The sequence below is a fragment of the Nuphar pumila genome, chromosome 8 (genome assembly GCF_984573655.1).
Source record: "Nuphar pumila chromosome 8, dmNupPumi1.hap1.1, whole genome shotgun sequence".
Taxonomy (NCBI): domain Eukaryota; kingdom Viridiplantae; phylum Streptophyta; class Magnoliopsida; order Nymphaeales; family Nymphaeaceae; genus Nuphar; species Nuphar pumila.
The window spans coordinates 127,068,950-127,213,128 of NC_143256.1; the positions used below are offsets into that span (position 1 = coordinate 127,068,950).

At 38.8% G+C, this 144,179-nt stretch overlaps 7 protein-coding genes and 1 pseudogene across 13 annotated transcripts; 1 reads left to right on the plus strand and 7 right to left on the minus strand.

Annotated features, from left to right (window-relative positions):
* Positions 1 to 3,666: 3,666 nt before the first annotated feature.
* On the minus strand, positions 3,667 to 13,726 carry LOC149830703 (BTB/POZ and MATH domain-containing protein 4-like). Its single transcript, XM_090016712.1, has 4 exons — positions 12,998 to 13,726; positions 5,071 to 5,416; positions 4,652 to 4,931; positions 3,667 to 3,940 (listed from the first exon to the last, which is right to left on the minus strand). Exons 1-4 carry the CDS (start codon positions 13,384 to 13,386, stop codon positions 3,756 to 3,758), a joined length of 1,200 nt encoding a protein of 399 aa, XP_089872838.1. The 5' UTR covers positions 13,387 to 13,726; the 3' UTR covers positions 3,667 to 3,755.
* A 7,309-nt stretch (positions 13,727 to 21,035) lies between these two features.
* LOC149830704 (uncharacterized) lies at positions 21,036 to 34,775 on the minus strand. The gene is made up of 10 exons (XM_090015905.1): positions 34,539 to 34,775; positions 33,425 to 33,644; positions 32,819 to 32,976; positions 32,583 to 32,728; positions 28,977 to 29,039; positions 28,791 to 28,883; positions 23,071 to 23,232; positions 22,552 to 22,637; positions 22,268 to 22,461; positions 21,036 to 21,819 (listed from the first exon to the last, which is right to left on the minus strand). Exons 1-10 carry the CDS (start codon positions 34,648 to 34,650, stop codon positions 21,512 to 21,514), a joined length of 1,542 nt encoding a protein of 513 aa, XP_089872031.1. The 5' UTR covers positions 34,651 to 34,775; the 3' UTR covers positions 21,036 to 21,511.
* Positions 34,776 to 42,602: 7,827 nt separating this feature from the next.
* On the plus strand, positions 42,603 to 46,857 carry LOC149830705 (ubiquitin-conjugating enzyme E2 2-like). Of its 3 annotated transcripts, XR_016433921.1 has the most exons (6): positions 42,603 to 42,928; positions 43,034 to 43,059; positions 45,262 to 45,351; positions 45,506 to 45,594; positions 46,363 to 46,568; positions 46,661 to 46,857. XR_016433921.1 is itself a non-coding variant. In XM_090016717.1 (5 exons), the coding sequence occupies exons 1-5, from the start codon at positions 42,804 to 42,806 to the stop codon at positions 46,489 to 46,491; spliced, it is 459 nt and encodes a 152-aa protein (XP_089872843.1). In that variant the 5' UTR covers positions 42,603 to 42,803; the 3' UTR covers positions 46,492 to 46,696. The 3 variants fall into 3 exon arrangements, 2 of the variants coding, with proteins under 2 accessions (XP_089872843.1, XP_089872844.1); XM_090016717.1 differs by having other exon boundaries at positions 46,363 to 46,696; XM_090016718.1 differs by lacking the exon at positions 45,262 to 45,351 and having other exon boundaries at positions 42,664 to 42,928; positions 46,363 to 46,696.
* Positions 46,858 to 47,446: 589 nt separating this feature from the next.
* On the minus strand, positions 47,447 to 52,722 carry LOC149830706 (putative inactive leucine-rich repeat receptor-like protein kinase At3g03770). 2 transcript variants are annotated; one of them, XM_090016715.1, is made up of 7 exons: positions 50,959 to 52,722; positions 50,454 to 50,587; positions 50,043 to 50,283; positions 49,676 to 49,875; positions 49,473 to 49,546; positions 49,127 to 49,238; positions 47,447 to 47,965 (listed from the first exon to the last, which is right to left on the minus strand). In XM_090016715.1, exons 1-7 carry the CDS (start codon positions 52,328 to 52,330, stop codon positions 47,732 to 47,734), a joined length of 2,367 nt encoding a protein of 788 aa, XP_089872841.1. In that variant the 5' UTR covers positions 52,331 to 52,722; the 3' UTR covers positions 47,447 to 47,731. The 2 variants fall into 2 exon arrangements, with proteins under 2 accessions (XP_089872841.1, XP_089872842.1); XM_090016716.1 differs by having other exon boundaries at positions 49,494 to 49,546; positions 50,959 to 52,547.
* Positions 52,723 to 62,390: 9,668 nt separating this feature from the next.
* On the minus strand, positions 62,391 to 77,119 carry LOC149830707 (protein RTF1 homolog pseudogene; annotated as a pseudogene). Of its 3 annotated transcripts, none has more exons than XR_016433923.1 (2): positions 75,804 to 77,119; positions 62,391 to 64,735 (listed from the first exon to the last, which is right to left on the minus strand). The product of XR_016433923.1 is annotated as a protein RTF1 homolog pseudogene, transcript variant X2 (transcript). The 3 variants fall into 3 exon arrangements; XR_016433924.1 differs by lacking the exon at positions 75,804 to 77,119 and adding an exon at positions 71,323 to 71,373; XR_016433922.1 differs by lacking the exon at positions 75,804 to 77,119 and adding an exon at positions 65,329 to 65,513.
* A 2,686-nt stretch (positions 77,120 to 79,805) lies between these two features.
* Positions 79,806 to 84,102, minus strand: LOC149830708 (plant cysteine oxidase 1-like). Its single transcript, XM_090015906.1, has 5 exons — positions 83,438 to 84,102; positions 82,303 to 82,427; positions 80,805 to 80,958; positions 80,503 to 80,706; positions 79,806 to 80,353 (listed from the first exon to the last, which is right to left on the minus strand). The coding sequence occupies exons 1-5, from the start codon at positions 83,643 to 83,645 to the stop codon at positions 80,223 to 80,225; spliced, it is 822 nt and encodes a 273-aa protein (XP_089872032.1). The 5' UTR covers positions 83,646 to 84,102; the 3' UTR covers positions 79,806 to 80,222.
* Positions 84,103 to 100,362: 16,260 nt separating this feature from the next.
* Positions 100,363 to 118,059, minus strand: LOC149830709 (FH protein interacting protein FIP2-like). Its single transcript, XM_090016713.1, has 11 exons — positions 117,934 to 118,059; positions 116,903 to 117,012; positions 116,228 to 116,362; positions 114,662 to 114,811; positions 114,419 to 114,502; positions 114,141 to 114,187; positions 107,969 to 108,042; positions 103,391 to 103,449; positions 101,341 to 101,400; positions 100,844 to 100,924; positions 100,363 to 100,711 (listed from the first exon to the last, which is right to left on the minus strand). The coding sequence occupies exons 1-11, from the start codon at positions 117,971 to 117,973 to the stop codon at positions 100,658 to 100,660; spliced, it is 894 nt and encodes a 297-aa protein (XP_089872839.1). The 5' UTR covers positions 117,974 to 118,059; the 3' UTR covers positions 100,363 to 100,657.
* Positions 118,060 to 123,617: 5,558 nt separating this feature from the next.
* On the minus strand, positions 123,618 to 141,277 carry LOC149830710 (co-chaperone protein p23-2-like). The gene is made up of 6 exons (XM_090015519.1): positions 141,149 to 141,277; positions 126,365 to 126,541; positions 125,668 to 125,827; positions 124,673 to 124,710; positions 124,543 to 124,588; positions 123,618 to 123,652 (listed from the first exon to the last, which is right to left on the minus strand). The coding sequence occupies exons 1-6, from the start codon at positions 141,275 to 141,277 to the stop codon at positions 123,618 to 123,620; spliced, it is 585 nt and encodes a 194-aa protein (XP_089871645.1).
* Between the last annotated feature and the right edge of the window lie 2,902 nt (positions 141,278 to 144,179).

Here is a 144,179-nt window from a genome sequence, read left to right on the forward strand (position 1 = left end):
GAGTGACTCACCCCACAAAGATTCTGATCTTTTCTGGTAGCCTTTTAGTGAAAGGAATAAATCAATGAGGTCATTTTTTATGCAGCGGGGCTGCATGCTTATCATGCGGCTCGACTACTGCTGACCATCATCTCAACACTTCTCGAGATGGACAATGCACTTATCTCAAGAAATGCCAAGATGGATGGGCAGGTCACTGCATGCCCACCATGCAGCGATGCTGCATATAATGTGAAAGTCTGAATCAATACTGCAATACAAAGCCAAAGGTAGAAATGTGTCTCATATAATCCTAAAGTTGGGGATGCTTTTGTTGGTGTGTGATTCAGTTTCCCCTCAACTAAAATATTGGGCCCTCATCATCTAACAATTACATTTACATTTGATCTTTACACATAAACTCCATCCTCAAATTCTTAAAATGGAGAATGAACGTATCAATCTGTTAAAATTGATGTCCATCAACAAAATGTTTTAGTTTTCATTGGGGATGGGCATGAAGGTGTGAGGTTTGAATGGACTGAGCTTGAATCATAGTCAACAGCAATGGTCTCAGGCTCTCGGCTACACTTTGGTCAGGTAATTTCTTGTTACATTAATTATAGGTTTTCCAATAAAGTAGAAAAACATTATTTTTGAAAATATAAACTTAACGCAAATAGTTACTTTGGTAATTTTAGATTGGTATAATGAAACCATGAAAAGTTGTCAAATATAAAAAAGACAAATATCAGGTTTTACGCTGCCAGAACAACAACCGTAAGTATGACAGGCAGAGCCAGCATGGCTAGGTCTTTGATCCATAAGTACAGAGCTAGCACAGCTAGGTCTTTGATCCTGTAAATATCAAATATATATATATATATATAATACAAGCTACGGTCGCTTAGCAAATATGTATGCAATAGGGCCTGAGCCTGTTTGACTTAAGCCCAGCCTGATACTACACATGACCAGGCCAGGTTTTGTAGTCAGCTTAAAAGAAACTGGCTCCAAGCTCAAGCCCAATAAGGACTGGGTCAGACCTATTTCAAGTTTGATTTTCCCTGTCCCAATGGAGACTTTGAGGGTCTGACTAACCTGAGCCGGGACAAAACCTAAAAGTGTCCAGCCCAACATTTTTTGCCATGCATGAACATCTTTTGGAGCGTTGATAACCAAGCGGATGACTGGAAAGAAATGGTTGTATGGCTCCAGAAAAACTTCAAGATTTTCCAAAAGTGTAAGAATATTTTATAAATTTTACAAAAGTAGCCAAAAAGTTGTTCCTCTATATGGCTGGACAAAATGCAATCATGGAGAGGAGGCAAAGGATGTGTTTTTTTTTTTTTTTTGATATTTACACGGAGAAACCACCCCCAGGATGATAGACCTAGTCGTCGTGCTGGCTCTGCCTGCTCCTGCTGTACTTAGGATCACAGTTCTCCCTTTTACACCAACGGTAGATAGGAATTGCGAGAATGATCTTTTCAAGATTTACACAAACCAGATCTAGCTAATTGTGCCAAGGTGTCTGGCCAAACAAATTTTTTTTGAAAGGCAAGCTGGGGTTAAGCAGACCCCTACCAGTTATCATTCAACATACCACTAGGGTTTGAACCTGTAACGTCCCACCACAAGGAAACGTGCACTGACATGCTGACCCCCCCATTGGTAGTCTGGCGAAACAATTAGTATTTGACAAAAACCCTTAAGAATTTTCCAACCCGTAAAACTGTACAGAATGGAAGTTACCTGTTGGGGGACTTCTCCCTCTCTGCATCGCCTCTCTCTCAAATTAACAACTTTCCTACCCCAAGAGGGTTTGGCACAGTGGGGTGGGACCTTGGCCACTAGACGAGTGGTCAAGGATTCATTTCCATGGGTGTCTCCTCTCTGTAAAAACCGACGCCCACCATAGTTCCTAAGGGCGAGGTCCTAGCCTCGGAGTTTTACTCCACAGGTATAGCAAGCTGAGCCAGCGTGACCAGGTCTTCGCGCCTGGTGTGGTTTCTTCGAGTTATAAACCCAAAAGAAGATAACTTTCCTAACCAAATCTGGCCTTCCAGATTCAATCAAAATCCTGGTACTCAATGGCCCCTTCAAAATGATGCTCCAGCCCTTTCATTCTCGGTCTTCCATCCGTCATCCAGCCTTCTTAAAATGCCCTCTTTTATCCCGAACAGTTTGTCCAAAACTCCATTTCATATGGAATATGCCTTTGATGTTAATTTTGGTCCACTCCTTATTTGGCGGGACCCAACAATCTAGGGATCTCCATTTGCAGGCTACAGAGTGTTATGAATTCTCCATGAATTTGACTACTTGTCCCCTCACTACATGGATAATTTCATCCTGACTGGTTTCAAAAGTTGGTTGGTTTCGTACTTGCCAGATCTTCCAAATTACTGTTTGAAAAGCAACATCCCAACATCTTTGGACCAACTTGTCCTTAAATTTTTTACAACTCCATCTGATCAGAGCTTGCTTTATACTCGTAGCAGTTCCCTGTGATCTCCCAAATAAGTTTTCACCTTGCACACCTTGACAATGGGAGGGAACTACAGGAATAAGTGAGTGTGGACCCTACTATCCTTGTAAAATTATGCAATTTTGAAAATGCCTTACAATTTGCCTAAATTTTTTCAATCAAAATTTTGATTCTAAACATTTTTATCCTTTGTGAACCTCCCGGCATTTGCATGCAAACCTCCTGACATTCACACAAATACGTTGTGAACATCCTGATGTCCGCATGCAAGCCTCCCAACGTTCGCACAAATATATTGTCAACCCCCCTGCCATTCACATGTAAACCTCCACGCATATTTTGTGAACCTCCTAACATTTCACACAAATATATTATGAACTTCCTGACATTCGCATGCGAACCTCTTGACAATCGCACAAATATATCACAAACATCGGGAGATTCGCATGTGAACGTCAAGAAGATCACAATATATTTATGCAAACATCAAAAAGTTTGCAACATATTTAAGAAAACATCAAGAGGTTCACAATATATACGTGCAAATGTCAAGGGGTTCACAACATATTTGTATGAATGTCATAATGTTCACATGCAAATGTCTGCAGGTTCACAAAATATTTGTGTGAATGTCAAAAATTTCTCATGTGAATGTTTGAAGGTTCACAAAGGTAAAAATATCTTTAAAAAAAATGTAAGGAATAAGAATTTTGGATATTTAGATTTTAGCAAATTGTGAGGCATTTTCAAAATCACGTCATTTTACAAAGATAGTACAGTCATTTTCAGTTTTTAGATCTTGTCTGGGGTTAAGAGCCTCTCCTCAAAGTGCAAAACAGAGTGCGACTGCTGACTGAGGAAAGTAGTGCTTTGTTAACAAGTTCTTACCCCTGCCCATTGGAGATGGTTTATATTTGGCTTTGGCATTGTGACAAAAGATGCACACCCAAAGTACCAAAATCTTCACCTCCAACTTGGAAGCCTTAAGCCAACCCATCTAACCAGGTGTGGACAATTAGAGAAAGGCATTGTTATAATCCGTACATGGTGTTCACTATAAGTATGCCGAATAGTGCATGCATTTGCATATGTGTGTGTGTGGCAGTTTGCAGTCATACGAATGCTGCAAACGGTCTAAGTGATTGATGTCTGCAATAGCATGCATGCACCAGCAAGAAAATAAACTGCAAGAATGAACAAATGAATCAGATGATTTAATATCTTTTGTACCATCATCAGCATCCTTTGACAGAATCGCCATTTTACAACAAACAACAGGTATCAGTCAAGTTCGTTGTTTCACTCTCCTTCCATTTGTGTCTGTCCCATCGGATAGCTGAGCCCACACACTGCGACACTTCCCTTGGCTGCTGCACTCCTCATCGCATCCAGCCACTGTCTTGAGAAGTTCAGACTGCAACGCCGGGCAATTCTCCTTTAGGTACTCGAACCCATCGGTCTGCATCACCGCTGCATTGGAAGTTTACACAAATTCAAGCACCCCCAAGATTTAAAGACATTGGCCACCACAAGGATTAGCAAACACTAGGAAAAGTTCAATCACAGAAACGTAACACTCGATATGTGGACTTATTTCGCATTCAATATTCAAAACATGAGCCTTACTAGACAACATTTAGCCACCCTTTAGGGCCCGTTCGAATGAAGGGCCCATTGCGTTCTAGAGACACTTGTTTGCAAAACATGAAAGTCTTCCTAGACAATATTTAGCCGCCCTTTAGGGCCCATCTGAATTACAGGCCCATTGCTTTCTGGACACACGTCCACAAAACATGAAAGCCCTCCTAGACAACATTTAGCCGCCCATCTACTTCTTTCTATTTCTGCTACAGCAATTGTTTTGCAATCAAACCAATCTAACTGTACAAAAAATCTGAAACTTATAAACCTACCACCTCAAAAGCTACTCTATGGTAATCCTTGAAAAAGGTACTCCAAGGACCAGCTTTCCATCATTAATTAGTATTATCGGTCTTAACAAAATGATGTGACTGGCTTTGCATCATTAATTAGTATTATTGGCCTTAAAGAAAAAGAATCACCAGGATAATGTGTCAACCCTTGTAACTCCCAAGCTAGGTTCATCATGTTTATGTTTTGACAGCAAAGAAAACTAGCATAACCAACAAAAACTTAAGCATATAAACCACAAAAACAAACCTGAAAGGTTTTCTGCAGCAAATTTCAAGCAAACAGCCTTTAGCTCTGTCACAGGATAATGGACTGCCAATGCAAGGATGCTAGCAACAGTATTCACTGATATGTCTTTGCATAGATAAGACTCACACATCAGCCTAAGCCGTGCCAACCCATACTTATCTGAAGCAGCTAACAATTTTGCAGCAAGTGTTTCAGACACTGAAGGTGAACAGAACAGACTTGATGATGATGATAACTCTTCCTCCATCAGAGTGTCTGTGTATATAAAATGCAGCAAAGCCTAGCCAACATAGAGAAGAAGTCAAGCGAAGATCACTCAGATACATGAAACAATAATCAAACACCACTACCTGGGTATAGCTAATAAAGAAAGAGTAGCAATGACATGAGAAAATGAAGTTGTAAAGAAAGACTTTCACCTTAAAAACCTTTGGTTCTAGATCATTGACAACAATTTCATGTGTGTCTTCCTGCAACACCTCAAAGAATTGAGCTCGGAAGACAGGGGATCGAGCAGCGAATACTAGCTTGTGGGCATGAAATTTTTCTCCAGCCACATCGAAAACAACATCTGATCCTTCCTGATTATCCAAAAGTGCACCAAAATGCTGGCCTATATCAGAATCTGGGACTTGTATCGAGTGTAAGCGAAAGCAATCCATAGCCGACACCACCACACCAACAGTACAATTAATTTTTAAGCAGTCATCCTTTAGGTAATCCGAAGTTTCAAGCATAGCACGTCTGTAGAAGCGCTTGTAACCCCTATATAAAAGAAAATTTCAGTGTCTTCGATTTAACAAAAGATTCAAAGTAATTAGTCTGCAGCACTGTCATAAAACCTAAGATTTCAATCCCTTGCATATGGACAATTGCACACATGCATGCATCTGTATTCTAACAAGGTTTCTACAAGCAACCATGTATGATAGTGTTACTATTCACAAAGAAATAATTGGGCAGAAATGGCTGACACGATAAGCACCATCCAATCAAAACAAACATTGAACACAGAAATTACTTTAATATATATATATATATATATATATATATATATCAGGTATACTTGAGTGTCGTCAGATCCAGCATCTCCTCGTGATGCTAGATGGTCCCAATTTAACTCAGAGAGCCATATCCTCACCTCATCGGCGTACTATGCTATCTCCCTCCCATGTGGAGCTACAACATCCTCTCTCCCTCCTACCCTTATCATTCCTGACCATATCAGTATTAGAATATAGATCGGATATGGATCCAGTACTGGATCCATATCCATATAGAATAGGTTCACGTGGTTGCTACATTATAATACATTACTAACCAGGGGCAATCTTGCCATTGTAAAATATTATTGTAAACCTATTTTATACTAATGATGTTTAGTGCAGCACACAGAAAAGAAGTGGCTGCCGATTCCAAGGAAATCCCCTCTCCTCTCTCCTCCACTTCTCCTTCTCGGTATTCACGATAGAACTGCCAACCCAAGCAGTTTTAACATGGTATCAGAGCAGCGATTAATCTGGGCGTAAAAGTGCATTCGTCAGGGATCGTGAAAGGATCTGCCAAGCCTTCGGCCGAGTCTTTTCCCTCATCAGCGATCGTGAAAAGGCCTACTTCACGACCTACCGTGCCTAACCTTCAGTCGAGTTCACAGACGAGCTGAGTCTCCTCTTCCTCCTCTTTAGAACAGCCGAGTTTCTCATCTTCAGAACAGCCGAGTTCCTCCTCTTCAGAACAGCCGAGTTTCAAACAGCCGAGTTCCTCCTCTTCAGTCGAGTTTCAAACAGGTCGCCTCTTCAGCCGAGTCTTCTGCTCTTCATCCCCTTCAACCGAGTTTGAAACAGGTCACGCCTGATTTCAGCCGAGTCTTCTGCTCTTCATCCCCTTCAGCCGAGTTTGAAACAGGTCACGCCTGATTCATTTCTTTCTCCCTTTTCAACGAGTCTTTTGTTCTCTTCCTTCTACTATTGAAATACTTATTTTCTATCAACTGTTTCTTCTATTTTCCTTCGCTGAGATTCCTTTCAGCTTCATTCCCATATCACGCCAACTATTTCTTTCCCACGCTGTCGTTATTTTCTGTTTTTCTTCTCCATCAATTCTGAACATCACGTTTCTGTTGGTCTGAAAATTGTTTTGTCACGACTGCTTTATTCTCTTCTACTTAACCTTTTATCTTGAATTGCTCTGTCGTTTTGTTGCTTCAGCCACTAGTGTTTTCATTTCAGTTTCAGTTTCAGTCACTAATACTTCAGGCAAGCCGTATCTTCTCGTTGTCAACCAGCTACCAATGGATACTTCAGGCAATTCGGGTCTTTCTTCCAACTTCCTTGGACAGCTAGTTTCAGAAAAATTGACTACCAACAACTACCTGACTTGGAAAAGGCAAATTGCTCCTTTTATTCGTAGTCAAGACCTTTCAGGCCACTTGGATGGATCTACTCCTATACCTCCAGAATTTATCATAACCGAAACCAAAGAAGATGGAGGATTGCCGAATACTATTCGCAATCCTGCATTTGTTTCTTGGATGAAGCGCGATCAGGCTCTTGTTGCATACATCACTTCCACATTGTCTCAAGAGATATCGATTTTCATTCCTGATGATTGCACATCCAAAGTTTTGTGGGAGGTTTTAGCTCAGACATATTCTCAGATATCAGAGGCTAAAGTGTTGTTTCTCAAACGCGAATTTTAGATGTTAAGAAAGGGGGCAATGAGGATTATTGAATTCTTAAATCAAGTTAAAAGCATTACGGACCAGTTAGCCATGGTTGGATATCCAGTATCAGACAAAGAAAAGGTGCAACAAACATTGAATGCCTTAAGATCAGAATATCATGTCCTTGTGACCTCCTTATTGTGCTTACCTACATTACTCAGTTTTGAGGAATTACGCGTCAAACTGCTTCAATACGAAATGACTCTGAAGAGCATGACTGATACTTCAGCTGGACAATCATCTACGCATGAGGTTCTTGCCACAGGGATGATAGTTGATCGAGCACGAGGAGGACGTGGCAGAGGCAGGGGAACTGCCATCCAGGGTGGACGCGGATTACTACTCACACCAAATTCCACAGCCAATTTTTCAAGGAATGTTCCCACATGCTATCAGTGTAATAAACGAGGTCACATCAAAGCCAACTGTTGGTTCAACCCGTAGAATCGAAACAGAGCGCAAAATAATAGAAATATTGCTACACCAGGAACTGCAGGTACCTTTTGGGTCAGTGATGATGCTAAGGATCTTCTCTTATTTGCGATGGCCAACTTGAACTTGAAACAGAATGATGATGGAATATGGTATGTTGACTTCGGGGCAGCGACTCATGTTACTGGCAATGCAGGTAAATTCTCTACTTTGGTTCCCTATTCTGGAAAATCTAATATTGTAACTGGAGATGGGACTCACCACCCTATTTCAAAAATAGGCAATGTCCTTAGTTTTGCTGAGTATGCGATTTAAGATGAAAGATCTTGGAAAGCTAAGGTATTTTCTTGGTGTAGAGGTGGACAGACAAGATGGAGAAATGTCATTAACTCAACACAAATACACTCTTGATCTTTTGGCCAAAGCAGGAATGACAGATTGCAAACCTGTGCCTACACCCAGTGTTGTCAATCAAAAACTCAGCATTTGTGATGGCGAGTTGTATCCTGATGCAACCAAGTATCGCAGTTTAGTGGGCATGTTACAGTATCTTACTTTTACTAGACCAGATATTGTATATTCTGTAAATCAAGTATCTCAGTTTATGCATGAACCAAAGACTGGTCATATGGATGCCGTCAAGCGTATTCTCCGATATCTAAAAGACACGGTGGGTGATGGACTCAAATATGCTCAATCTTCATGGGCAACACCGAAACAAGACATATTGGCCTATACAGATGCAGACTGGGCAGGAGACCCAGATGAAAGAAGGTCGGTTTCAGGATACTGTGTTTTCATTGGAAGCAATCTTATCTCATGGAGTAGCAGAAAACAGAAAGTTGTGGCAAGGTCTAGCACGGAGGCAGAATATAGATCTATGGCAGCTACCACAGCAGAAGTAACCTGGGTTAGGCATCTCCTTACAGAAATGGGAGAGAGTATCTCAAGTTGCTTTCAATCCTGTTCATCACGGTCGGACCAAACATATTGAGATTGACCAACATTTCATTAGACAAAAGAAAGCAGACAAAGAGATTGAACCGGTCTATGTGCCTTCAGAAGACCAAGTTGCTGATATGTTCACAAAATGTCTCACAAGTAACCGCTTTTGGTATCTGAAAAACAAGTTGCACATGGTTCAATCCCATGCACAACTTGAGGGAGGGTATTAGAATATAGATCGGATATGGATCCAGTACTGGATCCATATCCATATAGAATAGGTTCACGTGGTTGCTACATTATAATGTATTATACATTACTAACCAGGGGCAATCTTGCCATTGTAAAATATTATTGTAAACCTATTTTATACTAATGATGTTTAGTGCAGCATTGAACCTCACCGAGGACATGGCGTTGGATAGAAATGATTGGAGGAAAAGGATTCATGTGGAAGACCCAAAATGAATTTCTTTTTTGGTTCATATCGCTGACCCCAATTGTTTTGGGATGAAGGCGTAGTTGTTGTTGTTGTTGTTGTTGATGTTTAGTGCAGCACACAGAAAAGAAGTGGCTGCCGATTCCAAGGAAATCCCCTCTCCTCTCTCCTCTCTTCTCCACTCCTCCTTCTCGGTATTCACGATAGAACTGCCAACCCAAGCAGTTTTAACAATCAGTGGGTGGTCATGTCTAGAGAACCCTGCTTCTCCCTACCCTCACTTCATTCCCTCCCTTTCCATTTTCATGCTCTTCCCTCTCTTTGCTCTTGCCTCCTTTGTGAAGATGAAAAACAAGGGTTCTTGAACCAACCTCCTGGTTTCAGGCTCCATCCTACAGATGAGGAACTTGTGGTCTAGTACCTACCTATTTCATTGCTTGCTGCCTTGCTGCCACCATATCTGACATAGATATATGCAACCGTCACCCATGGGATTTTCCTGGTGAGTATCAACAATACCTTCTTTTCTGAATGGAGTTGGGCTTTCAGGTTCTCCTATTTGATGGAAAAGTATTAAATCTATTTGTGTGGTTTCTTTTCCCTTGTTGTAAGGAGAGCGAGAAATACTTTTTGCCTAGGAAAGACGCAAAGTATTCAAATGGGAACAGGTCCAACAGAGCTTGCACCTCTGGTAATTGCAGGGAAACAGAAAAAAATTGGCCAGTCCATGCATCCATAAGCCACCTAAGTTATGGGGACGAAGAAAAGTTTTACAAGGAGAAGGCTCCCAAGGAATCCGAGATTGAGTAGATCATGCACGCATGAGTACAGGCTATCAGATGCTGTGTGTCATGGGCTTCTTCAGCTCAAGCCATGTTCAACACTGGCTGGATGAACCAGACATGCCTTAAGAGTCTTTGGTAGCAAGATTGGTGGGGCGCAACATGAGTGTGAGCACTGCAATAACAAGCACACACTCATTCATGGAGTGGGGCACATTTGAATTGCAACATGGGGCACAACCTTACATCCTTCTACAAAGAAAGACCTCAACTGAAGTGATTTTTCATTGCCCTTTGTTTCATGTTTTAATGTAATGAAATATGATGTCTGCTATTGAAAACACTTTAACTGCACCACCATGATCAGTGAGGCCAAAGAGTTTGCAGAGGAAGACGGGTGTGAAGGAGAGGATCAATGCCCACAACAGTCTGGACACATTTTGTATTAACATGTATTCATCAGAGCCATGTAGATGCATCACATGAAACTTTGTCGCATTCACTCTTGAAAGGGAAGGATATGATGTGTTTATGAGTTTATGGTTACAGTGCCTGATTAGCATTATCATCCACAATTCATCCAATACCTCAAGGCTCAAAGACTTGACACAAGCTCTCCCTGTTCGTACCAGTGGTCTGTGCTGAAACCATGCAGCAAATTGCCTCTTTCATTATTCAAAATAGACATTCATCAATAGTTCACAAGAATTCAATGTTGATCCGGATATCTTAAATTCGCATTAATCAGATTAGACTGGTGAACAATATGTAATCTAGATCCTAAACCTTTCGAATGGAAGGTAGATCAGTCAACTCATACCCTATTATGGGCAGCATATCTTTGTTCCAGATCCAAATCCACATCCTAACTTCATCCACAGGCTTTTTGAAAACCTGAAATAGGGCCCAAGTCTTGGTTGTCAGTTCCTGTTATATATATATTGTTGTAATAGGTAATACCCGTTAGGGGTATTTTGGTTTTCTCAGTTTATGTAATAGGCTGTGCCCATTAGGGGCACTTTAGTCTTTCTGTATATATATATATATATATATATATATATATATATATATATATATTATTCTATCCTTTTGTTTTAGCATTAGGGGCTTTTTGGTCATAGACCATTAGAGCCGTTGGGAGCATCAGCTCTATGAGCCCTCTAATGCTTATGTTCTCTTCCCTTCTTGTTGTATGCTTGTCTCAAGCACTTCTCTATCAATAAAATTTATATTTTGTATGTGTTGCTCTTGCCCTTAATGGCTTTGTGATGCAATAACACGATGTGGACTCGGTATGCACCGATCCACGATCCAAATGGATCTTGACACCCGCGGAAGCGTATACGACGATGAATCCGAACAGGACTCTGAGAAAATGGTACTAGAATTTGATATTTTCCTAGGATGGATGCAACCTAAAATGTCATGGAAAATGACCCACAAAAGAGTGAAATATGAGAAACTGAACCAAACATTTAAAGCATGGAGTCCTGTTAGACTAGGTCAAGCAATCATAGGGGTGAAAACTGATTGATTTCAGTTGGACCCTAAATCCAACAAATTATTTTTCGGATATGGAATTATAGATATTAAAATAGATCCAAATGTGTCAAATCAGATTCAGACTTGTATGTTCAAACTCTTTTCAAAATTGGACTTGGACTCGGATCAACATTTCCTATTGAATCTATGCTAATAAATTTGATCAATTTGTGATTTTCCATCTTCCCAGCTTGGTGTTCAATGATCTGTGTATCCCTACTAACAGGATATCTATCAGATCCCACCTTGAACTCATTGGATCTCCCCATATCTTCACCCCTTCACCCCCTAATGCATGTCTATTGCTGCCACTCAGGCACAGGATAAAGATAGAATCCTTCATAGGCATTGAGGGACCTGGAAATTCTCCCAAGTTAGGTCAAAAACGTCTATGCCCAAAATGTCTGTTTCTGGAGCTCAGGCCCATAGACAACCCTAAGCAGTAGTGAAATCCCTCTGGACGCTTAGCCAGACTGGATCAATGTTCAAAATACAACCTCCCTACCAAAAAAACAGACCAGTGGAGGCAACTCAAAGTTGCAATTTCTCCATATACCATTAGCAGTGTTCAAATGAAAAACACCAAAGCAATTGTTTTAATTGTTTAAATGGTGGTAATTACGAAAGTCAAGAAATGGTTGGTAATTATCATCCACTCCATGAAGTGGGAACCAAAAAGAGTAAAACAGAACAAGAACCACTTGAAAATTCCACGAGAGCAATAAAACACAGACAGCTTCACCTCATCAGTTTTAATGCCTAGTATAGCTGTAAACAACAAATTCAAGCCTGCACAGAATCCATACAATTCTTCAAGGACAAGAAGATCCCAACATAATCATAGCACCTGTAGCAGGTAAGACGTCTAGGAAATCTTCCCTAAAAGGATAGGGACAAATAAAATAAGAAAATTGAAACCCCAAAACGTTCAAACAAATTTTCACAAAAATTACAGGATTACCCTATGAAATGCCCAACGAATCCCCCATAAGAGATGAGAGAACAAATACTTAATAGAAGAATCAAATGGAATCATAGGAACAACCACAGTGACAAACATCGTAATATTTTCAAAGATATTAATTGACCTTTTGAAAACAACAACAAAAAAAAACGTGAAAAAAAGAAACCCATGTGCAACGTCCAAAAGAATCAAGAGAACAATTTATTTGCACCGATGGTAATCTAATGCGATAATCAACTATTACAAAAACGTAATTGCACATGACGTGAATCATTTTCAAGTATAATATAAGACGAACTAACAAAATAAACAAGTCATTTCATCTAAAAAGAAACAACCACAAGGGCATACCAAACTGGGCGCCTAACGAGTTTAATAGAAACATTTAAAAGTATTAAAAAGCATAACAAGAACCCTTTGAATTCCAGAACAAAGACAAGAAATGCGCCAAATAAACCCTAGAATTCTGATAGAACAGATATCTCAACAAAAATTGGAGATAGAAACCCGTGATACCTACCACATGCTGCCGCGGTACTTCAGCGTATACGGCCCGCTCTCGAGCGACCGGTCAAAGTGGCTGTGGACCTTGTGCTTCCCCTTCCCGCTCTGGTCGACGAGCGTGAGCTCGAAGAGCGCCCTGACGTCGGTGCCCTCGCTCGCGAGCGCGATGAAGACAGAAACGTAGAGGGAGTTGTCCTCGGCATTCTTCCCGTCGGGGTAGAAGTAGATCGCCCACTGGTACCCCCCGACGATGAAATTGTCGCTCGCGATGTGGCGCCCCACGCCCATCCCCTTCGCCAGCGAGTACCCCTTGATGACGAACTTGTGAGAACCGTTGACCGTCTCCGTCACCGAGCGCGAGCTCGTCGGCGAGAGCGCGAGGCCCTCCGGCGTCCCGTCGGGCATTCTCCTTCCGGAAAGTGACCGATCTTGCGGAGGACGGAATCACAGTTTCCGGAGAGAGGCGCTCGGCATCATTCTGCAAACCCCAGCACGGCCGGAATTTCGAAATACGATTATTCCTTGGAAAATTATTCCCGGCAGGAAAATGGACCAGAAGAAGGGGAAATTAGGGTTTTCGGGAAGGAAACCACAGCGTCGGGAAGAAAACCTAGCCTCGGTTGGAGCCTACAGGAAAGGATTTTCCGGAGAAAACGGAATCCGGTGGGGGGAACTGAATTTTCGGAGACGCGTTTGGGGATTTCCCCGACGAGCGATCGGCGGAAAATTCTCCCTGTTTCTCTCGTTTGCTTCGGCTGTAATTCCTTGATATATACCCGAAATTGAGAGAATTTACGGACGCTGTCTGCAAATTTAAAAAGGTCTGTTAACTTATCAGAGGAAGGAAAATGATGGCGCTTTTACTTTCTTTTATTTATTGCTGGGAGAAGAGAAATTTGCATAAATTCACCAAACTTATTAAGGTATATAAATATAACGACGTATTACACAGACACCCCTAAACTGAGATAAACTAATTCAAATGATCCCTCGGTTGACTATTTTACCCTATATTGTTCAATGTTAAAATAATCAAATTTACCAGAAATGAAAAAAAAAAATCTCGTATGAAGTCTGTGGATCTTACTTTATTTTTAAATATTTACAAAGAGAAACAACCCCCACTTTCAAAGACCTAGTTGCGCTGGCTCAGCCTTCTGTACTTTAAGATCACTATTCTTACAACGTAAAACTCCCATTGCTCCCAAAGAGTTGCTAAGCTTTGACTTGCACAAGGGATGACACTCATGAGATTTGAACCTAGAGCTTAGGCTTCATCCCACTATGCCAAACCCCTTTTGAGCTAAATTGCTACCACAAATAAGTAAATAACTATATGTGAAAGCTATAGAGAATGAAATGAACCAAATGAAAAATGATGAAAAGTAGGAAATAAAGATTAATGAGTAAAGTTTTAATAGTTTTGTCAAGAAATAATATATATGTGTATTTTTTTTTTTCAAATAACCACGGGTTAGCTTAGCAGATTTGGACTGATGTAGTAATTTATTCCAAGAGAGCAAATTGTGAGGAGCGTATTTGTAGTTCCAATATTTTAAAAATATTAAATAATGAGACATGTTTTACCTAAATTTCTAACATTGTTCTACCATTTTGAAATTTTCAATTTTTGTGCTATGATTTGAAAATACCATGGCTTTATTACAATATTTTCATAAACTTATAAAGTCAACTTCTGATATTTTCAAAATATTAATGTGAAATCATGATGCTATTTGTTATTGACATGTTTTAGTTTTTTATATATTTTAAAATTCTTTGTATTTTAAAATATTTTTCTATAATTTATAATTCTTACATAGGCTGAAATATTTTAATACTGATTTATCACAGGATTTTCCTTTGCTAAGAAAATCCAACTAATGAGGCTGAAATGTTGATACATTCATTAATTAAACACCCAGTTTTTTTATATTTACACAGATAAACTGCCTCCTTAATCAAAGAGCTAGCCGAACTGGCTCTACGATCACTGTCCTGACAGCATAAAACATTTGTCAGTATCTAGGAATTTAAAAAAAAATGGGTTATAATTAAGATTTAAAGTAAATGGTGTGTCTCTTATCAAAGTTTTTTCCTTATGCTTTTTCCCTTCAAACTTTTGGATTCACATCACATTGTCGTATGTTTAGGCTATCAAGGTTAATAATAATAATAATAATGTTGTTGTTATTATTATTATTATTATTATAGCTTACACAAGAGAAAAAAACCCATCATCCATGGCACATTGGGAGGCCTCCCATTTGGCAAAACTATGAAACAAAGCAATTTCTGTCAACCGAGGAGTACACATAGCTTCTTCGACCTTGCAACAAGCTACGTCCTTGTGAGTTTTGAACTCATGACATTCTACCAACTTGGTAACGTTCACAAGTCGCCTTATCAGATAAGCAAAGCTCTTGTGTGCATTGTAGGAGTATTTAGATAATGCAGTTGTCTGCTTTTTTTTTTCTTTTTCACACACACACACACTATATATATATATATATATATATATATATATATATATATATATATATATATATATATATATATATATATATATATATATATATATATATATATATATATATATATATATATATATATATGATCAATTTTCACATATATGCCTTCATCAGTTTTCACATATATGCCCAATTTCCCAAGCTCGATACACCATGCATTGTTTTGCTAAACAAGGCTTGCCCCAAACCCCATTTCACCCTACTTGCTTAAGAGCATAATCACCAATATCGATGATATTTTGAAAACATCTAAAATTTAACATGGTATTTTAATGACCATTATTTTTTCATTAAAAACATGATATTTTCAAAATGCCATCTACTTGAAAATATTATATTTCTAATATGTTACTATCAGATTAAAATCACGTTAAAATGTTTTTTACAAAATTGTATATGATTTACATGTTTACTACATTGTTAGATATATTATAGTTCTTATATTTTTATATAAATGTTTCTTTCAAGATATTTTTAAGAGAAACTATATTTATTGACTAATGCAGTTCTCCAAAATAAAGTGGGTAGAATGAGTGTTTTATTGTTTGGATAAAGGCTTAGAGGAAGAGCTTGCAAATTGAAGAGTTTATGAGGATTAAATCGAAATTCCTGTTCTCTGGAGAGGCAGAGCGAATCCCGGAAGAATAGATAAATACTATTAAATTTTCAACTGGGACAAAAATCGGCTGGAGTTCTGGCCTTATCAACTCTACCCATATCACTAGATCCCATTAGTGAAAATCTGAATAGAAAAAACAGAGTCCCGGTCAGTTTCAGAATATATAGTCGGATCCAGGTCAAAATCGGGTAAGCAGATACAGTGATGTCTGGATCACAATCAGTTCTAGTCTGATCCGTTTCATCTTTTTCAGGCGAAAACCCGTTAGATTTTACCCATTTTCAGTGTCCAGTTTCACATGAACTCGTATCATGACTGGATCTGAAACAACCCACCGTGAGATCCAAGTCACTCCTCGAAAGTCATATACATTGTCTTGACCCGACCTGTATCCCGAACGGTTTGGGTTGCTAGATTTAATGTGAAAAATGTATACACATGTTAGTCTTCAATTTGGGACTGAGTCTGTTTATTCTCACTTTAGACCTGTATCCGACAAAAACTTAATGCATAAACCAACTCAGATTCAGATATAATCTACACGTCTAAAATCTACCAATGATCCAGTTCAATCCAAGCCTTGCAACACCTAAGTGATAGTTATCATAAGCTTCTTGCTACATGGGGAAACTCGTTTTAAAAGCCAGAAACTTCTTGCTTTGAAACCAAGCCTGAAAGAAGGAGAAGCATTGGGAAACTCGATTCCTTTTAATGGGAAGCCTCCCTCCTCTCAGTTTCCCAAATCAATTCTCTTTAGCTTTCTTAAAAATTTCTCTCCTATTGTCACTTCCCACTCACATCCTACTTTTCATATTAGAAAATTATAATTTTATATATTTTTAATTTTGTGTCATTTCTTATTTGCTTTCGCCCATACTTCATATTGCTTTCTGTGTTTCTTTTTCATTTTTTGATGCGCTTGTATAATCGCTTCATGACCGTATCCTACGAGCTTTTCTTATCCATTTCGTTTCCTGGAAACTATGACACAAGCATCAAGTCACCTCCAATCAAGGGGATTTTATAATAATATTTTGAAATGCAGGTTTCCTCACCAAACTCCGCCTGTGTAGTTATACACTGCCGGTCCCAAGCCCGGATAAAGGAGGAGGGTTGCGGTAGGCCTGTGACAGCCAGCATAAAAACTTTGTCATATCCTATGAAAATGAACCAATATGAGAATTTCGTTGGGGCGTTCCCTACTGAGCGACGCGCTGTACTCTCTAGGCCCAGAGGCAGTGATAAATGTGCAAGGGTTGCTAGGTCGTCGCCCAGAAGCGACGCGTCACACCGGCGCCCGGGTGTGGTGTCAAATAGGCAAGGGTTCCCTCACTTTGTTGGACGGGTGGGGGTAAAGAAGTTAGTCCAAGACCATAAAATTAGGTTAGCCACTTGGAACATAGGGTCTTTAACTGGTAAGTTGGTAGAGTTAGTAGATGTTATGTGTAGGAGAAAGATTGATATTTTATGTCTTCAAGAGACCAAATGGGTAGGTGAGAAAGCTAAAGTGATAGAACCTTGGGGATATAAGATTTGGTATACAGGAATAAATAGGAATAGGAATGGAGTAGGGATTGCTATGAGTCGTCAGTTTATAGATAATGTAGTTGAGGTCCGTAGGAAGGGTGATAGAATTTTACTTATTAAATTAGTATTAGGTACGGATATTATTAATATTATTAGTGTTTATGCACCTCAAGTAGGTTTAGATGATTCCATTAAGCATCAATTTTGGGAAGATTTAGATGTAGTAGTACAAGAGACATCTTATGGAGAAAAGCTTTTCATCGGCGGTGACCTTAATGGACATGTAGGCATTAGTAGGGATGGATTTGAGAATATCCATGGAGGCTATGGTATAGGAGAAAGAAATGAAAGTGGAGAAAGGATTTTAGATTTTTGTTTGTCCTATGATATTATCTTAGCAAACACTTGGTTTAGGAAGAGGGAGTCTCACCTAGTAACATTTAAAAGTGGGGTTAATACGAGTCAGATAGATTTTTTCCTACTTAGAAAGAGAGATAGGGGTTGTTGCATCGATTGTAAGGTTATACCAGAAGAAAGTGTAGCTACACAACATAGAGTCTTAATTTTAGATCTTAGAATTAGACAATGCCGCAAAAGGGATAGACATAGGATAGATTCTAGAATTAAGTGGTGGGCACTGAAAGGAGCTAAACAAGGAATGTTTGTAGAGCAGGTAGTTAAGGAAGTTGATTGGTGTCTCGAGGAGGATTCAGAATCAATGTGGAATAAGATAGCGGGTGGTATGAGAAAAGTAGCTAAAGAGGTATTGGGTGAGTCTAAAGGCGGTGCACCACTAGGTAAGGATACATCATGGTGGAACGAGGATGTCAAATTAGCTATTAAGGTTAAAAGAGAGTGTTATAGAAATCTAAGTAAGAGTCGTGATAATGAGAATTTGGAGAAGTATATGATAGCAAAGAAGGAAGCTAAAAAAGTTGTTCGAAACGCGAGGGCTAAGGTATATAAGGAGGTTTATGACAAGTTGGATACCAAAGAAGGCGAGAAGGATATTTATAGGCTTGCAAAGATGAGAGATAGGAAATCGAAGGATTTGGGTATGGTTAGATGTATCAAAGATGAAACGCAAAGGGTTTTAGTCAAAGATGAGGAGATTAAGGAGAGATGGAAAGATTATTTTGATAAGCTATTTAATGATAGTCATGCTCAAGATCTTGGAGACTTCTCCATTCCTTTTCATGAGATAAATCGTGACTTTATGCGCAAGATTCAAAAGAAAGAAATTGCAGAGGCTTTGAAGAAAATGAAATCAAGAAGGGCAGTTGGCCCAGATGGTATACCTATCGAGGCTTGGAAATGCTTGGGAGAGAAAGGTTTAGAATGGTTGACAAATCTTTTTAACTTGATTTGGCGAACAAATAAGATGCCTAATGAGTGGAGGAAGAGTACTTTGGTGCCTTTATATAAGAATAAGGGTGATATACAAGATTGCACAAACTATCGTGGTATAAAACTCATGAGTCATACTATGAAACTTTGGGAGAGGGTGATTGAGTCTAGGTTGAGGAAGATTGTCATGATATCGGAGAATCAATTTGGTTTTATGCCTGGAAGATCAACTATGGAAGCTATACATCTTCTTAGACAACTTATTGAAAGATATAGAGAGAGGAACAAAGATTTGCATATGGTTTTTATTGATTTAGAGAAGGCATACGATAGAGTACCTAGGGACGTTCTCTGGTGGACAATGATGAAGAAAGGTGTTTCTCTCAAGTACATTAGTATAATTAAAGATATGTATGAAGGAGTAGTAACCAATGTCCGCACTTGTGGAGGGGTGACAACCAATTTTCCGATAACGGTTGGGTTACATCAAGGATCTGCTTTAAGCCCTTTCCTATTTGCGATAGTGATGGATGAGCTTACGAGATCAATTCAAGAAAATGTACCGTGGTGTATGTTGTTTGCTGATGATATTGTTTTGATTGATGAGTCTAAAGCTGGGGTTAATGCTAAGTTAGAATTATGGAGACAGACATTGGAAGCTAGAGGTTTTAAGTTGAGTAAGAGTAAGACTGAATATATGGAATGTCGGTTTAGTAAGCAACGAAGTAGTGATGGGAGTGTAGTGAAGCTTGGTGAGCAAGATATACCGGTGAATGATTATTTCAAATATTTGGGATCCATCATTCAAAAGTCTGGAGAAATTGATGGAGATGTAAATCATAGGATAAAGGTTGGGTGGATGAAATGGAAAAGTGCTACTGGAGTGTTGTGCGATCGTAGAATGCCATTGCGGTTGAAGGGAAAGTTTTATAGGACGACTATTAGACCCGCTTTACTATATGGTACGGAATGTTGGGCTGCCAAGAGACATCATATTCAAAAAATGAGTGTAGCTGAGATGCGGATGCTTAGATGGATGTGTGGAAATACAATAAAAGATAAGATTCGGAACGAAGAGATACGTAAGAAGGTAGGTGTTGCACCCATTGAAAATAAGATGCGAGAGAATCGTTTACGGTGGTTTGGACATATTCGGCGAAGGCTTAATGATGCTCCAGTTAGAAGGTTGGAGAAATGGGAAAATATATTAGTTAAAAGAGGTCGGGGTAGGCCTAGGAAGACTTGGATGGAGATGATAGGAAAGGATATGAATGCTTTGAACCTCACCGAGGACATGGCGTTGGATAGAAATGATTGGAGGAAAAGGATTCATGTGGAAGACCCAAAATGAATTTCTTTTTTGGTTCATATCGCTGACCCCAATTGTTTTGGGATGAAGGCGTAGTTGTTGTTGTTGTTGTTGTTGCAGGTTTCCTCACCACAGACCCAAATTGGCTGAGTTTGGTCCAGCCAAGACGAGCAAACTGACTAAAAAGATGATTGAGACAATGCCCAGGTGAGGGTCACGTCCAAAGTCCAAACAAGGCAATTCTCCGTAACCTGGGACTCCAAATCCAGAATCCAATGTGCAGTTAATCCAAACATGACCCATATTTTCGAATTCGTTGATTTGCCCTCGTGGCATTTTTTTTTTCAAGCCAAATGATAATACAAAACCATGAGTAATTGCCTATATTTACAACCCAAAAACAAACATGAGAAACTTGTGCCTGAGAATGTTGATCATGTGATACACATTCTCAGCGACAATTTCTTACAGCCTGGAGCAAACACGCCCGTAGGTTTGCAAGCAGATTGGATATAGGTCAGATCATTTCCCTTGATTGCACCAATTCCTCTCAAAAATTCCCTCCCAAATGCACACCTAAATTAGGCCGGATGTAAAACCAAATAATTTTTATATGGGAATGTATAGTTTTCAGTAATTGCGTACATCGGTCTGGCCAATTTAGAGAGAGAGAGTGCGAAACAGTAAAAAGGCGGGAGGAGAGAGAGCAGAAAACCAAAAGGTCAGAACTATTATTGTGTCATCTTTATAACTTGATGTCATGCACCTGAAAATTTACATCATCTCATGTCCAAGCCACATTAAACTACAAAAGCTAATCAAGCAAACTACATCTCTAGATGTCTAATCTATAAAACACAAAAACGGCAATGATCATCAGCAATGGCAACTTTCAAGTTCCACAGTGCACCTGCCTCTTTCCCACTCTTCCTTCACGGAGCAGTGTAAGTCCATCAGGCTGTGAATTGAATATTACCAAAACTATGTTAGAGAGCAGTTTTGGTTGTTATGGATATCAGATAAGAAAACTGGGTTGATCGGATTAGCGGGAAACGAAGATGAAGTTCATTGTAAATTCCACAGTGAACTGCCAACGAGTCCTGAACATGGTGATGCCCAATTGTGCACAACCACTGAACTGGCACTGAGGTGTGATCACGAAGCCAACGTAGCCATTGTGCACATTCTGTACCCACATTAGTGCCATTTGAAGAAGCCGACTCTGCTATTGCTTCCAACCGCAGTTTCTCCTGATGAATCGGACCCACTTCCTGTGTTGTCTTCTGAGCTGTCCTCTGGCATGATCTGAACTCGATTTGCATTCTCAATGATCCATTCTGTAAATTCTGGTGATGAAGCCCACTCTCTCATCGCTTCTCTTGTTGATTCACGCGTGAAATCATCCCATTCTTTCTTCGAGAACCTCTTCCTTGCTGGAGTTTTATGGAAGGTAGAATAGTAGTTGGAATCAAGGAGACTTGAGTTGCTTGATGGTGATATCAACCCTTGAATATCAAAAAACAGAGCAAAGAAAAGAAACTTTCAGACACGCATGTGGGTTTGGAAAATGAATAGCTCCATCAATCTCTCTATATAGACAAGGGTGCTCATTTTGTGTAGAATTTTCCACTTGTCTATATGCATGGTTCATGTTTTTAAGACATTAAATTCTACAAATTTGCTATCCACCTATGCTAAGATTGCCGTTTCAAGTGTTTGTGGTCTCAAACCAAAATGAAACTAATGGAGTCTAGAGTGCCCAGAATTACCAAGTATAGAACCAGATATCCGGGCAACTCATTCACTTGGTGGCTGCATCATATGATTTGGGATAAATAGAACCAAGACATCACTGTATGATGCATCAATTGCTCTTATTTGAGATGTACTAATTTGTGAAATGAAGAAAATTGTATCTACTGTTACAACAGAAAATAAGAGGGAGCTAGTAACCTTTAACAGGAGACTTGGACCAAGCATATGGAGACTTCAGTCCCTCCTGATGACGTGTCACTGACGAGACACTCCCATGAGTCCCAGAACCCATCTTTGGTGTCCTGCTCAGGAATTCTAAACGGTTCTGATATGGAGATGCAGTTTTTTCATTTTGTCGCCATAGATTACCACATATAAACTGTGGTTGTGACCTGAAATTTTATAGTTATATTAAAAAAAGTGTTCAACATCAACAAGAAATCGAGAAGTGAAAGACTTGAGAAGAATCTTAAAGAACTAACCTGTGACCCACTCTGGAAGAGATAATGAAGCATAGAAAAAGACTAAAAGCCACAGCCATCAGCGCTAAAGGAGCATCATAAGAACTCTGGCAGAACAAAAAGAGCAACTTGGCAACTTGTAAACAATATAATAAATCTAAAAAGTTGCACGAATCCAAATTAATTAAATAAAGCAAACACATAATTCACATGCACAAAACATTGACTCTACCTCCATTTTAAGGCTTAAAGCCTACATGAGCATATGAATGCATGCCTCTCTTTGTTTTTAGTTACTCGTTAGCATTTCAAATTTAGCAATTGAACTGAACATCATTATGTACCAAGAGAAGCAAGAATGCAAAATGCAGTTTGGGCCCACTTGAAACAATACAAAATAGTTCTGTAGGTGCATAGACATGGGCATGGAACTAGATCCCGAATAATCACACAAAACATAACTAGCAGTACCAATTTACTGCAAAATGCTACAATAAACATCAGCCATGTAAAAAGAAACATAAGGATAGAAGAATGAACCTGAAAAATGAAAACTACTCCAATAACTCGCATTGCCCACTTTACAAATTGCGCTACACCAATGTCAACACTTCCATCTTCAGAAAGCACAAACTTCCGCACACCCCAATACCCCAATCCAGCACCGGCAAGAGTGATTCCCACTAATGTAAATAAAGCAACCTGTAAATTGAAACAGTGAGAAAAAAAGTCTGTCAAAAAAAAAACTAAGAGATAAATTGAATAATTCTGGATTAACAAACAAATAGAGAAAGAACAAAAGGACAAAAGATTGAGGAATACATGACAAGGAAATGCACAAGGTCTTAAGGCAGATTGAAGGACAGAATCTACATACAAAAACACACACATGTGTGTGTAAATATATAAAATCTATTGTGGTTCTGAACCATGATAACTTATGGTGCTACGCGCTTTGTGTTACATGGATCTAGCCAGCAAACATTAGATTTAACCATACAGATGTGTTAGCATGATTATCTTACCATGTTAGTAGGTTTAATCATCTTCAGTATCATGAGATTGAATCATTGATCTATGACTCAAAATTCATGAAGATGAGGATGGTTTAAAAGTAGCCCAAAACATCATCTTGGAATCAACTTTAGCACATGAAAATAGTAGATGATCTGGCAGCAAGTTTGTGCTTTTGGAGATTAGGTCTCTCTCTCTCTCTCTCTCTCTCTCTCTCTCTCTCTCTCTCTCTCTCTCTCTCTCTCTCTCTCTCTATATATATATATATATATATATATATATATATATATATATACACACACATATATATATATGTGGAAAATTGTTGTGTGCATGTGAGTGCTGCACTTGAGTATCTTGACCGTTTGATCGCAAGCATCCTCGTGATACGAGATGGGGCACAATTTTAATCGGCAATGCATACCCTTGGGAGTACTATGCTGCCCTATCATTCTGACCATGTCAGTTCTGCCAACATATGTCAGTCGTCTTGCCTCACAAGTCCTCCCTCCTCTTGAACCCTTATTGTGGAGTCTCATCCAGACCCCTCTCCTCCTTACCTCTCCCAACAATACGGTGCTCTCGCCCTACAGCAGGATCAAAGCCAATACTCAGGTGGTCTTTCTATCATATCACGGGACCACGACGTAGAAGCTTTCGCAAGCCCCTGTCACAAGATCAAAGCTAACATATGTTCAGGTGGATATCTCTCTCTCCAGTTTTTCCAACTGTAGGATTATTCAAATTGGGCCTTTTGTTTCAATCGCATTAAGCTAAGGCGTTATCCTTAGTGAAATGTTTGCTTTGTGGTTTTGGGTTTTCCAAAGCTATGACAGAACAAAAATAAAAGGAAAAAAAAAACTCCTGAACATTAAGCTTGAGGCTTCTTGCTTCTGCAATTATGTGTGATTTGGAATTTTATTGCTTCTTGAAAATTTTGGCATAGGGTTTGGGTTTTGTGTACAACAGTTTTTCATCTGAAAGTAGTTGAGTCGTGTTTGGTTTTGAGTTTGATGGAATGGTGAATAAGTCTGGAAATAAGGAAGTTATGATTTCGTTGGGGGGAAGCATTCTTCTAATCCCATCGGTGGGATCTTTTAATTTTAATAGGTTTTTACTTTCATGAACAATGCACAGTTTTTTTTTCAATATTTCTTGTCTTTTTTGTTTTCAAGGAGATTATAGAATTTATTATCAAAGAGCCTTAGCTTCTATACTTTCCAAGTTTCATGATTCTCTTTTTGTGTCTAGGACTGATCTTTTTATCATCGTTAATTTTATGGGAGTGCCATTTTTAAATTGTCGTTATTTCTAATGGATCTCTGAAGTGTTGTTAAGATGTTCTAATATCTTTCCTATAACTAGGACACTTTTAATACAAAAAAAAACTCATAATGTTTAGGGAGTTTATCCTCAGGACAATGATAATATTTGGTGTTTATAACGCTTCATTTTCTTTTTTTGGATTTTGGAGTATTGATTGTTCTGTTTTTTTTTTTGGTCAATCTTTTTTAAGCATGTCTCAAATTGTTCACACTGATATTGGGGAAGAATTTCTACTTTTATTAACTTTTGCTATATGATGGAACTTATGAAGTAGAAAATAATATAAGGGGCTCTATGAGATAAGTGGTCACCTTTGGAACACTTAAAGTCTGTTATTGAACAAAATCAAACTATGATATATTCTTCAGCTTATTGTTGTTTTTCTTGGTTTCCTTTTGTTTCTCACATTATAGAGTTTCAACTTTTTATCAGAACTATGTTGACACTAGACACCAGCAGGGCAGTATCGTTTCATTTTCTAACAAATCAACATTGTTACTGTTATAATCTTATATCTCTTGGAATTTAGGATCTTCTTGTTGCTAAATGATTCTGGTTGAATTTGTGTTTCTTTTTTTGTAATTTTCAAGTATATGCATGCTTAGGTGCAAAGGCAGTTACAGATACGTTTTGAAGATCAAGGAAAATATCTGCAGAAATTTCTATAACAGCAATGCCTAAGTGGTGTACTCAGTGTTGATCTTTTGTTGCCTGAAGTGTGTCCAGCCAAGACACCACAGCCACCACCATTGCGAGATAAAGCCACCAATGAGTCCAACAAAGAACTGACAAACTGCACTAACAAGAGCCTTTCTGGGGGTTCATCCCATCTGCACTTCATGAGGCCCTCACTCTGGATTCTGGCTGACAGATCCTCTGCAGAGAGCCCAAAAGGCGAGAGGCCTGATAAGAATCAACAGGTGGTGATGCCACAAGCTGCAAATAGAAGCGCAGCGCAAAAGCATGTGCAGTCAGACATGGAGGCAAACTGGGAGCAACAAATGCAAAACCAGAGATGTGCTTTCACCATATACTTGAATCAAGCACTGGGTAGATTTTCCGGCACCTGGAAACCTATCATGTTTATCGGGTTGGCAGTGTCAGTTGTAATTGTGATTCCTTGGCATCACTTTCTGAGGGATATGGATTTGATAATATGCCGAGTGCCGATGGCATGTAGGAGGTGTGCATTATGTTTGTTCTTCAGTTTTAGGATCAAAGTACTTGGTCATAAGAGATTATACGTAAATGTTAGCTCACTACATTTTACCCTTTTTATTTTCTTTTCTTTTGGAAAAAATTATTATGTAGAACTTTAAATATCTAGGATAATGAATAATTTTGTATGTTGATGCTAATTTCTAGTATTTGGTATCTGAAAACAGTTTCTTTGTCAAACGAAATCCTCACAGTGAATACTATCCTTTTGCCCCATTGTATGTCTTAACAAATTTAAGAAAGAGTTCTGTGATTCTTTCTTTTCTTATATGGCAACCATGTTTTTTGATTAGCAGGTAAAAAGGTGAACAATAGAGTTTAGAAAGGAATGGTGTGTGGGAAGGCAAAGAGCAAGAGGGGATGATGCATGAGGTAGGTTGGGGCAGGGGAAGGAATGGCATGGGGGAAGACAAGGGCAAGAACGGATGAGAAGGATAATGCATCAGGTAGGGTGGGGGAGTGGAGGAATGATGATCTGGCAGAGTCATGAATGGTCCAGCAAGGTCAACCATCATTCACTCTGACAAAAGTGATGCTCCTGAAGAGTGGATGAGAGAGAGAGAGAGGGCAGGATGGGGAGCGGAGTTGTGTAAATTGCTAATGATTGGCAATGGGTTGCCAATTTAATCAGAACTCCTCCCCATATCCCGATGAATAGTTACAATCCCATGGTGGTTCACCTGGAATGCATTGCTAATGCAATACACTCGAGTGTGCAGGATCAGTCCTCTCTCTCTCTCTCTCTCTCTCTCTCTCTCTCTCTCTCTCTCTCTCTCTCTATATATATATATATATATATATATATATATATATATATAGAGAGAGAGAGAGAGAGATAGATATAGAGAGAGCTTTATCACTTATTGCTCCATTAATACAGGTCCATCAGTTGATAAGATCCGAAGGGCTGCGTCCCTAGTATGGGAAAACACTGTAACCCCCCCCCCCAACGGTGGGGACAGGGACGATATGACCAAATCCCAACTTTAAAAAAAGAAAAAACACCGAAGTCGGTGGGGGTATACCCCCAACACTCTCTCTCTCTCTCTCTCTCTCTCTCTCTCTCTCTCTCTCTCTCTCTCTCTCTCATTTTTTTCTTTTGGGATCAAATTGAGGGTTGTTCACGGTTGATGGAGATGGCACAAAACGGGCAGCCAGACGTAATGGGTGTGTTTATTTAATGTGAATGGTTGGTGTTGATTAATTGCGTTTAGCGAGTTTGAGTTTCTCGATTGGTTGGGAGGTCTGATTAAGTTGATTTTTTGTTTGAAGAGAAAGGTTTGGGTTGTGACGCAAGTATGTTTACAAAATTTATTAATCTATTTTTCATATTTGGATTGAATAGGGCTTTCGAACTAGGGCTTTTGAATTAGGGTTTGATTGATTAGGGCTTTTGAAGGCTTTTGAATTAAGGCTTTTAAATTAGGGTTTGTTTGATTAGGGCTTTTGATTTGATTAGGGCTTTTACAATTAAATTTTTCCAATATTTTGTTGATAAATTATTTATTTTTAATTCCCCAATTTTTTGCTTCTAAGAACCGAAGAAAAATAAAAAAAGTTGAAAATCTCACGAGAAATCATTTTATGTGTTTGAACATAGAATGTGATTTTCAATACACATTTTTTGAATTTCCATTTTATGTAAAAATTACCCAATTTTAAGTATTTTTTGGTATTTGGAGCTAAAATACACTTTTTTTTTACATATTTTGATAATTGGATCCAATATGATACCCATTAAAGCATTTGTATATCAAAAAATATGATTTCATATTTTTTCTTCAAATTACATAATTTTTTTACTTTTTGGTGTTTGGATCCAATATGAGATCCATATCTGTGGCTAAAATCCATATTTTTTTTTACATACATTCATAATGGGATCCAATATGATATTAAAGTATTTGTATACCAAAAAATATGATTTCCTACTTTTTCTTCAAATTACATAAATTTTATACTTTTTGGTATTTGGATCCAATCTGAGATCCATATCCGGGGCTAAAATCCATAATAAACATGTCCAAACACTCATATGGTAGGGGATCGGGTCGTACCATCCGAAACAAAGTTATCCAACCCATTATCCATATGTGTCCAAGCTGTCCGCACAAGAAGCAATCAAACACCAGACACAAGGAACACACGTCCTTGTCCAGTCAACACAAGCACTGAACAAGTACAGTTGTTCTTGTTCTGGACAGAACATGCATTCTTCTGTTCAACTGTTCTATTCAAGCATGGACAAGCAATCAAACAGGACCCTGAAGGCCTACCACTTTAAGTGATGCTTTTTCTAGCATCATCCATCACACAGATGCAGATGCGCAAATCCCATTTGGGTACTGAGGGCCGACCAAACACATTTGGTTGAAAGCAAGAACATGTATTCTCTAGTATATACAAGATTTTGGGAAGCATAGGATGAAAAAGGAAAGGAATCTTGTGAATCAACATTCTAAGCACTAAGACAATACTATCACAATTTAAGTTGACTTATCATTTTCACTATGATGAAATATAAAAATAAACTTATATTTTAACCTTTTATGCAAATCAATAGAACTTTTCAAGTATAAATTCTTATAAAATCAAGACTGTGATATCCACAATAAAACAAGTACAACCAAATGATAAATAAATAGACCAGCTTGGGCAAGGTCACATGTCCAAATATAACTGCATGGGTTCAATAATCTTACCGGGTTATGCATCTCTTGGCTGAGCCCAAAGCTCTCAAGGATGGAATTAACCATCGTGGAGAAGTAATGTGCAATATAAGATCCAATACCAACCTGAGAAAGTTCATGATGCACAATCAGTTGCAAATGATGAAAACAAGGCAAATTAAACACATGAACAAGATATATAAGCAAAATTAGACTTACCAAAGACCCATATATAGCCAAGTAAAAGGCGCTTTTTCTTCCAGTTGGTAACAACTTCATGCCCTATGAAATAATTAGGTTGTCAATGAATAAAATTTTAGTCTGTAAGATATTAAAATCCCAATCAGTTGAAGACTGAGCATTTGCCATGTTTCAGTCAAAGTTTGCATATCACTAACAGCAACACAGAGTCAAAGTCATTACACAAGCCTTCATACTCTACAAACATAAATAAAGAAATGAGATGGTAAATATGTGTGCAGGTATATTCTGTAACTGATATATCTATTAGCAAAACATCAGAAGCCCTTCATCTCTAATAGCAAAACATTAGGCTAAACATCACTAGTATACCAATTTGGATCCATATGATATATGTACTTTAGCCAAGTCTCATCAAGAAATATACATTAAATAATAATAAAATAACAGAAATCAAAAGACAAATAATCCACTAGGAAATTGCTCAGATACTGGCACAATCAAAATTGTGCTTATGATCAACATGTCTGGTTTACGTTAAGATGGTAGAACTCTTCTCAAATAGAATGAAGCTGAATAGTTTCAGTAGAAAAGGGGCAACACCAAAAGAGGGACAAGATATCCAAGCATATATAAAAAGGGCTTTTTCTTTTTCAAAACAAAAAGGTATATAGAGAAGAAAGAAGTGGATCCTCCAAATTTAAAATAAATCTTCCAACAATGTTCAATCCCTAACATGCCCAACGTTGCTGTCGATTTTGCATAGTTTAAAAACTCACCGGGTCAACCCAGTGACTCGGTTGACTCGGCCCGGATTGCCCAGTCACTGGGTCAAAAACGAGTACAAACTCATTTTGAACAAAACCCGGCCAAGTCATCGAGTCGACCTGGCCGAGTCAACCGAGTCATGGGGCGAGTCAGCCGAGTCATGCATATATATTCATATATAATATATTATATATATAATTACATATATTATATGAAATATAATATAAATATTATGTACATTATATATAAAAATATGATTATACATATATTAATAAAATATACAGAATATATACATGTATTTATATATTTTATATAAAATATAAAGTTAACATGACCCGGCCAAGTCACCGAGTTGACGCGGCCGAGTCACAGGTCATTCAAGGATGAACCGAATGACGAGTCAACGAGTTTTAAAACCATGCCATTTTGTCATGAAAAATGCATGGAAATAAATCTCACATTCATTCAGAAAACTTTTATTTCAAATCAACTTAACTGATAGAAGAATCAATTCGATCACATACCCTGAATATGGGATTATTTTTACCGCTACTGGTGAGATTTAATGTTTTTTCATGTCAATGGCCAATGAAGAAAATCGTAATCCTATTTTTGCTTATACATACGTACTTAACCAAGGAAGGAGAATTAAGCATTTCAGGTCAAATGATCCTAAGGGGGGCATTTGCATGTCACAAAAAGTGTGTGTGTGTGGTGGTGGTGGGGGGGGGGGGGGGGGGTCGCGTCGACGGGTGTGTGTTTCCGCGGGGCCCACAGTGACATCACAAACGCTGAAATCGTGCATTTTCGCAGAAAACCCTCAACGGAAATGCCATTTTACACGTTGGAGGTGGGTCTTCCGCGGAAACGGTTCCCGTGGGGGTGTCCAATTACATTTTCGCGGCAATGGAATCCACGAAAGGGGGTGTCGCGGCACCTCATTCAGTGACATGCAAATGCCCCCTAAATCAAATGTCATTCAAGAGCCTTTATCTGTAATAGCTGCATTGATTGTTTCTCACAAGATTGATGATTACTTTATGGTGGCCACTTGATTTAAGAAGAAATGGAGGCCTTTCTCAGAGCCAATTTGTGAATACATGCATATGATTTGCGACAGATACTATAAAGAAATGGCCAGCAGAATTAGGGGCACCTCAAATGGATCTCATATTGGATAGATGTTTAAGCAAAAGTAGCCAAAGGAGTTTGAAGTCTTGAACCAAGGGATAGTAATAAATAGAGAGTCTTTCTCAGTTTGTCTAATATCTAATGTTGATTTACTTTGATTAGACTATTCATGAGATATTAGTTTTTAAGACCAAGGTTGTAAGTATCGTATCGTTACCCGTATCGGTCAGACCCAAAGTAACACCGTATCATAAATTTTTAATAAAAAATTCAAAAAAACCCAAAAAAAAAATCAAAAAATCAGATAAAATTAGCAAAAATTCTAAAAAAAAATCACATCACATGAAACAATGATGAATTGCACAAAATACAACCATAACATCATATATGAAGCATTTATGTCTCTATGAGCTGCATAAGACATCATCAAACATCAACTATCTCACAAGAACAATGCAAAATATTAAATATTTTGCAATTAAGAACATGCTACAAGACTCATACTTTCATATTACATAAACAAAAATATTATGGCAACAATTGCACTCGATTTTCAATCGATTTCCACTCATTACTTGACTGCCCCATTGCCATGTCATATCATCTTATGCCATCTTTGTTGGAGTGTGGAGCCTGATTTTTACCTTGATATAAATCTTTAATTTTCGCTGTTTTTTTGGAGAGTAGCTTTGTAATTTTACTCATAATAAAGATTTTTTACCTTAACCCATTTTCTTGAGTGAAAAATGGTGGAAATACACCTTTACCTTTTTTTTTACCTTAACCCACTTCTTTAGGTGAAAAAATAGTGAAAATACACTTCTAATGACCTCTAGACAAATGGAGAAGTCGGCCCTCAAAAGGTATTTAAAACCCAAAATGAAAAAAAAATAACTTTCGGCCTTTTTAAAGTGCACCGAAGTTGTATTGTATGATACAACACGATACAGGGGTGTATCATACAATACACACTCGTATCGCAATACGAGTGTGTATCGCATCACAAAACTCAAAAGTAACGATAATTATCATACGATACGGTATGATACTTACAACATTGTTTAAGACAATTCATCTTTAAACCTTGTCCTTAAGATCTGGACTCCTACTCTTGTTTCTGCATAGACTATTGTTGGGCAAGTTAACTAGGGCACCTTAAACTTTGGGTAGTGCCTCTGCTTCTAGTTCAACTAGCAGATTAGTTTCCACCATTGTTCTACAGAGATGTGTTTATTAACAATTATATTTTTCTTTAAGACTATTCCATCAGTTAATCAAAGATTTTCAAATCCTCCTATGCAAGAGTCTGAGTAAATATACTTCCAAAATGTCTTGCTACTCCCAGGTGATTCATGCTTCTAGATTCAATGGTATCTTTCTATAGGGTTCCTGGTGACAACTAGCTGCCAGTGTTTTTCTCCAACATTCTTGCCTCCACTGTTGATAAAGCCCTCGGGATGTCTTTCCATATTCTTGATTTAAAAAAAATGCAACATACTACAGGCTTTTGCCCTCTTCTTACAAGGATAAGATGAATATTCCCTAATAAGCATGTTTCCAAAGAAAAATGTCCATGTTTCCAATAAATAGACTAGTAACGATCCTTTAGTTAGAAACAATATAACCTTCATATCAATAGATCACAATTTAACAAATCAAATATTTAGTCAAAGCACTCTATCACTAAACTGGAAGTGTTGAGTGATACAAGGAAATGATATGTACCTGAAAGAGAAGTATTAGAATGACGAGCAACACTCCAAGGAACATTGAAGTGCTATAGTAAAAGGGCACCCAATTGCTGACAACTGGTGCTAAAAGTATTATGACAAGCCCAAGACCAAGAAAAATCAAGCGCCATTGTTGAAAAACTGTAATGACATACATCAAACCCGTTAACAGAACAAGAAAATAGATCATTCTGCAGTAAATTCTTTTCAGTAAAATGAACTCCTGCCCACCTTCTTCAAGAGAAATGGTAACAAAGCCTGTTAGTCCATCCATGAATTTGACATCTATATAGCTTTCTCCGTAAGGTGATGTAAAAATGCTCCAGAAACCATTTTGGATAGTCCCCCATTCATTTTCTGGGCACTGACAAGGACCAATAGAAGCATTCCTGTGCATATTTATGCAACTAGATTTAGTTTTCCATTGTCAGAAAAAATCTGCATAGAAATTTCATAAAAATATTTTGGAAAACAACTCATAATGCAAGGCATTTTGATAAGAACAGCCTATCAAAACACAAACAGAAAAGGAACACAAAAACCAGATCCCAAATCCACAAAATAAAACAAAAGAAACAGATGAATGATGCAGAAATAATGAAAATCCCCACCTATCATGCATTAAAAAAAATAACATAATAAATTTGGGAAAACAACTTTTTTTGTCTCCAAATCAGAAGATTGTGCTTAATGTGATCCAGGATAGTCGCTACAGTAACTTTTTCATAAACAGTCAAATCCTACATTAAAACTAAATGTAGTTTTTTTCTTTTTATAGCCAAACTGGGGAATTGCCGAAATGGTTTGTATCTAATTAAGGCAAATAACTTCGCTTACCTGTGAAAACATATACCGATTTTGCCATGAAACCTTTCTGGGATTCCTTCTGAAGAATTCAGGATGATGTGGAAGGCATTGGCATAGCTTCTGACATTCAATCTTGATAATACAGAGACTCGGGCACGTTTACATGAAAAAGCACCAGCTTTGCCACCAGGCAGCAATTTTGGCTGACCGGTTGAAACCAAGTGAATGGGGGAATTCTCCAGGGTAATGTCTGCAAATTAATTAATTAAAATCCACTTTCACCATTAAACACAACTTAGTTTCATGAATTCACAAGATGCTAAACCTAACCATTTCCATGACCACAACAAGTGAACGTTGCCATGTATTCAGTGTCAATAGCAACAAACACAGTCTTGAGGAAAAAGAAATGAAAAACCAACTTTCAAATACAAACTAGTTTCATGAATTCACAAGAGGCTAAATCTAACCATTTCCATGACCACATCAAGTGAACGTTATCATGTATTCAGTTTCAATAGCAACAAACACAGCCTTGATGAAAAGAAATGAAAAACCAATTCTCAATTGAATAACAAGAACACAAATAAAGAAACGGGATACCACAGGTGGCACCCGAAAAAGGATCATAACCAACATGACGAAAAATTCATTGCAGAAATTTCTATCCCAAATAAAGGGTGAGATGACACAACGCTAAACCTTCTCATGTAATTTTAAGATAACCAATAATTCACTTGGATATTACTTGCATTTAAACAGTTGCACATCTATGCTAAGCAAGCCAAATTCGATTTTCTTGGCTTAGTGTCAAAAAGTAGCACCCATCTTTGGAAATGAACGAACTCTCACGCCGAGGAAATCACACCCGCACAGACACAACACACAACCCACGTAGCCAGGAGAAAGCCCTACGGTTCAAGAATCTCCAAGAAACCCACCAATTGCATTCCAGCAACAACGAAAAGCCCTAAGTCACCAAGAAACTTCAACCTAAAACCCTCCGTTTCGAACAAAACGTGAGAACAATAAGGAAAATCAAATGCTATGAGTCCGAGGAACGCATTAAAACCCTAGCCACCACACTAGGGTTTAACGATGGGAGTGAATGATGGGGAAGAGGAAATTCGAGTCGGCAACGAACCTGTGGCCGCGTTATCCTTCTGCTGGACGCCCGAGTGATCTGCTAGGGCTCGCACTCCGCAGAGAGCGAGATAGAGGGAGAAGAAGACGATGGAGAGTCTCGGAGACGCCATGAGTTCGAATCCGGGGGGCTTCACACTGGGACGCGGGGTCTGAGAAGCGAGAAGGTCATCCCTCCTTAACCAGGAAGAGATCGAGAGAGATCGAGAGAGAGAGAGAGAGGAAGAGTATATTAGGCCTATCGAATGGATCGAACTTTATCTGGATCCAGATCCGGATCCGGATCCAAATCCAACTTTTAGGGTGACACAGGGCTGAGGGCTAAACGGACAGAGATCAGGTCATTCGTCGAATGAACGCGTTTCTGTTTTTTTAGCTGCAGAGAGAGAGGAGATCGAGAAGAGGGAGGAGGAAGAGATCAAGAGAGAGGGAGAGGGAGGTGTTCTGTTTTTTTTTTCGCATAGAGAAAGAGGAGATCGAGAGAGGGAGGATGAAGAGATCAAGTGATCGAGAGAGGGAGGCGTTCTGGTTTTTAGCTGTGCAGAGAGAGAGGAGATCGAGAGAGGGAGGAGGAAGAGATCAAGAGAGAGAGAGGGAGGCGTTCTGGTTCTTTTCGCAGAGAGAGAGAGAGAGAGGGACGGAGGTCGAGAGACAGCGAGGGGGAGGAGAGAAACGTTTTTAGGTTAACGCCGTTAACTTGAGCGGCCATCGCCACGTGGCGAACATCGCTTGCACGAGATCGACGGCATACTACGTATTACCTGATCTCAGTCTTACAAATGTTTTTTTTTAATAAGGAAAATATTTCATTGATTTTTAATAATCAAATAATCAGTAAATATCGACGAGAAGTCCATAGAGATTGGAACAAAGTAGAGTGAACACGGAAGAGAGAGTCTTTAGCCAAACTAGGGTATGAAAACCTCACATTTAAAGCGACTCACTTGTGATTCCAAATCAAATATGTGATTTGAAATCATATGACTTCAAATCACATTTTGAACGAGCGACTGATTCTCATATGGCCCCAAAACTCTTTCAACTAAACATGAGATTTGGGGTTCATCTGATTTGGAATAACATTTGATTCAAACCCTCAGTGAGGTTGTGATTTTATGATTCTAAATCACACCCATAGTTCACTGGTTATGCCAAAATAGATGTCATGAGTGAACGTTGGAGAGAACCCTAATGTTCATTTCCTTCCCCTTCTCCTCTCTCCCTTATATAAAGAAGAAAATCACATAAGATGGAGGGAAGCTAAAGCAGTCATCTGAAGCTCACCCAAGAAAGGAGGATGCTTGCTCAAAATGCCAGGTATATATAAGAACGCAGTCTTCACTGATATGTCAGTTTCTCTTTATACTTATCTTTGGTTTACTTTTTTTCTTCAGTCTACTTAACTTATTTTGGTTTACATCCACTTATTTTGGTTTGCATCCACCATCATCACAACCTTTAAAACTCAAAGTCTCATACATTTAACGCATCTTCGATCACTTAGACAGTGCCTTCTGCTTTATCAACATCGAGCATTTTTTTTTCGCGCGACCCCAGTGCAGTCTCAAACACATACGAGTCATCCTCGCCTGCACGACAAACTTGTCATTTTGATGCTCATGGCTGAAGTTCCTTCCAATCCCAGCAAGAGCAAGTCCAAGCCCTTCGTGATCATCACAAAGAAAGACAATCAGCAATGCATGTCGTTGGGATATCATCTCCCTTAAGCACCAACTTGCGGTTTTCCAATTATCCAAACTAGTCCTCAAGTGAAAGATGTTTGCTTACGTATCACCCCAATGCAGTCCTTCAAAGTGTCTTTCTGAGCACTCGTCCTCATAAAGACACTTTGCCCCAATGTTGCACTCTTCTCTTGAAGCCAGCACGTTGTACTCTCTCTCAAAGTCAGCAAAACGTTCTTGCAGGAACTAACGAGCTACGAACAATAACATTTTTTACATGCGTAATTCATTGAAGATCTACCAACTTAAGAGACTAAAAAATGTGCATTCTGCTCAACATGAGCACTCCACTAACCTATAATCTTAGAAGATTATTTAGAAGTTTAATTGAGTCTCCCATACTCAAAGGTACAAATTCATCCAGCTGAATCCATCGTGCATTCTCTACATACACAAGGCAAACATCACACTCCACTTGTGAGCCTAATGCACAACTGGTAGGAATCTTTGACTTATCTACGTTCTCTTAGCCAACTAAACAACAACTTTATACTTCTGCTTATCATCAACAAGATGTCTCATACCATCATACCAACATCTTGCTTTTGTGCTCGGCCAACCACACTTCAGCTATAAAAAATTACGTAACCAAGATAAACCACCGATGTCCTCTTCAGTGTCGCATACAATAAATAATAAGGTCTTTGTGAATCTCTATGCTCTGATACCAATTTGTCACATGCTTACTTTTTTCAATAAGTGCAGCGCGATGGTCCTTCCTTACCGCTGCAAGCATTTCTATCGCTCTGTTACAGGCATAGAATGATTCGCAAACCCACGATGCACCAAGCTGGTCAGCCTAACGACCAAAGACCGCGTACCAACATATTTCCATGTGTTGAATCATTTTCATTGGTCTTGCGCACCACCTCGTACACAGTTGCCTAGTGGAAGTTGATCAAGTGCATTTCTAACTGCGCATTCCATGTAGTCCATGCCGCTTAGTGCGTAGTCATCTCATACCCGCTATCACTTCTGAAAGAAGCACAAACTTTGTTTTATCCTTGCGTGCCATGAAACATATTGCAGTTTTATGCACACGACATAACAAAACCTCGCCATTGAAAGAATAAGACTTTGCGGCCATCAATTCAAAAATCAGCTGACGATTGAACACCATAGCGAAGAGTACCACCCATACTCATTCGTCGGTGCCTAAGCATTCACTCGCCTAGCCCAAAGTCACTATACTCGGTTGGAACCACCTAAGGTGATTCCTGAAGGAATTAGCCCTAACCAACATGCACCTCCGTGCGTCCAACCACTACACGTGAGAAACTCTTGCAAGCCCTTAATCAAATATTCAAAAGCAACATCTTCTGATCCGCTAACACTGCTTAATCGAACAATGCTCCACGTTTGTGCTACCACACAACGATGATACCGATGCTTATCGCATGTCGTGCTACCAACACACGTCATCGATCAAACAAATACATACCGCGCATTTTTACACTCGATGCATTTTTCACTCAGTAGACTGCAGTGTACATGCCCCGTTCTGACTAATCAACATGAGACATTAACCTTTTATTTAATTTATTACTTTTGATATTATAATGATTAATGTATGGACCTTATTCAAAAATAACATACAAATAGGTTTTGGATGTACTAGATTTACCCACTGAACATTGGCCCATTTGACCAATGAGCCGGGTCATGGCCTGCTCTTCAAACCCAAGCCCTTTAAAAACTGATCCAAAACCCAGCTCATTAATAAATAGGTTGGGCCATCTCCAGGCCAGACTGTACTTAAAACCCAATGGACCTGGGCCTGGGCCAAGCCCATGACCAACCCTAATAACGAGAATGATGTATTTTTTATATGGCCAAATCATAGACAATCGGATTTCAAATAGATCATCTAGATTTGTTGTCCTACGTGTCACCTTAGAAGGGCATGACCCACAAAAAGATATCGAATCAACGATGCCCAGTCAACAAGACAGAAATGAATGGCCCCATCGTATGCTCATCTAAGGTAATTGAACATTATGTTCATTGAATCATGGCCTCCCACCAAAGGCATCAATGTCCTTTTGGTCTCCACGCATGTTGTCATTAATTACAGGGTTTTCTAATATTGTTTTTATCAACAAATTTCTTTTTTTTCAGATTTTATTTTTACTTTTCTTACTATCTCAATATTAATTATCATCGTCAACATCATCATCCCAATTACATGAGGTCACCTTTGCCAATCTCAATAGAATTTGTAAATAAATTTGAATTTCAACTGCATAAGTTTGCACATCTAACCGATTGCACAATTTATAACAGTAAAAAACATTACGCATTTTATAAATGTTTGTCAAAGATGCTAATTTGCTTATCATTCAAATGAATACCAAAGCTAAGCTACACAAGAGTTTAATAACATTATACGTAGCCACAAGGTGTTTGGCGCAGTGGAAGGGGCCTCGGCCTCTCGACCGGAAGTCAGAGTTCTATTTCCATGAGGGTCAGCACCTTGCATGAATAAGCATTGCTCGGTCAAAGTTGGGCAACTCCCTGGGGGCAAGGCGTGCGTCACCGGTTTACACCAGCATAGGGGTGGCAGTCGGGTCGGGTTGGCGGGTCAGAATACTTCAACATGAACCGACCCGTTTATTAAACGGGTCGGATGTGGCAAACACGAACACGGCCTATTTATTAAACGGGTAACCCAACACGACCCGGTTAACCCATTTAATAAATGGGTCAGGTCGACACGACAATATTACAACGATAACCTCTGACATGACTTCTGTGGAAGCTGTAATCGAATAGATGGAGTAATTGTATCCTTGTCAAAGATGCCATTTGGAGTTCTGCTTTTTTTTTCTTTCTTTCTTAACCTTTTAGTGGTTGGCATGATAGACGTAGAGAGGAGATATATCTTTTGGTAAGATAAGTAGAGATGACTTTTTAGGAGGCGTCTTTAGTGAAGATTTTTTTTGCCCAAGCCACAATGGCATTCTATGAGACGACAAGTGGGGAGACGTTCTTTGGGAAGGTAATGTAGGACACACTGACAGGACATGAAAAACCTTTAGAGGGCATCTCTTGGAGTGCCCAGAGCATATTTTGGTCTCCACGCTAGCTTGCAATAATTCACCTTGGGTCAGGAAGACGCCTTTCCTTTAAGCCAATGAGGAAGCTGCATGGGGAGACTTCTCATGATTTAGTGTTCTTGAATCTCGCCAGAGTTCCTTGGCCGGCACTAGTGAAAACTGCTTTTCCCAGGCAAGAATGTGTCCAACTCCATATTCGATTTGTGTTGTTGCTCATGACCCTATGTTGGAGGATTACAGACGGGGATCCAATGGCTCGCCACCATGAAAGAGCATAGCGTGTTGCAGTTGGAATGCCTTAACATTGCTGACGGGTTGAAGGAGACCCTTCTGTGAGGCTTGTTTCATTATTCAACACTCGAGGTCCAAAAACTGGTGTTTACGATGGTAATTATCTGTGTGCCAGAAAAATATTAAGAAATACGTGTAATACCATTTTCCTTTGTTTTTTTTTTCTCTTTTTGAATGGTGCGGGGCAACTTGGACTTAATAGTTAATATATATAAACGGGTTGCGGGTCCCCGTAAACGGGTTGACCTGTCTGCCTAACCCGTTTATTAAACGGGTCAAACGGGTTGGCATGCCCCTAACACGAACCTGACCCGTTTAATAAATAGGTTAGATGGGTCAACCCGAACCCGTTTAAGCCAAACCCGAACGAGACTAAGAAGCAGGTTGGGGGGTCATGTCAGATTTTGCCACCCCTACACCAGCGGGATGAGATCAAACTCATGACCTTATGTTTATGTACAGATCCGTCAAATCAGTTGAACTTCTCTCTCTTTGACATGTAGCATACAAATCTTATATACGTGTCAATAAAAAATTAATTAATTGAAAAAACATGATCCAAAGGTTGATCTCTAACAAATTGACTATGTTGTACACATTTGCAGGGTCAGATTGAGAAGTTAATTATTTCCCTTATTGCAACTGAGACAATTGCCTAAGATAAATTGGTTGGGTTGTTAGAAGAACATGAGCTCCAACCCTTTGTGTCAACATTAGGACGCAAGTGGAATCAGACCAGGACCTGATTTGAGATGCTGGTATTAGGTTGGAACTGAGTCCAATCTGACTCACTATAAGAGAAACCATACCCGATATAAGGATTACATGAACCAGACCCAGACCATACCCAGTAAAATAATATACTTTTATCTGTTTTACATTGAAAAATTGTGTATCTTAGTCCAAACTCGGGTCTGGTATGAAATTTCACAAATCATACTCGATTCCTTATATTAATCGGATCCTTTGGGTCCAACCCAGATTCTAATCGGACCCTTTTATTTATCACCAAACCCTGACCCTATAGGGTTTGGTACGGGTCGGGTCGGGTCGGGATCAAACTGTGTTCTCTTTGAGGCCCTTGTTCATAGGAGACCAAATATGAGAATATAGTGCACACTTTCCTACCAATGCCTGCACTGAACCCAAGTCAAGGGTATAGTGCCCTAAGACTCCACTGGGTCCACTGAACTCAACTTGACCTGGTCCAAATGCAACTGTGCAAAAATTAGAGAATATTATATATAGCTGTAAAATAAAGAAAGCAAGAATAATTGCACAAATAAAAAAAACAATGAAGTAGATTGAAAGTTTATAGTTGAACGTATTACAAACTTTACTAGTTAACAAAGTTTTGTGTCGATTTCCCTAAAAAAGAAGCGTTTCATATTGAGATTGTTATTAATTTTAAATTAAATCATTTTCATGTCCCTCAAAAAGGGCAAAAAAATGTATTATATTTAATAGTAGTGGTTTAGCAACCAAAACTTCCACCTACCAAAAATAAAAGGAAAAGAATAAAGAATAAAAAATTATATATATATATATATATTAAAAACTATATAATTTGAACCCTAAACCTATTAAGTCAAACTCAAACTAACTTATTTACAAAATAAATAATTGTTTCCAATTTGTGAGCAATAGGATTTGAACTTTAAATATTGTTTGTAGGCCAAACACTTCATCCATCTTCATTTTGTAATGCAAAATATACTTAACATATATTTACTATTAATAAATGAGCTTATACAAGTTTAGCCAAGCCGCATATTGGTGATTCATGCTCGAGCCTGTAGAGTAGGGATGGCAGTGGGGCGGGGGACAAGGTCTCCACCCCCGCCCCCCGCCTCAAGATTTTATCCTCCATCCCCGCCTTCATCCCTGTTTCATGTCCTCCATCCCTGGTTCAAATGGGGATGAGGCGGGGCGGGGATGAGGCAGGGATTGTGACGGGGACGGGGCGGGGTGGGGAAAAGTGCACGTTCATCCCCGCCTCCACCCCCGGACGGGGATGGATTTTAACCTTCATCCCCGCCTCCATCCCCTTCATCCCCGGTCCAAACGGGACGAGGCGGGGCCCCGCTTTCCCTCGGTCCACTGCCATCCCTACTGTAGAGCCTATTTCACGAGTTAGAACAAGTTCTGAGTGACTCATCTCGTTTCCCAGCCCTACTAGAAAGTTGCTACTAACAAACCCATGGTCAATGTAGGGCCACCCTCAATAAATTGGATTTGGTTTGGATATCTGAATCGATAATTATCATTTACCCATACTTCACAAGCCCTTTAACATTAAGAAGTTATAAATTACAAAAATAAAATAAAAGAATGCAGAACATTTAAAATATTTTATTTATATCCAACTTTGTATGAAGTAATATTTAATTTAACAAACTCAATAACCTGAATTTAAAACTATTTAGGATTTTACCGGTCAATAAATACATAATTAGATAATGTTTTTATGTATTTATATATTTTATAATTTAGCTGTATATAGTTATTAACTTGTAGTTATGATTTTTTTCGATTAGCCATGATTTATGATTTTACCGATTAATCGCGATTTGGCGAGGGGTCGGAAAAAGCGGTTGATCGATTTTTATCCCGATTAATCATGATTTACTGTGGAGGGCAATCCCCAAGGACGAGTTTGGCTACTATGATTAAGATCTTATAATTCCGACCCAAATATATAATTCAGACCCATGTTATTATGCCTCAATTCAGGTCCTATCGGATCCTATCAGGCTCAGAATCCGGTCATACCCGATACTTAACAGACCTGTTACTACTTGGATCCCGGATCATCGAGTCCGATCCGTCGGACCGCCCCGATGTCAAGCTGATCAACCCAACTAAATGAGTGTATTATGGTCATTTAAAACGAATATATTCGTCGTTTCTAGAATCCCGATGGCTGTCCCCGTCAATTTGCGTGTATAAATGCAAAACGCCCACCAAATTCCTCTATCATCAAAACTGGGCAGGCGAGGGTTTCCCCACGCACCTCAGATCGCTGAGTTCTCTCTCGTCTTCTTCCTTGGGTGGGGATGATCTGAGGCCTCCTATCGGTTCTCAGAGGGACGGAAGGACGTTTCTCTTTCTTGGTTTCTCGTCCTCCATTTCTGTCGAGGGTTTCGGTTAAAAGAAGGGAAAAAGGGAAAAGGAAGGATGTCGACTCCGGCAAGGAAGAGGCTGATGAGGGATTTCAAGCGGTTGCAGCAAGATCCCCCCGCCGGAATCAGCGGCGCCCCGCAGGACAACAACATCATGCTGTGGAACGCTGTGATTTTCGGGTAAAATTTCCGGGGGTTTTCGGAAATTTTTTTGTTGATTATGGAGTTTTTTGGTTGATTTATGGTGTTTATTTTTGTTTTTTTGCCTGGTGTTTTTTGTTGCAGCCCCGATGATACTCCCTGGGATGGAGGTGATTTTTCTTCCTTGTTGCTTCTGTTATTATTATTATTTTCATTTTTTTTGTGTTAGTCTGCCATTATGATTGGGGTTTTGCTTTTCTGGCGTTCTGTCTGGCTTTGGGTACCTCCTGAAAGTTGTGATTTCTGCGGCTTTGGTTGTGGTTGATGCCTTGATGTGGATTTTGGTTGGATTGTTTGATGTTTCTTCGAGGGTTCCTACGGTTGGTACCCGTTTGTGGTTTCAGAAATTGTAGCAAGATCGTATCTTGTTAGAATTTTATTGGTGTTCACTCTGTTGGCCTTCGCCTGCTTGATTGTTGTCTAGAGGGATTGGGATGCCCATTTTTAGGGCTTCAGTGTTTTGCTTAAATACTGCCGGGCCTTGTTACTTTTTTCTCCACCATTCTTCTTCTTCCTTTTGTAGAAATGACTTGTTTCGGAAAGAGGTTGCTTGTTTTACCAATTCACAGCGAGTTTTTTCTTTCCTCTCTTGTACTACATGTGGTAACTGCAGCCTTTTACTTTTTCCCTTCTGTTGTTTGTTCTTGCGTCTTTCTTGATTTCTATTCTCTTTTCTGGTGTCTGTCTTGGCTGTGATATTGTATGTTGGAACATGTTTTTGTGTCGTTTTAGGTTTTATGTAAGTTGTTGTTTTCAATTACTGCAGGATTATGGTTCTACTTTTAGAATTGGGACCCACTGGTTTGTTCTAGCTTATGTGCATCTTGTGCAAATCAGTTTCTTTTTAATCTGTATTTGGGTTGTTCTCCATCCTAATCTCCTGCAAATTTACTTTGCATTTCCTCTTCTGATTTCCCTTTTGTCCCCTTCTTGTCTTATGGTTTCTTGGTAATATTATCTTAGCATTGCACATGTCTCAACTCCCAGTGTTGGGTTTTGTAGCTGTTTGCATATTCTTTGAGTTTTACTCTTTACTGAATAATTCTCTGGTTCATGAGGGGATGGTGCTTTCTTGTAAGTTTATGGTTTATGCTCGTGAACCGAAATTCTGTTTAACCTCTTAGTTGAGGGTTGGGGTAATTTCTTATTGCTTGCTTTCTTCTTGATGTGAGGAGCAACACAAATTTGTTGAAAAAGAACAATGTGCAATGGAAGACCCACATAATTTCAGAACCCTTACTGCATTGCAGTTTAATAACTGAAAGCAGCTCCTTATCAGTGTTTTTTTTTCCGTCAAGGACCACTTGAGAAACATCAAAATTTCTAATTTAGCTTTGAGAGATCTAATTTACTTTGCATTTCCTCTTCTGATTTCCCTTTTGTCCCCTTCTTGTCTTATGGTTTCTTGGTAATATTATCTTAGCATTGCACATGTCTCAACTCCCAGTGTTGGGTTCTGTAGCTGTTTGCATATTCTTTGAGTTTTACACTTTACTGAATAATTCTCTGGTTCATGAGGGGATGGTGCTTTCTTGTAAGTTTATGGTTTATGCTCGTGAACCGAAATTCTGTTTAACCTCTTAGTTGAGGGTTGGGGTGGTTTCTTATTGCTTGCTTTCTTCTTGATGTGAGGAGCAACAGGAATTTGTTGAAAAAGAACAATGTGCAATGGAAGACCCACATAATTTCAGAACCCTTACTGCATTGTAGTTTAATACCTGAAAGCAGCTCCTTATCAGTGTTTTTTTTCCGTCAAGGACCACTTGAGAAACATCAAAATTTCTAATTTAGCTTTGAGAGATCTGCATTATTCGATGGGCATTATGGTGTCACTGATCAGGAGCCTTTGTATTGCCTCCATTATATGTTTTCCTTTACCTCTTGTGAGCATTTCAGTCATGGTATATTGTTTGCACACTATGATTGAGCATCTCTATATCTTGTGAGCATTTCAGTCCTGGTATATTTTTTGCACACGATGGTTGAGCATCCCTACATCTTGTGATGGTTGCCCAACAAAAAAACATAAAAGGAGAAACTAATCTAAAGTAATGGTTAAGGTGTTGGTGAATGACAAGAGACCACCTCCGCTAGTTGAAGTATCATTAGTTTGAACATGTTGATGCAGTTGGTCCATCAAAAAAGAAAAAAAAAACATGTTGAGATAGTTTATGATCTCGTGGATGGCTGGCCGAGCAATTTGGTCATTGTTCTGTTGCTAATCAAATGCTTGTTGCAGTCTTTTCCTTTTTTTTTGTCCCTCTTGGGAAATGAAATTAACAGTTCAGGATCTTCTCTCTGAGCTTTTCCAGGCACGTTTAAGCTAACCCTCCAGTTCACGGAGGATTATCCCAATAAGCCTCCAACTGTTCGGTTTGTCTCCCGAATGTTTCATCCAAACAGTAAGTTGGAAGTTAACTTTTGCATTTTTCATGTGTTTGAAATCTTAATTTCTTATTCCCGCCAAAGGAAACTTAGTTGTTTATTTAGCCAATACTTGTGGATATGCATTATTTTAGTGCTTATTGTCTAACGTTACCTTTATGGTATTAACAGTATATGCAGATGGAAGCATTTGCTTGGACATTTTGCAGAATCAGTGGAGCCCTATCTATGATGTGGCAGCAATACTTACGTCTATTCAGGTATGAATTTCTGAATGATTTGTATATTTTTATGCCGTTTTGTTCTTGTTCAAGGAATACACGATATTCTGTGGCCTAGGCATCGATTTGGTGATCGATCGGATGTTCTGTCTGAGTTTCTGTTTTGTTTTTTTTCCTTTAATGGCATGTAATTTAGTAGGTGCGTTTTCGTTCTTTGCAATCTTGACTTTCTCTTTAATAGATGCAAAATTGCTTGTTGCATGTGATTTTATCTACACATGGTATTTCGTTTTTGATTCAATATGAAACCATGTGACTTTGTAGCACACATGATCTAGAAATCTCCTCTTTGTACAAATTGTGTGTGCCGCTATGCATAGCACATTTTATTTTATTTTTAATTTTTAAACATCATTATATGAAAAATCCCGAGTTGTTCAAGTCATCTGAGGTGACTCGTCAAGTTACTAGATATAGGTGAAACTTTGTCCGAGTTACTGAGTTTGCCAACTATGGTGCGAGCTACTGGTTCTGGTTCAGTTCTCCCAATAGTTTGGTGGTAGAGAGCATTTTCAATAAGAAAATGATCCTATTGAGAGGACTGAACCAGAACCAGTGGCACACACCATAGTTATAAATTTATAATCAACATCATTGTTGTAATCGATTTTGTCTTCTTCATCAGCCACAATAAGATTAAACAATTTCCTTAATAATAGTCTTTTCTTCACTATGCTTCGAAATATGTTGATTATGCTTTGTTGTTTGAGACTTGATTGATACTGAGATCTCCTTATGTTTGTCCAGTCTCTTTTGTGCGATCCAAATCCTAACTCACCAGCAAATTCTGAGGCAGCTCGCATGTTCAGTGAGAACAAGCGTGAATACAACAGGAGAGTGCGCGAGAGTGTTGAGCAGAGCTGGACCGCAGATTAAAGTTGCAATTTACAATAAAATTGGAGTGTGTAAATTCATAGTGGACATCTGTTCCAACTTTTATCAACTGTTATATTGTAATCTCTCTCTCATTTTCTTGGCATTTCCTTTGTGTATACTACGTTATAGTCGATTTCTGACTCTCAACTCTTATGTTGAATTTGCCGAGAATGGATGTCACTATTTCCATGCTTAGCATGAAAAATCTTGCGGACCAACATGTCTGGTATGAGCAGCTGGTGCACGTCACCTTGTGTTGGGAAGTTGCAGGTTCAAAACCCAATGGTATAGTTGTATTACTGGTAGGGGTCTGCCTAACCCCAGTTTGCCTTTAAAAAAAATGATTAATCTTGCAGGTTCATGTCAGTGTGTTCTTCTTATGGACACTTCCTTACATGGTGCATGTTGCAGTCTTTGTTTGTGCTTACAATTTTGTTTTAACGAGTCATTTATCCCGGGCAGTTGCCAACAAGGTGCTGCCTGACACTACTGGTTGACTGGGCTAATTTTCTTAGACTCATTTCATTTTGTTTAACATGATTAGCTTATTTATTGTTTTGTACTTGAAGTTGTAGAAGAGGCAGCTTTGTTCAGTAGGAGTTTGTTGGTGGTTGCATTAATTTCTGTTTCATGGATCTGTTGCCGTGTGCATTGGGCGCCTTTTTTCTTGAGTGATCGGTTATGTCCTCCAGCTTTCATCCGTCTTGATACCAAACGGATATCCAAGGCACAAAATTATTGAAGATTTCCTTGTCATGAATTGTATGATACCGATACGCCCATTAATGGAACATACTCGTGCTCCTAAACAATATCCACAGAACCTCGCCCCAACATGTTGCCTTGCCTAGTTCTATAATACTTGAGATGGGAGAGGATGGGCATCGATGCCAAACACTAAAAAAAAGCTTTGAAACATAACGAACGTTTCCATGTGCTATGAGTTAAAAAATAAAGCCCTTAAATTGAATTACACATTGAAAAGTGAACTCTTGATCCGTTTAGGCAAGTCGGGTGAGCAAATGATACAAACCGACGGCTTAAATATACCGTAAAACACAATTCACACGTGCAACCAAAGTGACAAACATACGGTCTTCTTGTCCAGAACTTTGTTCTCCGATTCGATACAAGGTCCATATACCTGCTGACAATAATCTACGGTTGTGTATACAGACAATAGGGCGTCAAAGTAAACTTGTGCGATCATAGCAAACGTGCAGGAACTTGAATATCCAAGTTACCGAATCGAGGTCGGGGATCCGTCACTTCTTGATGCGTCCTGAATCTGAGCAGCAAACTGTAAATTCCACAGCACATCCTCGACCGATGGTCGCTCCGTAGGTTCTTCAGACAGGCATCTAACGCCTACCTCCATTACCGTCCTTAGAGAGTGATCCGAGCAGGCATCTCTAACGGCTGGATCAGCCATGCTTCTCAGAGCGACTTGATCAGCCGTTAAGCTCATATGCATCTGCATGGTAATAACAGAAAATGGTGATTTTTCCTGCATTTCATAAAAGTAGGTTTACATTTTTTTCTGTAGTTGGTGAGAATGATTGCAGCATGCTTTTCATTAACTTAATAATGCGCTGATATTTTATCCAAGTGGTAAATCTATCATCCAGATACACTCTCCAAAAGAAGGGTGCTTTAATATCCTTTTCAAGGTACATATAATCACCGACAAGCTAAAAAGAGGCACCATCTAGATCGACAAACTTATGAACTGCAGGTTATTTGTGGCAGGCAGCAGATCACATAAATATAATGATGATAATATCCAGACACTAAAAGGAGAGCAGATTGTAAAGAATTTGAATGATTCTTCATCATTTCCAATATTAAAAACAGGATTCAGATACGTCGACAAATACAATCAACAAGTGCTTGTCCCTAGTCATTGAATAAAAGAGCTTGTACATCCCTCCTAACGATTAATAGCAACTTGAAAAGACTCCTTTTACCGTTTTCATTTAAGTAGGTGAAATCCCAGGGTCCCACTTGCGACCAACTGAGCCCAAGATCACCCAGCTAAGAGTGTGCAATAGCCACAATTTCAAGATTCCCTAACCAAAATATCCATTATTTTCGAAAATTCTGACCCTAACATGATCATCTCATGGCTATTGAGAACAAATCAAATCAGATTGTTCTATTTCTAAATATTCCTGACTTGCTCCTACGGAACCAAGGTAAAAAAGATTGAGAAAGTCGGTCATTCACAACTACTGATAAAGGATTCCTCAAAAAGTTAAGGATTAGTAATCTTTTTTAGAAATGAAATGTATTCGGTCTTATACATACCTGAGGAAGGTAATAAAAAAAGAAAGATGAATGCCATTTGTTTTCTCGTAAGGTCTTTATTTTTTTAATTTTCTGTTCATGCATGCATTTCGGAAGTAGTTTTATTAAAAGAAAGACTGCATCAAGGAGGGTGTTTTTCCCATCCACTGTATTTTTAAGTTTTTTGTTTATTAATTCCAACTTTCTATTTTTTCTCATCAAATACACTAGACACCAGGTGGGAGCAAGAAAGTGAGGAATTTCTAGCAAGAGTTTTGAAGTTACTAAACAATGCAAATCGGCCTATCATCACCAAAAGAAATCCGAGAGTTTAGTCCTTACTCCATACCTGATTTTTCACCACTTTTAATTCATCCATTGACGAAATCGGTCTTCCTGCGATGATTTCTAGCAGGATAACACCAAAGTCATAAATATCGATCTTATCCCTTTGTTTATTCCTGGAAAGTAACACCAACCCAGAATCACTAATTCAGCACACAGTCGTGTAAACAAAATGATATAACTACTCAATCGATATTTTGTGCAGCAAAAAGTTCAAAAATAGGAAAAACCTCCAACGTATAAAACTTGCAGTAAGTATCGACATGCCTAGTGAGGAAAAGCTAACAAGTAATCAATAAGCGTTCGCGTACAGTATACATAACAATTGCACTTATCAGGATTGAACTTACCAGCTATGAAAAATTTCATACCTAACAAGAGCATTGGCTTCTTTCGACCCATTTATAAGAAATCCTATTCCCACCTGTGGCACAACATGAGCACCAAGAGCAACTCAGGCTAAAAACACAAGTTCCAGGAGAAGAGCATAAAAGCGGGACTCAGATGATGTAAAAAATAACTCAGAACCAACATCAGCTTCTCTGTCAATTACCTCCTTTCTCGTGTTCTCAGTCAAAACAGGCAGATTGTAGCTGCTAATTTTTGCAACTAGATTTTGATCTAAAAGTATGTTTGTAGCTTTTAGATCATTTCCAAAAATTCCTGGTACAATCCCATTGTGCAAAAATTGCAAACCCTTCATTATGCTAATAGCAGCTGATATTCTCTGGGTCCAGTTGAGGTTTTCTCCACCTGCTTCCCATGACAAATAAAACACAAAAAAGCTAAACAACCATTGATATCAGACCCCAATATATTCCAAATTTAAAAGACTGCTTCTGCTTTCTTTTTCCCTCTATTTTTTTTTTAATATTTTCTATCAAAAAACAACATGAAAAAAACCCAACAACATCCAGTACCAGAAATATTTTCCCTGAGTGTCCCATTAGGCACATATTCAAACACCAGAAAGATACGGCTGATGCTAGAATCGTCAAGGTAATACTCAAAGCAATGTCCAAGAGCACTGACTAAATGACGGTGCCTGAGCTTCAAAATCAGTTCAATAAGGTTAGTGAAATTGTGGGCACTCTGCCTCTTCTTCACTTTCACACATCTGATGGCAACCAGACAACCATTCCTTAATCTACCTCGGTATATCTGAGACAACATGAAAACCAGGAGATTCTTGGTTAAGGTGATAACTTTCAGTTTACAGTAAACAGTCTTTTTTTTTCTTTTTCTTTGGTAAAAAATGTCCATTGCACACAAAGGAATTGCATTTTCATGGGTAGGCAGAAAGACTAGATGGTGTGCAAGTCAGGACATACCGGCCCAAGGGATCCTTCACCCATAGAACACGATGGTTCAAAGTTGTTAGTGGCTTCTTCAAGTTCCTCTAGTGCGAAGGTTCGATATGGTGGAAGTGTAAGAGCACCCAGCTTCATTGTCTGAGTTATATACCCTTCCAGAACAAGAATATGCACATCAAAATTGTGATCACAAATAACTAAGCATCCTTAAAAAAGAGAACACGTTTTGAAATACTAAGGACACCAGAATATGTGACGCAAGAATGATCACGACTTTGAGAACAAAAACTTTGTTGCAAAACAAGCTAATAACAGCCAAATGACCAGCAAACGAGAATAGTCCACCTGTAAGACTATGATTTAAAATAAAACAAACTTCGTTGCAACACAAGCAAACAACCAAGAGAACCAATAAACTGGATTTGCCTATCCATATGTTTAAGTGAAGAAATGCTTACAACACCAAAAAATCAAGAATAGACAAAATAATATTAAAAAAAAAGCATATCGAATTGGAAAGTACTTGCACTAGTTAGAAGCTTTGAGGAAAGCCCAGCTGTGACTGTTTCTGCAACCAACCTCCGAGGTGGCTTCTTCGTAGCTTTTCTGGTCCTTGATTTTCTAAGGAGCACAAAAAGCAAGACGCCCGAAAGAGAAATTGCTACAAGCAACCCTCCCAGAATACCCAACGCCGTAGCCATCCTCCCAGGTGCTTTCTTCTTTTGGTTAGCCAATGACAGTCCTACAGCCAATGCTTCAGTTCTGCAGAATGGATATGGGTGCTGGTTCTGGCTCTCATTTGCCAAACAGTTCCACCCATACAAGAAAACTCCATTCTTCAAGTTCGAAACAAGGCAATTAGGCAAGCTTCCCATCAAAAGATTCGAAGACAGATCCACATTCTCAAGTCTAGAATTGCAAGACATGTTTTCTGCAAGCATCCCACCTAACCTGTTCCCAGAAATGTTCAGATAGCGGATAGCGGGCAATGAAATCAGAGTAGGCAAGAACGGCCCACCAAATCGATTCGAAGAAATATCCAATGTTTGCAATTGATAACACGAACCAATGGCCGATGGAATTCCAGAAGCGAATTTGTTATTCCTCAACACAAGAACAACAAGTTCATTGCCGATATTAGGAAACTGTGGCCCAAAATAGTTATCAGCCAAGTTCAGCAATTGCAGATTAGTCAAACTGCTGAGATCAGGCACTTCTCCATAGAAGGAATTACTCGAAAGATCCAGGACACGGAGATTCTCCAAGGAACTTAAAGAAGAGGGAAGAGACCCATTGAAGGAATTATTCTTCAAACTCAGAACAGCCAAGACCGGAAATGTGGTCAGGGACTCAGGAACAACGCCAGTGAACATGTTATTATCAAGTATAAGGGTCTGAAGATTTCTGAGTAAAGAAATCTCTTCTGGGATGCGACCATAGAAGAAATTTGAGCTAATGTTGAGAATCTCCAACGAAGATAAGTGAGAAACCTGGATTGGGAGATGGCCCCAGAGACCAAGGGAAGCCAATGAAAGAACCTTCAGATTTGGAAGCCTGGCAAGAGTGGTGAAGAAGGACCTAGCAGAGAATGTCCTTGACAGTCCGAAGCCTGTAGCATTAAAGTTTGTGGCGTTCCATTTTAGTTCAGGAGGCGGGGGGTCTCTGCTACCTGTGATATGCAACTGAGTTATGCTGTCTTCGTAGCAGACGACCGTTAGAGCTGGTGAAGGCTCCATGTTGCAGAAGTCTGTCCAGCTGTTCCATGCTCGCAGTACCTGCGGAAACCCCAGCAGCCCTCGGATTCTCAGAAGGGTTTGAGATTGTGATGATTGAAGCTGCAGGCTAGAAGGAAGAAAGAGCAAAACGATGATGACCCACATGAGAGATGATGCCATTTTCGCCACCAACAGCAAGACAGCAAGAAACCCCTCTCTATGTCTTCTCTGTCTCTGTCTCTATCTCTACAGTGAGGCTTCACAACCAAAAGAAAACCACCAAACAATGACGACCCTCTCTCTCTACAGTGAAGCTTCACAACCAAAAGAAAACCACCAAACGATGATGACCCACCATCTCTCTCTCTCTCTCCACAGTGAAGCTTCACAACCAAAAGAAAACCACCAAACGATGATGACCCACCATCTCTCTCTCTCTCTCTCTCCACAGTGAAGCTTCACAAGCAAAAAGAAGACCACCAGAATCTTAAAAGTAAGGGGCACAAACTTCGAAAAGGACGAACAACCTCTCTGCTGAACATAACAAATCCTGAAATCCTATCATGACGCATACTAGCTCTTTGTCCATTACTGTAACTATTTTAGCTGCCCCGTACTTCGAAGCTGGTGGCTCGCATAAGGAAAGGCAAGAAAGGATACGGCCTGTAAAAGAGAAACGAATAGTTTATAAGAGATGGACACCGAAGCATTGCCAGGCGTAAAGAAAACATTAGCTTGTGAACCCCATCTAGAGACAAACGGATCCAGCTGTGTGCATTTTGTCAGATTCCCCTCATGCAATCAGTGTTGCTCTGACTGATCCCCCCAATAATCCATGAAGGGACCTCATTAATGATCATCACCATTAAAAGTTAAACTCTCGATTTGGTGAAAGGATCAGGTGCAATATGATGCACAAATATTTGTGCATTAAGAACCTGATCACCATCCATCTTGGGGACAGGGCCTGTCAGGGGTGGGGCCCAAGACCTGATGGAGGGCGATCGAGTCCTTAATGCACATTTTTTGTGCAATCATATTGCACCCGATCCGGACTCCTCGATTTGTATCTTATGGTCCTTTTACACTTCTCAAAAGTGTCATTCCATTCACAGAATGCAATCAAACAGGTATTTACTTTTTTGGGCTTTCAATAACGTTCTGTTTGGAAAGACATCGAATGTCTTGAAGAGTTCCAACTCTTTTCATTTAACTATCACGTATTCAAGATTCTCTTCAAAAACTATCAAGTATGCATTACGCTTCAAATCGACCTTCTTATTCTAACTTTGGTTCTTTCCATTTCATTCTAAAAAAAAAGAACTCTTTGGTTTCTTTCCATTGACGAGTCACCACCGTATTTCCCTTATGAGCGGATCAGGTAAAACGTTTTATACAAAAGATCAACACGGAGGCAAAACTTTTCCTGTTTAGTGGGACCCACTAGTTCGTTTGGGGTTTTTAAATAAAAATATAAAAACGCCGTTTTGCATGACCCGCTCTGGAATTCCTACAACGCAATCAAACGGGCTTTTACCTTATGAGGGAAAGAAAGGCCCGATACGGGGAAAAACTTTTTTTTCCCCTCCTCTGAGGGAAAACGCACAACGCATCCGGTTATTTCATAATTCACATCCAAAATCAACGGTAGGTCAGCCATACCTTATCTTCCACAACGTACGAAGCAATTGAAGCGCGTTGATGGAATTGCAAACTGATCCAATGATCACCAAACATCTACATTATCATCCATCCAGTTTTCAGGGTCGTCTTCTTGACGGTGACTTTTCTTCACGTGAAGACGCACGGAAATACAATAAAAGATAAGATTCGAGGAGATACATAAGAAGGTAGGCATTGCATCCATTGAAAATAAGATGAGAGAGAATCGTTTACGGTGGTTTGAACATATTAGACGATGAAGAAATGGAAAAAGGTCGGGGTAGGCCTAAGAAGACATTGATGGAGGTGATAGGAAAGGATAGAAATGAATGGAAGAAAAGGATTCATGTGGAAGACCCATAATGATTTTCTTTGTTGGTTAGTATCGCCGACCCCAATTGTTTTGGGATGAAGGCGTAATTCTTGTTGTTTGTTGTGAAGACGCACGGAAATGTTTTTTTTTTTGCTGTGAATTTCCTCCGAAATCAAACAATCATCAAGGTTTGCTGGCTTCGGGCTAAAGATCAACAAGACTCGGCATATGTGGAACGAAGTTTCGGAAGCTCTCTAACAGGACCATGCACGCAAACGAACCGATCGTTTCTGTCTCTCACCCTTCTCCAAGAGAAGCAGAGTCGAATCGATCGCTCCACTTCAATTCCCAACAACCAAAGAATCACGAGTTCACGACGCTTGCTGCATTTCCTGTTCCTTCAAATAATCAGTAAAAATCGACGTTCAGAAAAACATTCAGAAAAGTAGTTTATTTTCCCCACCAAAAAGGAAAATCAAATTCCCACCCAACCACCAAAAAACGACGTTCATTACTCACTTTTGGCTTCCGAAATAATCACCAAAAAGTATCCTCAATTCCTCCACTCAAAATTTAACATCTCGATCTCGTTTTCTTCATTACAAGCACAGAATCACAGAGACCCCCATAAAATTCCCGCCTTCGAAACCTCCAGAAAACTCCGAACCGTGACACAAAATCCCGTTCTCAGTCACGAGAAGAACAAAAAAAAAAGCCCCACCTTTCCATTACACCCCAGTCCCACCATCACTCACGAGCCGAGAAAAAAGAAGCGTGGAAACAAAAGACCAACAGTAGAGAACCGACAAAAATGCACCTTCTTTTATCTTTTCCACTACGCATTAAAGCATTGATGTGAACGTCAGACGTTCAAAGCCCACAAAGTGGAAGAAAGAGAGGCAAGGAATCTCTCTCTCTCTCCCTCTCTCTCTCTCTTGGATGCCAAAGGAGCCACTCCCACCAAAGGAGAAGGGGCAAAAGCAAGATGCCGATCTCGCCTTCCCCTCCTTTTAATCCTCGCGATCGATCCATCTCCGCCCTTCCTTTTGCTTCCAATGAGAGAGAGAAGGGGGAGAAAAACTAGGGTTTTACTCTTTTCCCTTTCCTGGGAGGGGAGAGAGAAAAGGGAATCGAAAGCCAAGGTGGAGCATTGAAAGTGAAAGCTAGGGTTTTCACGCTTCGCTTTTCCGGGATAAAAGAGGGAAGATCGAAGATAATACGAGAAATTAGGGTTTTCGTGGTTTCGCTTTCCGGGAAAAAATAGGAAAAAGATATGAGAACGAGGAATTAGGGTTTTCTGATTGAGGTCGCATTTCGCTTTCCGCTTCGCCAACTCGCCACCTTACTTCCTTCCTGTGGCGGTATTTATATGTTTCTGTTTTGGTGTACCTTTAGTTTCAAAGAGGAGTCGTTGGATGCGCGCGCCCGAATCGCGGTCTCCCTGCAGGCTGCGGCTTTGGTAGAGAGAATGGGTTCGATAACCGACCCGGATCCGAACCCGTTTCTCGGGTGAATGCAAATCAATGTCTGAAGCCTCCAATTGTCAAAGTATCAGAATTTTCTTGGCATCATAAAATCGATTACAAATTAAGATAAAAATGGTTTTCGAAGGAAAATCTTGCAAAAATATCGATACGTAAAAGTTAGGTTTGTGTTTGTAAATAGGCCAAAATTTAGGCGTGTTTTGGTTAAAAAAATATATTTATAAAGAAAGTATAATTGAATAAAAAAACATTTTTTTATCAAAAACCGATCCCATTGATTGATTCCGACCGATTTTATCAGTTTTGGAGAAACCAATTAACTCAGTGAACCGAATTACTTTGTTACAAATTATTATTAGTTTCTCTAGCAGAAAGTTCCCTTCTTATTATTGAATATAATTCAAAATTCTGAAAATCTTTACATTAACCCATCGTGATCTCGTGCAAATGAGAGAATGAAAAAGCTACGTTTGGGAGCCTTGAATACACTGAAACTTTCTTTCCATCACCATCACAAGGCTCCCAAACATTAGAAAATGAAAAAGATAAAAGAAAATATGATTTAAAATCACATGACATGACCATATGACACTTAGCTGCTCTGCTCCTTTGATTTCAGCTCGAGGCAAACGGGACTCCCACGTGCTGTTCGACGTGGGACTCACCATCCGTCGTCTAAAAACACCCTATAATAAAGTAAGAGACTATCGTCAGAGGTGCCTTTGATGCCATTTATCCATGAGATGAACCACAACCCAAACACTATCATTTTTCTTTGTTTTCAGCTGTTCATTTTTTCTGTGTGCTTTAGATTCAGTGTGTAGATGAACGGTTTTGATTTTTTTTTTTTTTGAGTCCCATCTAGAACTAGAACTAGAAGGTAAACTGTCCAATCATGGCGTTTGGGTTGCCGTTCATCGTGTGGATCAACTCATCCAAGGCACCTCTGACCTGATCCCATCTCAGTAAGTAATAATGAAAGCAGACCCCAGCAGCTCAGACTGCCAACTTTGGTTCAGACTTAACTCAAAAGTCCATTTATAGACCCCACCCATACTTTTTGACTGCTCAGAATATAGCAAAGCTTTATCAAATAAGAAGTGTACCAAGTACATAAATTGTAAAGTACACCATTGGCCGATATAAAGTCTCCAAACAAGTGAAAAAGTTAGCCCCAAGGGTCCCATGAGTATCAAACTCCTTGCATTAAATGAGGTCAACTGCTCAGCCTAATCAAGGCGACTCTATGGGGGCAAGTGGCGTGTCAGGGGTTTACACTGGCGGGAAGAGGCAGTAAGTATTGGCAGGCTGAGCCAGCGCGATCTCGAGGATGGATTCAGCAAGGTGGATTTAATAAGAAATGACTTTTGGATGTATTTTTTGACAAGAAAAATATGTTTTTTAAATCATAAAATTTTGTGTTTTTTTCAACAATTGATTTTTGAATCACAAAAAATCCTTCACACAAGTAGGATTTCAATTTAGATGTTGATCACATCTATGGAGTCCTATTTGTTCAAAACAACTTGCATCAATGAAATCCCAAGGAGGGGTAAGAAGATAGAGGGATGACATAGGCAATGAGTGGAACCAATTTGTCATAACCTTGGTAGGAGCTGTCAGTGCAAGTCTCCTTGTGGTGATAAGTTGCAGGTTCGAAACCCAGTGGGACGTTGAATAATAACTGATGGGGTCTGCCAAACCCCAAATTTTCTTAAAAAAAAAAGAGAATATTGTACTTTAGAACTGAACTGAATGCTAGAGAAGGATGCACAAGTTCATATGCGGAGCAACTCTGCAAACTCACTTAGAAAAGGCAAGTTAGTAAACCGGTCAAGTTTTCTCAGCTCCCATGAGAATGATTTCCACAAGTACCATTTTCTCAAATCATTGCAAACGTAAGAAAATGCGATTTGAAAGAGTGAATCGAATGTGACCAATCAAGTGTGATCCATTGTCTCACATTTTGTGAGAGATGGGGTCACGATATTATATTATAATTATCATCAGTCTTAGAAGGGCAAAACAAGTGTGCCCTACATGTCCTTTACTTGAGGACTAAATGAAACATCATCCAGAGGGGTAACCCTTAAAGCCTAGCATAGCCAATCAATGATACCATTCATCGCCAGTACATGCATGTCGTATTACATGATTGTTCGAGACCATCCAAATGCACTATTCCTGCAAAGAAAGATGCAAGTTTTTCAAAAAGTTAAAATCTTAATTCTTAAGAAGCTTTTTTGGAGTTGTTTGGAAGAAAGGATTAAGTTCTTGGGTGTCCAAGGAAGAAATTTTAGTTTTGGCATTTTTTTAAAAATTTTGTTTAACCAAAAAAATGTTCTTGAGACGAGACATAAACATGTAAGGCTATCAAATGAGCCAAATTTGTATCTATTACCCTATCTCACCTGAAATTGGACACCAAGATGTAACACCTCGATCCGAGACCTCTCGAGTCTGGGTTTGTCGATATTACTTCACAGAAAAAAAAAATACAAAGTGAGCCCAAAACAAACTTTGTATATATATATTTTTTAAATTCACATCATAGTCTCATAACTCAAAACCTTCTTAGGTTACATCATTCATTCATATCATAAGTTCAATAAAATAAAAACATAAAATAAAGTCTCATCTCAATCTAGCCACCTAATGACACCTGTTGAAACAGTGACGACTCTGGTTTGTCTTTGATAAATCACGTGAAACCTATAACTATAATTATAAAAAAGTGAGTGAGTCTACAACTCAGTAAGCAATATTTATAAACAATTGAAGACTTTAACTTACAACTGTAGTGGGCTCTAAGTCCATAGTTTTAATTTAGTTTTTCATACTACATAACACACATATTTGTTTCTTTTAAATCTCTTCATTAATCCTCTCAAAACTCATAAGTTAGCAACTTCTTCATGCTAATTATTGTACTAAATTAGTTATACCGGTAATAACTTATTTTGAGCGTAACAACCCGTATAGAATACCTCAATTCTACGGTATTGACCAAACTATGAACCACTATTTATGCTCCCACGAGAGTCACGAGACACTTAAATGAAAGAAGACACGCCGATAGCTAGTCGAAAAGTCAGACTAGAGAGCTATACCTACCTCCCCAAAGTTTGTGGTTCATGCTACATCCTAGTTTTCTTAGAGTCTCAAATATTGTGTGAAACATAATCTTTAAGATGTATTAAATAACTCATTGCTTTCTCACATGAACTAGCTTGAGTTCACTATTTTCTTTATAACTTAGCTAAGTTTCTCAAACTCTTTCTAAGGTTATGATATTACCAAGATCTAAGCATGCAGACGCTGTAGTAACGCTATATCAATAAATCACCAGCGGCTCACGCTTATGGCAGCTCTCACTCTAACAACTATCAGGTAGCCCTTTTCATCTGTTGTTTTTTCTAAGAATTTATGGGGTTAAGTCTAACATACTAAGTTGACTTAAGCTTCAAGTAAACTAACTAAAAGCAAGGACTCTTAGAACTTTCCTAAAGAAATCAATTCTATTCTCATGCACGTAATTCTATATTCTTTGTATGTATTTTTGTTTAAAATACCGTAGCTTATTAACATGCAACTTGTATTGAGAACTTATAAATACATGAAATCATTTTTGACATTACAACAAATTCATATGCATTCATTTTCTCTCATGTGACATGAAACACATTATAAAATATAACTGTATCAAATACAAGATACAACTATGTTCTCAAACATATAAGATTTCATTTAAGCTAACTAATATAAGAAACAAATAGACTATGTATTATTAACTAAACATGTTTATAATATCCCTTACCTCGAAATGCATAGACCTACAGTTGAATCACTTGTTAAAGTATTAGAATATGTTCAATACATAAGACTTACTTAATAGACAAACCGACATTTCTTATACTTTATAAAATTATCAAACTACCCATTCTAAGAAAGGTCTATCGATACTTATTTTTCTGTGTTGTATGTTTAACTATAGCAGTCAAATTCTCCTCTGTGTCCCGAATCCAATATACCGAGATTCATCCAGTTTCGAGCTCAGAGTGAAAGGCTATGCATAAGTTATCGACAAGGATAAAATGGTCATTTTTACTTTTCGAACGAATATGAATCTTACTAATCTAAACTTCTTAACTTAACCCAGAACTAGTCTGGTCTAAGTTAAATTTTAACCTGAACCTTCCTGATTCAGTTCTGGATTCCTTGACTTGGATCTAGATCCAAATTCATTTACTGTGGATCTGAACTGGATAGAGATCCCGTCTTTTCTAGGTCCAGATACAAACCTTGGTTCTCCGCTTTGGTGCAAAAATTGAAACCAAACTGATATAGTCTAGGTTTGGATTCAACTTGCTGTATTCCGATTTCATCCTACTGGATCCAAATTTGCTAACTGAATCCAATCTTGACTCGGTCTGGTTTGACTTGTGTCCTATTGGATATGCGTTATGGTAAAAAATTGAGATACCTCTTATCTCGATTTTCTCCATAAATGTGTGGGTTAATATATATATATATATATATATATATATATATATATATATATATATATATATATATATATATATATATATATATATATATATATATATATATATATATATATATATATATATATATATTAAAACATAGTTTTGTTTTCCTTAAAACATGCAATGGGTCTGAAACTCACCTCGATTGGGTTTGTCTGGGTGTGGACCTTATCGGCGCAGCTTGGGCTGCATCCAGGTCGGTCTCCTACTGACTTAGTTTGGTCAAGCTGGATAGAGTTAGTCTTTATATATATACTTTTATATTTATTTGTTTATTATTTTTGTTTTAGGACTTGAGACAGAGAGGAAAAATCCTCCCTGTCCTAATGCACCAGACCTGACTCGTTTTGGCATTATCCAAACGAAAACTGAGTCAGTTTGTGTGTATACCCCAAAACTGAGACAGAGTCGAGCTCTGTCTCATTCTTCTTTTTGACCAAACTCAGTTAGATTAAGACCAAACGGTTCCCTCATAATCTGACTCGATTTGGGTAATCCCAGACTGAGTTGGTCTTACTAAAAAAATGGGACAGAGAGGCCTCACCCTCTGTCTCGTTTCCTCCAGGATTAGGATTGACTCAATCTGAGCACAAGCCCAGACAGAGTCGATCTGAGAAAACGCAAACAAAGAGCAAATGCTCTCTGCCTTGCATCATTGCTCCGACTCAGTATGAAAAGATCCAGACCGAGGTGGTCAGCTCCTCCAACCGAGACAGAGAGCTAGTTCGAGGAGGTCAGCTCCTCCAACCAAGACAGAGAGCTAGTGCTCTCTATCTCTTCTTGGCTATGACCGAGTCAGGTCATATAACCCCCTCAGTTCTATCCTCGCCTGACAATGACCAGGCTCAATCTGGAAGGCCCAGACTGAGTCAGTCGCTGAAGCACATTGTGACATGACAGCTCCCTGCCACAAAAATTGGCCCTGACAAAAATTGGTGCCCGCAACCACTGTGCTTGCCAGTCTTAACAAAATCATCATCGGCACCGGCTACCTCCATGGTTGCTGATGCCGTGAACATAATCTAAAAAAAAAAAAAACTTGGGAAGAAGACCTACCAATCGTCGAATGCAAACTTCCGCATTGCCTTCTTCCACCGTCCTCCTCCTTCCTCTCTTTCTCACTGCAAGTGAGGTTGAGAGAGAGAGAGAGAGGACCGATGGCTTATAAAAGCCATGGGTGAGAGGTGGTTTTCCCCCCTTATCAAAAGGAGTTCCTCCCTCTCTCCCCACTAACTGTAAATGAGGGGAGAGGGGGTTACCCTTAATTGGTAGGAGGTGGGGGCCCCTTCCTCTCCCCACTAAGAATTTAATGGGGGGAGAGGGGTCCCACCTCACCTATCCCAGCCAAACCAGGTGGGTTCGAGCCCACTTGGTCGGCAGCATTACACAGGATATGAACATAAAAAATGATGACCAGAACCACATTAGAGTAATATGCAGGTCAGGTTTCACTTATGCTTTTTCTCAGATATGACTGACATGACTTGAGTCCAGTATTTCATATGTGCTTCAGCGAGCGTTTGCATCACGCGGCGGGGACTCCTTCCGCAGAAACAGAATCGGCCCACCCCCCCACGGGAAGGGATTCCGCTGAAAGCGGGTGGTAACATTGATTTTGGGACTCTCTTTCCGAAATAGAGCCTTCTGTTTGCGTTGCCACGCTTTGTGCATTTTCGCAAAAACCTTCCCTTTTCCGTGACATGCAAACAGGCCCTTAGTGAAAATAAGTTCGTTAAATTATATAGATCTGGGATTGTGATTTCATTTTCTTGACTCGACAGAACCTAACCCAACCAAATCTGACAACTAGTTATTTGGGAGGGTTTGTCTACAACTGATAGTCAGATAGCCCCATCAGCATCTCTCCTCTTACCTCTCGCACAGAGTTGCTACCACTTTCTTCAAGGGGATGCCATTGTCTGAAACAAGGATCTCTCTCTCTCTCTCTCTCTCTCTCTCTCTCTCTCTCTCTCTCTCCTATCACCATCACCACACCATCAGCTTTTCCTTTAATCATTGCTACCGTTCTCTTCACCAACACCAACACCATCCTCTGCACTTTCCATTTCTCTCTCTTAAGGTTGGATGGCTGCGTTCCAACAACTATCAAGCCAGCCCATACGGAAAAATGGCTAAAAAACCAGGTTAAGGTGTTTCTATATATATATATATATATAAATTTTTTTTTTGGAGGGGGGGGGGGGGGGGGGGGGCAGTATTTTCCAGAAAATGGGCCAAAACATCACCCTTCAACGAGAGCTGTACCATTACGACCACTATTTGGCCTCTCCATGACTGGATCATCAAAGGAGAAAGCGGTTTAAATAGTAGAGTTTACACGCTTTAAATCCATCCCTAGGTTAAGCATCAGATACCGTAAAATATGAAAGGAGAAGGCAACCAAAGATCCTTCAGATCTGGTGATTGTTGCCACTATCAACTGCATTCACTCACTCTGAAACTGAACTACTCCTAAAGACTAACATCATGCTATGCCTTCAAAGACAGACCAATACTAGTTTTTGAGATTGAGGACCAAGAACGGATAATGATCACTTAAAGCAAACCTCTTCTGCGCTTGTAGTCACTAACAGTCAAGGTCAAGGTGTGTCTTCTCCCATCATTGTCCGGCACTTTCACACCAATTGTGGCTTCTACCCTCTGTTTCTTTGCCATAAACGCCAAAAACGCGCCCTGTGGCCCGCTAAATTTCTGCAGCCCGGCAAGGGAGATGGGCAAGTCAAAGTCATGCAGCACATGTAATTCGGTTCCTGAGTCAACAGGTGCCTTTGTGTCAACAAGCTTTCCGGCACCAGCAGCTGCCTCCAGAGCAGCTGCAGTTGCCACCTCTCCGGCCTTCTTTCGTGATGTTGCAGTCGTTACTTCTTTGGCATCACCTTCTCCTGCTGGATTAGATACGTAATAGTTTCTAGAACGAGTCCACCTTCTGGAGAAGGGATCATACCCAGCCTCACCAGCTTTCAGACTCGTATTGACTGGCTTGAGCTCAGATGCATTCTTGAAATTCTCTGCCCTGTTCTTCTTGTTCATCTCTGCCAGCTTCATTGCCTTGGAGTCTTTATCCTTCACTTGCCGTGACATAGCCTCTAATTCCTGCAACTTCCCCCTGATCCTCTCCACTTCATCATGGTCATCCTTGCTTGCTGCCACCTCCATCTCCTTCCTCAGGCGATTCTTCTCTGCTGCTATGTTCAATGGCCTGGTAGAAGCAGATTTCTTTTCTTGCAACATCTGCTTGACTGTTGCAGCTGAATACACGAAATTGCTGAGCTTCTGGATGACTTCATGCTTCTGCAGCACATCCTCCTTGCTTGGCATGTGGCCACCACTGCGCTCAATTTCTCGTAGAAACTCCGAGAACTCTTCTTCCAGTGGGGGTGAGTCGGAGACCCGAGCCATCTGCCATCTCGCTGCTGCACTTTCATTGCCCCACACACAATTGAGGTACTTGTGTGTGGTCTTGTTCTCAAACTTGTACTGTCTATCAGGATCTGAGGCGTCCACATTTCGGACCTGGCAAAGTCTGTATATGCTGCGCCCTGTCTTGGACATTCCAATCCCAACACGAACAAAGCATCCAACAATCATATCTTCAAAGAAAGGCTCCATGAACCATTTCAGAATCCGGGAGCGGCGAACCGTGATGCCTTTGATGTCCTCGAAGGTTGCAGCTGCTGTGGTCGATGTGTGTTCATCCTCATCATCACTTTCAGCCAAGTTCCTTCCACCACTTGCTGCATCATCAGCACTTGCTTTCCTACTTTCATTACTGCTGCCTTCACTCTCACTGGCACTGGAGCTGCTGCCTTTGCCTCTACCTCTGCCTGGAGGTGAATCACTGACAGGGCTTGCTGTCAGAGATTTTCTCTTTGGAGAATATCGCCCACCTCCACTGGTAGAGAAGTCTCTTTTCTTCCGTTGACTGCTAGCATCCTGAGCCTTGCGCCTAGCTGCCAATTCAACTAAAGCATCCTTGTATTCGCTCTTTCCAGGCTTTGATGCAGATGCATGTCCTTGGGCCAGCGGAGGAGCAATTTCTTTTGTAGGCCGGCATTTCTTGCCAGCCTGCCATGCTCCAGCTTTCTTCTTCAAAATATCATCCCTGGACTCTGCTCTGTCTGCCAGGATCATCTCCCGCTCTAATTCTGTCATTTTTGACAACTTTTCCCTGTCATCATCATCTTTGTAAAGGTCACTACCCACTGCTGATGAATCATTATCGGAGTCATCACGCTCACTGTCATCGTCATCAATATGACCCCCACCCTTGTTGCCTCTTTCATCATCTTTTTCACCAGCATCAAATCTCTTCTTCAGAGGGACTTGAGATCCTGAAGGCTTTCTGCTGGCAAAACCTGGATCGTCTGAATCTTCATCCTCCGATGAGGATTTGGAATAACTGGGTTCATCAGAGTATGAAGCCTCATGTTTCCTCTTAGTCTGTACCCTTGAGTGATGCCTACTTCCAGATGCAGTTGTCCTCCCTGCTGCCTCCAAAAGCAAGTTCTCCAAGTCGGCCATGCTTTTGTGCCCTCACAACCTCCTTGTACCCACTTATCTGTATGAATATTGATCAAATCAATGGACGATAAAACTAAAATGAACATCCTTTATATTACAAACCCAGAAAACAAAAGCCATAAACCAATAATGCAATCATGAATGCTTTCTGATCAATGGCATAAGAACATAGACACTGTGCAATGGACAAGAAAAAACATAAGCAGATTTTTTTAAGGCCTGAAATTGGATTGCTCAGTAGTCTAGTTTCTCTTTCTGATCACTTCTATTTGAAATGCTATAAAAACATAATAAAAACTAATAGTAAAAACAAACCAATAAGTATAAGCAAAATTCTCAGATAGTAAATGTATTTCAACAACGCAATCTTTACCGAGGTTTCCCTATTTAGTGAAGATACCCACTAAACCTTGTATTTCCAATAGTTCCAGACAGAAATGGGCAGCTACCAGTTGAAAGGCCGTTACTAGGGGTGGTTTGCACAAGAATGTGATTGCTATTTCATCTAATGTATATATGTCCTAGAGCATAGGCATGTAGAGGGGTCTTGTGTTTGCAACCTATGGAGGTTCTCCCCCAGCTTGCTTATAAAAAAGAAAAGTTCGGTGAGCGATTTCTCCTACAAACTACATGTTTCCACACATGCACAAGGTTCCGCATGCACCAATATTTCCAAGTTCTTATGCTGGAAGCCCTTCTTACTGATCCCAACTTGGTCGTTCAGACCTGCTCCCTCCTCTACTACTGCAAAGGATCCGGTGGGACCAATCTGCTCTCTTCTCCAAGTTGCTTTACAGAGGAGGATCTGTTCAGTTCTGCAGTTTCAAGCTTGGATGTTTAGAAGTCCATTAACACACACACACACACACACACACACACACACACACACACACACACACACACACACACACGGAATAATGGTGATACACGCACAATCATTCCTGAGTTCAAATTTATACAAGCTAACAAGTAATAGTGAATTGCTGTCATCAGACAGTTTATTATAAAATCTATCCACAAAAACGTCAAGCAAGTGATCTCAAATATCAAGATGCACCTTTTAAACACTGAAATCAACAGGAGAAAATTGCTGTTTAAAGTTTAAACAGAGCGTTAATTCAAGGGGATCTAGGATCCAGCTCTTTTGCGAAACATAAAGCTGTTTATTACATTTTTCATAATATGATTGAACATCTAGCGGATGAAAGAAACCAAATAAAAAACAATAAATCGTCTCGTGGAACAAGGTGGTCATGTATGTGTGATGGAACATTCTTTGGACATTGTAAAGCAAAGAAAAGATTTCAACAAATACCTCATGGCTCATGGTATATAAAGAAAGAAGAAAGAAAATTGCAAGCGAAAACAAAACGATAACAAAACATAGCCAAATCAAACTTATACATAAACATCATCCGATTGGGGTCAATGCATAGCGAAACTTACATCCAAATTCTGAACCACAGATTTGCATCTTAGTTGCCAAAAGCGCTAGTTAGAAGACACTAAAAGGACTAGTCAGGGCCTAGGCGGAACCAAAAAAATAAAACATCAAGAAAAACAAAAAAATTATAATAAATAGTTAAATTTAGTAACACATGTATGAAAATGTCTACAATGATACTATGTGCACAAAGGCACCATATTCTTGACATGAGACGTGTGCACAAAGGCACAAGATGAACACTCACACAAGTGCACAAAGGCACGGATACAAATGCACAAAGGCATAAAAAATAAAATCTCTTATTGAATCACAAAGGAGAGCTTTACAAAAGCTTATTTTACAATGAAAGGGAAGTCCCCTATTTATAGGAGACTAGAGAGAGCCATTGGAGGGGCTCCCACATGTGAACGTTGGAGCCCCTCCAACGGTCATATTATTGACCATTGGAAAAGCCCAACATTCACATGAGGTGGGCCCCTCCATGGCTAAAATCCAAAAGAACTAAAAAATAAAAAACAAAATAAAGAAAAGAAAAAGGAAAAAATTACATACATATTCAAGAATAAGAATATGCATAAAATATAAGAAAAAGACAGATTTACCCTTATCGGGTATTAATATATATATATATATATATATATATATATATATAGAGAGAGAGAGAGAGAGAGAGAGAGAAACATATATATATATATAAAAGTAGATAGATAAATATACATATATATATATACGAAATATATATGTATATGTATCTCTCTATGTATATAAATATATATAGGCAATACACTTTAACACCTCCTTCAAACTTAGGGCATAATGACCAAAAGTTTGTCAAGAAGGAAGTTGAATCTTGGAGAACATAACGCCTTGGTGAAGAAGTCCGCCAATTGATATTCTGATGTTATATAAGGAAGATCTATAACTCTTTTCAGATATTCTTCTCTAACATAGTGGCGGTCCATCTCAATATGCTTTGCGCGCTCATGAAATGTGTGATTTTTGACAATATAGATTTCACTTTTATTATCACAACACAGTTTCGTGGGCCCTTGAACATGTACTCCCATATCTTCCAACAATCGCCGAATCCAAATAATTTTCATGGTAGTAGTTGCCATGAATATGTATTCAGCTTCAGTAAATGATAATGACACCTTTTGTTGCTTCTTGCATCTCCAAGAGATTAATGAGCATGGTTGTCAGTTGATGAAGCGGGAGCGGGAAGCGAGGCACTTTCAAAATTTTAGGAAGCGAGAAGCGTGGGACCACTTAGGAGCGAATCAGGAATCGTCTCGGAAGCGACCTAAGAAGCAAGGGGGAAGCGAAAAAAATAAAAAAAATAATAAAAAATAAAAAAATTGAAAAATGGGGAAGCAAGATGGGGGAAGCGACCTAGGAAGCAAGGGGGAAGCGCGCTTCCCATTAAAGGGAAGTGTGTTTCCCCACGCATTTCAGAAGCGCGTTTCGGGGAAGCGCACTTCCCCACTTACCTAGGCGCTTCCGGTAACTCTATTAATGAGTCTCCTAAAAACACACAAAAGCCAGTGGTGGAATGACGGTTATTTGTGTCACCTCCCCAATTAGAGTCATTATAAGCTATTAAATTTAATTTAGAAGAAGATAAAAATACTCCCTTATTCAATGATCCCTTTATATATCTGATGATCTGGAGAACTGTACTGATATAAACTGATGTAGGCACATGTTGGAATTGGCTTGCAATATTAACATGTGAAATATCAGGTCTAGTGATACCAAGATACATTAGAGATCCAACAAGTTGCCTATAAGGGATGAGATCTTTTAGAAGAATCCCATCATCGATTTTTTCATCTTTGTTCCTACTATCTCAAGAGTTTTAAAAATCTTATCATCTGTGATTCCGGACCTGTCAATGATCTCAAATGCAAGTTTAGTTTGAGATAAAAAATAACCTCTATGAAAATAGACAACTTCAATTCCTAAAAAAATACGTTAGGAATCCTAAGTCAGACATCTCAAATCAATCTTTTAGAATGGATTTTAAGATTTTAATTCCTTAAGTATTGTCCCCTATTATTAGCATATCATCAACATATAATAATAAAATTACTATCCCTGCATTGGATTTCTTGACAAACAAGGTTGTGTCAGTAAAACATGAGCAAAATCAATTTTCCAACAGTACATTATTAAATCTATCATACCAAGCCTTGGGAGCATGTTTCAAACCATAAAGAGCTTTTCGTAGGCGAAACATTTTATCTTTAGAAATCTTCATACCTGGAGGAGCATTCATATAGACTTATTCCTTAAGATCACCATTTCAAAAGACATTTTTAACATCTATTTGATAAATGCTCAATTTCTTAATCGAAGCAATGATAACGAGACATCTAACAATAACCATACGCGCAACGGGAGCAAATGTCTCATCATAGTCTATTCCATACTCTTGACTATATCCTTTGGCAACTAGACAAACTTTATACCTTTCAAGAGATCCATCACTCTTGGTCTTGACCTTGAAAACCCACTCCATCCTATAGTTTTCTTACCACTAAGAAGATTTTGAAATTCACATGTTTTAGCTTTTCTAAGAGCTCTAAGTTCATTATCCATAGCTTCTTTCCATTCGATATTCTTCTTGGATTCTTCAAAGTTTTAGGTTTCACGTATGAGTGAATGACACTAAGACAAGCTCTATATTTAAGTGAAAAAAAATCATAGGATATAAACCTAGAAGGAACTCGTCTAGTTCTTTCAGTTCTTTGAGGATTTTCATCATGTCAAGAGGTAGATTCACTAGGTTCACTATATTTCTCAATTGCACATCTAAAAATGCTTTTATCTCTATGAGTATAAGTGATAGGATCACTAGAAACCCTTTTTTTAATATGATGAATGGTAGATGGATGAGAAGAGTTGTTATTTTCTTCCACTTCATTATCACTAAGAACATTATATGTAAATTCATCATCACTAGAAATATCATCATTTCTAGATAATAAGTCAAACAAGAAAGAGTAGTCCATATTTTCTTCATGAGATTCACATTTTTCAAAAGCACTAACGTTTTCCAAAAAAGTCACATTCTTAAAAACATATAATTTGTCATTTTTAATATCATAACATCAAAACTCTTTTTGAGTTTCGAAATATCCAAGAAATGCACAAAGAATGACTTTTGGTGAGAGTTTGTCATTTTTATCCGTTAGAACAAAACATTTGCATCCAAAAATTCTCAACTTATTGTTTATATAGAGGGCATCTAGGGGTGATGCCCCACCTTTCGAGCTCCTTTTAAAGAGGGCTGGAGATTGGACTTCCCATATGGGAGTCCATCTCCAACTCCTCATTCCTAATTTCTTAAAACTCTCTTTGTTGACTTTTCTACTTTTTTCCTTTTTTTTCAACTCTATTAGAGTTCCGTTATTCTTATGCATTTCTCATGATTATTATGGACTCTTCTAAAGTCCCTACCATTTAACAACTTCTGAAATTCAAAATTAAATATTAATTAATATTAACTTAATTATCCAAAAACTTCCAGAGGGTGCCTTATCCCTCTGAGAGCCTTTGATTTGAAGAAGATTTAGGAGAAGTGGGCTTTCTTATAACAAATTTATCCATCCTTATGAATTAAGAAACCAAATAAGAAAAAAGAAGAATAAAATAAGAATCATTTACCATATACAACCTCACTTTCTAATAAAATAGCATTAATGTGCATTTATATAATAATACAATTAAATAAAACATGCATGATTATTTATTTAATCAAATCACCATGCAATAAAAAATTTTCAAAGTACTTCTAAAAAAGATCATATATTAATGATTTCTAATATGTATTTAACAAATGAATAAGAACTTGAATCAATTCAAATATTCAAGATATGTAAAGTGAAATAATGAAGTTTATAGAAGTACCAATAATGATGAGTCTTGTTGATATAGTCTCCTAGATCCTTTTGATAAATGAAGTCCCAACTCTCAAGTATAAAATACCAACCCAGGGGACTTGGTATAGTGGAAAGGAATGATATGGACTCAAAACCACAGGAATGATATGGACTCAAAACCACTGTACTAAATGGTAGAAGGGTGGTAAGACATCCCAAGATTATCACATGGCATCCTTGAAGCTATATCCCAAGATTATCACAAAACCATTCCCCTGTAGCTCGAATAACGCATGATGATGATGACCCAGATATTTATATAAAATGTTTTTGAATTTCTTGTGCAAATTAGAGGGACTGAAATAAAGGAGAAATAAAGTTCACAAAACCATTCCCCTGTAGCTGGAATAACGCATGATGATGATGACCTTGACATTTATATAAAATGTTTTTGAATTTCTTGTCCAAATTTTCACACATGATATAATATACTTTCATCCTAAGTCACACAAACTCGGCTAGGAAGGCGCCGCACCCGAGTCGACATGCCCCAACACGGGTGCGGCTTAGGACACAGCCCGGACTCGGTCAACGAATCAAAGCCGAGTCCGTCCTCGTTTTAGACTCGGTCAACGTTGACCGAGTCCAAAAATGTCTATTTTTAGGGCAAAAAAAAGATCTTTTTATATATTTTTTAATATATATATATATATATATATATATATATATATATATATATATATTGCATGAGTCTCAAACATAAGCCCCAGAAAAAAAAATTCTGGGGGGCGCTACCCCTTACGGCCCCCCGCCGGGGGGAGCCCCTGGCCCCCCCTTTCTGCAAGGGCAAAAGTACAATTTGCAAAGTTTGTAAAAACACTCGTGCCAAACTTTAGAGGACAATATCCACATATATGCACACATTGGATATATATATATATATATATAGCCGTGTCCCCGTGTCCAAAATTTTTGAAATCGTGCCGCACCCGTGTCGCAGCCGCAGTCGCACCCGTGTGACATAGCTTTCATCGCATATTAGCAAATATGAATTCAATTGTAAAAAAAGCAAACTGATAGTGCACTACCTACTGTCCTTCCTACAAAGCTCTAGTGTTGTTTATTTGCAAATATGTAACTAATGCAATCACAAGAATGTGTACTCATATATGCAAGCATATGTACACAAATAGACACATGCACATGTTCAAATATAGAAAGGCAACATAAACTACCAGTTGATCAAGCACGAAATCTGTCAAAAATAAATGAGAAGCATCCTTTTCTACTCACAAATCGAAGGAACACCACTACTGTCAAAGCACAAAGCCCTCCAAGAAGAATGTGGAGACCAATTTTAGTAGTTTTCTGTCCAACAATGTTGTTAACAACACATCAGAGAAATGGATATTAATAAAAAAATACAGACAATAATCCTTAAATGAAACAACACATCCTTTTAACACTGATTATTTCCTTCTTAGCAGAGGAAGAACGCATAGCATTAAGAGATGTGCTTGTAAAAAACAATCATCATTAAAGGATCTCAAAAGGCTAACAAGGAACCTGAAATGGTTGAATTACAAAGATGTTAAACTTTAAAAGCAATGAGAGCTCTATTGGTAACAAACTGTCAATCACAATAAGTGTAATCCATTTAATAAGATAAACCCTCAGGCCTCAGTACAAAGTTCCTGAGTTATTGTTAGAAATTATGTGACATGCAGTAAAATCATGGTTTTAAAACTCGCCGAGTCAACTCGGTGACTCGGCTCGGACCTCCAATGAGTCAACTCGGCAAGCTAAACTCGTTCTGCGAAAACTCGGCCTTGACTCGGGTTGACTCGGGCGAGTTTTGGGCACTTTTTTCTTTTTTCATTTTTCAAAGGCTATGGACATTTTTTTCATATGTAAGTGTTCATTTTTCAAAGAACAAATAGCATAATAACAATAGGCTTACCAACTTAATATAAAATCACAAAATTAGTAAAAGTCAATCAAATTTCACATGTCCATCATTCATTCATTTTGGTAGCTCCAGGTAAGGAATCAAACCCAGAACCCCTCAATGAACATAGAGTGAATCCACTAATCCAGCTAACATAACTGATCCCTCATGCAACCATCTTTGAGACCTACACAATAGTTGGCAGCCAGCCTGTTCAAAACCAACAGCATAAAATGCCCACATTTATCATTATAATATATATACATCACAACATTCTCATTATCCAAAGCTTATATGCATTTATGTGCAGATATATAAGGCATGGTCCAATCAACTCTACATCAGAAACACACTTACAAATATCAAGATAAAGTTCAATGTTCCAAAAAATTTGCAAGGATTTTCTGAGGCCCTGCAACACAACAGCTATGTCCATATATTCAGGATGTAAACCATGATCGAGCATGGCTATTAAAGTTCTTGAAGCTAGTAATTAAGTCATTCTTTATATATTGTCTTGAAAGACTTGCTCCTGCTTGTGTAGTTTCTTTAGTAAATGTGAGATTTGAATTAAGAGCAGTTTTACTTGATGTTATTTTACTTATTAATCAATTAAACTAGTAATTAAGTCATTCTACAAACCTTTATATGTTTAAATGACAATTTATATATTGTCTTTGTTTTAAAATCAAAAGTTAACAAAACCAGGTCTGAGTCACAGAGTTGACCCGCCGAGTCATGAGTCAATAAAGAACGAGTCGAATTCCGAGTCACGGGTTTTAAAACCTTGAGTAAAATACTCCTTTGATCTGAAGGCTACAAATTAAATAAAAAAATTGAGTTGCTATGATTTCCAATTGGTATTTTTATAACATAGCTCAGGCATAAAGAGCTTCATAAGGCAACGGGCGGCAACTCTAACCGCATTAGAAGGCCTGTCCCACGAACGAAAGACCACAGATTCGAAATCCGGCTCCTTCAGCCACCACTGTTGAAGACCTAGTAGAGAAAAACCCTTCCCCCTAACGAGTAATGACTTGACTATGGTCAGAGACAGAGGGAGGAATAAGAAAGCAGGTGATGTCGGGAAGGATCACCAGAAGATCTGGGGAGATGAGCACACAGTCTGCAGCACAGACGAGATCGTCTATTAGACCACGAGAAAGCCTCGCCGACGGGAGGAACATGGTAGCGCTAGAGCAGTTGGACAAAATCTTGGAAACCCCGCATAGATGTCGATAGAGAGACGGGAAGGTTGAAATCATGTATGGACAACAAGCAGTTAAAGTCTCTCATAAGAAGGTGCAGTTCCCCAAAAGAACCAAGAACTCTGCTCAAATCAGTCCAAAAAGCGGAGCGAAGGTGAGAACGATTGAGACCGTAGACAAAAGTGACCACAACATGGGAGACCACCGCTTTCAAGAGGAAAGCAAACGATAGGGAGAACATGCCTTCGTCAACTTGGTAGATACCCAGAGAAGGCTTACCGAGGATAAGAAGGGGCCCCTCTCCAAATTTCGGAAACAACAGAGCAAAAAAACCGCAACCATTTTGGTTTCGCTTAGGGCAATGATATCTGGTTTTTCTTGGCGAATCTAGCTTGCCAAGAACAGACGATTGTCGGGACAGTTCAGTCCCCTGATATTCCAGCAGAACACCTTCACAGCTGAAAGCCAGCAAAACTCCGAGGGGTGAGAGCTCTCGCAGAATGCCTAGGCGAAAAATCAACAAGTGCAGCCAAGCATTGCGGGAAGCGACGATGCCCACGGCGGACAGAACAACAACACCTCAGGAAGGAAACAACTCCAGCACCTAGTGAAGGGGACGAGGAGGCAATCGGGCGACCAAGAATGGTCTCCGCTTGGAGAGCCACATAGGAAGGCAGAAGGTCAGAAATCGCAGCAACAAAAACTAGCATGGCGTCAGAAATATGAATGAGCTGCAGATGAGGAAGAGAGATTTCGAGCAGCCGGGCAGCGTCATCACGTCGATGCCCAGAAAAGAGGAGGGATGATTGAGCCCTACAGGTGGGTGAGCACCCACAGGGGAAGAAACGCCAGAGGAAGCGATGTCGGGCTGGCAAGGTGAACCTTGGTCGACCGACATAAATGAAGAAGGGCAACAAAAAACGAAAACCACAAGGGGGGGGGGCAGAGAAGAACCTGCATGGGGATAACCATGCTAGTGGAGGCGTGACAAGAAATGGTATTGAAAATCATCACATGAACCAAAGGGTCATCAAAACGCCTGCATGGGGAAAGGATCAGGAGTGAATCCCCACAATGAGACTTACAAAGGCTGCACACGACTCCAGAAGCAACCGAAAAACCTTGCAAAATGGTAGCTTGGGGGAGAGCACAGGCTACTGATGGCCATACGGCTCTGAGAGGGGGGTATAATGAGACTTGAGCCTGGGAGAGCGAGCAGGTAGCAGACTGCTGAGCAGGAGAGCCATCATCAAAGGGCGGGAACCCATAAGCCTCGAGAACGCCAGCCGCAGAGGCTCTTTGTGGTTGAAAGGAGCGATAACGAAGAAACCTCCAGAGCGGGAAAAGGAGCGAGAGCGGAGACCAAAGTAAATGGAAACCGAGAATACCACCAACCACACCATGAGTCGCCAGAGCACCTCGAGAAGGGGCGACAGGAGGTAAATGCAAAGAGGATTGAGGACGCCAAGAGATCCCTTGCAAACCACGAGCATTGGAAGACGAAAGGAGAGAGGACGACTTCCCAAAAAAGCAATCATCGACGAGAAGAATTCCAATGAACTTGGGAGCATCACTCCGAGATAGAGATGGCGGCTGAGAGGAGCAGAAACCGAGGAGACCACCAGGCAAGCGGGAGTTGCCACCGAAAAGAGCTGCTGACGGAGAAGGACCCGCCGAAGACCGCACGAAGGATTTTCCGGTGAACGACATTGGTAATACAGGCAATTGGCTGGTCGAAACCCAAAAAGAACCGATTTTGATAGCCAAAAAGGATGACTTGGGTTCAAGCAGCTTGCCAACCTGCACCCAAGGCGAAAAAGAGACGCGGAGCCGAGGCTTCTGAGAACGCCCAGGACCCTGGCTGGATATCGACTTCTGTCGCAAGGAAAGAGAGGGAGGACTATTGGCACAATGAAGCTTCCAGACAGGATACCGCCGAGAGATGAAAGAGGAGGCACAACGGCAACAGACGACGCACTTTCAAAAGTTGAGGGAGAAACACTCGGCACACCACCAATCACCAGGCTTCGCGTGACGCAGCTCGACCCGAGAGAGAACAACTGAGAAAGAGCATTGACAGGAGGGCTTAACATCCTGTCAACCCCAGGCATTGCCCAAGCAAGGAGAAACCCGAAAGAAAAATGGCTAGAGCAGCAAAGCTCCCGCCGAACAACTCTGAAGAGGCTCCCTCCTGACGGCACGGATAAAATATCGGATGTCGGGATGAGAATAGCTTGAATGATAAATGGAACGATAGGGCAAAAGCAACACCGCAGTCATTCAAAGCATCCTGAATGGATAGGAGGGCTTGCTGGTTGACGTGCAGAGGATGGTTGGAGCCGATACCCCAGAAGAAACATGGTATGGAAGACATGGAGGGAGGCTTTTGGAGTTTCATCATCGTGTTGCCCTCGTGTTCACGGATTCCTCTCTGAAATCCCTTCGATTCTCAAGATGGGTATGATCAGTCCAGAAGCAGAAGCACCATAAAAGTGTTTCCCTCCACCAAAACCCCAAAAGGCTCACAATGCAAAAACCCCAAAGGCAGTTTCATGGCACAGTTTCATGGCCATGAGAGCAAAGAAATGTGAATGGCTTCACTTGTCGAGAGAGAGTACCAGGGAAGTATTTGCCGACGATCCTGAGGATCGGACGGCTCTGCTTGTCGAAGCCCTCGAGGGGCAGGGCCTGGAGCTGGTCGAGGTAGGAGAAGTCGTCGCCCAGGAGGGACGAGCGGCAGTCGAACCACTCCTCCTCCTGCTGGATGATCTCGTGCGTCCGTTCCGGGAAGGTGCGAGAATCCACCGTCAGATCCGACGCCAACACCACGATCGACAGCCCGTCTCCTCCTTCTGCAGCTGCTACTGTGTGTTCGGTGGCGTCCAACGAGGTGGAACAACTCAGGCGAGATGGATTCCCACAAAAGGAGATCCTGCACGCAGGTGACTTCCGTTGAGACAGGGCTATGTGGGGTTCGGTGAGGGTTTTTGTAAAGGAAGGCAAGGTGGGGACAAAAGCAGCAGTGGGTGCATCAATGATAGCAGGGTCGACGGGGAGCGACAGGGCAGCAGAGGAAGGGGGAGCGACAGGGGCAGCAGAGAAGGGAGAGGAGGGACAGGCGAAGGAGAGGGGAGAAGAGGTATTGGGGGTAGGGGGAAGGCCTCACTGTCAGCCGACGCAACGTCGCCCCCCAACCAGCGTCGTCGCCTCAATCCCTCGGGTCATGTTAGTTCTGGGAATGGGGATGGACAACAAACCTGTGAAGGGGAGGATTGTTGCATGAGGTGGAGAAGGTTGGAGGTGGGCTCGATGGCTTGCCGTTCGGAGAGGGAGGGCCGACAATGGGGGCAAGGGTTAGACTGAGAGAGAAGGCCGGCGATGGAGGTGGCCGGAGAGAGAGGGCCGGTGACGGTGGTGAGCGGCGATGGGGCCTAGGGTTTGGGAATGTTGAGAGGGTAAGAGGAGAGAGAGAGAGAATCTCGAATGTTGAGAGAGAGGGCCGACAATGGGGGCAAGGGCTAGACTGAGATAGAAGGCCGGCGATGGAGGTGGCCGGCGACGGTGACGGTGGTGATCGGCGATGGGGCCTAGGGTTTGGGAATGTTGAGAGAGAGAGAGAGAGAGAGAGAGAGAGAGAGAGAGAGAGAGAGAGACGGTCGGACGGCGACCGATCGGAGGTGGTTGCGCTTCGGCCTTTCGGGGAGAAACCGATCGGAGAGGACCAGGTCACTCACCAGAGAGAAGAATGTCGAGAGAGCTCAGAGAGGGAGACGTGGGGTCGGGGTTGGGGGGAGCGCAGAGAGAACGTCGAGACTAGAGAGAGGGATTCTCTTCATGGATCCGTCATTGAGTACATATGAGAATTTGAATTGACCTGCTCCTTTGGATCTGAAGAACAAGCTCCCTCTGGATTTGGGTTCTAGTTGTTCCAGATTGTCTCTGCATCATCTCCTCTCCAGAGCCCACTATTTTCCACATTGAGGGGCCTCTAAGCAGAATTTGCTAGATTTTGAATATTGTATGAATGTTATAGCAATGGTAATATGAACTCACAACAAATCTTTTGTGTTGCTGCCTTGTGCCATTGAGATTTTCTTTCATTACCAGACAAGGAAATGCCCAACTATTTCTATTGCTTGTACCAAAGATAATTCTTGGCTCAACTAACAACCAAAATCCCTGGGTGCATTTGAATGCCTCGGATCTCATGTAAATCCGTCACGGAATTTACTAAAAAATCTAACCAACTACAAGATTATCTATAGGAAAAAGCATAAAATAATATGTAAGAAATGAAAAAGAATTTGAAAATTAAAGAAAATAAGTAATTGAATTTCATATCCCAATCAACTGCTTAATTATAAAATCTCTCACCTATAAATAAATGAAAATTTCTTAATTATGAATCATACAAACCGATAACCTTCTTAAAATATAAGACTTATCCTAACCTAACAATGTGGATCAAACATAAAGATTTAATATCCAAACACAAATCCAAAAACTAAAATGGATTTGAATGGACCATACTAAACCCGGTCTCCTGCATCAGGATCTCAAACACATGTATGGAATCTGGTTCCGGCTCCATCTTGAGATGCAAGGTAGAACAAATGGTAAACCTCAAATCCACCCTACGATTAGGAGTTGAGACCTATTTTTCCGCTGAGATTTATGAATGTCACCCGATGAGGAGGGGTCGAGCCAAAGATAAGTGTATCCTAGGTACATGGTTTTCAAATCCCATCTTTGAGATCAGAACATTCAAACACACCCTTAGCATCTATTAGATCCAAAGCATAAAAATCATAGCTTATTAAGGCTACGGTTGGGAGCCTTGAATTGGAGGTGTGTTGTAGTTTCCATCAGCTGTTTGGGAGCAGTTATCACACCAAAACAGTACTGCATTGGGAATGAAGTTGGCAGCCCCAACACCATTCATAGGAGGATGTTTCTGGAAACTCTATTCGTGCCCCACATTTTGGCAACACATGCAAATAGTGTTTCCATCTAAATGCAAGGCTCCCAAACAGTCTAAATTTCTAAGCTTGAAGACCACATAGAAGTGTCAGGCTCTTATTCGAGGCATAGAATTTAAACTAAAGACCAATTTGATTGGTGTTTAAAACCTAAATATGGGTGTTTTAGTGTGTTGGACAAGTTGATTTTGGTTATTTAATCAACCATAATTGTAGCTTAGTAGGAGTACCAACTCTAAATGCCGTAGTCCAGCTAATCCAAATAAGCCTTCAAAGTTGAAGAAAAAATCATCTTCCTGATGCATCTAGTGTGTTGTTTATTGAAGGATAATTAGAATAATCACACTAGTGCAATTGTAGAAAAAAAACAAGTTTCACACTCCACAAACTGACCACCACAGCAAACAAGGTCAAGCATATCCATCAGGTAAGACTGTGATCAACCGAGCTCATGCTTGATAAGACAGCCATTGATGGTACCTTGTGAAATTTTTAGAGGACGTAGATGTTGTCTTGTTTGGTGTAGAGATGACACTAAGCCATGCCTCTAAGAATGAGTTAAAGAAGTTCAGGTGGAGTGCTTTTGATATTTACACTGAGAAACTGCCCCCAGGTTCAAAGACCTAGATGCGTTGGCTCTGACGGACGTACTTAAGATCACTGTCATGGTAGCGCAAAACTCCATGGGCTTACCCCCTTTCCCCCAAGGAGTTGCCACGCTTCGGCCCATGGGATTTAAACCTAGACTACCTGCCCAGCAGCCTAGGTTCCATCCCACTGTGTCAAACCCCTTTGGGGCAGTTCAGGTGGAGTGTGGAACAAGAAAAATACAACTCCCACCTAGTGAGTTTCTATACCAATGACTGCATTGGTGAGCTCAACACCAACAAATCAAGCCACTGATGTCAATCCCAAAGGTTAAAAAAGCTGCACTTAGACAAGGGTCCAATCAGGCCAAAAGAAACCCTCACCATTAAGCATACATCCTGTTTTTTCTTTAGGTTCTGTTTGGGAGCTGGTAGTTGGGATGGGAGTTGAGGATTAGGTTGAAGTTTGGTTAAACAAACTACGATGGTGGTTGTTTAGGAGAATGGCATTGAGAAGGCAATTTATAGAAATGTGAAAGGAAGCGAGATGCCTTTATTTGCATGTCACAGGGACACTTCAACGTGCTCTCATGTCGTGAACCTTTGCATACAATTCTTAATAGAATATTGCACAAAAATGATGTCTGGTGTCCCTTTAGCCGAGCCGTGTCCTTGTGACAGTTCATTTGTATTTGCACTCAAAACCGAAATTTTTCCAAATCCATAAAATTTCCTCCGACTCCCAGCTCCCACATGGAGCCTTAATAACGGACACTAAAAAAGGCTATGGCTGGACCTTTTTCATGTTTACAGATATCAAACTGTAATGATTCTAAGATTGTTGGTAACAGTAAAGCCAAGGATCCAACAAATTCTAGTTGTTTGGGTGCCATCAAAAAACACTAATCCAAGTTAATATCATGAGAGTGGAGATATCTATTTGGCTTCAAGATAAATTCGTTTGAGTGGTACGTTGCTGGTTACTTCCCACTAAACAAGATTGTCAACACTCTCGTGACCAGCACCACCCATAAAAATAGACAGCTTTAATAACAAAACATGTACAAAGGGAATTTGATTTGTGTCTTCACTACATTTGAACCAATAAGAGACACCAGGCCATGACTTTGTAAACCCATCTCTTTGTGACCAGGGTTGAGGCAAACATCAGTGTGAAATATGAGGTTTCTCAATTTCCCCATCTATAGTACAGTTTGGATGCTATGGAATCCATTATAACTTGAGACTAGTCAGATAATGTCATAGAATGTAAGTAGAAACGTGAAGCTCAACCAAATCAAATGTGAAATGAAAAGTATTATTATCATAAATTAAATTGAACAAAAAAAAGAGGGATTACAAAAGAAAGGCTGTAAAAAGGGTTGCAAAAACCCTGCTGATAAGTGTCTGATGTTGTTAACAAAGCTAATGCAGCCACCAGATCAGTATCTCTATCATTTGAAACACCACATCAGAAGCCCTCAATAATCCGGGGACCCATATATTTCATGCCATCCACGGGGAAGTCTTCGGGTTTCGGTGGCTCTATCTCTTCTAACCATCTATAACAAGCAGTGTCACCATTGATAGAGTGCGTTGCTCCTGAGGATCAGCAAAGGCAAATAACAGTCAGTGTAATTGGAGAATGTAAGAAATGAAGAGTCAGGTCAGTAGCAAACAGCACGTAATCAGCAAACAGCACCAAGCTGAACACACTAGGAATTCAGAATTCAAGTAGCATATTCACTAACCGGAATAGCTTGAATAAGGTAATTCCCGGTAATACGTGCAGTCTCGCCCTTCAGGACCCGAATAAGGTGGTCCAAGCACATCAAGCACCGCACACGGTGTCACAGCTTGCAATGAATGCAAGTTGCCTCCTGAAGCCGGATAAAGCACAGAAGCACTGCAAGGGGCAGTGAATACACTGTCAATCTTCAACCGCGCCAGTCCCACTGCCAAAATCACCTTTGTCAAGCTTCTAACTCCAAAATGACAATGATATGTACAAGTTAAATTTCAAACAGACCCAGCATTCAATTTTTATACTCACCATGGGAAGGCAAGTCATTTTCTGGTTCAAATGGTTCAACCCAATCATATGATTTCATATGCACTGACCCGAACAGAAGCTTACTGAAAACAGTCATGCCAGGGTGATTATGGAGTGGAATGGTGGCAGATGTAGGGAGCAAAAAAATACCAATCTGCACATAAGATTAATACCATCAAAAGAAGTTCAACTTGCCTTAAGGACCAAATACAATACTAGATTTTAAAAATACCCAGTATGTGAAGCATTAGAAATGTTAAATGAGTTCATCAACTAATTACATACATCTAACAATAACAGAAGGAAGCCCATAGCCTTCCCCCACTGATAGATCTTAAGAAAGATTCATTGACAAACCATGACCATGAAGACCACACAATTGAAGTTATGGATCATCCAACTTTCCATCATAGCATGGCAGTTCAAAATTCATGACAATAAAGGCCATGGAAGAACAAGCAAAGTAGTTCAATGATTTTTCATGAATAACAGGCCCGGTTGATTCAGATCCTCTGTTATATACTGGCTAGGCATTGCCTTCAATACTGCACAGGTCCCTAAGACGTGACTTCACATAAGATGCCCATATTCCATCCTTGGATGTTTACATTGTCTACATGAGCAAAGGTATCTAATGAACTAGGCAAATTCTAATGCTCGGGTTCTGTTAATGATCGATACATAGATTGCGTGTCCACAAGCAATCTACTATTTGTCTCTGTTCTACAATCTACAATCGATGATCTAAAGAAATTATACAACAAAAGTTTTGCATCAGTGGCAGTGGTAGATGATCTAAGACCCTAGATATTTCTAAACATATGTACCCCAGAGATCAACAGTTCAGCACCACGAGAGATAAAACCATTCTTATACATAAGGCTGTTTCCTCTTGTCAAAATTTGAGATCGTACACTTCCTATATGACCATTAGGAAAGGGAAATTAAGCTACTGCTATAAATGGGAGGCCTTAGTTTGCACACCCTTGCCCCCAAAGGGGGATTCATCAATCAATTGTAAGATCAAGATATTACTGTGTTATTCGAGGAACCAGCAAACGAAGCGACTCACTGTATGGAGATGGGAAGGCAGAATTTCAGTAACAAGCCCAACTGCGACAGAATTTACGCAGGGAGAGTGAAGTTTAAGTGCACAGGCCAGCTTCAATGATAAATGCCCAACTGTCTGGGTCGCGCAATTCAACATACAATAGGATAAGCAAATCAAACACTCAAGCCCTGACTAAAACCATTCCATGCCAAGAAATATAAAAGCTGGGTTTTCTTCAAAAACAAATAATAGATCAATTTAGTCGCGCACAATTAAAATAGGTGTGTGGATGCACATGCCTATCCAGAAAATCAGCATAGGTTGGGATACTGCATTTGAGAGCATAATGCAATATTCACATCCCAGGTTGTCCCACTTTTCTGGATAAGAGGGTACATCCAAACACTCCCTGAGGATAGTTAAGTTGAATTCATCAGGTATACTCACCGAGAAATTCTCACACTCGTATATGTGCACGTATGTCACCCTCGGAGTCGAAGTTCCATTCACAGGCATACTGTTCTTGAAGAAAAAATCTGCACTTAACCCAACATCTGCGGGCTTCATCCTATCTGCGACAAAACGTGCACTTGGTAAGCAAGTATAGAAGATTCATAAACTCCAAAACAAACGCTAAAAAACATCACATTATTGCCAGTTATGGCATCGTTAAGAAGTTAAGTTTGTGCTTATTATGATTATATATTAGAGCCGGAATACTACATTCTGCTAAATAATGCAATATCCCAAAATTTCAGATATTCCAGGACAAATTGGTGCCGATAAGCTTCCCACAAAGCCTAACCTTACGACGACTTGTCCTCAGTCATTGAGTCCCACCAGTCAGATTCCTCAAAGCCGTTCAATCATCGTAAGATTTCGATTTCAGGAAAAAATTATTCTGATCCTTGGGGCGGATTCTCCATGTAAATATCCACAACCATCATTCTCCTATACCAGAATGCAGGCACAAAGGATCAGGTGATCGGGGAAAGCAGCCGATCACCTATCAAGTTGCTATCAAAATCACGGATCCCTTATCATTATCATCAAATTTTGGTACATTGTAGACCGTTGATTTTAAAGCTCTTGAAAAACCTGCAAACTGATCACAATCACATGACCCAAAACAAGTTTTCGACTGAACAATATACGTAGATCATATTTTTAGCGTTTAATCCAAAAAAAAAAAACTCAGAAAAATATGAATAGAACTTCTTTTGATAAAAATAAACATATAAAAAATGCCAAAAAAACGTTAAGTTCGAAATAAGCATAGCCACGTTGTGTGTATGAACACGTTACGTGCTTTCCTTAAAACGCCATGTTAAAAACATTAATATCCCGTCATTAAAAAGAAGAAGAAGAAGCTAAAACGGGTCTGATTCATTCCAACTCCACACGCTACAAGTCTTCACCCCGTTATTTTCCCCCTTGTTTAAGGGGTGAAAAACAAAAAACAACGTCATTCGTAACATCACCCGTTATATTCGCGTTAAATTCATCTCAGGTTAAGTGCATGACCATGATTTTCCAGAGAGAGAGAGAGAGAGAGAGAGAGAGATAGTAACTAGTAGCTCACCGAGAATGAACCTCATCCTCTGGACGTCAAGCGGGTAAGGGACGGTGCCGGGACCCCTGAAGACCTCGTTGCAGAGGTCGAACACCTTCTGGACCAGCCGCCTCGAACCCCGCTGCTCCATCCTCCTGCAGACCTCCTTCGCTTCCTCCCTACGCACTACGCGCTTCGCATCGCGCTTCTTCTCCACCACCCTCGTTCCCACCTTCATCCAGAAGATTCCTCCTCTCCTCCTCCAAAACCCACCAACCAAAATCAAAAGAAAAACCCTCACTCCCGCCGCCCAAATCAATAATCTCCTCCAGAAAACCTCACCAACCAAACACCCACCCAGCCAATTCCTTCAATACCGGTCTTCACCAAATCCCCCCTAAACAACCAATATCAACACCATTACACCACCAACAAACCCCATCCTTCAAATTGTCAAGCCCTCTAACTTGTAGTAATCTGTTAATTCTCTATGGAATCAATCCCCATATCCATTCCGATCCCGAATCGTAGGAACGTTTTCTTATGATAAGAAAAACCTCGTTTGAAATAAGGGAAACCCCTCCACCTTTCTCCTCTCCTTCTTCTTTTATTTTCCTCTAGAAGACAGCGAGAGATCCTTTATATCAGGAATTGGGAAATCCAGATAATTTCTCGAAAGGAAAAATCCAAGGCCGGGGTGGATTAGAGGCGGTAGTGGGAAGGAGTAAAATACATAAGGCAGGGAAGGAAAACCATGGGCTGTAGAGTACCATTTTCTTTCTTTCTTTTTGGGTTTTCTTACAATAATGAAAAATAAATAAATATATGTGTTCGAGGAAGGAAAGAGTCAGAGAGGTCTTTTGGAGGCGTTGGGATTTCGGGGAAGGAAAAGAGAGAGGGAGGGTAGCGGTTTTAGTTGGGGAGATGTTTGAAACCGATATACAGATCGAATCAGTTTTTCAGAACGATCCGATAAAAAATGAATGGCGTTTTGTTTAAAAATTAAAAAAGCGAAATATATTACTGACTAAGATCCAAGAAAATAAAGAAAATTTCTCGAGAAAATTATAGGTTTTAATAAACCAGTTTAATAATTAAAGAAAGACGATTAATTATGAAGAATACCTTGTGATCTACATGAAAAAGTAGAAAAACCAAATATTTCGATGAGAAAAATGATTTTGAAGGGTTTGAATCATTTTAAGAGGATTAAACTAAGTTACCACCAATATTTTTATATTAAAAAAGATAAAAAACCATGAAGAGATGGATAATGCTTTTCTTTTTAGTAAGTCTAGGCCTCCCTGGGGCAGGGATCCTAGCCTCTGAGTTTTAAGATGCAGGCATGACGATCGTAGGTATGGCAGGTTAAGTCAGTGCGACCAGGTGCGGCTTCTTCGTGTTATAAATTAAAAAAAAAACAAAAAAAAAAGTGACATTCGAATCACATCATTTCTAACGTATGAGCCAGGTCTTTTCAGTGATTCAAAAATTCTTAAATGTAAATGTTTGGAATTTACAAAAAACATATCATTTCGTCAAAAGATACAATCCAAAAGGTTGATTCCTAGCAAACGGATCAAGCCGATTCAGTCAAAAGAAAAACACATCCATTAATCGAACCGCGTTTTTCAATCGTTGGATTCGATTCGAATCGGAGGATTCTCCCGCGTCGATTTTAATAGCGTGAGGTAAGGGGGTGGGGCTCGAAAAGAAGGCCAGGGCGTTTTGCCGCCCGCCTATTTTGCTGCAAACCCGCGGAATAGGCCCCCGGTTTTTTTCGTGGGGCCTACCGAGTCGGAGGTCGACGTTGCCGATTCCCATTGGCCTCGTTGTACTTGGTCTTTTAAGTGTTGTCAGTATCGGTGCTTATCGTTATGAATCGGTTTATACGTATCGTTTCTCTATAAAATCGATATGTTACTTACCTGAAACGGTAATTTTTTAAAATTTGTAAAAAAAAAAGCTTAAAAGTAATTTTTAATATTGTTTTAATGGATTTAACACGTGTCACTTTCTGATTGACACCATATTTTTTAGTTATTTTTTGGCCGAATCAGAACGATTCACTTGAAAATCGGTGGCAATTCGATTCACTTGAATTCGTTGGCCAAACGATACAGGTCCGATTCCGATACTGACCTTCTTTGTTGGTATTCAATTTAATTGGCGTCCTTAATCCGCCATCGTTGGGCCTGGACTTGGCTGACTTGGTCGCTTGGTTCCGGTGATTCATTACGGAGTACGAATCGGGGTCCGGTTTGTGGGGTTGGTTGAGAAGAAGGTGGGTCCGCAAAGGTTTGGGTCCGACAGCCGTTCATGTACGTTACAACAAGTTCCGATGTTTGCAATCAGCTTTAGGGATGTCAACCGATTGGAAAAGGAATAAGTTTAGTCAGATTTGGTAAGTCAAAACGATATCCGATTATAATCTGCTTCGGATGTGATCTTGAATTTTTGCTACCGAATCTAATGGATATCCCGTTTTGATGGATATCTGAATTCGATTACATGTAAAAAAACGGATTTGGTATGTGTTTTTTTTTTCTATCTGAACTGGAATCGATTTAGTCAATGTCTGATTAATTGGACCTGGTATTGACCACATCTGAACCAAATCCGGATGTTTACTTCTCTAATAGGGATGTAAATGGGCCGGATTCGAATAGGATGTTGCCAATACCATATCCCGCTAATTGGATGCGAATTTGGATTCGGATTCAGATGGCGAAAAACTCAGACCAGATCTATTGTGTCAAAACATCTTTCATCGTGAGATTCAAACTTGATTGTAGCAAAAATATATATATATATATATATATATATATATATATATATGACGAGGAACCCTTTCTGATAACCAGGCCACTTAATGGACCCGCCCCCAGCAAGACAAACCCTGTTTGGAGCTGATATTCAATTATTTCCCTACTTAATTAGGAAAGATATAAAATGGGTTTTGGGTCTTTATATAGGTTAGAAATACCTAATCCGGTGTGGACACAATCTAGTGAGCTTAATCAATCCTGCGGACAAGGTTAAATGCCATAACGGATTGGATCCAAGTAGGGTTAGGTCAAGCCCAACACTTGTATGTTAAGCTTGGATCAAACTAGATCAATGTGCAGCCTGATCCAAATCCGACCTGGACATGCTATTCTGTAAAACAATTTTTGTTTTCCCCAAGAAAACATGTTAGGGAATGAAATTATATGTATCCAGATCCAAATCCAATCACATTGTAGCAAAGGAGCAATAAATCTAAACCATGGATCTTGAGCAATGTTATCTTATCGGCCTGTATTGGCCGATGCACATCGTATCAGCAGAAAATCGATACGCTTCACCGCTGAATTGGCTATTTTTTAATAAATATAAAAAAATACAAAAACTACATTTTAATAGTTTTAACACGTGTTACACTATTATTAATACATAATAGTTTTTTATTATTTGTGGGTCGATAAAGAATGATTCAGTTGAGTATCGGTATCGTCATGTACAACTGAATCAGTGGCTAAACAATTCAAGGCCGATACCGATTCAGACAACATTGATCTTGAGAACAAGAGAGTCTACGTCCCACAACAGATGATTAGGTGCAATTAGGAGTATTATAATGGGTCGGGTTTGGTTCGGACCCAGGTGAAATCAGACTTGGATCAGATTTTTGGGTATGGTATCAGGTCCGAACTTGGGTTTAATCGGGTCTACTATAAGAGAAACCATACCCGTATTGGGTAAACCAGACCCGTTGACACTAGGTGCAATCACATAAAAAAAAAAAACGTGACATTAAAGAATAAAAAACCTGACATTAAAGAATAAAAAACCTGTCTGTTTCAGAATGTGAAAAAATACAGTGAAGCTATAATTCACCCCCAAATGGGGACCAGTACAGAGGGTGATCCTTCCAAGATTTTCGAACCTCCCCCTTTGCTAACTCAGAGAGACTTCTCACAGTAAAATTTAGAGTTATGCTTGGACTTTTGGGCGTTATGTTGAGGAGGATCCCTGATACTCTATATATCTGCCTTCCAGTAAACGATAAGTATTGTCCATTATATCTACCCTTCCTCATTCTAATACCTTACGGTTGGGAAACAAGACGAGCAGCTCGCCACAATTAGCTAAAAAATTAGCCAGCTCATTTAGGTAAATGAGCCGAGCATAAACATTACAAGCTCGGCTCATATAGGCTTATTTTATGTATTATATTATATATAATACGCATATTATTTATGCTTTATACATGTATTATATGTATTTTGCATACATTATAGATATTTTATATATTGTTACACTTAAAAAACACTTAAAGAAACCAGCCAGCTCGTAATTGGCTCTTATGTCATGAGCCAAGCCCAAGTAACTGAAAAACTGATTACATAACTGAAAAATATATGAGATTAACCAACAAAAGTTAAAATATACTAAGAAAATTGATTACATAACTGGAAAATATGTGAGATTTCTCATATTCTTCTTCTTCCTTTTTTTTTTTTGGCGCCTTGAGGCACAAAGGGCCGCGCCTCAAGGCGAGGCACGCCTTTTGCGCCTCAAGGTGATTTTTTTATGACGTTGGGTGTAGCCTTAACAAGCTTATAGCCTGAACAGCAGAATCTCGGCTCATTTACCAGCCCTACATATACCCTAGGGTTGTATCCTAGCGATGCACGAACGTGCAATTGCATGTAAGTTCAGCTGAGCCCGAAGATGCAATACGGATTACCGTGTCATTGTCGCACTCGTAGGTACGTGTATATATGTATGTGTTGAACACGTGCATGTGCATGCATGCATGTGCGTGACTCTGGGCCGGACCAAGTGACCACATGCTGCAACACTCAAGGAAAGGTGTGGATCGTAGGGCACCCCCATGTGTTTGGCACGTGAATGCATGTGAGAAAATGGTAAGTAGCAACTACGCACACAGATAGCCATTAGGTAAACAAGAAGGGGAAAGGATATCCATTGTATGTACAGGATCCCCTACAGAATTGCATGGTCCACGTCCCCGCCAAATACAGGGATGCCCTCCCCATCAGAGCCCCCATAGAATAACATGAGCCATTCTTTGGTGCCCCCAAAATAAAGTAAAAAATAAGGAATATTTGGATTTTTTTGATGAATAGAGAAGTTTAGATGCATACAAATATATATCAAGGTGTTTCAAAGGTACTGAAATTAATTCCTACACAATAGCCGGATTGCCATCTTCAATATTGAAACATCATGGAGTAAGATAAGTCACCCTTTGGGACCCCAAATAAAGTAACACTAGGGAACATTTACATCTTCTTTATGAATAGTGAAGTTATATATATATCTAGATGTTTGATAGATGTTGAATTTCCTACATACATTAGCTGGATTGCCATCTTCATACAAACATCCAAAACTTTTGTAGGTTTTGAATTTCATGTGATATATATAGCCGGACTGGTGGAGTCATAATTATCTAGCTGTCTATACTGTAAAATCCATAAATTTGCTGGATTTTGAATGTCCTATGTGAGGGCTGATTTTTGAGTTTTCTATGTAATGTCAAGGTTGGGAAAGTGATGCACCAATAGAGTAGAAGAACTGGGTCCATAAATATTCATTTGGATCCACTGTGTTATGTATTTTTTTTAGTTTTGGGTCATAGTTTATTTGAATATCAAATCTATGTTGGATTTATGAGATGTTTATCAATATTGAAAACTTATCATAATTATAGTTTATCAGATTAGGTAGATTTTATATTTTCCATTGTAATTCCTCATCTCTAAAAAGATGAGAGGTCTAAGAGTTGAGGTACAGTTGAAATGAATATCAGTTTCTTGATCCCTTTCTTTAACTATTCACAGTTATTTTTTGTTTCTTTTACTTATTTTATTCATTTCCTTTGAATTTCTCGTTTTTCCTAGTTAGTTCATGGTTTTGGTAGAATCTTCTTGTAAATCCGAGATTGGGTTTACGTGAGAAAGTTACAGTGACCAAGAATTTTGCAAAACTAGGGAATTATATTTATAGAGAAGTTGATAGGTGTGCCCCAAGTTTTATTGTGGTCCCTTGTTCACCCACCCCAACCGCTTAATCGAATGATCAAATGGTCAAAACCAATGTTGCCAGTATCGGTATAGGCCCTGAATCGTTCTGAATCGGCTAAAAAATAAATTAAATTTTATTTGTATCAATCAGAACGATGTGACACGTGTTAAAACATTTTTTTTATTTTAAGCATTTTTTATATTGTATTAAAAAATAGCCGATTCAGGTAAGTATCTTATACAGGACCCTACAGATGTGATTTACATGGTTTGCTAAAAAAAGGACGGGTTTTCTGTCATATCATTGCCATGTGTAAGAAAGGGTTTTAAGGATATCAAAAAATCAACCACTCGTAATGCAACAAAATTTTATGACTTAAAAGATTATGTTTTTATTTCATAAAAACATGATCCAAAGTATGATTCATAGCAAAACAAACTATGTTTTTAACATATCCATATAGTGTTAGATCGAATAAGAGAGATGTTCTTGACCCCAGGGCAAAAGGGCCTTCCAAGTGGGTCTGATCCCACTGTGTAGAATTTTTTATTACCAATTAAAAAAGGCTAGCTAGTCTTGCTTGAACTAATGTCCGGAATTTTGAAAATCCAGTAAGTTTGGGATATTCGAATGAAGGGCACATTCTGTGAGTAGTTTTTTTTTTTTTTTTTTTTTTAACTTTTCCTTTTTTGGCAAGTTAGCACTAGATTCCTATGGGCTACCCAACCTCAGCAGACTTTTCCTTCAATGGAATATGGTGTTAGCAGCCTGATCTTGGATTGCCAACCAATGACATCACATGTGACCCTAAAAGAATGCTACCCAACAAACGGATAAACCTCTCTCTCTCTAGGTTTGGCAAGCCGAACATGAATAAATCAGCTTGGCTTGGTTCATATATATAGGATAGTTAAGTCGTAATAAATATCTTCTAGATATATGGTTTATATCATATAATGTAATGTAAAACTAATTACACAATTAAATTCGACATGAAAAAAAATATATAATGTATTTTCAACTCCATTAACCATATCTAGAAAGTATAAGCATCAAATATGTAAGAAGTATCAAACAAAGCACCACCACAAGAGTGCAAAAAATAATATAAGTCTCTATGTCAAGTCCATGTATTTACTTACCAACAGGGGCTCTGCATGGTAGGTAGGAGCTGTCAATGCACGTCTCCTTGCAAACCCCAGTGGTATGTTGAATAATAACTGGTGGTGGTGGGGTCTGCCTAACTCCAGCTTGCCTTTTAAAAAAAAAGACTACATATTTACTTACTGATGGGTGTTTGCAGGTACCCGTTTAGGTAGGACCATGACGGGTTGGATCTAGTGGAGATTAGGTGGGTCCAGATAAGGTTGCATTGAAATAAGCAATTTCGTCGTCTAATGAGAGCATGGCCTGGTTATGGTTTCGTCAGAGATATTCAGCTGCAACCTGACTAATTAAAGTGGGTGCTGATACAAGATCTATATATTGAGTGTTGGCAATTGGATCTGGATCTGACCCAAATAGTTTCAGACCAATCCAAACGGGTCCACTTTTCACTTTTTGATCGAACCTATATGGTATCCAAATCCATTGGCATGGGTTCAAACCTGACACGAGAACAAACCATAAATGTTTATGCCAAAACTCTGTTTGAGCATATAGTTGGTACTAGGTCTGTCAACGGGTCAGGTACCCGACCCATCAGGGTATACCCGAATCCACTCATATAACAAATTGACGAGTCATAAAAATAAAATTCATACCCAGATCCGTATAATTTTAGAGATTTACTTTTACTAAAATTACATATAAAACACTGGGGCCGGGCCGGCTAGGGTACATGTAAAACAATCATATCCCAAACCTGCCAACATCTTGCTAGGGTCGGGTTTGGGTCGACCTGAATATTATTCATTGCCCCTTTTTATACCCATTCTTGAAAATTCAGGATTGGGTTAGGTCGTACCCGATACAAACACGATCCATTGACAGCCCTAGTTCGTACCCTCAGTACCAGGCTTTCAGCTCAGCTAAGGCATGACTCAAGCTCTTTAATAACAAAATAAAAATATATTTGTTAACTTTATGAGAAAAAAAAGGAGGCTAGCGAGCACCACTTCTCACTATAAAGTATACAAACATGGGTACAAATATCATCGGTATTTTAGAATTATCGACGGCCCTATATTTTGTCACTTAAAGCCTTGTATCTTAAAAAAATAGCTGTTTTGTGCTTTAAAAATGTTAAAATTGTTTTTTCTATTTTTGTATTATTTGTATATAATTTTTTAGTACCAGCATTTTATCGTGATTTCCTTGAGAAGAACCAGATTTTTTAATATATCACAAGGCTTTCTCTCGCCAAGATTTTCTTGAGAATAGATCTGTGACTATGCCTACAATGTTCACACAATACATGCATATATTAAAAACTTATTCTGTTAATTGAGATCATAATTAGCTCGTGTTCAAGCTCATTTAAGAAAATGACCTTATAACCGAATGAGAAAACTGGGTGGTTACTGGTTAGGTCACACTATCATAACTGCGGGTCTCGGGTCCAAAATCCAAATTAGTTATCCCATCAACCAACCTATCAACAAAAGAAAAGAAAAAAAAAACTTGGGTCAGTTACTAAACGAACAAAACCTGAGCCCAACTTGGCTCAGTGCACAGCCTTAGGAGAAACTGATGAATTTTCAATACATTGTTCAAAATATTTACTTGGAAAAGGAGGAACAAATCTGTTCCCTTCTTTTTCTCTAAAAACTTTCCAGCCTCTATCCTGAATGCTTAGAACAACGTTCTGATAGCCGTTCATCTTGAGATGGATGGACATTGTATGCAATTTATCTTTTCTCACTTTGGCATCATGCCAATCGCTCTTATCATGGAGGCTTCATCAATGCTGCTACAGATATAGTATTTTAACAGGATCCACTGGGTTCATTTTAGGCTTGTTTGGGTGCATGCAGACATCTAGACATCATCATAACATTCTAGTAGTCGTCTTCATATACAGATACCTTCATTTTTAAATAATGCATAATCAAGTATCTTGTCTATATATCCAAACATAAACGACATGATGCCAAAAGGACCAATTCTAGCTAGTTGTGAAATAATCAATTGTTTCTTAACCAAGTGGCTCAATATATAGTAGGCCTGTCCACATAACAGGATATTGTGTAAATCTGGATTTGGAATTGAATATACTTGGCATCAAAATAAGTCATAACCCACCCCAAGGGGAGTTGGCATAGTGGGTGGAGCCTTTGATGAGACCGGCAGTCAAGGTTTGATTCTCATGGGTGTCCGACACCCAGCGTAGGCCCTGTGGGGGTATAGGTAATAACAGACTGAGCCAGCGCAACCAGGTCTTCATGTAGAATGCAGTTTCTTTGGGTTATAAAAACAGTCTGGCCCGGAGATAGCCCGACACATTTATTAATGGATTCCCAGCTCAATGGAACAATATTCAGCGGGTCGGTCACCCAAATCCATATATATGTTATTTTCCAATGGAATTCATAAATTAATACCTATAATACCAAAAATCAATGAATTAAATGAAACTTTAATGCCCTTATTTAATATCTTTCTATTTCTCATGTAATCAATGCAACTAATTAGGTAAATAGTAATAGTTTTCAAATTATTATGTAATCAGCTACTAAAAAATTAATTAGGCAGCTCAGTCTCATATGGTCGGTTTGGTAGCTCATGGGCCGACCCATGTATATAACGGCTCGGGTTATGACCCAAAAATTCACCAGTCAGGACCTAAAACCTTGACCCAAACCTGTCCATCCCTGAGTTCTGCTAATAAATGATATTTGATAAAGAGTGTAGCACGCTCCCTTTTAGTGGTACAAACTATTATAAGAGCTACTTCCCGTACTCCTAATAAATGTTATTTTCTAAAGAGTATAGCACGCTCCCTTTTAGTGGTAAATGTAAAAAGAATTGGTGAACTTTTTTAACCACTAAAGGTAGTAGTGGACATCAATAGCACAATAGTTAGAGTTTGACGAAGGGTTTTTTTTTTCACCATGGTCTTTTGAGACAAGGGTTGGCCAAATTCTCATTTGTTTGTCAACTACTTGATCCTAAATCTTATCACCTTATCCAAATCAGCACTTTTCTTATTTTGGCCTGAAAATGTGGCCACATATCCCAAGTTATATATATATATATATATATATATATATATATATATATATATATATATATATATATATATATATATATATATATATGTGTGTGTGTGTGTGTGCGTCTAGCATTGATATGGGTGAATTCAGTGGTCTTTGACTGCTGCTAATGCTTTGGGCAAAAAAATACTTTTTAACAGTGGCCGCTGCTAAAAAGTGTTTTTTTCCTATAACTTACCTGCCCGGCACTGATCACGTGTGCGGGTGCGCATCTGACCTAACAGTTAACGAAATATGGAACCATCTCTCCATATATATATATATATATATATATATATATATATATATATATATATATATATATATATATATAGAGAGAGAGAGAGAGAGAGAGAGAGAGAGAGAGAGATGATCCAATCTGAATTTGCTTGGTCCACATGATGTCAATGCTGATCCATTTGCAGGGTCTAAATCAGCCTACAATTGTGACCCAATCCAATGGCAATTTAAGCAGCAATCGGCACTTTTCACGTGCGGGTCGGTTTTGACTTTCCAACTTAATTCACTAAATGAAGACAATGCAACCTCAATCGGCATTGGTGTTCTTACTTAATTTAATAATATTATGTTTAACCTTATTTTTCTAAATACAACCCTCCACCAAGAAAGGTTAGGATTAAAAGGGACACTTTGGTGGTTGGACCACAGTGTCCCTATCTATTCTTCAAAGCAGCCATGACTCGAACTGGCACCACCTTGTTCAACAAAAGATACAATAAAAGGGTCAGAACCAAGGATTCTGATAACGATACGCCTTGCACTTTTTTGAAATATCTTCCTTCACACCGTGCACTTTTTCAAAGCATATGCTGGTGACCCAAAAAACATGGGGTTTGGTGAAGAAAAAATTGGTGAATCTCTCTCTCTCTCATGAGGGTGAGCTGAAAGCCACTTTATCTTTTGTACTTTTATTTCCCTGAAGCCATTCCCAGTTTCAAGAGTACTAAAATTCATTCCATCTCTCTATTAGCAGGAGATTTCAACTGCATGCTCGGTTGCAATGACTCCAGCGCTCCGTTACTTTGAATTCATCTATACGGGGTTTTCAAACTTTCATAAATAATAACTTGTTTATACTTTATCATATTAAAGAACGCTTCACTTGGTCCAGCAAGCGCTTACAACCCTGACCGAGGATTTTAGACCACGTTTTGACAAATGTAAGCTTAATGGAGCAATTTCATGCCATTATGGTCAGTGCAATGCTTCGTACGGTTTTGAATCATGTGGGATTGATCATCACCCGGGGCATGGGTTTCACCAGGGTGAGACCCTTCTAGTTTGAACAATGGTGGGTCAGAGATGCTGAATTCAATTCTATTGTTCAAAAAAGCTGGACGGAGTTAGTGCAGGCATCTAGGGCTGCAATCATATTATGTGTCAAATTGAAATGATTGACGGCTGAAATTGTTCGGTGGATTAAAGAAAGAGGGGCGTCTCATGTTTCTCATTTAAGAAAATGGGAATGAGAGCTATCAAATCTAGAGGATTACCTGACCTCTAACCTTAATGCGCCTGAAACACAACAACGGGCCATCAAAGAAAGCATGAAGGATCTTACAAATCAAATCATTGAATGAAGAATTAGGGAGGAGATCAAATAGAGACAGAGATCGAAGATCCGATGGTTGGCATTAAGTGATGCCAATACCTCTTTCTTTCATCAAACATCTGAGTGCTATCGTGGGAACATAATCCAATCTATATCAATCGAAGGGAGAACTTTCACCGAAGATCAACTGTTGTCGGCCATCAACAATTATTATGCTCATATTTTCTCACTTCCTGACAATGAGGGTGGATATATGGGCACTCTCCACTTTCGCTTTTTGTCGTCTCACCGAGCTCAACAATTGCAGGTACCGTTTTCTTTAGAGGAGATCAAGCAGGCTGTTAGGAAACTATCTGATTTCAAATCTTTGAGATTGGACGGTTTCCTAGTTGACTTTTATAAATTATATTGGGAGACAGTCAGTCGGAACCTTCACTCTCTTTTTTCAAAGTTTCACCAAAACGCAAGATTTCCTTTTGATTACCATCAGTTTATGATGGTGCTGGTCCCAAAGAAGGGTGCATCGACGAACATAGCACATTTCAGACCGATCACAATAATGGATGCTTTAAGAAGGATCATTGCTAAGGTATTGACAACAAGACTGAAAGGCGTCATCTCATCTCTTATTTCCCGCACCCAGCTCGCCTTCATCCCAGCTAGAAGCATCATGCATGGCTACATCATTGCATATGAGGTGGTGCATTCTATGCAGTGTAGCCGAAGGCCTTTTTATATGTTAAAGCTCGATATTTGCAGGACCTCTTATTCATTGTCCTGGACCTATTTCTTTTGAACTCTAGAAGCTATGCGATTTGGGCAAAGATGGCAACGATGGATCAAAGAGATTATCTCTAAGGATGAAGTAGTGGTAGTGGTGAATGGCAAAAGAGGAGGGTCATTTTCGATGGAGCGCGGACTACGACAAGGGTGCCCTTTATCACCAACGCTTTTTAATATTACAGTCAAGGGGCTTGTCATTTTGATGCACAGAGCAGTCGAAGCAGGACTTCTGAACCCCATTCCCTTCGATGGTTTTTTCGAGCATGTAGTTCAGTTTGCAGATGATATTATCATTTTTGGAGAAGCTTCTTTACTAGGGATGACCATGATGCTTCTCATTGTAAATATTTTTGCTACTATCTCAGGGCTGCACATGAATGAAAGAAAAAGTTTAATCTATCTATTCAACGCCGATAGAGACACTCGAGCGAAAGCATCTACGGTTTTTGGTGGTCCAGTGGAGGAGTTTCCGACCACCTACTTGCAGTTGCCGTTACAAGTAGCTCAACTGTGTGCCTCGACGTAGACAAAAGTTATTGAAGCAATTCATCATCGTTTAAGCTCTTGGAGGGCTAGATATTTGTCCATAGTAGGCCGGGTTACAATGATAAAGTATGTGCTTTCCTTGTTGCCTTCTTATTTCTTAATGGTGTTGCATATGCCTTCTTCAGTTGTCAAAGAGATCAATAAGATTTTACAAAGCTTTCTATGTAATGGATGTTTTGGCGGCAAGAAGAAGCACCTAATTGCATGGCCATTGATAACACAACCTGCACAACGAGGAGGCTTGGGCGTTTCGAACCTTAAGCTCAAAAATATGGCCAATATTCTCAAATGGTGGGCTGATTTGGAGTCATCCTTGGATCCCTGGGCTATTTTTCTTAGATGCAAATATCACCTTCATCAAGGTGATTTAATCGATTGTCTGAATATGATGTGTATGCCGAGTTCTCACTTATGGAAAGCATGGAAGCGGGTCCTCATGCAGTGCAGGCATTTTGGGGGGACTGGTTGAATGGGCAAGGGACGCATTCGGCGCAGTTACCATTGCTAAGTTTTATGGATCGCTGCATCCCCCTGAAGTCGATTGGTTTCCCAGAGATCAACTGTGGGGAAATGACCCCACACCATGATCTAGGATCTTGGCATGACTCATATTGCATGATCGTGTACAGACCCAACTCAACCTGAAATAGTGGGGCTTTCAATTGACCAGTAAATGCATGTTGCGTGGGTCGCAAGAAGAATTCACAGAGCACCTGTTTTGGTACTGCCCCATCACGCAAGAAATGCTTCAGTCTACGTGGATGATACTTGAGGTGCAAGTCAGAAATGACTTCATTTTCAGAGATCTCATTCGGGGTCCCCTACAAATAAGGCGTAGCAAAAAATGAAGATTCATCAAGAGAACATGGTTGTTTACCTTGTGGTGGGTGATTTGGACTACACGAAATGATGTGATTTATAGGGGTGGGCGTGTAGTCTTGATGACGCTGGTGCACCAGATCAACTATGATGTCCTTGCTACCATTCACATTCGGTGGGAGAGTGGGGGGCTGCATGGTTTGCTGGCTGCGATTGTTTAAGCATAACTCCTATTTTTGTTTTTTTATGCTTTGTTTCTCCATCTGGTCCGAGTCCAACTCTCGTTGGTCAGGGGTCTTATGTTTTGGCAATGTTATTGGAATTCTCTCTCTCTCTCTCTCTCTCTCTCTCTCTCTATATATATATATATATATATATATATATATAGAGAGAGAGAGAGAGAGACTCTTATGTCTCTAGTCTCAGTTGGAAGTGAGAAAATTTTGATAGGATAACAATTTTTGAAGGGGCTTAACTAGACCTAATGAAAAAGAGAGCCTAAGGAACACATTGTATATATATATATATATATATATATATATATATATATATATATTGGTTGTCCATTCTTCTGACATGTGTCTAGCATTGATATGGGTGAATTCACAATGGTCTTTGACTGCTGCTAATGCTTTGGGCGAAAAAACACTTTTTAACAGTGGCCGCTGCTAAAAAGTGTTTTTTCCTATAACTTACCTGCCCGGCACTGATCACGTGTGCAGGTGCGCATCTGACCTAACAGTTAACGAAATATGGAACCATCTCTCCATATATATATATATATATATATATATATATATATATATATATATATATATATATATATATATAGAGAGAGAGAGAGAGAGAGAGAGAGAGAGAGAGAGATGATCCAATCTGAATTTGCTTGGTCCACATGATGTCAATGCTGATCCATTTGCAGGGTCTAAATCAGCCTACAATTGTGACCCAATCCAATGGCAATTTAAGCAGCAATCGGCACTTTTCACGTGCGGGTCGGTTTTGACTTTCCAACTTAATTCACTAAATGAAGACAATGCAACCTCAATTGGCATTGGTGTTCTTACTTAATTTAATAATATTATGTTTAACCTTATTTTGTTAAATACAACCCTCCACCAAGAAAGGTTAGGATTAAAAGGGACACTTTGGTGGTTGGACCACAGTGTCCCTATCTATTCTTCAAAGCAGCAATGACTCGAACTGGCACCACCTTGTTCAACAAAAGATACAATAAAAGGGTCAGAACCAAGGATTCTGATAACGATACGCCTTGCACTTTTTTGAAATATCTTCCTTCACACCGTGCACTTTTTCAAAGCATATGCTGGTGACCCAAAAAATGTGGGGTCTGTTGAAGAAAATTTTGAAATATGGGGTTTGGTGAAAAACCGTCCCTGGTTAGGTGAATACCACGTCTCTCTCTCATGAGGGTGAGCTGAAAGCCACTTTATCTTTTGTACTTTTATTCCCCTGAAACCATTTCCAGTTTCAAGAGTACGAACATTCACTCACTCTCTCTCTCTCTCTCTCTCTCTCTCTCTATATATATATATATATATATATATATAGAGAGAGAGAGAGAGAGAGAGAGAGAGACTCTTATGTCTCTAGTCTCAGTTGGAAGTGGAAATTTTTTGATAGGGTAACATTTTTTGTATGCAGAAATATCTCTTCACCCCTTGAGAAAAATTTGGGTACAGAGGAAAATGCAACTTCTCAGAAAGAAATTTCTTGTATCTATGGGCATAAGAAAAACATAGCTTCACATATAAAAAAAAATCTTTCTCTAACTTTCCCACTTCCAAACGTTGCCTGAGTCAAACTTAGCTGGGTCAAGCTTCAATTGGGCTGAGTCAGCTGAAGCACATAAGCCAAGTCCTTGGTTTTGAAATGGTTAATCATCTTGGACTTGGTCAGATCATCTAAGCATATTCCAAGTTTCTCTCTTAGTTTCCAGACTTGGGACCATCTCATGAAAAAAATTGCTTTATGCTTTACCCATGGTATTTTGAAAACCTCATATAGCGGCGTTTGAATCCCTCGGATCTCAAATCCAGACCAGAGATCTGAGGATCTCTTGTCTGACCACCTCCATCAAAATTTAAATCGTTGGATTGTGGGGAAGGGTGATTTGGGTTAGGCAGTTGCAGATAGGGGTAGACATGGTGCCTGCTCGGTTGCTTAATCGGGCCTAAAATAGGCCAGGCCCATCTGCATTATGCACATGGCCTGACAGGCCCGGCTCGTTAACTAGGTTGGGTCTAAAGGGCCAGATCCAAACCCAATTATAACTGGATCGAGCCTGTCAGGCCCCAATCGGGCAAGCCCAGCCCAGCCCGCCATGGGCTGGTCAATTTGGCCATGTCTTGGCCCAAACTGGCCCAACACGTGTGTATATGTCTATGTGTGGACTTTTATATATATATATATATAAATAAATAAATAATATGTTACTAACATATATTCAGCCCAGCCCAGGCCATTTAGGCCCACGGGCCTAATGTGCAGGTCGTGGGCTGAGGTTTGCCCAATGGGCCGGCCTGTTGCCCACCCCTACCCCTAGTAGCAGATCAAGGCATGGGGCCCACACCTGGACCGAGATCTCCTAATAGATCCACACGACAAGAGATAAAGCTTCCACACAAACCATAATCTAACTCTCAAAAGGCTACAATCATCGTCTCTCATCCTGCATAGAATTGCCAACAAGCAAGATCTGGACGGGGCTCAAACAAGTCAATATGTGGATCCAACTTTCAGAGGCGATATGGATTCAGATGGACCTGGTTTACAAGGAACTAGATCCCCATCAAGATCTAGCCTTGGTTTTATCTTTTTGATGCATTCAAATGCGGTGTCAGGTATATTGACTCGGTGACCTATATGTCAAGGGGTCAGGTCAGATCACCAGGCCGACAGTATCTGGTACGGGCCTACCATGCTGGGCCCAATAGCTAATCAGGTCGCACCCACAACATCCGAGTAGTATATGGACTTGAGCCTGGCTTGAAAGTTTATAAAAACAAGTTCCATAAATTTTACAAGTAAAATGCTTTATATGTAACTTTCACATGGTAAGCTTCAACATTAAACATATAAAACAACTTTACCCATCGATATAAAGAAATCCAGCAAAAATAGAAACACATAGATACATCAAACAGCAGACCAGCTGAGCTAGCCACTCAAACTCAAATAGCTTGACATGATAATGCCACCTGTAAATTTTCCTTGAGCAAATTTCAACATCATACTCATGCTGGATATAAGCCATGTAACTTTAACAGCTGAATCATATCATCTGATTGTACCCAGCAAATTAGCTCCCTCCAACTTGGCACCATCCAATTTCTGAATTCTCATGCAGCATAGGAAAACAAGCATTAGTATTCATGCTAAAGGGAAATTTACAGATTCTTTCAGAATCATTCCACTTAAGTGGTTTGAAATATCATAAAAGATGGCCATTTTTCAAGTACTGACCGTCTCCCTTAAATCGACTTGTCGCAAGTAAGCCCTCTGAAGATTTGCACGTTGTAAGTTAGCACGATACAGCTTTGCACCCTGTGGATGGCAAAGGAGACAAATGATCTACGAGTCAGTGAGATGACGAGTGATCAGAAGACACAAGGAGACTACATGCACGTTGAATGCCTTGAATTTTTTTCCACAGGCCATCGCAGAATCATCTCAAGAAGCCCGGGGAAAACTTAAAGCAGTTGGGTGGAACCCACCCGACTGCAGTACCACAGTTGGCAAGCCCAACAATGAATTTGGAAAAGTTGACAGTTTGTACGTCATGCAAAGAGAAAGAACGTGAGCTGGAAAAATCTAAAAGCACACATGCACAGCACGTGAGACAGAAATTTCGTTTGACCTGAGCCACGCTGAACAAGTAGGTCGAGTTGGTTGGTTTCAACTTGGCTTCTTACATCTGACACAACAACCTAGTAATGACATTTTTCTGAAAGTAGCATCACCTTTAAATTAGCTCCTTCGAGATTAGCTCCTTCAAGGTTGGCATCTGTAAGATCAGCAGTCTGAAGCAACAAACAGAAGGAAAAAGACAAGGACGTTCAATATCATTTTGCACTAACAAATAGAATGATCCTGCATGTTCATTAGTAAAGCAGAACTTTTCAAGCACAAGTATCTAGTATTTCTAAATGTGAAAGAAAGACAATAATACCAAAATTACCATTTAGTATTTCTGGATGAAGATGTAAATAAAGTTAAGATTGCCCACACATGCTATGAAATTTTACATGGTGCACAGAGCTTAAATGCCCAAGAATCGAAATATCGTGGTTTTAAGCTAAACATACCTATGGACAGATAAAAGTTAAAAGAAACAATGTCTCACCAGTAAATGATACCACAGTTCCAAGTACGGGAGACCTACATCATGTTTCCTCCTCAAAGAAGCTCAGGACTAATTGTGCAAGGAAGCGAGTTTTATTGGACTGACTCGGCATGGACACCCATGATTCACAAAACAGTGTGAGAATACTTCATGCAAGAAAACCATTTGACTATTGTCAATGCCCTCCTTGGCCACAATATCATACAAACTTTTGGCAGTCTCCGTAATTGCTGAAGGCTCAATAATTACCGGCTGCTATGGTCATTACTTGTATTAGACTTATCCAACATATTTAAGACTGTTAATGCAGGGAGGTTTGGCAGAAAAAAAATGACATCTTATCAGGACGAGTTATTCATAATTCTGGCACAACTTGCTAAAACTAGTAAAACTTTGCCTTTTTAGCTATCATTTCCTAAGCTATTTTGAAGAACTTCATGCCAATGGATATTTCTCCAAGTGAAACTGTGGAGTACAATTTCAAAGAATGTTCAATGTTTAGATATTTCCAGGCGAAAGAAACATGAAAAATTTAATATTTGAGCTTTTCTTCACCTTCTAAAGATAAATAGCATATGATAAAAACACATTATAAATTCCTACATGTTTTTATGAATCAACCATATTGTGATAATTGTTTTTACTTTTTACAATCAAATGAGTGATGGAACCTCGTAGCAATGAGCAATGGGATATCAATAAAACTCTATGATGGCCCCTCAGAATAGTAACTTCCTTCATGGATTTACCAAATTAATAAACAGCGGGATGGAGTGCTTCGGAGCTTATGAAACAATTAAACAGGTTTTAGACCACACAACAGCATCTGTTCTGTACATGTTCTATTTACAACTTGTATGTAAAGAGAAGTCTAATAAAACTGCAGGCTTCACAGCTGAACCAGAACGCAATGTGTCAGATCATCTCTATTAAGATGCCGGGATTGGATTAAGGTACAATTCCACTAAAACCTGTTTATTTTTATGAGCGTAAATTGTGGCCATAATTCTTGGTTGCATGTGTAAAAAGTCAAGATGAACATCTAGTGCTTTCAATTTCTTCGGCAGAAGAGAAGAGAAACATGGTAGACTGCAGGCTTAAGCCTCTAGAGATTGCCAATTAAAATCCAAAAGTGAGAAACATAGAGAATCATGGCATAATGGTATAACATATTTAAAAAGATGGAAAATTTTACTCTGGTACCACATGAACCTTCTATGCAATACAGGAGATCCTTGCCTGGGCATCCACGTGTATGTCCCTAACAAGTTGTGCATATATAACTAGATGAAGAGAACTTATACTATCACATCATAAGTCGTTCCAAATGCCTATTCAGCCAGTAGTAAAAAATGTAACCAGGTTCAGTGGAAACTACAAACAAAAAAGATGTGAAGATGAAATATCTTGACATGAAAAAGCAATCACGTTAGCATTTTGAACTTCAGCTTAGAACTTGTGGTCCTATTAGTCCAATAGGAATAAGTAGTATTGAAAATCAGTATTAAGTAAATCAAATTACAATTCAGGCCTTTCAGCTGGCATAAATAGAAAGATTTGCAAAACAAACTCTGCAAAATGTAACCAATAAAGCAGTTTGTTAGTCAGAACTAAATCGTAGACATCCTTTTACTTTTTTAATCAAGCAGAAAAGAGAGAAAAAGAACCTGCAAGTGTGCAGTACGAAGGTCCGCTCCATGGAGGCTACATTGTATCAAGCAAGCATCTGAAGAAAATGATGAAACATGATTTATACTGAGATGAACGAAATGTATTATGTTTACTATCACAAGTATGAACTAAATATATATATATATATATATATATATATATATATATATATATATATATATTCTCATAATAGGTTTTATGGCAATGGAGATGCTTGGAATGAGGTTAATGAGATATGACAAAATAGTGAAAGCTTAGCAGGGCAATGGACAACCAGAAAGATTTTCTTGAGCAAAAATTATCATATCAAGCAGTTTATCACTTATCTGGTTTCAGAAGAGGACATCCAGTGGCACCAAGGGGCTGTTTGATACGCAGGACGAATCATCTGGGAGATGATTGTGTCCCACAGATGAGGTTGTCCTGCATTTGCAGGCCCCAGGGTGCGTACAAAATGGCCCCCGCTGGGGCCACTATGTCCCAAAATCATGGGAATAAAAGTTAAACCCCCTTGGGGTCCGACTTTTGTGTCCCAGGATGCGGGCATCCGAGCGGCCTGGATCCTGGCATGCAAACACCCTCTAAAGACCCCTATTTAAACAGTCAGAAATACCACAAAACTGACTGATGGATTAGATTGATGCTTAGTTCCATAAAAGTATACTGATGTGATATGCATAATCATAATGCCGATATTGCAAAAATGTACCAAGAGATGGGTCCAGAAGCTTCATGATTCACTATGAGCTAGTAAGAAAACTAAGCCCCATTTGGATCCCTTTATAAATTGTTCCATGTCATTTATACTTATTTTAAATAGCAAGTTTTGGTGTTTGGATCCTCTACTTTTATTTTTTTTAAAGAACTTTTATAAACTTGGTAAGAAATCATGTGATGTTTTCAAAAATAGGGAGGGACCTACTTTTTTTTTTTACAATTACTTATTTTCTTATATCCCACCACCATCACCTAACCACCACCACCATAACCACCTCACCACCACGACCACCACCTCATCACAACTACCACCACCACCATTACAACCCCTATCACCATCATTACCACCATCACTACCATTAGCAGTTTAGCACTACCGCTTCCTCCATCATCACCACCACACCCCAATACCATCACTACCACCACCTCCATCACCATCACTACTCATACTTGCCTCTTTTTCTTTTCATTTTAGTTTAAATAATTGGTAATCCAAACATTCACCTGGTTAAAAATAAAGGCAAAGTTCATCTTTATGAATTGTGATTTAATTTATGCATGTAAAGTTGTACACAATAAATAAAACAGATCCAAATAGGGAGCAAGAATACCAAACGTTTGGAAGCCAAATTGCTGGGAAACATGCTTTCAAGATTACTACTTATAAATGAGCACTAAAACAAAGGTCAATAGCACATTTTACAAAGGGAAATAGCTAGGGGTGGGCATCAAGCCAGGCGGCCCGCGGGCCAGCCCGCCACGGGCTGGGCTTGGAATTAGGCCCAAGATCAGACTAAACCAGGCTGACATGGCCAGCCCGTATATATAGGCTCCTCTAATGAAACAAGGTACAGTGGAACAATAGTGAAACAAACACAATGCCAACAAAGGGCTTTAATAAACTCACTTAAGGTTGGTCACTAATGGACCAAATACAATCTCAAAAGAGATAAAAATATCAAACAGCGCCAGAGGCATACAAGCCTATAAGATGGGAAAAAACTCTAGAGAAAACCCTCAAATGCTTCTAAAAGCATTGAGGAATAACAAGGAGCACATGGGAGGCTATGTCACATGAGTGCGGGTGCGGGGATTCGGCACTTCCAAAAAACCCAGGTGCGGCAAGGGCAAAAATGTAAAATATATATATATATATGTATGTATATATATATATAAGGAGGGGTCCGAGGGTTCCCTCCCGGCGCGGGTCCCGCTGGCGGGGGGTTATAGGGGGCAGCCCCCCCCCCCCCCCCCCCGTTTTTTTTTTTTTAAATTCCGCAGCCCATTTCATAGGGCAAATTTTAAAAAAAAAATCCAAAAAAAAAGGACCGAAATGGGTCGGGTTGACCGCACCCACACCCGCATTGAGTCGCGTCGACGCGGGTGCGGCACCCTGCTAGCGAATCCCTGTTACATAGATGGGAGGCAGTCCAGCTCTTTGGACTGCCTTCCAACAGTCATTATTATGACGGTTGTGCCCAACAGTCATAAATATGATTGTTGTGTTGTTGGGCAGTTTATTTATTATAATGCTAAATTATATTTCAGTCCCTAGTGGACTGTACTATATGATAAAAGACAAAAATACCCTTATCGAATATTTGAATACAATTTTATTTTTAACACTCCTCAAACTTAAGAGGAAATCACCGAAAGTTTGCTATGAAGATACAAAAATTGAGACAGTGGAAGAGCTTCGGTGAAGAAGTCTGCAATCTGAAATTCGAACCAGACATATAGCAATGTAATAGTCCCCTTCAAATATTCTTCGCGAACATAGTGACAATCCATCTCAATGTGTTTTGTTCGCTCGTGAAATGTGTGATTGTTGGTTATATAGATGGTACTTTTATTATCACAGCATAGCTTTGAAGGTTCAGAGACATCAACACCCATATCAGAAAGTAGTGCTCTCATCCACACAACTTTAGTGGTTGTAGTAGCCATTGCCCTGTACTCAACTTTCATAGAGGATAAAGACACTTTCTATTGTTTTTTGCATCGCCAAGAAATGAAAGAATCACCTAAAAACACACAAAAGCCAGTAGTTGAGTGACGGTTATTGGGATCTCCTCCCCAATCAGAATCAGTGTAAAAAATAAGACTTAAGGATGATGAAAAAGATAAGAATAGTCCTTTAGATATAGTTTTCTTGATGTATCGAACTATTCTTAATACTACACTCATGTGGACGGTTGTGGGTGCATGTTGAAATTGACTTGCAGAATGTAGCAATATCTGGCCTTGTAATGGACAGGTACATAAATGATCCAATAAGTTGTCGATAAGGGGTTGGATCATCTAATAATACTCCATCTTCAGCTCGCATTTTCACGTTTATTACTTCAAGAGTATCAACATATTTTGTGTCAGTGATTCCTGAACGCTCAACAATATCAGTTGCAAACTTGATTTGAGATAAAATGTATCATCTTGCTGAGTAGGCTGCTTCAATTCCTAAAAAGTATCTCAAAAAACCAAGATCAATCATATCAAAAGATTTTTAAGCAAAATTTTAATATCTTCAATTTCCTTTTGATCAATCCCTGTGATGATCATATCATCAACATACAAAAGAAGAATGATAAATGAAGTACCTGTAGATCTCACAAAAAGAGCAGTGTCAGTGTAACAAGATTTAAATCCAAGTTTCAATATCGTACCACTGAACCGATCATACCATGCATTAGGGGCTTGTTTAAGCCCGTATAGGGCTTTTTGAAGATGAAGGACCATGCCTTTTTCAATAGACAGACCAGGAGGAGGATCCATGTATACTTTATTTAAGTTTTCATTCAAGAATGCATTCATCTGACTGATATATCGGTCATTTTCGAATGGATGCTATAGCAACTAGAGTTCTAACTGTAGTCATACGAGCTACTGGGGCAAAGGTCTCTTCATAATCTATACCATATTCTTGAGAATATCCTTTTGCAACAAGTTTTGCTTTATATCTCTCAAGAGACCCGTCACTTTTTGTTTTAATTTTAAACACCCATCTACACCCTATTGTTTTCTTTCTGATAAGAAGAGGTTGAATTGCCCAAGTGTGAGCCTTGTGTAATGCATCTAATTCAATTTTCATGGCTTCAACCTATTCGTTTATATTTTTGGCCTCGTTATAGTTGGATGGTTCATGATAGGAATGAATGGCTAGAAGACATGCCCTGTAGTTTGGTAAGAAGGATTCGTATGAGACAAACCTACTTGGAGGCCTATGTGTTTGTTTCGACCTTCTAACACTAGTTTCTTCAGTATTTGTTAGTTGATTATATCTGTCAATGGCACATGGATGCTCCCAAGTATTTCGTCTAGAGTATTGAAGAAGATCTTGAGATGGTTCACTACTTGAGTCATTAATAGACTCGAAGGTTCCAATATCATTACTAATACCTTTATTGGGTAACAGGCACTCTTCGCATCAAAATATAGTTTTTCAGCTAGGCTTTTTTATGGCCTTGACAAAAACATTTATTGGCACATTTCATATTAGTTTATGAAAAAATTTCTATCTGAGAAATCGAAGTAATCAACCACAGATTGTAATTGTCTGCAAGTTAATTGGGGAATACTAAACCAACCAAAGAATAAAAAAGAATCATTATTATGAAATATGACTTTCTTCATTTTCCAAATAAGGTTTTTCAAGTCTATACAAGCCAAAAAGTAGCAAATCAACTATCTTATAACTGATCATTCGAAAATGAACATAGTTAAAGGAAATATATCATCAACCATGGTGAAAAAGGATCTGAGCAGCGGGAAAGGTATCATCATTCATGAAAATCTAGGTCATGATATCCAACTTTCACAATCAAGGAACCAGCACAAACAGAAATGTATAGGTTTGTTACCTTGCAAGTTTGCACTCTGAAGGCAAGCACCAGCTAATTCAGCTCCTTGGAGATTCGCTCCAGTAAATTCACACCTACCCTAGGCAACAATATAAATTTTTTAATAATTCTATTTTTGAATGAACAGCTATAATGGTAAGTTAAGGAATCTAATAATTGTATCATATTATAAAATGGTACAAGATCTTCAACAGTAACACTCTCACCAGTAGCCTTATAATTCTTTAGTAAGACTTCCAAGAAATTTAGTAGTAATAAATTTGTTACATGCATAAATACTGATAACAATAGATAACAATAGCTGTTACATGCATAAAGGAAAAAAGATTAGAAGTCAAGGACTCCAAGATAAGCATTGAAGTCAGTATGCTCCTTAAGACAGACAGTATACTTGGCATCCTCAATCATATCAAAATATGATGCACATCAGCTGCATTCAGATGACCTAGAATGACAACAGGATTGTTACAAGCAAATGATTGCACACACAGACACACACAAGGGTTGCCAATATTAGAGCCATACAAAGCAGCAATTAACATTTTCGTTATTAATCTAAATAAATAGAAGCTTGTTTGCATCGATGCTTTTACTGGAAGTTAACAAGTTCACCAAAACTTTCCCTGTTAACAGCTTTCAAATACCACACGGTGACCCACAATAACTGCCACGACCACTGGCATTTCAGTAAGTTTAAAAGGATTATAAAATTAGATATTAATTTTACATAGGGCAACATAAGACCGATTTGTACCGTTGAGAGAAATTAATAAGGAGCCATATCCCCAGAACCACACCAAACATAAATACACACATAATCAGTAGTACCATACACTCAAGAAGAGAAACATAGTTGCAACAAGTGTTGTTAACTTATTCAAACCCTGTAGATCTCTGTTACACGGGTACAGGTGCTGGCATACAACACAGATATTGCTGGTATGGGGCAGTTTTTTTACAAAAAGGTAAAAGGGATGTCTGAGTTGTGCATATTGCATGCATAATATGTAAATGAATAGGCGAATTGACATATAAAAAAAATGCAGAATGCATAAAATATTTACAAAAACATGTCATCCACAGGGCATATTATACAGTACGTCTATGTGTAGGAGCACCCAGCACCAGCAGCCTGAAGTACCAGCACTGACACAGATATAACGGACATTTTGAAGTACCCATATACACAGCGGTAGATGTGTTTATCATTTTTTTTCTGAAAAGGAAGCTATAGATGTGTTCATGATGTAGTTTTTACCAAAAAAAGATGCTTTAGATCAAATCATTTCCATGTGAAAAAACCCGACTTTTAATTTTGAAATTTAGGTCAATACCAACCATTCATTTTTAAATTTCTTTAGAGACCTGTCTGAACATCAAATTTCCTGATCTACTACATGTTTTCCACAAAATAAAATATGGAGATCATATCTATGGGTCCAATTCAGAAGCATGCAATAAGCTGTTGGAGAAATAATGGGGCTTACTAGATAACATGGTACTATTAGCAGCATTAAGTCTAAGCCCATAAATAAATAGATAAATAAATAAGTACAGAAATATACAAATGTATATACTACATGCATAAGTGTTTGCTGATATGTAGTGTCCATAATATATCCAGATTCTCAATTTGGAAGTCTGTCAATGAATACTGTACTAGTAAGACAATCATTGTGCATGTTTAAGAGTTTGAACTTTTGTATGGGAATTGGTCAAAAAGATGCATAAGACCTGTCCAATAGCAGTTCCATAACAGGAAAATGATGTTATCAAGTCCTTGAACACAGGTGTTTGAAAGCCTAAGTGACTGTTTATGTAAAGGAGAAGAAAGGAACATGACGCTCCCATCAAATACCTAAAAATATGCCAACCATATCACAGGAATAACAAAATGGTATGGATTCCAATGAACTCTAAGAATCAAAACATTATACATTTGGACACAAACTTGAGAGCTAAAAGGACACACATGAAAATGTGAATAAATAACTTTAATCATAATGGACATTAAGAATACAAAAGAAAATTACATTGGTGAATGAATAACTCTATTCATATTGGACACTAAAAATACAAAAAGAAAAATTACATTTAAACCTCACTACAAATACATGCAACACACAAGCCTAATACTACCCATCACTCTCTCAACCCTTGCACATACACACACCCCAATTTATAGAGGAGAAAGAGAGAAAGAATGGTATAAAACCATAGAGAAGAAGTGAATGAGAGAGAGGAAGTCATCTCTCATTAAAGAATGAGGTTAGAGTTAAATCATAAGTCTACTATGAGGCAATTAAAGATACCATATGGAGATTCCCAAAGAGTTATAAAAAAACTTAAGTGCACTAGTGCAAAACCACACAAAAACCACTAGTGGGCGAGATACAAAGAGCCAACTAAGGGCTACATACAATCTTCATAAGAGACATAAAAATAATATAGATGTTTTTTTATAAAATACTCCCAAAGAGCCACAAAGATCCACACATATATGATCACATCAAACAAGGGATTTTTCTCATAATATAACATTCTTCAATAAGCATGATGTAGAGTATCAATACGCAAAGGAGAAATCACAAAAGATAAACACATTTATTATACGATAACAAGTCATGTTTATGCCATTCAATAAAGACTTCTTAAGGCATATGCCAAAAAGAAAATCTTAATCCAACACGTGAAAATAAGGAATATGGATCAAATATATATGAAATAATATAAAAAAGGCCTCATTAGAAATCGATCACGATAAAAGTTCATCCTTGACCACATCCTAATATATTAAAAATTTGAAAGATAGTCCATACATACGTTAAGAAATATGAATTTTTAGTATTTTGCAAGACACATAATATTTTAAGAAGCCACATATTCAACTTGAGTGAATAACTATAAAGGTGTTATCTAAGAAACACACTCACAATACCCACGAAGGAAACCAAAAAGAAGTGTTCTAAAAGAACACAATGACAAATCCCACAAAAGGGATACACAATAAGGCACAATACAAAAATATATTTTTATTCAAATGAAGTGAGTGTGCAAAAGCATATATATCTTTGCAAAATATAGATTTTTACAACACATATCCATAATCTAAGACACACACACATATATATATATATATAGAGAGAGATAGATAGATAGATATCAAAACACAACAATTTCTGCATACTTCAAAAAATATTTACTTTTAACATAATTCCTTTTAAAACTTACCATACATATGAAAAACAAGAAGTCAAAGATCCATGCCGAAATGCAAAATCCTTGAATCCATTTCATTTATTAATACAAATCATTTTCAGGACCCCGATGCCTTGCTTTAATACTATGTCACGAAATGGTACGGTTTCTAATGCATTTCATGATGAACTTCAAGAATCAAAACATTATACATTTGGACACAAACTTAAGACCTAAAAGGACACACATGAAAATGTGAATAAATAACTCTAATGATAATGGGCATTAAGAATACAAAAGAAAATTACATTTGGTGAATTGAATAACTCTATTCATAATGGACACTTAAAATACAAAAAAAAAAATACATTTAAACCTCACTACAAATACGCTCAACACACAAGCCTAATACTACCCATCACTCTCTCAATCCTTACATGTACACATACCCCAATTTATAGAGGAGAAAGAGAGAAAGAATGGTGTAAAACCATAGAGAAGAGGAGAGAACAAGCGAATGAGAGAGAGGAAGTCATCTCTCATTAAAGAATGAGAGAGCTCCGAGCAAGTCAAAGCTAGTTTGACTTGACCCCCAACATATATATTATTATAATATATATAATATATATTATTATATATATTAAACAATACATACATATATATATATATACTTATATAACAAAATGATACATTAATCTTAACAATATACAAATGTATATACTATATACATAAGTGTTTGCTGACATGTAGTGTCCATAATATATCGAGATTCTCAAATTGAAAGTCTGTCAATGAATACTGTACTAGTAAGACAATCATTGTGCATGTTTAAGAGTTGGAACTCTTGTATATATGGACCCTTTAATGGGAATCAGTTAAGAAGATGCATAAGACATGTTCCATAGCAGTTCCATAACAGGAAAATGATGTTAGCAAGTCCTTGAACACAGAGGTGTTTGAAAACCTAAGTGTCTGTTTATGTAAAGGAGAAGAAAGAAACATGATACTCCCATCAAATACTTAAAAATATGCCAACCATATCACAGGAATAGTTTCAGGAAATGCAACCACAGGAAAAGAGAGGAAAACTCCAACATAATCAGCCAAACGGACAAGCAAATCATGGCTGTTTTGATGAGACATGATAGAGTGACTACATAAAGTAATGAATATCAAGGGACACCAATATTCTGTACTGTGACTGATTTCCCTAGAGAAGACTTACCTGACTAGGAGATCAAACTCATTAATGTAGAGATATTATTGATGGTGATACGTATTCTAATTTATTATTAGTACTGCTGCTGTTGTCATTACTGTTATTGCTAACAATATTGTTTCAGACCACAACACTGTGATTAACCAAATAAAGTGGCATTGTGTAACTTTTGCTACACTAGCACATTCCACTCATGACTGTAATTGTACCATCTAGGGATGGCAGTGGACCGGGGAAAGCGGGGCCCCTCCCCGCCTTGCCCCGTTTGGACCGGGGATGAAGGGTATGAAACAGGGATGGAGGCAGGGACGAAAGTTAAAATCCATCCCCGTTCGGGGATGGACCGACACTTTCTCCCGCCCCCGCCCCGCCCGTTAATGATATTACTAAAATACCCTAAATCAAAAAATAAAATTACAAAATACCCACCTTCATAAATACTTTTCTCTTACTAACTCTAACCCTATGTTTTATCCGTCGGAGCCGTCACCGTCCAGAGGAGAGGGAGAGAAGGTAAATGGTTTTTTTTGCTCTGTTTGAATGAGGAAAACAGATCATAAGTTTATTCAGGTTAGTGATCCAACTTGCAATGTTTATAAGGGTTATTCACTACAAAAGAAATCAGAGGACTTACTTTCTGCCCGTGGAATGAAAAATGCATTGTATTCAATCAGTTCAATGGATCTTATGGCGGAGTTTTTCGGTGCTCTTGCACCTTGTCGAGATCTGGTATGTTTCTGAACTTATTTCTATAGATGTGGAAATGCCTAATTTTTTGTGTGATCTAAATGTTATATTTTTGTAACCTATTGTTTGCATGTTTGCCTTATGTTCCATTGTGTGATTTGTAAATAATTTTTCTTAGTAAAATATCTTTGTTTATTTTTTTTTTCGGTTTTTTGCATCATGGCTCTGTTGGTGTTGTCGGAGATTCCCATGGCCATAAAGAGGTTTGTCTTTTCTCTTGCTGTTGTTCTGTGAAGGCTGACTTCATATGTTGATTTTATTAAGAAGTTACAAGATGGTGGTGTTACTGGTACTGCACATATACTTCATAAAGGAAATGATTGGATACTCAGGCAGACAGCCTGAGTTGGATGGGTTGGTATCGTCTGATACTAACTGTGGTCTTGCTCAGGTGTTCATTTTGATTTATTTTATTTATTAGTGTGTCATAAGTCGTTTGGATGTTTTAGCGTATGGTGAGTCCTTTAGATGTTCAATGAATTCAGTAGAGACAAGATCAGGGATGTCAATAGAAGACAAGCAGACTGAAGATGGGAGAAGAGGGATGGGGCGGGGACGGGACGGGACGGGGGTGGGGCGGGGGCGGGGGTGGGGCGGGGACGAGGCGGGGGTGGGGTGGGGTGGGGTGGGGACGGGGATGGGGATTCATATTTTGAGACGGGGCGGGGATGGAAACCTTGTCCCCCACCCCGCCCCGGTCCACTGCCATCCCTAGTACCATCCCCTTGCACCTTGCAGTTCTTAACATGAAAGATCGTTACTGGACCTGACTTTGTATTTCAAGTACAAGGCGTCCCTTCTTAAGATAATGTGTGCATCAGTAGCTAATGATAAAACTATTCTGAAGAATTTGACACAAAAACACAAGTTCATCTTCATAAGCCGTGATGTGCACATCAGTAGATAATAATAAAACTATTCTGCAGAATTTCACACAAAAACACAAATTCTTCATAAACTGTGTGGAAATAAGAGTAATATTCCATGGGCCTCATAACAGAGTCTTACTCACGCAGTGTTGCATTGAGAAAAATGGATCCAGCAGCTTCAACATCCTGTTAAAGATGTGACAGAAAATATTAAGTGAATGTATGAGAAACGAATAAAAAAATCATACAATAACAATCAACCTTTTCTGGAAAGAAAACTTTGAAATGAAAAGAGGGAGAATTTATGGCAAATTTTAATACAAATTAATCTCATACGCTATAAACTAGAGAAGATTATATGGAACCCTTGTTGGTCAAAGAGAAAGGCAGAATGCTTATATTAACCAACAAACCAACCCGGAATTTAGCCGCTTGCAGGTTGGCATGAGAGAAAAGCACATTCTGGAGACATGCAAAACTGAAGTCAACCCCTGACAGGTCCTGCAGAAGTAGAAAACATTCAACAAATTGAACATTTCTCTTGCAAAACAGACAGAATTACTAATCACAACGAGCAATGGCGGATGCAAATCTTGCAAAGATTCTTTTATGTACAATTGAAGTCTCTTCAATTGAATTACAAACATCCTCTCATCTTACCAATTTTGAGAGATCAAGCCCAGAAAGATTGACACCTCGCAACTTAACATGATCTGATTGTATACATTTTATAATATCTGTGCGTGTCAAATCAGTTCTGCCATCCTCTTTCCTTTTATTCAGAAAATCATTTATACTCTCAATAAATCCCTGAAATTGTAAGGATAAAAACTAGTTAAGGAAATCCTCAAGCAGCATCTATGTTATATGCTAAACTGATTTCAACATTTAAAAAAGAAAAATTACTTAACGTCAGGCCAGACTAGCAAATCTAGAGAAAATAGATCCAACCCAAAGCTTGAAATATGGACCAAATGTACTCTAGAACCATAATGCAATGCATATGCTCATCTCACAAAACCAGTACATTTTCCTTACCACTCCCAGTATGAAGAGGTAAAAGCATAATCAGAGAATGATCTAAAGAGAAACTACACTTTCTGAGAGACTGGGAGTAACCCGTTGACATTTAATGTGTTTATACTTATAGTGTATAACTGACTGGAAATCTATGAGATAACATTACTGATATTTACTTGTAGTACTCCTGAATTGTAAACTAGGAGTCGGTTTTAACCATAATCACAAACATCGTTCTCGGTTATATCTCAGCAAGGCAATTTCTCGCGATAATATAAGTTTAGTTGATAAATCAAGGGTAAATCTCAATGCTTAAAAATATTAAAAAATATTAGAATGGCACAAATAAATAAGAAAATAACAAATGATATTATCGCAATATATTGTGCTATATATAAATTTCTAGTATTTTCAAAATATTGCCAGATTTGGCCTTTAATTAGTGTTATGATTTTACAGCAATATTATCACTATATTTTCAAAATATTGCCCATATATGTGACTATGGTTTTAACAATTCCATGCGAAAAGTCAGTAAGACTCAGGAATTCAAAAAAGTTTATCAAATACTATAAGATTCATGGAAATTAGAAACTGCAGAACCTTACAGGAACATCTAACTACTTCCATCAAGTCAACCCAGTCTAAAGATTTAGGAAAATGGATTAATTTCAAACAAAATGTTTTATTGGTATCACAAACTTTGCACAGAACTCCAAAATTTCATCACTGCTTTTGGAAACATACAAGAAAAAATGACAGCTATTTTGTTATAATTTTCTTTGTCCTTTTCCTAAAAATGTTGACATTATTTATAATGTCTTTGTTTCTCTAGAAAAGCAAAAACAGAACACATGGACAGTCAGCTTTGACTCGAGATATTCCATTATTTCTGCATCATCAAATTTTCTGTGACCATGCAGTTCTACTAAACCCAAGCCAGGTCCAAGACCTCACGAAGAAAAAGGTCCTAGTGACTAAAAATAGACAATGTCACTGTCACATGTGTAAGTAATCAAATGATTGACAGTCCACAAACCCAAACGATTTCAGCGGTATGGCAGCAATATACCACTGTAATTAATAAGTTTTCATGAAACATCATGTCTGGAACATAGCCATGCTAACAAATGACGCAATTACAAAGGGAAAGCATCATTAAAAAGAAATATCATCTACACATAAAAATTATAAAATAATACTTACGAGCAACTGATAGTATTCAGCTTCTCGAAGAAGCTCTGAATACTCAGAGTCTGCAAGAACAGGAACTACGCCATCCCTCAACCAGTTTAAAATGTGCCTAAAATGGGTCCCATCCCTATCAATGAAGACATAACCCTGCAGAAGATTCAGTAATAATAGAAAATTAAAGGTGCAAGATAGCTATCAATCTCTTTCAATAACCTCAAAAGTGGAAGATTGAAACATTCATAGTACATGCAACCACAGACTCCATTTGAAAAAGGACGTATTCAAATTTACAAAATTAACCAAAATATTTCACTGAGAACTTGTAAAAGCACTTTAATCACTAATTTTACACTACATAACCAAGAAAGATTTCCAAATTGTGCTAGAGATTTAGTTAAGGAAAAAAAAAAGCTAATAACTTTCCGTTATATGTTTAGAAAATTGCTGCAGCAATAGTGCATTTGAATGCAGTCCACTGATCCAGATAAATGGCATAAGTTACGATATGTTGCTCTCTTACACAAAGCATTTTTCCATGTAAAGGGAGCAACCAAGAACTAGAACTTAATAAGAGTGAACAAAATCAGCACTTTCATTACCGATGACCACAATTTATGGAAAAAGAGGATGCTGCTATATAAAACTACAAAACAACCAATAACTGAAAACATAACAAGAGACTAATACCTCCCCTGGATCCCTGTTCACAGTATGACGGCCACTAAACATTGCAGCAAGCATTGAGTCCGGTTCACGCTGAGTTAGTGTCTCTATGGTAGTCGAGAATTTCTTCCCTCCTAATTATAAGAAGGACCACCACAAGCTTAACAAAATTGAACACCGTATCCTTGATCATCACGCAAGCAAAAACTACAACTCAACCAAAACTAGAATAATGGCATGTTTGGACGCACTACTTATTCAAACGAGCTGGATAATCTGCGAATTGCAGTATAATCCATAGAACGATATCCCAATTTATCCAATTCATCTGAGCAAATCAGTACATCTAACCAGTCTACTTCTGGCATAAGTCCGAGATATTGCATTATGGAGCAAAACACAAAAACCCAACTTATCTCAGTCTTCTGGATAAGTGGGTACATTGAAACACCCCATAAATAAGAGAAAAGGAACATGAATTTGAACATCTCAGGCATGTTAAAAACAGACATGAGTTTTCCTTTGATCAATTCAAAGGCTTACGGAAATCTAAATATGGTGTCTCTGAATCGGTTGCAATTCGTGCATCCAAACACACCAGCAACATGATTTTTGCAATGCCTGCTCTCCATCAACGAAATTTCGACTAAATAATGCTAGTTTGATATTAAATTCTCAAAATTAAAACTAAATTTAAAAAGAAAAGATCAAATCATCAAAATAACATAGAAAAAATGAAACCCCAACTTACCAAAAGTCATGCAACTATCAATGTTTTTTTGAAAAAATGATCGAACCATCAAAATAAAATACATAGAAAAGTCGAAACCCTAATTCCCAAAAGAAATGAAATTATTGAACGTTAAATGATGGGATTTGACACCGTTCGATTGACTCCACCACACAAAAAAAAAATCGGATTTTTTCAACTTCGCTGCAGGTGATTAAAATGCCCCAATATTTTCCTCGATGAATTCCGAAAAAAACACAAAAAAAATGCCAAATATTACGAAGAGGAAGGAAATTGGAGAGAGACGATCCAGCGGCGAGCTCACCGATATCCAGACGGATTACCGAAGGGAACCCCGTGGCCATCCTACGCCGTCGATCTCCGACGGCGAACGGGATCTACCGCGAGAAATGGATTCCAAGAAAATCACCAAAAACGGGGAGGCACGGACCTGTTAAGCCCGCGGTTTTTTCATGTGTGTTGGATGGTGGGGGGGAGGGGGGGGCGCAACCGCTTAGGCTATCAGCAATCAAGAGCCGTTCATCTTAGAGATGGACCGCGATGGTGGGATCATAGAAGAAAAGGACCAGGAGGGCGTGTTTGATTGCCTCGGACCCGAGACCCGACAGGCCCGTTCACAAATCGTGCTAAGGATTTTCTTAACAAAGAAAAAATCTAGTGACATTTTTTTATTATGAAAGAAAAACGTAACTGAGAACCGGGTCACTTAATGGGCCCCTCATTCCTGCGACATTAAACTCCAGGTCCAGGTCCAGGTTGAGGTTGAGGTTGAGGACACAACCACCCAATCTTACCTGCCCCAAAAAAATCTCGTCGTAATAGATTCAAATAATGTGTTTTCTTCGTAAAATATCATTTACAGTTAAATTTTAAAAATATATAAAAAATAAAAGCAAATTTTTTCAAAAGGCAAGCGGTAGTTGAGATTCCTATAGCTTTGGGTCTTTGTTACCAATTACACGATGTACTTTGAGTCCGGATGGGGTGCAATCACATGGCATAAAATTTGTGCATTAAGCACCTGATCGTCCTTGGGCCTCACAACTGACAGGCCTTGTCTTCAAGATGGAGGATGATCTAAGTGCTTAATGCACAAATCCCATCTTTTCACATGTAATTTTAAGCTCTGTTTGGAAACTACCGGTGGGAGGCAGCTTGAGTGGAATTGGAGAATACCCAGTGACATTTCTGTTTGGGAAGGAATGAAAAATGGGAAAAGAGTAAACTGGGGGCGTCAGGTGGCATTTACCACCTCCGGCCAACTATCTATCACCACACTTTCCACTCAGCCGGAGCAGCAGCAGCAAGATCAGGTGATCTGCCAAATCACTTTTAGGAAAAGTGATTTCACTTTCCACTCAGCCTGAGCAGAAGGTCGGTGATCTGCCAAATCACTTTTAGGAAAAGTGATTGGGCAGACTGACAGTCTATAATATGCACAAAGACAATAAAGTCCTTGTGAGATGAATCAATGGACGGTGAAGATGTCAAATCACCTCAACTGCTCTCCTTCCATTGTTCAAAATGCAACCTTAAAATGAATTTTCAAACCAGTGACAAAAGTTAAAAACGGTACAATCTAGGCAGGAGATTTTAAAAATTTTCATAAAATCTTACACTTTTTTAGTCAAAATCTCAGGAATAAAAAATAAATTTAAAAAATATAACAAACATTTTTATAAAAAAATATAAATAGAATACATTTAAAAATAATTTTCTTGGGGATTTTCACAATAAATATCTTTTAAAAATATAAATATCGCGATATTTGTCACAGTTTGAAAGAAAACTCGGGCGATATTTTTTATAACTATCACGATATTGTCAGAGTTCCAAACAAGCAACCAGTTGGAAATGGTAAATCGCGAGTAGAGTGCACGTGCAAATGGATTTGCTAAAATCATGACTTGTGTGGATTGCATTTTTGCATCTTCAACTGCTTCTGACTGCCAGTTTACAAATAAAATAAATTTCATAGTAATTGCACATAGACTAAGTGCATCATCTTTAAGACTTTTAAATTGAGGACATAGAGAGTACTAGTGTTGGGTGTAAGAAGAGGAGGCTAGAGAATTCAAATGAAGAAAATGTGGGCTATTTTCCTTTTTGGAATAAGTTTGAACTTGATGATGTGGAATAATCTCATATTGAAGAGTTTCAAGGATGTTATAGCCTTTATAACTTATATGAAAACTCTTACACTTGTTCCTAAGAACACGAGAATGGGATGACTACCACACACATGGGCACGTGCGTGCGTGTTGTGTCGTGCCAAGCTCGAGCCGGTTCGGGTTCGGGTAATTGGCCCTTTAGGGCCATATCCAATTAAGACCAATGTACCTTTTTGCTCCAATTTTCTATGATTATTTGGATTCATTAATGGGTTATGAGAAATGATAACGGGTCACGACTCTCCTCGGATTCTGTAACAAGTCTCTTCCACATTTTTGTAACCGTTAGTGGGTTATAAAAATGTGGTTAGGGTTGGGGTTACGCATATGCTGAAAACACAGAATTTTGAGGAAGTCTTTGATCCTGCATTTTATCTCTCCCTGCTCTCTCTCTCTCTCTCTCCCGAGTTATCCCTACAGGGTTTTTTTGCAACACAGAATCCTGATTGTCGAGGCTATTGTATCATGGAGGAAGGACGTCGAACCTTGTTTGCACTGCATGTAGGGGTGAATCTTTTCTAAACGGAGTACTTTCATACGCCTTAGTCTTTTACATAATATTAATATGCTTTGATTGTTTTTATTGTGTTCTATGCAACTGTTTGTTGTTTTGCTTTTGTCTGGATTTTGGTATGATGCGAAAACTGACATGTTTGCACCCTGTTCATGTTTCGATCAATTGTCTATCATGATTTCCATGTTGATTTATGTCCTCTTTTATATCATGTCGTTGATTATGGAACAATGTGATCTGAAATACGATCCAACATTGAGGACATGGAGAGTTCGATACACGGAGTGTACACCCTTTCCTGTAATGCCAAAGCGATGGGAAGGCCAAACCGATGGGCAAAGAGAGGGTACCCATGGTACATGCAAAACACTGGACAAAGATACCTTGTCACTGTACTAGACAGGGTCAAGACAGAACTAGACTGAACATGGTGTCTTGGTCCTGCGAATCAAACACCCCCTTAAAATTTTACATCCGCACAGAGCGATTGAGGAAGTAACAGTTGGCACCATGAGCCTTTCCCAACTGTCCAACATGGGTGGTTTTCTTAATGAGCCTTTATCATAATTAAATGTGAGCCCCACTCAAAGTAGCATTGCGTGATTGTGACCTGTCCTATGACTCAATGAGAGTGCATCATTTCTTCTTCTTTTTTTATGCGCAAACTGGGGTTAGGCAGACCCCACCAATTATACACAACATACCATTGGGATTTGAACTTGCAACGTCCCATGCCAGATCCTTAGTTTAGCAAACAAAGTTCAGAGGTTAAGGATCTGAGATTAGGGGCAGAAAATGAGAAGCAGCTCATGGCCTCAGGCCCAACTCATGTTATGATAGAAAAGGAGCCCTGTAAAATAAACTCGGCAAGCCCAACATGAATAAGCAATGTTCAGTTTGGCTCAGCTGATGTAAAATTAATATTTAATAATAAATATATTTTATATCATAGAGTGTAGATGGTTGACAAATCTTTTTAACAAGATTTCGCGGACAAAGAAGATGCCTAATGAGTGGAGGAAGAGTACTTTGGTGCCTCTATATAAGAATAAGGGTGATATACAAGATTGCACAAACTATCGTGGTATAAAACTCATGAGTCATACTATGAAACTTTGGGAGAGGGTGATTGAGTCTAGGTTGAGGAAGGTTGTCATGATATCGGAGAATCAATTTGGTTTTATGCCTGGAAGATCAACTATGGAAGCTATACATCTTCTTAGACAACTTATTGAAAGAAATAGAAAGAGAAACAAAGATTTGCATATGTTTTTTTTTTTATTTGGAGAAGGCATACGATAGAGTACCCAGGGACGTTCTCTGGTGGACAATGATGAAGAAAGGTGTTTCTCTCAAGTACATTAGTATAATTAAGGATATGTATGAAGGAGTAGTAACCAATGTTCGCACTTGTGGAGGGGTGCCAACCAATTTTCCTATAATAGTTGGGTTACATCAAGGATCTCCTTTAAGCCCTTTCCTATTTTCTATAGTGATGGATGAGCTTACAAGATCAATTCAAGAAAATGTGCCGTGGTGTATGTTGTTTGCTGATGATATTGTTTTGATTGATGAGTCTAGAGCTGGGGTTAATGCTAAGTTAGAATTATGGAGACAGACATTAGAAGCAAGAGGTTTTAAGTTGAGCAAGAGTAAGACAGAATATATGGAATGTCGGTTTAGTAAGCAACGAAGTAGTGATGGGAGTGTAGTGAAGCTTGGTGAGCAAGAAATACCAGTGGATGATTGTTTTAAATATTTGGGATCTATCATTCAAAAGTATGGAGAAATTGATGGAGATGTAAATCATAAGATTAAGGTTGGGTGGATGAAATGAAAAAGTGCAACTGGAGTGTTGTACGATCGTAGAATGCCATTGCGGTTGAAGGAAAAGTTTTATAGGACGACAATTAAGCCCGCTTTACTATATGGTACGAAATGTTGAGCTGCCAAGAGACATATTCAAAAAATGAGTGTAGCTGAGATGCATATGCTTTGATGGATGTATGAAAATACAATAAAAGATAAGATTCGAAACGAGGAGATACGTAAGAAGGTAGGCGTTGCATCCATTGAAAATAAGATGAGAGAGAATCGTTTACGGTGGTTTGGACATATTCGGCGAAGGCCTAATGATGCTCCAGTTAGAAGGATGGAGAAATGAAAAAATATATTAGTTAAAAGAAATCTGGGTAGGCCTAAGAAGACTTGGATGGAGATGATAGGAAAGGATATGAATGCTTTGAACCTCACCGAGGACATGGCATTAGATAGAAATGATTGGAGGAGAAGGATTCATGTGGAAGACCCAGAATGATTTTCTTTTTTGGTTCATATCGCCGACCCCAATTGTTTTGGGATGAAGGCGTAGTTGTTGTTGTTGTTGCTGTAGAGTGTAGATGGTTGAAGTGTTTTGCTTGCACGCAATAAGTTTGGAGCTCGCTTAAAAGGTTGAAAACAATTATTTGTTTTGTAAATGAGCCAGTTCGAGATTGGCTTAATAGGTTCTAAGTCCCAATTTCATCATTTTCAACTCTGAAAAAATATATTTTTTGTTAAATGAGCTGGCTCATGTTTTGCTCATTCAGCTCGGGCTCTTCATGAGGCTTGACTTGGTAGAAGAAACAAGCCAAGCTTTAACACCCTGGACAGGTTCGTTCAACTTGTTTACCAGCCCTATCTGAGATCCTCAAAATGCCCAAAATCCATGGATCCATTAAGAACATGAAAAGTATATTTTGTAGTCATTTTCCCTTTTGTTTTCTGAAATAAGTGAATAGATCAAAAGCAACTTTGATAACCTTATGAGTTAGAACTCCCAAAGAAAATAGACTTTAAGACCAATGTTGTCAGTATCGGTATCGACCCTGAATAGTTGGGCCACCAATTCAGCTGTATTGGCTGATACCGATACTCAAGTGAATCGTTCTGTATCGGCCAGAAAATAATAAAAAATATTACGTGTCAATCATAACATGACACATGTTAAAACATTAAAATAATAATAAAATCTAATCTTTAGTGATTTTTTGCATTTATTAAAAAATAGCCAATTCAGGGGTGAAGGGTATCAATTTTCTGCCTATACCCACTGACAATGATAACATTGTTTAAGACTAGCACATGCAAAACTTTCATTTCAAATAGAGCTACTACAGCTTGTACATGATACTACAAATTTCTGTATTGGTTATATCATGTTTAGGAGCAAAACAAACATTGCTGCTGGCATCCTTTTGTATGCATCTGCTACTATGTTCATCAAACACCTATGTCAGTCAGATATTTGAGCATCCTCCCAGATCAATCACCTCTTACCTTCTCCAAATCTGGGAGATCTGTAGATTAGAAAGTGAGCAGGAAATGAGCATAAAGAACAAGTCAATAAAACAAGACGTTCTGTGACCATTATGGTCACACTGATTCTTGCTGAAAGGGTTAATGAGAGCTGCATTTGAGTGTGTCAGGAAGACATATGGCAGAAAAATACAGGAATATCATCAGAAAGTAGCACATGGGGGCAATGAATGCCAAGTTCATAAGGATGCCAAAACAAGGATAGCTCCAGAATGAGCCTTATTACAGTCACTTCAACAATTTTCGTGTTCCAAGTGGTTAGAGTGATTATGCAAGTATGCTCATTAACACGTGCACTCGTACTTAAATAGCAGAATATCAGCATAGGAAACATATTAGCATCAAAATGCAGACACATAATTAACACGAGAAAACATATGCACCAATGGTCTTTGCATGGAGATAAGATCTGCGAGTGTGCGAGCACTCTGCAGACATGCATAAGGCCTGCAACAAGAGCAATGCAATTTCCAATTCAGAATTTTCTTACAGCTCCTCGACATTCTGATGATTCCACAATTGTTAAAAACAAATGGACAAAGAGTGCCTTTTTCGCACACAAAGCACTATGGCATCTTGAAAAATCAGGTTTCTAAAAGTTAGAAAACAAAAAGACACAAAACTATCCAACAACTTGGAGTTAGCAGTCCTCAAAGCCAAGTGATAGTAGCTAGTTTGTATAGCTTGACCAGGAGCCAGGCAGCAGAGTAGGAAGAGAGGGTGGTGTTGGGTGCATGCAGACACTCATTGTGGTCGCAAGTATAATTGTGATTGCGCATCATGCAAGGCACCTAGGTAGTGTGTGTACGATTAATAATGATAGTACACTGCATAAAAGATTCAACATCATTAGGAGGATGTTTTGACTTACAGAGCAGCCCTTCGTCATCACTATCCTCATCATCCTCAACATGTTTCTGCATCATGTGTGATGTGTAAGCATATAAAAGTAGCTAATCTTATCACAGAAAGGCAGGAAAAAAGTCAAGGAACACTTGTACCAGAAAGCCGTCACCGTTCTCAAGAATAGGAACATCAGCTGCAAGAGAAGACACGCTAAATCAAAACACTGAAAGTGTCGTCAAGAAATGTACTTTGCAACTTCCACAATAACCAAATGTACGTTCAATTTTAAGGTCAGACATACATGATCAGTTTCAAGGTTAACAAAGTGGAGAAAATTTCAGTAAAACAATCTGCAAACAAAAGGCACTACCTAATGATTTGGTTATGCCAAGAAGCAGTGAACAAAATTAGGTGTCATGCTTATTAAGATCCAAGGATCCCCTATAATGATTGCAATATTTAGTCACTTCTTCATGACCAATTATCAATTGATGGAGGGATTTCACCTATTCTACGCATGTTCAAGTTTATTCTTTTGCAGAATCATGCAGACTATCCAAGACAACTCAGAAACATGTGCCCTGTGAATGAAGATTTTTCACTATTAAAAGAAAAGGAGATTTTTTCACACATGATATGTTTGTTCATTCAAAGAAAAAAACGATAGCAAAATTTCCTCTAGACTTTGGTATTTCCTAAATATGTGAGGACAGGCCATCTGTTCTTTCCACAATCTAGAATAGCAGAAACCTGTGCTTGACAAACACCACTGGAGCTGAAGCAGTGTTAGCAATATTTATGTAAATGCAACTGTTAACAACAGTGTTCATGCAATCATGCACGCATTCAGACACAAGACTTTATTACAAATCCATTCCTGAAGTCCTGATAGGCTGATACCCCATATCAATATACTTTTGTAAGATCCCACAAAATGAGCTTTTAATTGAAGTTCAAAGAGCATATATATTTTTCCCATAACCTCAGAAATGCTAGAAAAACAAACCAACAAAACTGTGCAAATGCATGCATATGCATCAAACACTGAGAATACCAAGAAATCCAGAACCAAAATCCACATACAATGAACACCGAAAGTTCCATGCATTGTTCTATTTTAGACAAACAAAAGCCTATTTCAATAACTCACACTTTGATGCTTCTCCATCTTCATCACACCATTTGTTCCAGTCAACCTTGATGTAAGGAGGAGGTTTTGCATCCAAATTCACCAACCTCTCAAACCAGCCCTTTTGTTCTTTATGGATTACACAGAGTATGTTTCTCAATCCAATGCTTATTTTATTACTCTGCAAAGAAAGATTATCTTAGTATCAGAGCCAAGATGAAAGCCAGTGTGAAAAGTTTTGAATAGTAAAGAAGATGCATGTTCATGTTGGCATGAGATTCAACTGTCCACCAATAACCGATGACCAAAAGAAAACCATGAAATTCAGCTCTTAGATGACCAACGTGTTCAATAAATTCGAAAGGAATCATAGTTTCAGAAATATCTGAAACATATGGCACACAATCATATTAATGGGAAGAAGCATAATGCCTTAATGAGTCTCACTATCAGCTAAAAGTTTCAAGGACTCTAAGCCATGCTACAGAGATATGACCAGTTCAAGCTTGACAAAGTGACAATTAACAGTGCTGCTTGATAATTTAATATCATGTACTTCATTAAAAAAAATTACCATAAATTCTATGATATCATGATAGCCATTTTGGCTCCTAGAAACAAATAAATAAGAAATGACCATAATAGAATTCCATACAAAAAGAAATGAATTATCATCAAGCATTCAGGAACTAAAATCTAAAAGCACAGAGAATCAAACCTCAGGAACTATTGCTCCATAAAGCTCCAAAGCGAAGTCAAAGGATTCATCATGAGCACCTAATGCTGTAAAGCTAAATAGTCCATTAGCTTCAGCTTTCACAGAGACATTCTTTGCATCTGGTAAAGCAATTGTCAGGTATACTGTATCATAACGCTGTGCCCAGAAGACCTCAGGCTGGTGATTGCATGACAAAAGTAGAAAAACAACATAATGATGTCAAGAAAAATGGATGTAGTGATATTTCATTAAAAATAAAACAGTAAAAACAATGGCAGCAATATGAGAGTAGAGTGAGAGGACATCCTACCACTGCCTAGTTCATGCCTTCAAGGCAATTAAGAAAAAAAGGGAAATTGACCGTCTGCAAAGTAGTGACAACAGCTAAATTTCTCAATCACATCAAACTTAACATCGCACCGTGCAGGTCTACTCTTTAACCAAAGTCATCAATCATATCAAACCTACTGCAAAGAGGAATTTTAACTGTTCCTAGAAAGCAGAAGTCTGTGCAAGGCGATGAATGATCAACAATTCCAGGCTCATGTTATATCAGATGCAAGGGAAAACTGTTCCCCATGTCACCACTTGTTGCAGTTCAGTAGTTTGGAACTGGATAGAAAAAGGGAACAGATCCACAGAATCACTTCTGACAAGAATCCGAACAACATAGTGGCATGCAGAAAGATCAATTATCAAGAGCTAATATTAATTGAGATACAAAAGAAATTAGCATTTGAATCCAATAAGAAATACACATGTCCAAGTAAAGAACCACTAAGGTACCAAAAAACATGAAAAAAATATCATGAAAAGGATCAAAAAACAGTTACTGAACTGATCAAAAATAAATATATTAGAAATCATTTATGTACACCACTTTACCCTGCCTTGACATTAGATAGCACATCATTGGCAAATGGCATACAGAAGCAGATCGTGGATCAATAATAACAATCATCACACTTAAAAAGGGACCCTAATTCCAAAGGAAGAAAAAAATCATGATAGACATCATGACATCTAGCAGATTTGTTTCCAGAACAGATCCCTAAATGCAATTATGATTACTAAGGTGATGGGAGTGCCGCAGTCCCGTCCAAGGGCCGTTCATATGGCCTTTGGCCTCTCTATGGGCTGGTGAGACTGATCAAATACACCGGCCAAGCTGGGCCCAGGCCAAGTTTTTTGCCCCTCATGGGCCTGGACCGGGCTTAGTCCGTCCCATTAACAGGTCGATCATCCCACCCAAAAACCAGGCCAGCCTGGCCTGCTGCCCAACCCTAATGTTTACCACTTTTATGACCAAGCTGGATGGTAGCGAACAGGTATCCTATTATAAATCCAGAGGTCATGCTTGACTAGACTCTAGTTGCCAACTTCACTTTAAGATTGAGGATGTTACTTGGATATTTCTACAGAACTTCTCACTTCAATTCATATTGGTATAATTCCTTTCCTGAAAGTCCATCTGTTACTTGAAGAACACATAATTTATGGTTTGAAGGCCAATAAAAATCTTGTCAATTGCACTTGATGGGCTTGAAACTTTGAATATTTTCAATAAGTTATCCTATTAATTGATGCTAAAAGAGATCCGGCAAAAAGCAAAGTCACTATATGATGTGAAAACAAATACCTAAACATGCCTAAGCACGAACACTTGTCCAACCTACTGTTGTTCAAGGAGCTACACTACACATGAGGCAATTGATAGTTATACCACAATCATTTAGGTATTGTAGCAGTAATATAATGTAGACAAGTAAGCTTTTGTTTTAACCTCTCTCTCTCTCACACACACACACACACGCACCCCACCTATGTCACAGGGATTCGCCCAACAGGGTGCCGCACCTGCATCAATGCGACGCGACTCGGGTGCTGCACCTGGTGCCATCAACCGCACCCAGGGTCATAACTGTCCAAAATAGAATCGATCAACTTTGATCGAGTCCATTTTAAACTTAAAAAAAAACTATGAAAGGGGGGCTGGGCGGGGGATTAGGGCAAATCTTCCTCCCCCTTCTCCTCTCTTGCTCCCCTTCCACGACGACACTCCCCGACCCCTCCTCTCCTCCGATGGACGGTGGCGGCTTTCACCGAGCCCTCCTCTCCTTCTCTGATGACTGCAATGCATGTCTCTGTCTCTTCTTCCTCCTCCTCCTCCTCTCTCTCTCTCTCTCTCTCTCTCTCTCTCTCTCTTCTCTTTCTTCTTTTTTTACTGGTTTGGGTTCAGCCTCCCAGCCCTGATGGGCTGGGTTTGGCTATCATCATTGGGCTGTGTTCAATAGTCATGTTGGGCTAGGTTCAGCTCCCAAACTTGGGCTATTAAACCCAACTCTTCTGGGTTGGGTTTGGCTCAATCGAACCCAAGCTTGTTGGGTTCAGCAGAGCCAAACCTAGAAGTGTTGGGTTCGACGGAGTTGAACCACTGGGTTGGGCTCTGTTGAGCTGAACCACTAGGTTCAGCAGAGCCAAACCAAGAAGGGTTGGGTTCGGCGAAGTTAAACCCCTAGGTTTGGCTCTATCGAACCCAACCCTGCTCATACATGAATTTTATTTTATTTGGTTATGCAGAACCTCATATGAATTTTATTTTAGTAATTTTTTTTGTTTTAAAGACAAAAATGATAGATAAAAGGAAAGGACTTGCAAACAAAGGAAAATGAATTGTGTCATCCTCATCCTCACATGTAAGTTCTGCTACTGGTGTTGGTGGTAGTGGTAGTGTTGATTCTCATTAGTTGGCTGCATCATGCGATGATGGGGGGCCACTATGGGCACATGTGAATAAGCTTGAAAAGTTGGAAGAGGTGGTGAAAATAAGAGATTTTGATGGAAGTTTTGTGAGAGAGATTATGTTAGGTCTTACACAAAAGTTAAGACTCATTTGTTGAAGATATCAGGACATGGCATTTTAGGGTGTAAAAGAGTTGATGAGGCAATACAGAAACAATACAAAAAATTACAAAATGAATATGAGAAGAGGAAGACAATGAGTGATTCTTGTGCAATCAATGTACCTTTTTAAAGCCACCAAGAAAATGCTAAAAAAATGAATATAGGAGGTAGAGGAAGAGAAATGATACAAGCATCATTCAATACATATGGAAGGGAGGAGATGAATAGAAAAGTAGGGAGGTATTTTTATTCTAATTTATTTCCATTTAATGCAACTAGAAATCCTTATTGGAAGGATTTAATTACTTCACTGAGAAATTGTAACTTGAGTGACTATGTCCCTCCAAGCTAAGAAAAACTACGAATGCAATTCTTACAGAAGAGAGGATAAATGTTGAAAGATTGTCAGAACTTAAGAAATTTTAATGAGAACAAAATGAAGTTTCCATTGTTTTGATGGGTGGACAGATATTCAAAGGGATCTATTGACTAATTTCATTGTTTCTTCGCTTAGTGGCTCAATATTCTTGCAAGCAGTTGATGCAACTGGGCAATATAAAAATGTTGAGTATTTGAAGGGGTTGTTTATAGAAGTAATAAAAGAAATGGGTAATCAGAAAGTAATGCAAATCATCATAGACAATGTTCTAGTTTGTAAAAGTGTAGCATTGAGTTTGGAGAGTGAGTATGATCATACTTTTTGAACTCTTTGTATAGCACATAGCTTGAATCTGACCCTCAAGAGCGTCTATAACCCAAAAGAAAAAAAAATCACTAGTGTATGCTCTATGTTCATGGATTGATGAATTAGAAAAAAAATATCAAAAACATTAAGAATTTTGTTGTCAACTATCATCATGTTAATGTCATATTTAATAAGCATTCTGATCTAAAATTGTTGAAGGTTGTTAAAACACATTTTGTGTCCATCATTGTGATGGTGAAAAGAATTGAGGAAGTAAAGAATGCTTTGGTTAACATGGTGAATGATAATAATTGGACATTCTAGCGTGTTGATGATGTTGTCAAAGCTCAATAAATTAAGAAATTCATTATTGATGATGAGTTTTAAGATAATGTTGTATACTTTTTTGAGTTTACGCAACCTATTTGGAAAATATTGAGAGAAGTTGACAAAGATGATTCAGAATTTTGCTTCACAAAGTTTATGGAATGTGGAATAATATGATTACAAAAATTCAAGTTGCAGTTTTCAAGTACGAGGGAAAAAATTCTACAGTAGATGATTCAGAATTTTTTAATTATATACATTTAATTTTAGTTAGAAGATGGGATAAGAGCAACATTCATTTGCATTGCAAGGCATATTCTCTTAATCTCAAATATTATGCAAAGAAGTAGCAGGAAGGTGGTGTTGGTCGTGTCCCTCCAAATTTAGACCCAAAGTTATCAAAGCATAGAAATATGTGTATGACAAGACTTTATCGAGAATCACATATTATAAAGCAAGTCACACAAGAGTTTAAAAATTTTCCCTCTTCAAGGTTATATGAACAGGCATTAATAACAAATAGGAGTATATAGATCCTATCACATGGTGGTCAATATATGGATAAAAAACACCTCTTGTCCAACGTCTTGCAATGAGATTGTTATCCCAACTTGCTAGTTCATCTTGTTGTGAAAGAAATTGAAGCACATATGCTCAAATTTATAACATGAAGAGAAACAAACTCATAAGCAAGTGTGCAGAGGATTTAGTCTTTGTTCATTCCAATCTTCGATTACTTTCGTGAACCAATGACGAATACATGTGCTAATTGCTCTCTTAGTTATTTGACTATTTCTTAGTTTCTTCATTTAAATATACAAGTATTTAACATTTTTAAATTTTAATTGCAATGAAGTCAAGGATCATCCAAATTTTGAGATGTAAACCAAGAGGAGTGTGACTTAGAGAGGGAACATGATTTCAATATTATAAACATGGACTTATTTGAGCCTATTCTTCAATTTTATGATGAATTTGACGATGAAGCAAAAATTATTAAGATCATTACCTCATCGTCATATACATTGTGTAGGATATACTTTTGGTATGTAATTATACATGTTTGCTTTTTTATTAGTATAATTTACTTCTTTTCAAATTTACTTATTTGATTGTTTTATGTTTTCTTAATTCACTTAGCGTAATCACAATATATTTAGGTTGATTTAATTGTGGTGTTAGTCATGATGAATTGATGATATGATAATTGTTTTTTATTTCATTAGTGTTATTGTTAACTGTTAAAAGTTATATATATATATATATATATATATATATACCCTCCCGCACCCAAGTGTTTTTAAAGTGTCGCATCGCCGCACCAGCACCTATGTGACATAGCACCATATATAACAAAGAAAAGGAAATACATATACAAGGGATCTCCACATGAATGGCGATAGGTATGCCATGTGTCACAAGTTGCACACATACTATGAATTAGGCATGTATATGGTTGCACATTTCTAACATAGATCTATGAAGGGTTTCCCATATTCTTCTTGGCAATAGTGGTTCTCCCGTAAGACCCTTTATCCTACGTACTTCTCAAGTAAGGTAAGATATGACCATGAGGTTTGTTGAGATGTAATATGTGTTTTTAGCATTTTGTTGTGCTCCCCTTTGTATTTGTATATATCATTATGAGTCAGTGAGATTTGGGTTAATTGATGTGGGGATTTAACAGTTCTTGATTTTAGAATTTATGTGAATCAAGAATTGGGTTGATTGGGGCAGTTCCTGATTTGTTATAAATTGTCTTAAATTTTCTGGAAATAGCATTAAAGTGTGACCTGTTTTGTTTCTTCCACTCAATCTAATTTGATAGATGAGTTCTGATGTCTGAAAATTGATGTGTGGGGAAGTCTTTTTCATATAAGAATGATATGCAAGTGGTCTGATGAGAGTTTTTGATATATTTGGTAAGATGTGTCATCATTTTGGAAGGTTCCCATCTGACAGTAAGGTAAATCTTGCCTATTAGTAGCATCGACTTCCTTATTTTGGTGTGAATTTGGTAAGATTGTTTCTAGTTGATTTTGGGTGTAAATGACAGACAACAGAGCTTATATGGATTAGATGGTTGCTGAGAGATCTCTGTGTATCTATACATGTGAAGACCCTTTTATATTGTGATATATGAGCGCAATTCACATTGTCAAGAATCCTCAGGTTCATGAGAGAATGAAGCATATTGAGATTGATTGTCACTTTATAAAGCATGCTTATGAAGATGGAATCATCTTTCTTATGCATGTGGGGTCTAAAGAGCAAATTGTTGATGTGTTCACAAAAATTCTTTCTCCATCACACTTTAGAACATTTCTCTCCAAACTTGGAATGATTCCCTTAGCATCATCTCAAGTTTGAGGAGGGGGGAGGGGGGGGAGAGGAGATGTAAATATGTATTTTAGCATTTTTGTTGCGCTACCCCTTTATATTTGTATATATCATTAATTATAGGGGTATTCTTGTACTCTTACCTTGGTTAGTTGTTGAGTCAAAGTTTTTTGTCTTTTAGTATAATAGAAGGCACATCTCTCATATAGTGTTCCAACCTCTCATTTTAGAATGAACGAAGTTCTCTCTTTGAGTGCATCTCTCTTGTGCTTCTTCTTTAATGGCTGATAAGGTTTACACTAATACAAGTGCTCACAACTCCTGTAATCTTTGGTGGTTGTTGCCCATTTGGATAAATTTAATGTTCCGCCAATTGAGCCCTTCAATGCCTAGCTCATTTTACTTATTCACTATTGCATGTGTGGTGATTATGTTATTGTTGCTTCTCTTGTGCACTTTGAGTTTGTAACTATTGTCTATGACATGCATGTGCCTCACTATGTATCCAACTAAGGCTTATCTCAACTTTCAATAGTACTATACCACCTGAAAGTTGCATAGCCGAGTGTTGTATCGTACAATATCGTATGATACGGTATGATATGTATCGTTACTTTTGGGTTTTGCGATACGGCACACACTCATATCGCAATACTAGTGTGTATTATACCTATATCAGGTGCATTGTACGATACAACCATGTATCGTGCTGTATCATACGATACAGGGTATATCATACGATACACCTTCGGCACGCTTTAAAAAGGCTGAAAATTACTTTTTCATTTTGAATTTTAAATACCTTTTGAGTGACAATTTCTCCATTTGTCTAGAGGCCATTAAAAGTGCATTTCCACTGTTTTTTCATCCAAAGAAGTGGGTTAAGGTAAAAAAATGCATTTTCACCATTTTTTCATTCAAGAAAATGGGTTAAGGTAAAAAATCTTTATTATGAATAAAATTACAAAGCTACTCTTCAAAATCCATGAAAATTAAAGATTTATATCGAGGTAGAAATTAGGCTCAACACTCCTCCAACAAAGATGGCATAAGATGATCCAGCATGGCAATAGCACACTCAAATAATGAGTGAAAACCGATTGAAAATCGAGTGCAACTATTGCATAATACCTTTGTTTATGTAATATGAAAGTATGAGTCTTGTGGCATGTTCTTAGTTGCAAGATATTTAATATTTTGCATTGTTATTGTGAGATATGCATTTTTTGGATGAAGGCATAGTTATTGTTGTATTGTGAGATATGCATGCAAGATTATCTATGATTATATATTATTTGATGTTTGATGATGTCTTATGTGGCTTATAGAGACATACATGCTTCATATGTGATTTTATGATTGTATTTTGTATAATTCATCATTGTTTCATGTGCTATGATTTTTTTTAGATTTTTTGCTAATTTTATTTTATTTTTTGGATTTTTTTTAAAATATTACAAATTTACGATACGTTTACGATATGATACGATACGATACGGTGTTACTTTGGGCCCGACCGATACGGGTAATGATATGATACTTACAACATTGGCATAGTCACTTAACATCGTTTTGGCTCATGGCACATGGCTCACACATGGACAACGCCCTTCACTTAGACAAAAGGATAAATGCATACACCAAGATTTATATGGCTCATGCTATTTGAAAATTAGGCAAAAGCTATCACAGCAACTGTTATAAGGTTGTCTGCACTTTGGCAGCTCTATCAATCAGATTTCATTCTTGTTTGATAAACATGCCTATTATGAGCTTATTCCATCACAATATATTCTAGATTAAATTTAAGCCAAATTACATCAGTCTAGCCTATTTTGTATATATTCTTATTATAACAAGTCACTATGAATTATCCATTCCAAACTGAAGATAGTAATATTTTAGTTCAATGGGGTTTCCCTAGAATTCCACTTTCCATGAAAACAATTGTAGCCTTGGTATTTTATCGTCTCAATAACTATGTTGCGAGCTGTCATTTACTGTTAATTCATTTTTTTATGAAGTGGCTCACGTAAATAATATTTTATAGTTAAGATATCACATGCAACAAGCTTTATCTCTGGGGAATATTGGATAACGTAACCCTGGTTCTTGCTAATTCAATAAACAACAGTTCCTTAAAAGGAACCTGTTTTTGGAAGTCAACTTGTGGTCCTGATCATCATACCTGAAATCAGAAATCTGTTTTTAGAAGTAGATTTGTGGTAGGGCTGAAGACTATACCTCAAAACAAGAATATGCTTTTAGAAATCAACTAGTTGTAGGACTCTCAAGTATACCTCAAAGCAACCTTCATTATCTCGTGTTTTCAGTACATCAGTATGTTGTAAAGTTTTTGGTTTTTACATAAACAAAATTATTGAGCATACTTTCAATTTTTTTAGAGCTTTTTCAGGGATTTCTATCGTTTAAATAAGGTTTTGACTGTAAGCATGTTAAGCTCTTACAAGTATAAGGTGACCAAAGGAGAAACGAAGATTCAAGCAAGTAATGAACCATATAGGAAAATAACGAGAATCCACGCCGGGCAGACTCTCGATCCAAAGAGGACCAAACAGCTCTCGTATTGTCATTTTCCATCTAGTCCATCAATGTCCCTACCGCCGCGTTTCTCATAAATGGCACTGCTAACGACCCCCATGACCATGGTTACACCTAATTAGAGCGAAAAAATCCACAAGCTATATATGAAGCCCCAAACAAAACCGAAAATTGATTCTCAACCATGCTTCAACTGCACCAACAGCAAGCGAACTCATAATCTTCAGCAAAGCTACCGCTATGCTCAAAGATGGGAAGCACACACATCCATTCAATGCTGAAGTAGCTAAAACCACGTCTTAATGAAGCCCAATAATTACAAATTAAATAAAAAAGAAACAAGGAAAACAGATTCATACTTCATTCAGAATATAAAATTTCACCATAAACAACACAAGTGTGCACAAATAACTAATTTCTGAAGAAGCAAACAGAACCCAATCAATGATAAAACATGCAAATCAATAGACAAATTGCTATCGAGAGAGAGAGAGAGAGACCTCATCGCAACCTAAGGGCCAGGCTCCTCCTCTTTTTCTCGTCGAACCCTTGATCGATATTCTCCGAAGGAAGACGACGATGTGTGGGACGATCAAGGTTACGATTCTCAAACAAATTACATCAAAAAAGCCAAAAAGGGGTTCGTTTCCCAAGCCTAATATCTTCAAACAGCATGATGGAAGCAAACCAAGAAAGAAATCGACATCAATGAAACCCCATATTCGACCTACATAGGGTTCCGTCGAGAAACACGCCGGAGACGAACGCCGTCGATAAATCCGGTGCCGGAAAAACAGAAAGAGAGAGAGAGAGAGAGAGAGAGAGAGACCGCGCTTCGCTTTTCCTTCGTGATTCTTTTGAATTTTTCCTCTAAAAAGGCGCGAAAAAGGAAGAGGGGAAAAAGAAAAAAGAACCAGTTCGGATCGTTTTTCGAACCGTATCGACATAGAGCGGATAAATCAGAGATCGGGTGAGTCGGAGGAACGGGTCGGGTTCGGGTCGAATGCGGGCACTGTCCAATTCTTACATAGTTGGCTGTAGCTGAAGTGCCGAATAGGGGTGTCAACGGATGGGGTTTGGTTCGGACCCAGGTGAAACCAGATTTGGATAAGATTTTTGGGTATCGTATCGGGTCTAGACTCAGGGAAACGATACGGAAGCGAAAGCATTTGAGCATGAGTTTACAGCGAAAGCATTTGAGCATTTTGTAGTTGATTCATTTATCTACAGTAGGCATTTGAGCATGAGTTTACATCAAGGTAGAAAGCGGATGTGGGAAACCATACGGGAAGCTATATGCATTTTAAAATGTATAAGAAGCGGAAAGTGATGAATAAAAAAGCAATATAAGAATTGAATGAGAATAGAAATAAAACACAAATAAAAACTAAAAATAAAAGTGACTATTCTTAAATTTCATGATTTTTATTATAATAATTAAAATTAAAAAAAAAATCTAAAAATGATAATTGTCAAATTGAAGAAAGCACATAAAGTGAATGAGAAGCGTGAGGGAAAACATATAAAAATATGAAAAGTAGAGTGAGAAAACACATAAGAAGAATGAATAAAATGTGTGAAAAACATATCAGAAACGTGAGAAAATTGAGATTCCTATCAAGTTTCGAAAGCGAGGAGTATCACACTTCCGAAGTGAGATTCTGAAAAGCAGACTTTCTACCTATATAAGAAGCTTTTGATAACTCTGGTTTACATGCATGCATACATCAGATTAGGCATGACGGAAACGATGCTAACATGCCTGACTGAAAAAATGAAATGAATTTTTGTTTAACTACTCAACTCAAATCTCCCCAATAACACCGGGAAACAAAACGAGAAGTTCATCTCTTGCTCAGTTTGTAAAGAGTTCATTTGAACTCATAGAATATGTTCAACAAGCCAAACATGAACTAGGGTCGTACTCACGTATATATGGCTTGAGTTTGGAAGTCTACGTTGAGATTATTTTGAAGTTTATCTTTTGAAATTTGAGATTGTTGGAATTAGGGTCGACACCAGTGTATGAGAGTCAACTCTCAGCTTGTGTTGTGTTCTAGTATTGGAACAATTGACTCCTTTGTGTTAGAGTTTGTGGTTTAGACTTAAAGGTCGACCCCTAAGAGTGAAGGGTTGACTCTTCCAATATTAGAATTTGAGTTTTGACTATGATGGACTTTTCAATAGTAGATGGTTGTTGCGGTAGTCTTGTGATCTGTATTGAGTGTTGGATCATACTGAGACATGTTGTGGTCTCATGCTACTTTACTTTGATGTTTTAAGGTGTTATAAGCGGGCAAATGGTTCAATATGGTATACTCAATGATTTTTGTAGTAGTGGACCCGAAACTACTTTTGAGAGTTGTTTTTAGTTTTTTACGATGTCGTGTCAGATATTTGGTTTGTAAACTCATAAATTGTGAAATGAATGAAAAATATTTTTGTGTCAAAACCTTGTGTCTGAGATTTAAAATATTTTGGGTATTGACCAGGTGCTAGAATGGTACATTAGGATTGGCTTAAGGTTGGTATCAAAATGGTACATGTGAACATAGTAATGTTGATCTATAACCGGTGTGGTAATGGTATGTAGAGAAAATGATGATTTTGCAAAGATGTGCAAAGTATTTAAATAATTGAGGTCCTAAACCTGTGTTTTGAAAAAATGTTTTGTAAAATGAATAGTCTTTCGCTGTGTTGACTTTTCAAAAAAGAGAATTTCAAAATGAGTGTTCAAAAAAAAAAAAAGAGTAGGTGTCAAAGAAGTCGGTCATCTTATGTTTTCTTTTTTTTTTATTTCTAAGATTACTTTAACCACATCCATGTGGTAGGTGGAATATATGAAATAAAAGAAGAAAGAGGAACTAACGGGTTAGAAGCAGCTAGTGCACGTTACCTTGTGTTGAGATGTTGTAGGTTCAAAACCCAATAGTATTCTCAATAGGATAGTTGTATAACTGGTAGGGGTCTGCCTAACTAAGCTCGCCTTTAAAAAAAGAAAAAAATAAAGAGGAGAAAATGGATCAATTTTTTTATTTTCATTGAGTTGTTTATTCAATATCTTGTGAGTAAAACAAAGTGTTCTCAAGGCGTGTGTGATGTTCGATGGTGAGGGATGGAGGAGCAGTGAGATGCACTGGCAAGGGAAGGGGTTGTATGATCTCTCGTCATGAAGGGGTGAGCGACCCCTTTTTTTTTGTTTTCTTTCTTTGTTTTATTTATGTTATTTACACGTATATCGCTGATTTCACAAATATATATAGTTTTCTCAGTTATATATGTATATGTTTTATGTTCAATGTCATGCAATTTTACTAATTTTATGATAGATTGACTGAATTACCACTTATATTTCATTTTTAGTTACAATCATATATTTATTGATTCAATTTAATTATTTATTATAATATATTTGCTCTTCTTGATGTTTTAATTTTTTAAGTAATGTCTAAGCCGACTAGCCTAGGAGGCCACAACTAATCCTTTTAGGGGGTCTCTGGATTAAGCCCCAACAAGTCATAACTAAGAACTTGTGATGCCATAAGATTACTTTATCCCTACTACTGAAAGTAACTGCGACTCAAATTTTTTTCATGACATCATCAATGTCATATAATTGTCCACAACATGATCTCCTAGTGCACATGTTTCCCATCACCATAGCCTTCAAAAAGACAATTGAGAGTGAATAAGAAACAAATATTATTTTCTCTTGTTTATTGAGAAACAAAGATCAAGTTCCTACAAAAATTTGGCACAAAGGAAGACATTTTTTTATCATGATGAAGCCTCTAGGCAATTGCAACTTCACTTATCTAGTATGGGCTAAGAGATGTTATGTTCCATAAACTGACTACCATGGTAAGGAACAAAGGTAAAATGATTTCCATTATTATTATTATAGTCAAGTTGGGGTTAGGCAGGCTCCTTACCAGTTCATGAAAGTATTAAGAGTAAATTTTGTATACAAAATCACCCATTGATCAGTGGGTGCCGATCGAGAGGACGGTCTTTCTATATTTTGATCATTCTCCTCTAGCCAATTTAACTAAGATTCTACCAAAAAAATCAGATTTACAATAATTAAAGCAAACATGGATCCTTTAAAAATTGTACAAGGTGTCTATAAGTGGTGTAGTGATATCCATCTTGGATCTCCTTCTGTCTAAGGCTCGTGTTATGCTCCCAGTCATGTCCACTCGGTCAGTCTCTACAATCACCTTCCTTGAAATATTTGATTCTTTTATGATGTCCAGCCATGTGCTTCACTCTCGTTTTGCCAAGCTTCCTGCCTTGGTAAGACATCCTGCTATCTCAATGCGACACCCATGATTACAGACCGTGTATCCAACATGCCACCCCTATTTATGGAGGCTATAAATATTGAGTTTCACCCACCTCAAGGGGGAGGGTCCCATGTACACATAAATCTCCACCTGTAGGCCACAAGGGATATTGCATTCTTATTATTAAGTTTAACATATTCATTCTTAAGATTAAGCATAACATGTTCCCTAACTACACGAGTAGTGTCCTTCACCAACTGCATTTGGGATGTGTGTTTGGATGTAAAAATGATTTTGTTCCTTTCCATCATAGCTTTCAGATAATAAAATGGAAAGTGATGCCCCAACATGATTGAACTTTTTTTTCCTTAAACTTCCTCCTTGACCACCTTTCTAAATCTTCCTTCACACTGACATACTTCCAATGTTTGCCAAAAAATTTAGCTATTGTTTGTCATACATGAACCACCCATTGACATCTTGGGAATAAATGCTCCTTCTTTTCTTTTTTTATGCAAAATTCGCATATGCTTGGAAACTGAAATCCCATCTTTTTAGTTGGTTTTGTGTGAGTAACCAACCTTCGATAGCCAATCTAAGAGTTATGGTCGCTCCAGGTGAGGCTTTTCTGTTTTCAAACCTTCTTGAAAATGCCATGTTCTTGCTCTTTCCCTCTTATTAGTCCCCATGCAATCCTCATTGAGAATCCACCCATCGTCTTCCATTAGATTTCATCCTTTGCCCTCATCTACCACGTTTGCCCTTCAACATTCCTCATGACCCAAGGAGGCAATCACACCCTAACATCCAATAACTTTATACATGGGTGAATATCTTTATCAATGACCTCCCCCACATGAATGTGATGCAAATCATTAAACAAGAAATGCAGAGTGTTGGGAGGCAATGATAAAATAAGAGGTCCCCTTTCCATCCAAGGGTCCAACCACAATTATGTTTTCCTTCCCTCCCCAACCTTCCACCTTAGACCCTCCATAAGTGTCACGACCCAAACAACCAATCCCCCTCTATTCAGGTGAGGTTGTTTGGAGTCTTTTGGGGATCCATAATGATTCCATTTGCAGATATTTAGCTATCACTACAGACATTCATGGACTATGACAGATCCACCAGGAAAGTTTAGATAAAGCACCTTTGTTGGTCTCTTTTAAGCTTTTGATCCAACCCCCCCCTTTTAATTTAGGTTTTCACACTTGTTCCCATTTGATAAGGTGATGATGCTTGCCATTCTCACCATCATGCCAAATAAAGCTCGAAAATAAGTTTTGAACTTGGATCTGAATGATGGGAGGAAGTCAAAAGCAACTCATCCAATATAACGAAAATGAGCTTAGAACTGACCTTATAAGAACAATTCTAGTTGCCATAGCCAAGAGCTTGCCATGTGATGACTCCAGTTTAGCTCCTAACTTGTCCACTAAACGTTCACACATAACCTTTTTTTAGGGTCCCTTTAAAAAGAAGAAGACCCAAATATGAGACTAGAAGATCATTAACCTGTCAACTTTGAATTTGTCTTTCAAACTTACCCATCAAATATAAGAAATTACTTATGGAATAAAAAAGAGAGCATCAATTGCATAGAAGCTATGATGTCACTTGAAGTTGTTCACCTTTACAAGGACTATACAACCTCTCCTTTCTTCATGGTTCACGTACCTTAAGAGCCTTTCCATTACCAACAAAAACAAATAGGGTGACATTGAATCCCCTTATCTGATCCCTTGTTACTAGTGAACAGTTCACTCCATCTTCATTAGTTATGACTGCGAACTGGGGTCCTGACATGTTGCATAACAATTTTGACCCATCTATGTCAAAATTCAAGTCTATTGAGGGTATTTTTCATCAACTTCCATATGTCAAAAATCAAGTCTATTGAGGGTATTTTTCATCAACTTCCATTCTATTCTATCTTATGCTTTAACCAACTTAGTTTTGAACATGACACATTTTTGCTTTCTTGGTGTCATAGAGTCAACCATCTCATAGGCAAGGAGAATGTTGTTCTGAATTGACCTACCTCTCAAGAAGGTCATCCGATTCAGGCTAATGATTTTTTCAAGACCTCTCATTCTGTTGGCAATGATTTTGTTGCTTACTTTGTACACAAAGTTGCATAAGCTCCCAAGGAATATGCAAGTCTAATGTGCAATGTGATTGCACTTGATCTTTTTCCGTGCATACGATACTTTTAATGTGTATGAGAGAGAGAGGACACGGGATGGAAGATGATGTGCAATCACGTTGCACACTTTACTGTGCTGCTGCACCTGATATGCCCTCTATCTTTTTGTTGGTCTCGGCCGACATGCTGTACAAGGCAGTCAGGTGAAGCGGCATACTCAAAGTGTGCAATGTGATTGCAGCTGATCCATATCCTCAAATGGTGGTGTTGGGGGAGAAGAATCAGCCGACAAATGCTTGTCATTGTTTCTAATAAAATCTGGTCCAATCATTTTGTGAGAAACGCCTCTTGCATTAACCATATCAGTTGAAGGCATCTTGAACAGAGAAAACAAGAGAAAAGACAAGAACTACAGTGGATAACAGTTAAGACTTACCCAATTAGCGAAGCCGTCTCAATTCATTCAGTTACAGATTTTAAAATGAAGTAACAACACTAATGGTATACGGGACCCAACGGGGTTTGGCTTAGTGGGATGGGGCTCAGCTAGGCAGGCCATCTAGGTTCAAATCCCATGGGCATCACCCCTTGTTCAAGCCAGGCAATGGGTAAGCCTATCGAGTTTTAGGCTGTCAGGACAGCGACCGTGAGTATGGTAGGCAGAGCCAGAATGGCTAGGTGTCTGATCTTGTGGGCAGTCTCTCAGTGTAAATATCTAAAAAAAAAGTAATGCTATACGGACCCCCTGAGGGTCGGACTTTTGCAGACCAGGTCTCTCCATTTGCCATTTGGGTTCCTCTGATATGAAGAACAACCAGTTTTACCTGTTGAGGCCAGTTTCCATTTGAAAAAGAAACTTTTCCATTATTTTCCCCATTAAAGAAGATCTCTCTCTACTTGTTTTCATTAAAAAAAAACTCAATTAATTTCCCCATTAATCTCTCTCTCTCTCTCTCTGAAAGCTTTCTCCTTGTTGATTAATAATAAGTATGCTTTTATTGTTTTGCATACAGAGCACACCCTCCAACTGACTCGGTCCATCTCAACTTAATTGTGGAACCAAGAATAAAACAGGTTGAAATATTATGGTGATTCTAGATTTAAGTTCTAAAATAGCAAATAATAGATTATTGGATTGGATTTAATTGAAATTTCCAACCCAAACTTGCAGTTTTTTTCTTTTTGACATGGGTCCCAATGAAGATCCCAGTGAGTATTTGGATTGCATTAGACTTTCTTGATCACATTGGTTGAGATCCAGATCCGGATCTGGATTGGGATCAGCAATATCAACAGCATCCAGTTTTGAAAACTAGACTCTTAGATTCTCTTTAATCTTGTTCCTTTGGACACGAGTCCAATCATAGTCCTCTAAGCGATGCATTAACCAGAACCAGAGAGAGAGAAAGAGGGGTGCAAAAATGGAAGGCAATAAATGATATTTTATTAAAAAACAGATGCTACTTTGGAAATAAGTGAAGCAGGTTATATGTCCCCCCCCCCCCCCGAACAGGGCAGTTAGCTACATCTCATGTTCGGGGGTCCCAAAGAGCACCACGTATGTAAGCATGTGCGTCTCGTATCCCCATGTTTGTCAGCATTAATTAGCATTGAAGTTTGATGCGATTGCAAAGACTTAAGTACCCTCTCCTCCATTGGTGCAAAAAAAATGACGATTCTTGAAAAGGAGTGGTTGTAAAGACTTAAGTGCCCCGAAGATGATTATTTAAGACCCAGTCTCTGCACTGTAGGATTATCCGAGAAAGAAATCTCCCCTGGAGAAGGCCATGAACATCAACCCTCTCACTCTCACTCTCCCTTCTATTTCTGCTTCTATGCACATCCAACAGAAGATCCTACATTGCTCCATCAAGCACCGACTGACCTGCACATTGACTGTTGTGGAGCCTGATTCAAAGTTTTTACCCTTACAGGAGGAGGGTTTGGGGGCTCATCCCAGCGTGGGTAGCATCATTCAACTTGAAGAATTGTAGATCCTGATTCAGAGTTTTTACCCTTATAGGAGAGGGGTCTGGGGGCTCCTCCTAGCGTGGGTAGCATCATTCAACTTGAAGAGTTGTGAAGTCTGATTTAGAGTTTTTACCCTTACAGAAAGGGGGGTTTGAGGGCTCCTCTCAGCGTGGGTAGCATCATTCAACTTCAAGAGTTCTGGAGTCTGATTCAGAGTTTTTACCCTTACAGAAGGGGGGTCTGAGGGCTCCTCCCAACGTGGGTAGCATCATTCAACTTGATGAGTTGTGGAGCTTGATTTAGAGTTTTTTCCCTTATAGGAGAAGGGTTTGGGGGCTCCTTCCAACGTGGATAGCATCGTTCAACTTGATTCGTTGTGGAGCCTGATTCTGAGTTTTTGCACCAATGGAGGAGAGGGTACTTAAGCCTGATTCACTCTCTCTCTTCTTTCTATTTCTGCTTCTGTGCACATCCAGCAGAAGATCCTACATTGCTCCATCAAGCACCGACTGACCTGCACATTGATTGTTGTGGAGCCTGATTCAGAGTTTTTACCCTTACAGGAGAAGGGTTTGGGGGCTCATCCCAGCG

What these genes read in the sequence shown, in the direction of transcription:
- LOC149830703 (XM_090016712.1), bottom strand. Translation starts at nt 13,386, where the DNA reads ATGCCCGACGGGACGCCGGAGGGCCTCGCGCTCTCGCCGACGAGCTCG. An exon ending in AAGTACCGCGGCAGCATGTG is followed by an intron (nt 5,417 to 12,997) that starts GTAGGTATCACG and finishes TCTTTTATATAG; the next exon opens with GGGTTACAAGCGCTTCTACA. An exon ending in TAGAACCAAAGGTTTTTAAG is followed by an intron (nt 4,932 to 5,070) that starts GTGAAAGTCTTT and finishes TATGTTGGCTAG; the next exon opens with GCTTTGCTGCATTTTATATA.
- LOC149830706 (XM_090016715.1), bottom strand. Translation starts at nt 52,330, where the DNA reads ATGGCATCATCTCTCATGTGGGTCATCATCGTTTTGCTCTTTCTTCCT. An exon ending in AAAGCTTCTAACTAGTGCAA is followed by an intron (nt 50,588 to 50,958) that starts GTACTTTCCAAT and finishes TTGTTCTGGAAG; the next exon opens with GGTATATAACTCAGACAATG. An exon ending in TAAAAGTGGTGAAAAATCAG is followed by an intron (nt 47,966 to 49,126) that starts GTATGGAGTAAG and finishes ATTACCATGCAG; the next exon opens with ATGCATATGAGCTTAACGGC.
- LOC149830705 (XM_090016717.1), top strand. Translation starts at nt 42,804, where the DNA reads ATGTCGACTCCGGCAAGGAAGAGGCTGATGAGGGATTTCAAGCGGTTG. An exon ending in CCGAATGTTTCATCCAAACA is followed by an intron (nt 45,352 to 45,505) that starts GTAAGTTGGAAG and finishes TGGTATTAACAG; the next exon opens with TATATGCAGATGGAAGCATT. An exon ending in CAATACTTACGTCTATTCAG is followed by an intron (nt 45,595 to 46,362) that starts GTATGAATTTCT and finishes ATGTTTGTCCAG; the next exon opens with TCTCTTTTGTGCGATCCAAA.
- LOC149830710 (XM_090015519.1), bottom strand. Translation starts at nt 141,277, where the DNA reads ATGTCAGGACCCCAGTTCGCAGTCATAACTAATGAAGATGGAGTGAAC. An exon ending in AGAACGGTGACGGCTTTCTG is followed by an intron (nt 124,589 to 124,672) that starts GTACAAGTGTTC and finishes CACATGATGCAG; the next exon opens with AAACATGTTGAGGATGATGA. An exon ending in TGATGACGAAGGGCTGCTCT is followed by an intron (nt 123,653 to 124,542) that starts GTAAGTCAAAAC and finishes TCTAATCTACAG; the next exon opens with ATCTCCCAGATTTGGAGAAG.
- LOC149830709 (XM_090016713.1), bottom strand. Translation starts at nt 117,973, where the DNA reads ATGGCCACGGGGTTCCCTTCGGTAATCCGTCTGGATATCG. An exon ending in GGTAATCCGTCTGGATATCG is followed by an intron (nt 117,013 to 117,933) that starts GTGAGCTCGCCG and finishes TCTTATAATTAG; the next exon opens with GAGGGAAGAAATTCTCGACT. An exon ending in TTCGTACTGCACACTTGCAG is followed by an intron (nt 101,401 to 103,390) that starts GTTCTTTTTCTC and finishes TTGTTGCTTCAG; the next exon opens with ACTGCTGATCTTACAGATGC.
- LOC149830704 (XM_090015905.1), bottom strand. Translation starts at nt 34,650, where the DNA reads ATGGCGTCTCCGAGACTCTCCATCGTCTTCTTCTCCCTCTATCTCGCT. An exon ending in GCCAAGAGATGCATAACCCG is followed by an intron (nt 23,233 to 28,790) that starts GTAAGATTATTG and finishes TTCAATTTACAG; the next exon opens with GTTGCTTTATTTACATTAGT. An exon ending in GAGTAGTTTTCATTTTTCAG is followed by an intron (nt 22,638 to 23,070) that starts GTTCATTCTTCT and finishes TTGTTCTGCCAG; the next exon opens with AGTTCTTATGATGCTCCTTT.
- LOC149830708 (XM_090015906.1), bottom strand. Translation starts at nt 83,645, where the DNA reads ATGAAGGTGGGAACGAGGGTGGTGGAGAAGAAGCGCGATGCGAAGCGC. An exon ending in GAGGATGAGGTTCATTCTCG is followed by an intron (nt 82,428 to 83,437) that starts GTGAGCTACTAG and finishes GTTTTGTCGCAG; the next exon opens with ATAGGATGAAGCCCGCAGAT. An exon ending in AAATGACTTGCCTTCCCATG is followed by an intron (nt 80,707 to 80,804) that starts GTGAGTATAAAA and finishes TGATTTTGGCAG; the next exon opens with TGGGACTGGCGCGGTTGAAG.